The following is a 144,179-nucleotide window of genomic DNA, read 5'->3' as shown; positions in this document are numbered from 1 at the left end:
AACGTTGGTATCGGATCGGCAAAGGTTTCTGAAAGGAAATTCACTGATAAAATAATCTATCGAAGCAGGCACAGAATTTTAACTGGGTCAATAAGGTGCGCTTAAAAATTACCAAATGGAGAAATAAAAGGCAAGTTAATTATAATAAAATATTAATTTCAGTATGAAAGTATTTCGATATGACCACGCTGGAACACATACAGTCGTTTTGCACCAGTATCTAAAGTCAGTGCTACTGTCAGCTGCAAATACAGACGAAATAAGTGAGCTGTTTTTGTAATAAAGAAAACCTGCCATGTTGCCATTGTTGACCTATCTCTGCAAAATGTTCCAGAATTTTGAAGATGTTCTGCATAAAATACATTATCATCTTCTCTCTGTTTGCACAAGATTTCTATTTCTAAGGTATATGTACATTCATGTGTTTCAAATCATGCAACGCTTCATGATTCTATGCAAAATGGAGTAGGGTTCGAAACTCAAAACTTACAAACGTATATAATAGGCGTGAGACACCCTGTGTGTTGTGTGGGACAAAAAAGAATTCTTCATCCTTCGCACTTCAGACAAGGACTCTCCGTGGCCCTCGTCAAATACTCTATTATTCTCTGTCCCATTCCTACCCTTATTTGTGGAGACTTTGTTCCCAGAGTTTTGTCTTTTTTTCTAATACAAACAACATCACAAGGAAAATTGTGAGCACGTATTTGCTTGTAGCAAAAATTGCCTTGTGGATGACAGATATTGTCCAATTATTCTCGCGAAGTGGTAGCAATTTACACTTCCATTATGAACCACTTTGTGTTTAAAGGACAGCCTTTAGAAGTGTTTTTTTTTTTTTTTTTTCTGTTTCCTGTCCGTGTAGCACCCGAGAGGATCAGGCAAATTGATGCTGAGAAAGGACTTGGGACAACAGGGATCCTGAGCCATGTGACTATGCAGGGAAAGAACATTCCAACAGGTAAAAACAATTGCAAAGACTCTAAGGTGGAAACGTGCTTGTGGTGGTGGAATAACAGCAAGTAGCAAGGACTGAGTGAGAAGGAGGGAGCCTCACAAGAGTGGAGGTGATAAATTAGGCCAGATCTCCGAGGTCTTCGGAGGGTTCAAAAAGGACTGCGGACTTTATTCTGCACATAATGGGAACCTAATCGTTTTGGATTCTCCTCATTGGTCTAAGAACCACAAACAAGTACCAGTGTGAATATTTTTTTCTAAAGTCATCAAGAGTCCCTTCAGAATTTTGCTTCTAATTATGAAGTTCTATATTTTTCTTTTCAAATTAACATTATTTACACTTAGAAAATCTCTTAATTTTATTATTAAAAACAAATACACAGTGGCAATATTTTTGTGGACTCCAGGTAACCAACAGTTCACCAGAAAATGTAAAGACTCTTGATAATTTCAAATGATACATTTTTTTTCTTTTTTTTCCCCTCTGTGGCAGTATATTAACAAGGCACTTTGTTTAGTGTGTACAGAGTTAACATGAAACTATACAATCTATTGTGAAGGTTGTTTTATTTACTTTTTACAAATAGAATGTTTGATACAAATATTTGAACACATTATTTTTATAACTTTTGAGAAATGAAAATAAGATAAATTTCATTAATTTACTACATAAATTAAAGTATGGGGATCTTGGGTGGCTCAGTTGGTTAAGCGTCTGACTTCAGCTTAGGTCATGATCTCATGGTTCATGGGTTCCAGCCCCACATCGGGCTCTGTGCTGACAGCGCAGAGCCTGGAGCCTGCTTTGGATTCTCTGTCTCCTTGTCTCTCTGACCCTCCCCTGCTCACACTGTCTCTCTCTCAGAAATAAATAAAACATTAAAAAATTTCAAAAAAAAAGAAAGTATGTTACTGTATTCACCAGGAGTTCCTTCCAGTTCTGTTGTTCATTGCAATTTTTTAATGTTTTTATTTATTTTTGAGAGAGACAGAGAGAGAGAGAGAGAGAATCCCAAACAGACTCAGCACTAACAGCAGAGAGCTCCATGTGGGGCTTGAACTCACAAACAGTGAGATCGTGACCTGAGTCAAAGTTGTTTGCTCAACTGATTGAGCCAACCAGGCACCCCTGTTCATTGCAATTTTTTTTTATCATTCCCTATTTTCCTAATCAGATTTATAACAAATATATTAATGATGATAAATATGCTTTTAAATAATACATTGAACTTTTGCAATAAGCTATCATACTGAATTTCACTTCTTCAGTGTAACAGTAAATATCTAAGATTCCACAATGTTATGCAGCACATTGACATACTACCAGTTTAGTTTCCACCAATACAAAAAGTTCTCCCCTTGCATGAGCGAATGTGTTCTGAAAAGTTAGGAAGGCCACTTTCAAGAAGTTTTCTGCAACTTTTGTCTGTTTTAGACAGTCCAGACATACCAAATGCCTATCAATCAGAATGCTCCTTTGCCATGCCTTATTAAAGTGAAGGAAGCCAGACTTGCATATGTGAGGGGGGCAACAATTTTAACTTTCATTCAATGTCAATTTAATTTCAGATTCCTTCCCACACCCAGTTTATGGTTTGTACAAATTACAGCATTGATGTGTTTGCTAGGGTAATGGTGATGATATGTCATTAATTCCCCAGAGCGTATCATATTTCCTGAACACATGGTATAGGGAAGGTCACATTGAATTCATCCGTTTTGCACTACTAAAAATAAGCTATCACCACTAAGCTGCTATAATAGAGGAAGGATACAGAGCAAAACTGTGAGCATATTATCATGATAATTATATTTATGTCTTCTATAACTTATCACAACTAGTTTGCACTTAGATGATAAGTTCATAAAATGTGGTTGTATTAAATTTGGGTAATTAAAATGTAGGGGAAAAACAAAGAACACTGATACATTTTTCTCACTATATTAGAATTTCTCTATACTTGGGTAAGAAAGACAAAGCGACCTTTGTCACTTGGGTCTTTGATCCCAACAATAGCAGGTTTCCAAATCTGTCCACTGGTCAGAGTCTAAGTACCTTATGCCTTAGATGTATATAATATATTGCAAGTCAGGAACTTAGGAGGTCCTTGTTGCCTTAAACATAGATCTGATCTAAGTTCAATAAAGAGAATTTATAATGGAATATTCACATTAAGATGTCCCATGGACATATGTCACTGCAATTCTGAAGGGGCCATAAATGGTCCCCTGCTTCCCCTGGAGATTAAGCAGTAAAATCCTTGCTCGGATTTCCTGTTTAGGACTGAAGTATGTGACCTTGAGATTACACTGTTACTCACCTCAGAAATTTCCGTCTTGACCTCCAACTCACTCCTTCCTTACTCAACTCCAGACTTCAAGGATTTTCCAAAAATGGCAATTCTATGCCCAATTTTTGAGAAAATGGAGTTTATTAGATACAAGCAAAGGGGTATGTCATAGGGGACTCATTTTAGGTGTGAATGACGGAGCTTCAAACTGCACTTCTTTGGGACTGTAGTGGGGTAGAATTGGGGTTGGTGTGGTAGTTGTGGTCCCTGGTATTCCTGTTGTTGTATGTCTTTGCTTGTCATTATTTGTTCTGGTCTTCCTTACCTTGAGAAAGTAGGTAATTAAACCAACTTGGAACTATTCTGGTGTTATCCATGCAGTGTAACTGTGGATAACTGTTTTGGGAGATGTTGTGGCTTCTGCTTGGTCATGGGTACTGGGACATAAACAGTCCTTGGACTCCTGTTTTGTGATAGCCAGGTTTAATTTCATACTCAGGTTTTCCTGTCTTGGCATCAGCATGACTTTTGGTGCTCAACCAGGGAAAGCCTACCATTTGCGGATAATGCTTGTGCAGATGTCTCCTTGAGAAAGAAGGAGAGCTCAAGTATGACGCAGAGGTACAGGAACTGATATGTAGTATCTGTTGAACTGCATAAACCAGCAAAGCCCAGGCAGACACAAAGGAATGATTAAGTTGGTGACTGGTGTTTGGAAGACAATAGAGTGACTCAGATAGAAATGCAGTTTATCTCAGAAGACCCTAGATGATAAGGTTATTTATCACCCAGGTCCTAGTTTTGAGTCTGTGGTCAGAAATGGAGGCTCAGGCTCTGGAGGCCATGGTTAGAGCAGATCATTTCTTACCTTCACATTTTTTAGATAGGGCCAAAGAAGCTTTCAGTAAAGGACAAAATACTAATAAGGAAACAGTACCCTGTTGGGTACTCTATCCATGTACTACGAACTATAAGTTTTCCACTCTTGTTGCGGAAATCTGAATCTGGATCACTGGTGGAAGAACCAAGCGACACTCGGAGATCTTGGAAGGGAGGAGGTTTATTTTATACCCGTGGGCTCAGAGGAGATCATTCGTCACAGGTCTGAGCCCAGAACATCAGCAGAAGAAGTAACTTATAGCAGAAGAAGTTACTTCCGCATTCCTCATTAATGCATGAGACAAGCAGTGTGGGAAGAAGAACCCAGAAGATGGAGCCTTTGATCAGGGACAGGTATTTCCTTATCAGTCCTGTGGGGCATCTTATAATAGATTTTTTTCCCTATTACTCTCACTACTGAGGACACAATATATCCCTGTGAGTCCTTTGCTCCTTGAGAGTGACTCTGTCTCTGGCATTAGGAAGTTTCAGCTCACATATACTTTCATAAGTCCTAAGCTAAAGATGCATGAGACCCTTCAGTCATAAAATTGGGGCAGTATTAGGCTCACCTCAGTTTTCCCTCTCCCTTTGCCCGATGTCTGATAACTGAAAACCTTTGATTTGTTTTTATTTTTAGTTGTTTCTTAAGTTATAATCAACTCAGCTTCTATTACTTTATTTTGAAAAATGTCATAGAACAGAGTTTAACGTATTGCTACTTTGGCTTTAAAGCATTCAAACCTTGCATTTTTCCCAAGTTTAATAATCTATGTTATAAATATATCCAAGAGCAAAATATATCCTGCCTTTGGGAAAGAAATGGAAAATCCTATCCAAAAAATAATTTATCTCTAATACCTGCTTTTCAACATATATTTGTTTCCAGTTCCTTCATGTTCATTTTAGGTTAATTCATTATCATTTTCTTTTCAAAATATATGACTACATATATTTAATGTTATACATATAACTTTGATTAATATTATTTCCTTCGTTTTGCACACAACATGTCTATTTAAGTTGTTGCTATCAATAATTCATGTATCTGAATTAAATTGGTAAATTAAGCAATAAGAGATAGTCAGGAACTATACATTTTTAGTTCTCTTAACTATAACATGGACTATCAATAAATGGTTTCCAATATTTTATATTATATGTTGTTTATATTCATCTTAATTCCAGATAACATATGTCCGTGTCAATTTGCAAATGAATAAACACGCATAGAAAGCCTATGTCTTTGTTTTAGTTGCATAAATTTAGAGTTTATTTTTCTTTATTATTTTAAGCAGTCTGCATTTTCTTTCTTGTTTATATTCCTAAATAATATTATATATTCTATCAAACATCTATCATATTCTTGAAAATACTCTATTAAAATTTTATACATACATTATTTTCAAAGTTCAACCTAAGGGCAAAGAGAATAGTCCTTTATTTTTCAAATATTTAACCCCTAGTCTTTATGAAGGATGGAAGGAAGGAAGGGAGAAAGGGAGGAAGGAAGGAATATGCTGCCAACATCTACAGAGAAAAGTGATGGGTGATCTCCTTACTTAGAGGACACAATTAAGATCTAATTCCAGAACATCTCCTTTCTCCAGGGTTAGTGCTTTTGCCACACGCACATGTTCAGAATTGCTGCGTGTCAGTGATGCTCTGTGCACGTAGTATTCTTTCCGAATCCAGGACTTTGTTATGGGCTCTGTATCTACTTATCATTGAATGTTGTTTCTTTGAGTTTTGAGAGAGCTCATCTTTCTAGTATGCAGGTGTCTAGACCAAGAGGAATCAAATTTGAACATGATAAAAAAAAATAGATGTCACTTAGAGTTCCTAGAATTTGAACTGAAGCATAGTAACTGGATGAGAATTTTGCATTGTTCCCTGGAGGAATGAGGGAACGTGGCTGCATATAGTAAAGAGAGGAACCTGGTATTGGGAGCACAGGTAGACAGCCTGTGGTAGTCATTAGGGCTGTCCCTCTCACATCGCTGGCTCTCCTTCTAGGAATCTAATATGATTTCAGTGCCCTGCTCTATTGAAGGCCCATGAAATGTAAGCAGAAGTGACATTTGTCAGGTCCAGGTGGAAATTTAAAGAACCAGTGGACAACCTATCAGTCTTTCTTTCCCCAGCCCTGACAGCAGTCATCAATTCAATATAGTGTCTGCCTTGATAACTTCAGTTCTGGAGTAAATATACACAAAGTTGAGTCCCAACTGCCCTTTATAAAATGTAGGTTTCAGAGAAAGAATCATTGGTTTTTAAGCCACTAATAATACAGGTTTTTTTTTTTAAACTAGAGCCTGTTTTAACCTATCTCAATAGATATAACCCATTTACTGAAAATTACACACTTAGCACAGGAAAATTTTAAATGTGCATGATTTTTATCCAGTGTTATTTTCCATGTTAATTAACTCAGGCATTAGTCATAGTCCAGTATGACTTTTTAAAAATCCAGAATATGCCTCTTTCATTATTCTTACATGCAGAAGAAACTGTTAACCCCGAACCCATTATTTTTGTGGTCCATATTAAGGGAAATACAGTCATAGTCAAGGGAAAATTTCACCATAAGAAGCAGTACAGCCTAGCGCACTGTGGAGTACAAACAAGCCAGCATAACTTGGCAAAAATATTGAAGTAATACATTCTGCATATTTTTCCCCCAGTGACAATAGTTTTTTTTTTTTTTTTAGACCCAGAAACTACACAGATAGTACATTTCCCATTTAAGTGTGTTTCCCAGTGAGAGGCAATCAGTGAAGCAATTGTTATCTTGTTGCAAAAATACCTACCAAGAGAGCACAGAGCAAAAAATATGGCTGGCATTGTAGCCATCAATTTTATTGGTGAAGAAAACAACTACTATTCATTGGTTGAGGTTAGAAATACTTTGCTACAGATTTTCCTAACATGAAAATGTTCTTCTTGGGATTTTCTAGAAGATGTATTGAAATGGAAAAAAAGTAAGTGCTTGGACATAAATCAATCTCTACAAGTTAAGTTGCTTCCTAGGACTGAATCTATTATTTATAATATATACTGAAAGCAAAAATTTAGTAAGATCAAAACAGTTTTGAGCAGTAAAGCTAAATTTACTTTACCAAGAGAATACCAGTTTTTTAATTAAAATTATTTTATGCTTCTCCAATTAAAGTGTATACTAAATAATACTTGAATTGGCCAGATATTTAACCTAAAAATTCTTCAACTGCCCTTTGATTTAGTGTATTATGGTCACATGTGAATGAGGTTGCAATTCAGTAGCATGACATAAATTCACTCCCATGAATGAAATTATATCTTAGATTTCACTTTTTTTTTCATAGACTAAATATCAATTTTATTTGAACGTGAATGAGAAATAGGCCATAGTGTTCTTTTCTCCACACCTTTGAAATAATATTCTGGAGAACAATTTACATTTTGATCTTGAATATTAACATTAGAATGTTAATATATAAATACTTAAAAGCAAACCCAGAATGTTAGAAAGCTTCAGAGTGTACTATGTTGGATTACCCCATGATGTTTCCCCCTTATGAGTGTTCACATGGCCCGCTGCCAATCTTATAAAAAGTAACATTATTGCTTGTTACACTGAACTGCCTTTATCATGTCTTATAAGCTTTCATATTTTGGATACTTTATTGAATATAAAATACCCAACTAAGTCAAGTGCCTCTTATTTAGTGTAGAGTTCAAGTGTAAACATCAAAACTAATGAATTAGGACATTCATTCTCATATGCAGAAATTTTGGTTTGTATACCTTTGTGAAGTGCACTGCAATCATTTTAATATGAAGTGCAAGTTAAGTTGATAAAGTACCATTGACTTTAGAATGAGTGCTTTCAACAATACTTGCTATCAAACAAAATTATAATAAATATACAATTGCAACGCAGGCACAAAAACTTGAAAACAAAAGAGCTGGATCAGAAGTGGAAGAAGTGTAAGATGGCCTATTTAGGAAAATCTGAGTGCTCATCTTCCTGAGATTCAGAGAAAATTCTAAGATCTTTAGATTCTTTATCATTCCAAGATTTTAGTTCCAGAGTAAAATTTCCCATTAGTAAAGACATAGTCATAACTTATAAATCTTTTATTTTAGTCTTAAATAAGGCTTAAGAGGAAACAGCCTTTACTGCATATCCTCCTTACACTTCACCCGAAAAGGTGTGTCAGTCCCATTGATGCATTGGAGGTTTGGGTTGGAAGTGATGATCGCTAGTAGCAGAGAACAGTGACCACGATGGTGGGAATGCCCACTCTCCTGGTGGACCTTTTAAGGGCAGATAATGTACAAGATAGACAGTGATGAGAATACATTGTGGTTTCCCTTTTTTAGTTCATGCTACTCAAATCCTAAGTCAAATGGTGATTCAAGTAAATGACTTGATTTTACAAATATTGACCATAAATAATACTTGATATTTAATATGTAATTCATGAGTCTATACTGTTTTTTTTAATATGATACAATTCATATTGCCAAACTAGAAGTAAACACATTTGGAAATGTTCTAGGGTAGCAGGAACTGTGGCAATTTTAATTTCTACTCCAAAGAAGAAAATGGTAGTTTTTCTTCAACAACTGAAAAATGTAGTTTTTCAACAACACTGAGGTTGAAGTGTTTTTCTTACACATCAACATAACTGGAACCCTAGGGTAATATTTCATTTATTCCCCTGCCTGTGTTCAGTGCACCAGAAAAGAATGAAAAGAAGTTGGTAGTTAAAAGAATTATTTTCTCCTACTATCCCTGGTGGGTGTTGTTTGCAGTGGTAAATAGAAATGGAGAAACAAGGATACTTTTGTACTTTGAGAGATTCATAAAACCCTATAATACACAATCTGGAAAGGGGAAGCCCTCATTCTGGCCAGTGCCTGTTTTTCTCCATTACTGCTGATTTGGGCCTTGTTAATATAGTCAACATAGTTAACCCGGGCATTGAGTGACAAGGCTTCATGTTCTGACATTTGAGGCATGACATACAAACTGAAATAAAGAATTGTGTCAGAGGGGCGCCTGGGTGGCTTAGTCGGTTAAGCGTCCGACTTTTGCTTGGGTCATGATCTCACAGTTCATGGGTTCGAGCCCCGCGTCGGGCTCTGTGCTGACTGCCAGCTCATTGCCTGGAGCCTGTTTCAGTCTGTGACTCCCTCTCTCTCTGACCCTCCCCTGCTCATGCTGTCTCTCTCTCTCTCCTAGTCAAAAAAAAAAAAAAAAAAAAAAAAAGAATTGTGTCAGAAATCAGGCCACCACAGGGAAGAACAATTTTTACTCAAGAACAACATTTTATTTTTCAGGTCTGGAAAATATTGAAAATGAAAGCAATTTACATGGTTTCTCACTATTAATGAGGTTATGAATTTACAAGAAAGGAAGAACAGAGCGTGAGTTTAGGCTGGACCTGGAGGGACTCCACACATCACGGCTCTGGCAGTGTGAGATTTCACTCCTGTAATGCACTGCCTGTTAATAGGGAACTTCTGTGTGACTTGTAACACAAGAAGTTTGTGATTGAGGATGTGAACCTGTTAGAAAAAGAGATAGCAAGTTCCATGGGGCTGGTTTCTGCCTACCCTTTAGCAATATAACTCAGACCTGCTGAGTCCAAATTACGTTAAATGACAGTTATGAGGAAGACAGTGAGTTTATGTGGATATGTTTCTCTTCAACTCTGAAGGCATATTTCTGGGTATAAAGCAGATTTTAGAGGAAGGCTTATAGTATAGTGGATCTCCTTCTTCATCTGTCAGTCAGTCAGTGGAACTTAGTGATTTAACTTACAGTGAATTTCAAACATTTTCATTATAAGTATATTCTACTGGTACCAAAAACTCTGAGGAGCCTTACGCTTAGTCTAGTCCATTCTATTCTTTCACTATTGTCAGTTGATTGACACCTTCCTTTTGCTTCACATTCTCTTCAAGATACCCACCCATTTCTTAACTCTGCAGGCAAAATTTCTCAAAAGACAGATTTATATTTTCTCTTGTTCAGTTCGATTGGACTGTCAGTCCCACTATTCTAGGAAACTGTCTCTTGACATTATCAGAAATGCTTTTATTTTAATTGTTTTTTGAGAGGGAGTACACAAGCAAGAGAGAGAAGGAGAAGGAGAGGGGGGAGAGAGACAGAGAGAGAGAGAAAGAGGGAGGGAAGAAGGGAGAGAATTTCAGGTAGGCTCCACACTCAGGGTGGAGCTCCATGTAGGGCTTGATCCCACAACTCTAGGATCAGGACCTGAGCCAAAAGAGTCAGACACTCAACCAGCTGAGCCATGCTGATGCCCCGAGAAATGCTTCTGATATACATAGTCTATCAATAGCATTTGACACACTGTTTTGTGATTCATTTTACACTCAAGACCCACTCTTTTTTAGCTTCTTAAAAATTCACTGGACACTTACCCTCAGTATTTTTTGCTAGTTCCCCTAACCATTACACACTGTATGGTTGGAAAGGCCCAAAGACCCTGGATCTCTTTTCTTCTCTGCATTAATTAATAAATGTATCTACACTAAAGAAAAAAATCAAGTCAGAATAGGTTGCAAGAGGGTAGAAGAATCATACTGTTTAAACCATGGTTTACACAATATTCATAGGTCATGTTCTTTTTTCTCTCCCATGTCAGCTTCCTGCCAGTGTAGTTGTAGATTGGATTTGAGGACTGAGCATGGTGACTCAAATGATGGTCAGTGCCTGGGACTAATATGCACACTTTATCTTTATCAGAGAACTTTAGGAATATGAAAACCCGGCCTTAATGGAAGGTGACAATGGAAGGTGTGTGTTTCTTTAGTAGAAGACAATTCTGGGGAAAAAAATTAGATTTACCTAACAGGTCACAGCTTTTAAACATCAAGCATTTGGAGAGTCTCATATACCTCACATACAATGAGTACATCATGAATATTGAGGTTTCTGGTGTCTTAGGTATATTTAGTACAGTAGGAAATACTATGTGTTTATTGACCTTTATATCTCTTCATATCTATGTTCAGCACACATTCATATTTTACTTACTTTATCTCACCTGTTCTCAAAAGTTACTATTTTATCATGTCTTATATCCTCTACAGATTATTCCAAAAACTCATAAGCAACTTACTCTGTTTCTTTCATGCCTACCTTTATTTTCTTGTCTCCCAAAAGAATGAATATTTTCACAAAAAGCAGTAATCACATATTAAATCTATATTACATAGATTTTTCAGATAAAAAAATACAATTTCAAAATGATGTTTCTTCTGTCTCTTTAACTCTTTTATTACTTTTATAAAATTGTCTAAGTTGGAAGCAATAAGAGTGATTGTTTTGAAATCATGTTACTATGTTTCATGCTGCAAGTTTGGCTAAGTGAACATAGATGATAAAATTTTAAAGACTCTTCAGGGAAGTTAGCCTTCTAGATTCATTGAGTCATCCATTCAACAAATATTGGCTTAAGTCCTGCAATCCAAATATGTGACTGAGATATTATGAAAGGGAAGAAAGAGAATTGGATATCTTGTCTCCTTCAAGTTTGGCAGAGGCTAATGCATGAATCAACCACATCAGTTTCCTCTTCCTAGGAATACAGCGGGATTATGTTTCCTGACTTCTCCTTCAGTTATGCTGGGACCTATAACCAGATCCTTAATAATGAATCGTGAGTGAAAATGATATGAGCCATTTCCAGGCCTTGACCTTAAAAAATATTCTGCAAAATTGCATAGTTTCTCTTCCTCTTCTGCTATACACTTAAGTCACTTAAAATTTCCAGAAAGCAGGGATGCAGGATAGAAGCGACTTGGATTCTTGAGTCAGTGTTTGGAGAAGAACTTCTTAGGAGAGCTGTGTGGGATCACAAAACAAATCCTCCTACCTTCAGAAGAGCCTAGTATTAAATGATATTACCAGTAGATATTCTAATGTAGTTGAAAAATTGATGTGAATTCCTGTGGAGAAACAATGCTGGTGAATTGAGAGCAGGGAGATTCCTCTTCAAGAAGGGAATCTGATAAGAATACACAGGGAAGATGTCATTTAGGAGTGTGTTTGACACATTTGAACACTAGAGATAGGGTAAAAAGAAATGCAGACAGTAACAGGCTAAATGAAAACAGTATCCCAGAAAACATGAAGTTTGTATTGAAGCTTCCAGCAGTCAATTAGGCAACTGCAAGCAGCTAAGTGTGGAAGTTCCAAGTGTAGTATTGAATTCCAGAGTATATTTTTTGCTTTTTAAAACATGTTTGGGGTGGTAATGAGAAAGTTTGAGCAGGAGAATGGAGATGTCAGAATTATGATTGAAAAAAATAATCAAACACTCTCAGGATTAGTTATATAATTTGTGAGGCCCAGTAAAAAATGAAAATATGGGTCTTCTTTTTGTTCAAAGATGTTTGAGCCATATGGTCTTGGTGATTCCAGCTTTGGATTGGTGATTCTGGACTTCAAGAAGTCCAATGCCTCCAGCTTTGGTTTTCTTTTTCAACATTACTTTGGTTATTTGGGGTCTTTTGTGGTTCCATACAAATTTTAGAATTATTTGTTTTAGCTCTGTGAAAAAGAATGGTGGTGTTATATTGATAGGGATTGCATTAAATGTGTAGATTGCTTTGGGTAGTATAGACATTTTAGCAATATATGTTCTCCCAGCCCATGAGCATAGAATGTTTTTCAGTTTCTTTGTGTCTTCTTCAATTTTTTTCGTAAGCTTTCTATAGTTTTCAGTGCACAAATCTTGAACATCTTTGGTTAGGTTTATTCCTAGGTTTCTTATGGTTTTTGGTGCAATTGTAAATGGGAATGGGATTGATTCCTTGATTTCTCTTTCTGCTGCCTCATTATGGTGTATAAAAATGTAACTGATTTGCATATGTTGATTTTATATCCTGCAACTTTGCTGAATTCATGTATCTGTTCTAGCAATTCTTTTGGTAGAGTCTTTTGGGTTTGAGATTTTAAAGATGGCTACAGTAGAACATTGCACTGAGTGTGGGGATCTAAGAAAAGACCCTTATGAGACTGTATGGGTCACATGATCACGGGGCCTTGTCTGTATACCTTAGTGGCTAGTGGTGATGAAAGGAGAATATGATGTGCTTAGATGGAATTGCAGCCAATGTCAATGTGTATATGAAGAAAGAGTTCACAGCTCTCAGTGAAAGAACAGTATTAGTTAGCAAAAATTATTTGATAAGCCACGAGGCATGGAAGATGTGGCAAACAATATGAAAACTAGAGTCTAAACATGACTATTTACTATATGTGTAAAAAAATGTTACTGATCTATACATATATGTTCTTCCTACCATGGAAATGAAATCCAACGCTTTAATATCAGGAAAATAAGAACTGTGTGGTGCAGGGATAAAAGAGAACCTGTAGTTTCAATGTATTAGGAGTTTTCTGTTGAATTACGTAGTTGGTTACCTGATTACTGAAATCCATTTCACTACTAATTCCCATGATTGTCTCAACTGGGTTCTTGTAAATAGGAAATTCTGTACCATTATTAAGCTGGTCAGAGTTGGTGGAAGGGGTTACTCTGATACTAATGGATGTCCCAAAGATAATCCTCTGATGCCTTGAATGAAAGCTTCTATGACTATCCCTTCTATTATTATTATCCGAGATCAATCTGTGGGGCTGTTCTTTCCAACACACAAAATCTAGCTCCATTATGAGAATAACGTATTGAAAGAGTAACACACATACCCATAAGAGTTTCCTTTGTGCTTTGCGAGAGAATATTTAATGCATTCTTGTTGTTGCTGCTGTTTTTTTTTTCTATATTAGTCTTACAAAATTGTATTAGGTGTGAATAATGCAAGAACTTAAAAATATAACTTGAGGTAAAATAAACATATAATTTCTCCATATAAATCCATCATAAAAATAAATATAAGGTTGATCATATAAATTGGTAAATGTACAAATCAATTCAAAGGAAGCATGCTTTGGGCAGAGAAAAACATTATAAATATTAATATTTTCTATTGCCATATGAAAAGGCTTACATTAGCATAAGGTCTCTTATTTTTTACATTTTAATTCAAAATATACTTAGAATAGTTTTGTTGTTGTTGTCTTTTATTTCTGTCTCATCTTTCATTTCTGTCTCAATCCCCAGTACATATCGTTCTTTGATAGTATTATGGCCCAGAAAAAATACAGAAGCCAAAGGGCTGAATGATTGCCATTTTTCCCCAATGCAAAACTTCATAACATATAAAAATAAAAGTTCCAGAAGCCTTGCATTTTGTTATGATAGATCCCATGGAACAATAATAGTGATATTTTTCTTCACATCTAGCAATACTTCTGATTATGACGTGATAAAATTGCCATAGTAGGCAAAATGTTAGCCTTTTTAGTCCTTTTATTCCAAAGTACAAGGCGTCTTACCCACAAAATTACTTCTAGCGACATGTGTTTGTCTACTCTCCAATAGCCTCTGACAGAACACATTTATGTCATCAGGATTGGGAGTATAGTACTTTGGTTTGGTTGGTGATATTGAGGATGTATTTGCTTTTTTTTTTAAGGACTATATTTTTATAGCAGTTTTAGCTTCATAGCAAACGTGAGAGGAAGATACAGAGATTAACCATATTCCCTCTGCCGTTATACATGCACAACCTCCTCCATTATCAACCCCCCCCTCCCCCGCCCGCCAGAGTTGTGCATTTGTTAATAGATAAACCTGCACTGACACATCATAATTACCCAATATCCACAGTTTAAATTAGAGTTCACGTTGGTTTTTACATTGTACAAGTTTAGACAAATGTATAATGACATATATCTGCCATTAGGATATCATACAAAGTATTTTCAGGGCACCTGGGTAGCTCAATCAGTTAAGCCTCTGACTTCAGCTCAGGTCATGATCTCACGGTTGATGGGTTCGAGCTCTGTGTCGGACTCTGTACTGACAGCTTGGAGCCTGGAGCCTGCTTCAGATTCTGTGTCTCCTTTTCTCCCTGCCCCTCCCCTGCTTGCTCTCTGTCTCTGTCTCTCTCTCAAAAACAAACATTAAAAAGTTTTAAAAAAAGAAATCACCTCCAAAAAATGGCAAACTAAACCCAAAAAGTAAGTAGAGAATAGTAATCAATACAGATAAGAATGAAAATCAATGAAATAGAAACAAGAGGGATCTCAATTGAAACAAAAGCTTGTTTTAAGATTGGTAATATTAATAAACCTGTATTTATAATGAGAGAAAGAAAAAAGAGTGTAATTTATATTACATTAAGGAAGAAAAAGATAAGTAGTAAAAAAATAATGAGTGTATCATGAAAAACTCTTTTACAATACATTTGGCAATTTAAACAAAATCTTGGATGCCCAAGTACAAGGTATTCAATCTGGATTCAAAGGAAATACAAAATGTGTGTAGTCTTATATCTACTCTTAAATAAAAATTTACCCACAAATAACTTCACGCTTATATAGTCACCAAGTGATTGGTGACTTTGCACCATGTACCGACAAACTCTTTCATGAAATAGAGAAGGAAAATCAATTGCCCCCTCCTTTTTTGAGATCAATATTACTCTGACCACAAAGCATAATAAATAAAATCACAAGAAAAGACAACTGTATGATGCCATCACACACAAAATCTTTAACAAAATGTTACCAAATTAAATCTCCCAGTATACAACCCCCCCCCACACACACACAATCTTAGTCCATAATGAACAAGAGGGATTTGTCCTGAGTTTGCAAAGTTTGTTTTACATTGGAAAATCAATAAATGAAGCTCATCATATTGAAAGAATATAGTAGGTTAAACATTTGATAATTTCAATAGGTGCAGAAAAAGTATATGACAAATTACACCATCTATTATGGTAAAAATCTTTAGCACTTAAGAACTGAAGGGAACATTTGGAGCTTAATCATGAAAAATTTAATGTTTCCTCTTAAGGCTGCAATATGACAAGTGTGCCCACTCTCCGAATTCGTATTCCACATTATACTGGCTGTCTGACCTGGTGCAGTAAGGCATGAAAAGAAAGTATTCAAATATTTGAAAGGAAAATATACAAATTTACTCACCAATCAATCATTTATGTAAGAAATTCCAAGACATCTATAAAAAAGCTACTATATGTAATAAGTGAATTTCACAAGGTCCCAAGGTACAATGTCAGAACTGTGTAACCAGTATAGATAGATTTTACAAAATATATTCCAAACAGATTTATAAAACATTATTGAGGTTAAGAAGTCCAAATAAATGGAGGCTAGGACTATGTTCCCACATGGGAGATCCAGTGATGGTATAATTTCAATTATTCCTGTGTTGATCCTTAACTCAATGGCATCTCTTCCCTAAAACACCATTCCCTTATCCCCTTCCTCTTATGTTTTATTTTCATCTCTCCCCATATGCAAAATGTATGATCCCCAACTGGCCTACTTCATTCCATTTGTTTCTGTCACTCTTCCCACAATTGGCCAGTCTAGAAGCCTGTGGAACAACATTCTATTTCTTACACTCATCCACCTCTACTTAACGAGTCTCCAAGTACCTAATAATAAATATCTTAACAAGTCATCCTCATCACTATTACTACTGTCTTATCCTATGTCTTTATGTTTTATCCATTTTGTATGAGAACTAGAGTCGTCTCATAACTGGATATCCTGTCCTTGCTCTTGAACATCACTCCTTTTGAGTGTTACCAAAATTACTATCCTAAAATTCAGATTTGGTCAAATTATCCTTTCCAAAAGATTTCAATGTATTTAGAGCTAAGTCAAACACTCCATGCTTATATTTTCATGCTCAACTCCTAGCATTTCTCAGCATCCACCTTAACCCAAGTATGCAAACTTTTCCACATTCCATTAAACTGTTAGTCTTTGTCATGGTATTGCACATATGGTTACTTTCCTTGATGTAAGTCAACCTACTAAGTCATCAAGCTCAATATGAGCAACATCTCTTTTGGACAGCTTTTCTGACTTCCGACACACTCCATCTGAAAAAACATTAGTAGATTAAGCCATATGCTTGTTGCTCTTGCAGTACTCTGTGATAAATATATCGTAACACTTATCAGAGTATAAGAAATTTAGGGCCCTTTAACTAATAGATGGCATGATTCTATTTTTACATTTTTTAACATGTAGTGTTTTATTACTTTCAGGTGTATAATATAGTGATTCAGCAATTCCATACATCACTTGGTGTTCATCACAAGTAACTCCTTAATCCCCTCACCTATTTAATCCATCCCCCACTCCCCTTCTCTCTCCTCTGGTAACCACCAGTTCTTGATAAATAAGAGTATGACATATATAACAGTTGAATCAGTATATTGCACACCAGAAACTAATATAATGTCTGTTAACTAATTGTAATTAGAATAAAAACTTACATTGAAAAAATAGTCTGTTTCTTTATTTCTCTCTCTCTCTTTTTCTTTTCCCCCTTTGATCATCTGTTGTGTTTCTTAAAGCCTACATATGAGTAAAATCATATGACATTTGTCTTTCTCTGACTATTTTTGCTTAGTATTGTACCTTCTAGCTCCATCCATGTCCTTGAAAATGGCAAGATTTCATTCATTTTATGGCTGAATAATATTCCATTATAATACCACAAATTTATCCATCAATCGATGGTCACTTGGGTTGCTTCCATAATTTGACTACTGCTATAAATATGCTGCTATAAATATCAGAGTGCATGTATCCCTTTGAATTAGTGTTTTGTATTTGGGTAAATACCCAGTTGTTTGATTGCTGGATCATAGGGTGGTTCTATTTTTAACTTTTGAGGAACCTCCCTACTGTTTTCCAGGATGCCTGCACCAGTTTTCATTCCCACCAACAGTGTACAAATGTTATTTACTCTCCACATCCTTGTCACCACCTGTTGTTTCTTATGCTGTTCAGCCCTTCTGACAGGTGTGAGGTGATATCTCATTGTGGTTTTGATTTGTATTTCCCTGATGGTAAGTGATGGTGATCATTTCATGTGTCTGTTGATGACATGATCCTTGTAGAGAATGGCCATACAGGAGTTTTGTTTGTACGCATTCACTCACTCACTCACTCATTCATTCATTCATTCATTCATTCATCCAGGTTTGTTTTTCTCTTACAGCACAGAGCATCATGCATAGTAACACTCAATAAAAATATTTGTACAATGAATGAATGTTGTCTATCACTTGCACTCACAAATATGACAGTGTGATAGAGTGGAAATTGTATCAATTCTGGAATCAGATAGAAGTTTGAAATCTGGCTGCAAATCCTTCTAACTGCATGACGTTCCCTGAGTTTTAATTTCCTCATGCCTTATATGAGGATAAAAAGAATAGCAGCCAACATATATCATGATGCATGACAATTCAGTGCCACCTAAAAGTGTCACAGCATCCTGTAACCTACTGCTAGTGCAACAGGATGCCCTGAGAATTACTTTCCATTGTGAACACCACCATCTACTCACTTCATAGAAAATCGGACAAGAGATGGGAGTCTAAAGACAGGTAACTATAGGATCTCTGACGATATGCATAGAATACTTTGTCCCCTAAGATATTTTAGAATTCAAATATTGTAAGTTTCTTAAATAAAGAGGGATTGTGTTACAGTAAGTACAACATACACTTTGTAATAAAGAATAATCTCTGATTTTTCAAGACCTGACTTTGCTATTTGTCTCATATATTTTTATCAAATGTAAAAAAAGACCAACAGCCACCTGGCAGAGATGTTGTGAGGATTAAGAAGATTACATATGTATACCATAGTACTACCATCCTGTATGTACTATAAAATGGAATAATTGGGAGTTTCCATTTCTTCTGCAAAATCGAACACTTTGAACTTGACTCAACACCCTCTAGCTCAGGAGCACACATTTTGCTCTTAACCATACAAAGGGCCAGGAACAATTATTTGCAATGCTATTTGTGCCAAGACTTCTTATTATTAAAAATATAGGTCTGCAAAATTTAACAAATGAACTATCTGAAAGTTACTAGCCATTCTTTTTTATAAAAATATTTTTAATGTTTCATTTATTTCTGAGAGAGAGAGGGAGAGAGAGACAGTGTGAGCAGGGGACGGTCAGAGAGAGAGAGGGAGACACAGAATCCGAAACAGGCTCCAGACTCTGAGCTGGCAGTCAGCACAGAACCGGACACGGGGCTCAAACCCATGAACCATGAGATCATGACCTGAGCCGAAGTCGGACACTCAACCGACTGAACCACCCAGGTGCCCCAAGCCATTCTTTTTTTCTATTAAATCTAAGATACATTTTGCAGAAATGTTTATTAAAAGCAAGGTGTTAAAATGCTGTGGAAGGACATGAATGAAAACCTATTAAATCTATTAAATCTATTAAAATAGATATTAAAAATCATTAAAACCAAATAGGGAGAATTTATGTCCACACAAACACTTATGCATGTTTATAGCAGCTTTATTCTTCAATGCTGAAACTTGGAAAGAACCCAGATGTCCCTCAGTAGGTGAAAGGATAAACTGTGGTCTATCCAGACAATAGAATGCTATTCAATCTTAAAAGGAAATGAGCAAACAAACCATGTAAAGACGTAGAAGAATCCTAAATCCATACTGATAAGTAAAAGATACCAATTGAAAAGCCTTCATATTCTATGATTCCAAATATATTACATTCTGGAAAAGGGAAAACTATGGAGGTAGTGAAAACATCAGTGGTTGCCAGGGGTTGTGGAGGAAGGAAAGATGAAGAGGCAGAGCATAGAAGACTTGGAACAGAGAAACTACTCCATATAATACTCTAATGGTAGATGCATGTCATCGTATATTTGTCCAAACTCAAAGGATGTACAATAGAAAGAGTGAACCCTAATTTAAACTATGGACCTTGGGTAATTGTGATGAGCTAGTGTAGTCTCATTGATTATTACCCATGTGCCGCTCTGATGGGGGATGTTAATGGTGGGGAAGGCTGTGCATGTGTAGAGGCCAGAGGAATATGGGAGCTCTCTGCACTTTATGTTCAATTTGCTTTGAACCAAAAACAGATAAAAAAAAAATAGTCTATTAAAAAAAAGGATTTTTTACCTATATTTCTCCATATTTTTAGAATTCTCTCTTCCTCAGATACAGTGGAAAACAGATACATGATAAATGTATTTTATGGAAAACATGCAGAGATCCATTCTGAGGATAATATCTCAAAGAAAATGCCTTGACACTCTACTTTGCACTCTCTCTCTCTCTCTGTCTCTATCTACACACACACACACACACACACACACACACATTTATTTTTTAACTACATAGAATATATTTAAACTATTTAAAAAACTTATTCACCCATATTAATTTTCTGACTCAGTGACAGACAAGGTAATGTAGATTAAGATGATTTCTGCTGTATAGATTTTTATATATTATGTGTATATCTGTACATACATTTTTTTAATTTTTAATTTTAGAGAATGAGAGTGCATGGGGGAGAGGGACAGAGGGAGGGAGGGAGGGAGGGGGAGAGAGAGAGAGAGAGAGAGAGAGAGAGAGAATCTTAAGCAGGATCCCACAACCCTGGGATCAGGACATGAGATGAAATCAAGAGTCAGATGTGCTCAAATGGCTGAGACACCCAGGTGTCCTGTATAATACAGTTATTGATTGACCAAATATGCATAATTTAATTTTCAAGCAAACTATGGTATAAACGTTTAAAGTCACTATGTCACATAAAAACAAAGCAGGGATTGGTAAACTCTTCCTGTAAATGGCTGCATAGAAACTATTTTACGTTTGTAGGTCAAAAGCCTCTTGCAAACACCCAACCCTGTGACTTTAGCATGAAAGCAGCCACAATTTGGGTGGTTTGTAAACAAATGAGAATAGCTGTGTTCCAATAATTTTTTTTTTTAAATGAAAATGGAAGGCTGGGTAAATTTGGCACATGAACTTAGTTTGCAGATTCTGGCATAGAGAAAGTTTTTCATTTAATTAGTACTAAAACATTACTAATTTTGACTCAGTAGTTTTCATTAATTTAAGTATAAGTCATCTAAAGCAGGATTTTTATTTTCATAGATATATGCAAAATCTTTCATAAAATGCACAAATATGTTAGAGATAGTATTAGATTTCATGGAATTTAAGCAATACAAGGACATCTGGTTGTACAGCACAACTCAGTCTGCAAACAAGATGTTCTAGAATTTTCCATGATCAGTTCTTGACAAAGTAACATATATTTCACATTTCATCACACATCTAGTGAAGGTTGACATCCCTATTTTCCCATGTGATTCTATTGGGTTTTCATCTTGGTTTCCTCCTGTTTGATGCTTTAAAAATTATTTGTGCTTTTCATTTCTAAGAAATGGCTTGGTCAATCTTATTTGTCCTTGTATAACTCTAACCTTAACACAATGTCTTGCAAAAGTAAAGATGATAAAAGATTGGTTAATAGAAAGATCTAAAGCTAGGGGTCAAGGGTGATGATTCTACATTTCTGGGGTTATATATCTGATTTCCAGTATTTTGAGTTGTTTAAGTATTGCCAATTAAAAATGTTTTATAGAAAAGGAACTTTTGTTATTTACGTACTTATTCATTTGCCAATTTCCTCTGACATTGGTTGATGATGTTTAATCAAACAAAATGATTCCTTGGGTGCAGAACTCAAGAGCTAGGTCCATTCACAGAAGAAAACAGTAACAAAACAAGACAGAAAATAAGAGAAAAATAAAAGAAGAAAATATGGATATAGATGAACAATAAATTTTAATGATATCAAACTCAGTGTTGCTGCAACTATAATTTAAAAGATAAATCTTCTAAGACACCACAACATGTTACCATATTCAGTAAAATATTTCTTTACCAGGAGCCAAGTTTTACTGAGCTTGACAAGAAAGAATTTGCTATTGTTTGAAGTTTACAGATTAGCTAGTGTTTTGTTAACTGTTGTTTTTCTTATATAGTTTCTCCTACTTATCATTGTGATACATGTGCATTCTTTTTTTTTTAATGTTCATTTACTTATTTTAGAGAGAGAGAGAAAGAGAGAGCACAAGCGAGGGAAGGGCAGAGAGAGAGGGAGACAGAGAATCCTAAGTGCTGTCAGCTCCGAGCCTGATGCGGGGCTGAAACTCATGAATTGTGAAATCATGACATGAGCTGAAGTCAAGAGCTGGAAGCTTAACCAACTGAGCTGCCCATGCACCCCATATGTGCATTCTTAAAACAAGTAGGAAAATATAGCAAATTGGACTTTTTCTAAAAAATAGCATCTATAAATCATACACAGCAGAAATTATTTTTATTTTCAACTTTTTACACGTTTACAGTGAATACTCTTGGTTGCCAACTAGATTCAGCTAACTCACCCTGATTTGGGGAAATTAATCTGTTTCTGTATGAACTAGTTCTTACTCCTGTGTGCATGAATAGTTTAATGGTTCTCAACATTTCTCTTAGGCATAATTTGTTCAGAGATGGAGATGAATAATTATTTTAGTCAGTAAGACACAAGTGAAGTGTTTTGGGGCCTCTTGGAACAAAATTATTTACTCCTAGGCACAAGAAGAGAAAAAATGAACCTGGATAATAAATGGCAATGTGAATCCACCATCCACCAGATCAACTAACCTACTTTAGTTAACCTACTTTATCTTTTTGTGTATGTGTCACATTTTTAAAAATTATTTAAGCCCTTTTGGACATTTTTAATTTTTAAAAATTTTTTGAATTATTTATTTATTTATTTAGAAAGAGAGTGAACAGGGAAGAGGCAGAGAGAGATGGAGACACAGTATTCAACGCAGGCTCCCTGCTTTGCCCCCTGTCAGTGCGGGGCTCAAACCCACAAGCTGTGAGGTATTGACCTGAGTTGAAGTCAGATACTCAACTGACTGAGCCACCCACACACCCCAACGTTTTCAAATTTTTCTCTCTTTATGCATCATGAGTTTTTCCCAAGACAATTCACGAATACAATTTTAATTTGAGGAATAGTATGCCCTAAGACTGTAGTGATAAGGATGTAGACTTTATGTGCCATCTCCTGACTACAGTTGATTAGACTAAGCCTACATATCCCATGAAGGCACCTGAATAGTTTATGATGTGAAGTAAGTAGACCTAAATTTTCTAGATTAAAGGTTGATCTTCTAGGGATAGGGCAGAACCTGAATAATGTGTGGTTTTCATCTTCTGCCCACTATTAGATCTGAACTTCATTAGCTGCTTTTGTCTTCAGCTAGTCAGTTTTATATTCCTTAATTACCTGTTTTAAAAAAAGAAATCAGGGTGCCTGGGTGGCTTAGTTGGTTAAGTGTCAAACTCTTGATTTCAGCTCAGGTCCTGATCTCATAGTTTGTGAGATAGAGCCCTCCACTGGGGGCACTGTCAGCATGGATCCTGCTTGGGATTCTCTCTCCCTCTCTCTTTGCCCTTTCTCTGCTCATGTACACGCACACTCTCCTCTTAAAAAAAAAAAATCAGTGTTTTTTTAGGGCATTGATGAATTATAATATTTTAATTCAAATCTTTCTTTCTCAATACACTCCTGGCTACCAACAGTTGGAACATCAAGTCATGTTCCTCAGACCACTGGCAGAAGACATTTGTAGAATCCTCCCAGATTACATGGAAAAGCTGACAGTTGTTTACCAGAATGTCTCTCTATAGTTCTCAGAATGTTTTTCTCTATATATGAAACAGCATCAGTGTCTCAGGAATTATCCATCCCCCTTCATGCTTATTCTGTGGTGTGCAGCCCTCTAATTATCCTCATGCAATGGCTTTGACTCTCATATGGATAGTGGTGTACTTAATTCTGAGACTTTCCATTCTTACACAGTCATGATTCACAACTTCATTCTCTTTCCAACTCTGAAAAAGACTCCATGTACTTTACTTCCTGATATGAAGAAAACACAGCACTAGTAATCCCTGAGTTTATATGATGACCAGTCCCATCAGGCAAGTCTACATTCTTGGTTGTGTCCTAGATATTGAGACTGCTGGATTCCAGGCTGTCTGATGTTAATCCCTCTGATTCTTCGGGGAGGACAACCATTTCCTAAGTACTCTAAAATACTTTGTTCCTATATTCAAATTGAATCTAGTTTGCCACTTATCACAGATGTTCTATAATATATCCCTCATTAATAAAGTCACAAATTTTTATTAATGGTATTCCACTTGAAACATATTACTTCCAAACCCTACATTCTTTAAAAAATTTAATCCTGTCTCAGTGTAACTTCTGTGGTTGTGATTATCCTTTTATTGATACAATAATCAGTGTAGCAAAGGCATCTGACCTACATCTTCTCCCTCATGCCATAACATAAGCCCTGGAATACTCTCAGGTCAAAAAAAGGGCAGTTGTAACCCAATGTCGAGCTTGATGTGGTATCAAGACAGGAAACAATATCCCATAAGATGTTAGATTCTTACATACACACTAGAACAGGGATGGATCTGGAGGACATTTTGCAAATGATGTAAGGCATTCACAGAAGAATGAATACTGGATGATCCCACTTATATGAAATATCTAAAGTCATCAAACTCCTAGAAGCAGAGGAGAATGGTGGTTCACAGGGCCTGGGCAGAGAGCAATGGGGAGTTGCTCAATGGATATGAAATCTCAGCTATGGAAGATAAATAAGGTCCAGACATCTGTGTTTGAAGAGCGTACTGGGTTATGTACTTGAAAATTTAAGAAGGTAGGTCTCATGTTATATGTTCTTAACACAACTGTTAACAGATGTTTCAGGAAAAAAAGCTTATTGTTGCTTTTGACTCATTGCAGAGGCATCTCAAATTTATTTAGCAAATGGTAACTAATCAAATTTGTTGCTTATGAATTTAAATATGAAGTAAGCATAAACCAGGCATCACAGAATCGATTTAGGTGTCACTGGCATTAGCTGTAATCTGTTTCCTACTACCCTCGCTTGTTACGGCAAAATGCAATGAACACGCATTCAGTCCTCAACACTGTAGAGCACAATTGTCTTTCTGAAATCTTTGTCTCCTTACAAAAATTACACATGTAAACTGTTTTTAGACATCAATCATAGTTTTAGTACCGTTCTGGTGTAAGGCCCTGTTCATATTTTTGAACCTCTCTCATTTGGTACAAATGAGTCCTTTAGCTAAAAACATCTTTAGTAATCAGCAGATAGCTTAATATTATGTACTTCATAATAACTAACAATAAAGATAACAAAATCTAATCATAGATTTAACAAAATAAATACATTTAGGTAATAAATAAACTGAGAAGAAAAGGATTTGAATATAGACGTTGGCCTGTCTCACTGTATTTTATTTGATTCTCAAGCTGAAAGACTGATTTAAGCAGCAGCCAGAAGGCACAGACACAGATTGGAAAAGCCCTTCTGTTTTTGGTAACTTTTGTGCATGTTTTAAATCGATCATTTGTTTCATCAGCTAATCCTCGAGTAGAGGGCATTTCCTTTCCACTTTCAGGATTCACTTCCAGAAGTTGAATTCCCTCCCCATCACCTCAAGCCAATAAGTACTTTATTTTCCTTTTGCTTGTTGTTAGGAAAAAGCGGGAGAGGGGGACAGAAATAAAACACTGTTCATAGCACTTGCTGGAGCTTTCTGCATTTCCATCTAGCCTGTGAACGGACATCAGAGTGCCCTTATGATATTTTGCACAAAAGGCTCAGTGTTCATGGCTCTATTCAGAGAACCCAAAATAGCATTCAGTAAGCAATGACATCGTGGTAGTGTGGCACTAAAAGCGCAGTCATCCGTAACTCAGAGCAGCGTGGCACACGTCAGGTTGGATGAGAAGCTTGTGAAGCAAAATAAGACACATCTCTCTTTCTGTCCCTCCTGCGTTTATCATGACTTTGGAATTTCAATATTTGCAGACTTAGAACTTAAAGGCACACAGGTAAGCATGTGATAATTAGGCATATTTGACTTATATAAATTATCTCTTAATGAAGAGAGGGCCTACAAAGACTTGAAAAGCTCTTTGCTAGTTTATGTTTTATAAGGGGAAAAATGTTCTGAACTGTGTAAAATCACGACGTGTATATTGAACTTTTTTGAAACCAAATATTTGTGAGAACAATTTGCTACCTCTGCAAGAGAGATTGAAGAAAAATCTAGGGCATTAAAATGTTAAATTTGTTGGGGGAAAAGAATCACTACTGCTTCTTTTCCTTTCTCTAGGATTTTGTTTTCTAATTTATCATATATTTATATCTATACTGTCGGATGCTATCAGCAATGGAATCACTTTAAAGGTGTGAGAAAAATATAGAATAAATATTTTAATTAAATTATTAAATTAAATAAATTATTTATGATTATCCATATGGAGCTTTCCGCATATCCAAATAATACTCAATGTTTCTTTGAAGGATTACCGATTCTTAAAGTTGACATGTAATTATTTTATTTTCTCCCTCTTTGCCAGTTGTTTTGGCTATCGAACTTTCTATTGACTTTAGAAAAGTCTTCGAGCAAAAAGCTTCAGCAATGTAGAATAGTATAACAATAATACTAATAAAAGTAATCCATTGCTCATATTATCAATACAGACAAATACATATTCAGAAATGTGCACGTATCAATTTGCAGTAAGTAATATCTGTTACATTTGATAAAAAAGCTAATTCATCAAATGTGAAAGACAAAACAGTGTAAATTAAGAAAATCTAAATGTAGGAGATATTTAATATTCAGTTTTAGTTTGTAAATTTATTTATTTATAAATTTAGCAATATACATTTATATGGGATCCATTTGCAATAACAAATAATGTAACAAAATTATGTGCATTCATATAATATCCTTTATTCTAAATTCTAAATACTTTCGATGTTTAAGTATTACACATATGCAAATATACATACATCTAATTTTTAACTTAAAAATATTTACATTTTAATATAAACTATACATTTATATTTTCCAAATTTTGTGACCAATACAAGTATTCCCAAAAACGAATAAATATTATAAAAAGTCTAAAATTATTCAATTTTTACAAATAACCAGTTTATGACATCTAGCAGTCATCTGATCCTTTATTCTTATATGTGTCTTAACAACAACCATTTTGGATCTGTTTGCAATAACAAATAATGAAATAAAATAATATGCATTCATATAATATGATGAGACATATAAATGTCTCAGATCATTATGTAAATTATATCTGCATTTTGTATTGTCAATTTTACTAAGTTCTTGTGCTCTAATGAAATATTGAAATATTTATACTTTCAGTTTAACTCTCTCTGTCACACACACACACACACACACACACACACGCATGCATTGTAGAAGTCTTAAAGGATATATTATCTATTTATATTTTTTGTTTTGTTTTCCCCTTTGGAATCTTTCCAATATACTTATCCCCAGGAAACTTTCTTTTTTACCAATTCAATTAAATTATCATAAGTTAAGATGCTTTAAAATCTTTAAAATGATATGCACACATGCTTCCCAAGCATTCTTAAGAAATCTGGCTCATGTTTCAGGAATTTGTCATAATAAAGACATATAATTTCATAAATGATAACCTATAACTAAATATAAATTGATATTGAATATTTTTGACACTCCTGCTCTTAACATGTACTTTTTAAGTATTATATTCAAAGTGTTACAGAGTAGTATTTAACATGTTATTAAGTAGTAATATAGTAGAAATAAATGTATCACATGATTTAAAAGGATATGTTGGTCTTTTCATATACCTTTTCTAGGTTGGGATTTATTGTTCCTGACCTAATGTTTGAGAACAATGATCATAAATATGAGAAAATGGAACTTTTATATTTTGTTGTCATGACAAGTTCTTCTAATATTTATAATCTTCCAGTACCTATATCTTTGCTTTGGCATAACAGATTGAGGATGAAAAATAAACAAACATGAAATGTAATAACCCCACATGAATTGTTTCTTCCTAGCATTCCTTTTGACAGCTCACAGAAGAGAAATGAGTTACTTTTGCCAAAGTGACTAGAAAGATGTTTGACACTTCCTTGAAAAACGCATACTGTTAAAGAGTTTTCAACTCTCATCACCACTCACTTGAAGGAATCAACCTACAATGTTCTAAAACCTGACTTTTTACAACTTACAAGTCAGTGTCTTTCTGAAATGATGCATGCCCTCTGGAAAATTCTGATATGATCAAGGAAGCGCATTCTTGTCTCACTTTAAAAATTACTTTAGAATAAGTAAGGCAGAAATATTTTTGTCAGAAATTCATTGCACTAATTACTCATTAAAAGACACTCAGAAGCATCAAGAATGCTTTAAAGTTAAGGCAAAGCAACTGTCAGAGGCTTTGCTTTGGCACAACATGTCGAGGTTGAAATGTTAGCACAGGACACTGACTTATCAAAATACAGGATCAGTGCATCCACATTTTATCTGTTCCTTCATTCTAACAACTTACATGACAAATGAACTTTGTAAATTTATAGGATAGTATATTAAAGCGGGAATAATTCTGGCACATCAGTTATAGCTTAAAATAACTTAGATAATTTTCTCTAAGTGCAAACTTTAGAAATGTCATTTCTGTGGAAATGAGCAAATTATACATAAATCATAGGAAAGGAAAATGCCACCATTTTTTTCTGTTTTTAAACTTGATTATAGCTAAATTGTTTCCAAGATTTGCTACCTATTTTATTTTTAAAAATCTCTAGTGAAGGTTGACCTTTGTTTGATAGAGATACTACTACTACTACTAAATTCAGAGACAAACATAAAATGTAACTTGAAAACTAAAGAGAAAAGGATATACATGCATCTTTCTAAAAACTTTTTAATGGTATTGTTCTTTGTTATTAAGCAAATACTTCATGACAATGCTTGAGACTGCTTTTGAACCAGTAAAGCAAAATATAATGATTTCCTTATAATATTAGATGAAAAATAAAAGGGGTCATAACATCAATTTTCAGATAGATAGAAGTTTCTTCCTTCTAAATAAGGATTTTGTCTTTGGGTCTTTAGAACACATTGACTACACTTTGGTTTTTTCTGTCTTGTATCCAATGTCTGTAAAATATGCCAAGTGTATAAGCATATCTGGATTTGACTCCAAATTATTGGTTAATAATAAATAGGCATATGTTTTTTGTATACTCACATATGCACATATACATACATACATAAATTTGAACCATATATATATAAACACACACATACACACAGACTCTTCTGATAATTTCAAGACCACACAAATGTATTAAAATTTGTTAAAATTCTATGCCATTTTATTCTTTTTGTCTCTAATTTCTTAAAAAAAATTTATTTTAATTCCAATTAGTGTATATACATGCTATACTGGTTTCATGTGTATAATACAGTAATATTTCCATACATCATCCCGTGCTCATCACAACCATACACCTCTCTAGTACACCCATCACCTAGGTAACCCATCTCCGTGCCTGCATCCCCTTTGGTAACCATCAGTTTGCTCTCTGTCATTAAGAATCTGTTTCTTGGTTTGCCTCTCTCTCTCTCTCTCTCTCTCTCTCTCTCTCTCTCTCTCTTATATTTTCTTTTTGCTGGTTTGTTTTGTTTCTTAAATTCCACGTATGAGTGAAATCCAGTGGTAGTTGTCTTTCTCTGACTGATATTTTGCTTAGCATAATGCTCTCTAACTCCATCCATGTCGTTGCAAATGACAAGCTTTCATTCCTTTTCATGGCTAAGTAATAACCTATTGTGGGTATGTGCCATGTCGTTTTTATCCATTCGTCAGTCGATGGACACCTGAACTGCTACCACAGTTTGGCTATGGTAGATAATGCTGCTATAAACATTGGGATGCATGCATCCCTTTTGAGTTTGTATTTTTGTATTTTTTTGAGTAAATACCTAGTAGTGCAATTACTGGATTGTAAGTTAGTTCTATTTTTAACTTTTTGAGAACTTCCATACTATTTTCCAGAGTAGCTGCACTAGTTTGCATTCTACATCCTTACTTACACCTGTTCGTTTTGTACTTTCTGCCTTTTATATGGTGGATTATATATAAACTTACTTATATGAAATTTAAATTTAAACCATTTTAAGATGTGGAGCACTATTGTCATTGTGTGTGTGTGTGTGTGTGTGTGTATTAAACCACTGTTTAAAACAGAGCTCTTAGGGGTGCCTGGGTGGTTCAGTCAGTTAAGTGTTGGACTTTGGCTCAGGTTATGATCTCATGGTTTGTGGGTTTGGGCCCTACCTTGGGCTCTGTGCTGACAGCTGAGAGCCTGGAGCCTGTTTCAGATTCTGTGTCTTCCTCTCTCTCTGCCCTTCCCCTGCTTGTGCTGTTTCTCTCTCTCTCAAAATTAATAAACATTAAAATAATTTAAAAAGTACACAGCTCTTAAATCATAAGTGTAATTTTTATGAGATTATGTGACATTGAATTATAATGATATTATTGAGCATTTGCATGAAAATGGGACAAGCAATGCATTTTTAACACTGTAAGTATGTGAGTTAAGTATGACAAATTTTAGTAAACTATTAATTAGCTGCTTTCTAATTATGAAACAAAATGATGTTAGGATTGCTAGATTAAGAAAATAAGGTGAAGGATTATTTTGTATAAGAACATTACCTCTTGGTGCGCCTGGGTGTCTCAGTCAGTCAAGCATCTGAATTTGGCCTAGGTCATGATCTTGTGGTTCATGAATTTGAGCCCCTTGGCAGGCTCTATGCTGACAGCTCGGAGCCTGGAGCCTGCTTCACATTCTGTGTCTCCCTCTCTCTCTTCTCCTCTCCTGTTCATGCACTCTTCTTTCTCTCTCAAAAATAAATAAAAACATTAAAAATTTAAATAAATTAAAAAAACATCATCTCTTCATAAACATATTAACTTTTTGCCCATTATTAAATAGAGTGTCTCATAGTCCACATAACTTAAGTTTTAGGGGGGAAAAAGACATTTATTCACTCATTAATTGATTGATTAATTAATTCATCATATAATACTGATGCTTCTACATCTAAGCACTGAAAGGAGGCATGTTTATCTTCTCTGGCATAAAATACAGGAGTCAAACAACTTAAAAATATCTATCTCATCTTGCTTTTCAAATACATTTTGTACATCAAATTAACTATACTCATGATGATTTTCCTTCTTGAAATCCATATGTATTTTTAACTCATCCCATCTCTTGAAGGTACACTTTTCCCATTTTCTAGTTTTAAAAATGTATCTCTTTTAATTTTTCTTATATACATTCTATTTAGAATTTAAATGATGTACCCAAATATCTTATTTTGGGAATTATAAAATAGAAATTTATTTACTTGTAAGCATGCCATTCATGCTAAAAGGATTTAAAAATCTCCCTTTTAAGATGTTTCCAATAGTGTATTTACTAAAGTACATTACTTTATCATTCTTCGTACATAGCTAATAGCAAACATTCATAACATGATAGCCTCAAAATGTGAAATAGTTGTGTTAAACATCTACTAAAAGTCAATCTGGTTTCAAATTTTGTCTTCAAAATGTATTTTCATGACTACATACTCTGAATAAACTCACAAGATGAACTTTAAAAATGTAGGCTACTAAAAAAAATTGTGGGCTAGTAATTAAGTTGTATTAACTTTGTTTTCAGAAAACAAAAACATAAAACAAATGATACAGAATTTTTGGCTTATATATTTTGTATAAAGAAACTAAAAAACACTGAGTTTTTTATTATAAATTTGAAACTAAAGTAGTTATTATTTCACAAAATGTACAAAAATATTTTGTACAAAAACTATTATATATTCTCTTTACTTTTTTTAATCTTTTTTTTTTTTTTAATTTCTGAGAGAGAGAGAGACAGTGTGAGAAGGGGAGGGTCAGAGAGAGAGGGAGACACAGAATCTGAAACAGGCTCCAGTCTCTGAGCTAGCTGTCAGCAGAGATCCTGATATGGGGCTGGAACCCACGAACTGTGAGATCATGACCTGAGCCAAAGTTGGCCACCCAACCGACTGAGCCACCCAGGCACCCCTCATTTACTTTTTAAAGCTTATTTTTTTTGAAATGTACATTCCATATCAGGACCCAAAGTTTATTATAATTTTACACCAAAATTTTTTTTAAATTTTTTTTAATGTTTTTATTTATATCTAGGAGAGAGAGAGAGAGAGACAGCGTGAGCAGGGGAGGGTCAGAGAGAGAGGGAGTCACAGACTGAAACAGGCTCCAGGCTCTGAGCTGGCAGTCAGCACAGAGCCCGACGCGGGGCTCCAACCCACGAACCACGAGATCATGACCTAAGCGAAAGTCGGACGCTTAACCGACTAAGCCACCCAGGCGCCCCTACACCAAAATTTTTATAGATGAATAAATACCAAGTTAAACTCTTAATTTTTTTTTCAATTTTGAAATTGATTTGAGTATCATCTTAACACAGAATAATCTGAGAGACTGAAAGTTGAATTTTCTGAATTTCTTTAACTCTCAAGTCACAGAGAAGTGTAAGGAAATGATTATAATTATATTACTATTATTTACATATATATTATTATTATTCATAATAATAAATTGAATTTACTGAGTGATTAGGTTGGTGCTCGGTTTATTATTTTCTTTGCAGCATCTTTGCTTGTTATTGCTCATTTAATTGTCCTACAAATGGAATCTCAAACACTGCATTTTCTACCTTAAAACATTCTCCTTTAACTCCAAACTCCCCAGTGAAGAAATTTCACATCTCTTGTTTTCCTCAATTAGCCTCTACTTTGAATGACTCATCTACTCTTGAACTCAGTCCTAGACTCTAGTCATTCTTAAATCCACTCTTTTCTAATTCCTGACAGTCACTCTGAAAACTTGTCTTTAGCTATTCATCAAGATGTACTACTTTTTAGTTTTCTTTTTAATTGACAAATGGTAATAAAAACCTAATCTGGGCACTTAGAGGGCATGTTAGTTTTGGTGATGGGTAACTTACTGCTGATACTAATGTGGCTTCCTCTGGTGACAAATTAAAAGAGATATCTATTTTCATGTTCATTTGTTAACACTGATTTTTCTAATCTCATACAATTCACTATTAAATTCTACTTATTGGGGCACCTGGGTGGCTCAGTTGGTTAAGTGCCCGACTTCGGCTCAGGTCATGATTTCACAGTCTGTGGGATCTGGCCCCGTGTAGGGCTCTATGCTGACAGCTTGGAGCCTGGAACCTGCTTCCAATTCTGTGTTTCCCTCACTCTCTGGCTGCCCTGCTCAAACTCTGTCTCTCTCTCAAAAATAAAAAATAAGCATAAAAATTAAAAATTAAAGAACTCTACTTATTGATACTGTGAGTGTTGTCAACTACTAAATATTTCTACTATTCCACTGTCCATCTATCATTGTCATAATTTTGTCGAATGATTTTAAACATTTGAGTATATGTGTCAAAAATTACTTAACTACCTCTAACAAATAGGCTTGTATTATTAAACAGTAAATAATACATTGGTAACAATGTTTTGCACCAAATTTTCTAAATGCCAATTTGTTTCTTTAGGATTGTGTCAGACATGAGTTAAGTAGATAAAATGGTGTGAAATATTTAACACTACTGAAATATATTTCATAATTTAAAATATCATTTCAAATTATTTTGCTTGCATGAAAAACAATTCATGACAAAAAGTTTGGATTCAGAACTTGGATGTTATAGGAAGTAAGCGCATATATTTGAGAGACTTAAGTCGTAGAATTGACCATAGATGAAGCTTGAATATGTATGGATAAAGAAAATGTTGAAGGAGGATTCTTTATTCACTTATTAAAGTGCCAGTTTTTGAGTGGGTACTGATTTCATTCAGTAATAGAAAGAACATAATAAGATGAACAAGCGATAAAAGAACAGTTTCTATATGGATCATAGACTTTGAAATGTCTCTTAGAAAGTAGGTTTATAGATTAAGAAAGAGATAAATATGGACTCTTGGTAATCCTTTGTGATGCTTTGGTGTATAGATATTAATTGAGGCCATAAAATCTGAAGATAAATTATCTCATGTATAGAATAATCAAAACATTTCTTAAGTATGCGACACCTGGGTGGCTCAGTTGGTTAAGCTTCCGACTCTTGATATCCAGCCAGGTCAGGATATTTGTAGGATTGAGACCCACTTTGGGATCTGAGTTGACAGCATGGAGCCTGTTTGGGATTGTCTCTTTCTCTTTACCCCTGCCCTACTTGTGCATGTGTGCTCTCTCTCTCTTAAAAAAAAAAAAAAAAAGAATGGAACTCTAGTATTTAAAGAAGAGGACAATCAAATGATCAAATGAAATAGAAATTCTTGAAGTGAAAGAGGAACTTGAAAGTGTATAGAACTTTGCAATCCAAAAAAGAGAGAATTTTTTAAAAGGGAGTGGGGTTATGATGAAGGCAAGATTGTGGTATACCACTAAAGTTAATTTCAAAAAAAAAAAAGAAAGAAAAGTATTTATTGGATTTTGTTAAAGAAATAAATGGGATCCCTCTTGACCTGGATGGATTGGTTGGATTGTAGTATTGGGGGGAAAGCCAGACTGTATTTTTCTATAAACTGGATGAGAAAATGTGGAGACTGTGAAGGGCTATTTATTCTGTAACAATATTTCCCTTCCATTTCTTCCAGATCTACTTTTGTATGTTGTGCGTTTTGATTTAATCCTTTAATAATCTTTTTTATCCTATTTTCTATACCCAGACTTTGTTTTTGTACTTTTCTCAAGATTTCTTTTTCTAGATTTATCTTTCAAAATTTCTTCCTACATACACCTTTAAAAAAATAACCAGGAATTACTATTCCTGTCTAAATACTCTTGTTAAGAGCAAGCTATGACCCTTTCATGGATGATGCAGGAAGTTTCTTTTATTTATCTATGGAGATTTGGTCTTTTTTCTTCCTCCCTCCCTCCCTCCCTCCCTCCCTACTGTTCTTGGCATTTGTTTCTACCTCTTTTAAGTTATATATTTATGCTTTGTATTTGGTTTGGACTTCTCTTTCAACTAGAGTCTTGCCCCAAATGGAACCTCATGTATATATAAGAATAAGGAATGTAAAAATTGTTTGGAAAATCTCTTTTTGTATGAGTGGGGAATGAAGTCTGAATACTGACAGACTTCATTAGACATTTTACTGACAGACTTCATTAGATATTTTTCTGGCAATGACCAAGGTGATTGATTAGAGATCCTGAAGTACCATTTTGTTTTTCTCTTGAGGATATATGTTTCTCTATTAAAGAAAGTTGATACAGGTGTCTAGATGGCTCAGTCGGTCGAGGGGCCTACTTCTGCTTAGGCCATGATCTCGCAGCTCCTGGGGTCGAGTTCCTCCTTGGGCTTGTGCTCACAGCTCAGAGCCTGGTTTCTGCTTTGGATTCTTTGTCTCCCTCTCTCTGCCCCTCCCCTGCTTGAACTCTCTCTCTCTCTTGCGTACTCTCTCTCAAAAATAAATAAAGATTAAAAAATTTTTAAAAGAAAGTTGATAGGAGGCAGATAGGTAGAGACAGAGAGATACTTCAACTTACAAGTTAATAGAAATCTACTTTTCTAAATATATATTTGCCAGAGGCTGGCTCCAGCAGGTCCAGGGGTCCCTGAAGGATGGACGCTGTAGGCGAGGGAGAGAGAGTGAGAGCCCCGAGATTCTTTCTGATCACAAGGCAGACATCTCCGTCCTGTCGGTTTTGGTGTCTTTATTTAAAGGTCCAATGACAACATGAGATCAGAAATAGGAATTTTTACAATGGAAAACTCTGTGATAAGATGCTTTGGAAAGTGTACAGAAGCAGGTTTTACACAAATATTCTTGCAGAACTATTCCAATTATAGTGAGGTTGAGTAAATTTTACAACTAAGGAAATAATAGGGTGTTCTTAGTGAAAAACAGGATGACATACATATTTGTTCTAAGTTAATAACACTAAGATTAGGTCATAGGTTAAGTGTGTAGATAGGCTGGGAGTCATTCTATCTGGCTCTCAAGAGGATGAATGTTGTTTTTGAGCTGGTTCATAAGATGTTTGTGGAAACCTTTTTGACTTGATGCTGAATGTGTAAACACCATGGAGGCCCTAAATGTGTCGGCCTTTGTTTTTGAATATGTTTTAGCTACTCTTATCTATCCTCATCCCAGCCACCGGTGTAAGGGAGGGTGTTTGCGGAAAGTAGGCCATAGGGAAGGGACTGCCATACATCACCAGTTAGAAAAGGTTTAAGTATTAACTTAAGTTCTGCCCTTATCTGTTCCTCAACTCTAAATTAGGCTCTTTGTCTCGGGGCCAGGCTCAATTGTCTTGGATCTGCAAGGCCCATAGGAAGAGCCTTTTGACAGTCCACAGTGCTTTCATCTGAAATCTCTTTTGAAAAGGCAGTAATTTTCTTTTCCTTATGAGGAATCTGTGTTGGGAATATTTTTCTGATTTGGAATATTGTGAGGCCTGGTCAATACCCGCAGGCTCATTTCCAACATGAGCCAGTAGTAGCAGAAGGAGATACCAGTTTTCATTTCTCATGGCAGGAGCTGTGCAAACACTGCCGTTTCCTCGCTGTGACTGCCATCCAGCGAGGCCGGTGCTGCTCCCAGCATATATTTAGATGTCACAGTGGAACTATATGCTAATGGTTTTATCCTTCTGCTCTGTCTCGAGTTCTTAGGTCCTGTGACTACTTATACACATACTCCTGTCTCCTGCCGGATCCTGACATTTCACATAATATGAACAACACAATAACCTTGGGTGTATAAACCTGACATCATTTGTAATCTTTAGGAAGTATTTCCCATTCTCAATTGCCATGACTTGAAAAGAGCTCTTCCCTGAATGATTTAAACAGTATGCATATTGACAGTTACTCCTCAGATTTTGTATTCTTGTAGCAATCAGGACTTACTAGAGATTCTGTTTTGCACTTTAGGAAGAGATTAATTAGAATTTTCCAAAGAAACCTGGGATTATAAGTATTTAAATAAATGGCATATTTTTATGATATAATTATGACTATCTTTATTGAACATTTAAAGCATATGCTTCAGGTCCTGCTCATTATTTTTGTGTGACTTATCACAGCAAACCTAGAAGTTAGGTATGTTATCTCATTTTGCAGTTGGAGAAACTCAGTCTGATAGTGTTTAAGTTCTTTGACTAGTGTCATGTAGCTCTAATATTATAGAGGCACAAATCTTTACATTTTATACAGATACTTTTTAATGGTCAGCGTTAATTTAATATTAAATGAAGACGTAACTAAGTAGTATAACTAAGAAAAGAACCAGATGGAAATTATACGGTTCATTTGACTTAATTCCTTATTTCATAACATACCTTTGTCTACCCTCAATCTGTATTACTTCTCATAACCATCTATTCTAGGTAGAATTTGGCAACCAGAAAGTTACTACGCACGATCATGGCATAAAGTAAAAGTCTGAGGACCTGTGTAAATTGTTCTCTTGAAGAGAGAGAAAAGCAGGATGAGGTGGGTGCTATGGACTTGAAGTATTCAAAATGGCCATGTTCTGCCCCTCCTTCACCTTGAAGAACACTCTCCAAATATGTGACTCCCTTATAGTCTCCTATAGGTGACAAAGAATGCACCCAAGAGAGTCAGCTGTGGCAAAATAGGAGAAATTCCATCGATGTTTTACCTCATACCTTTACATTTCAATTTTGAGTATTTTTTATGGAATATCTATATAGTAGTAAAAGTTATAGGAATGAATGATTAGCACATAAAAACGTATTACAATATTGAAGTTTACTCTAAGTGTTTTTTTTTTTAATGTTTTATTTATTTCTAGGAGAGAGAGAGAGAGAGACAGCGTGAGCAGGGGAGGGTCAGAGAGAGAGGGAGTCACAGACTGAAACAGGCTCCAGGCTCTGAGCTGGCAGTCAGCACAGAGCCCGACGCGGGGCTCGAACCCACGAACCGCGAGATGATGACCTAAGCGAAAGTCGGACGCTTAACCGACTAAGCCACCCAGGCTCCCCATACTCTAAGTGTTTTTTTCCCCCTCAGAGGAGAAAAATACAAAAATTTGGAAACCGCTCCTCCAGAAATAAATCCTGGCCAGCATCTACACATATATCTATGTTCTAGAATTGCATTCTTATTCTGGAAAATGGTTCCTGCAAGTTTAAGGGGACCTTCTCTGGAGGAAGTAAACTGCTTGGATTTAACTCTGACCTGACCAATTATTACATTGCTAAGCAAAGCTACTTAACTTCTATGTGCTCACTATTTGCGTTTATAAAATAGCAACAATAATGGAACTTATACTATAGGGTTGTTGTAAAGTAAATCAGTTAAAGAATGGCATACTCTTTGTATAGTAATAATCATGGATAAGATGATGATGGTTTTGTTGATGGTGATGATAATGATGATGGTGATGATGATGATGGTGATGATGATGATGATGGTGATGATAATGATGATGATGGTGATGATGATGATGTTGATAGTAGTGATGATGATGATGATGATGATGATGGTGATGATGATGATGGTCATGGTACCCTTGGACTACCTGCCTTAGAATCATGCTGGGGCTTTTTAAACACACCTAAATGATGAATCAGAATCTGTGGATTCATCATTCACTTACCTTTTCAGTTAATTCTAATGTGAATAAGGTGAGTAAATCATTTTCTAGAAAGTGAGTGACTGAGTCAACCAAGTTATTGTTTACACTGATTTAAAGAACAAGAGATTCTTCGCATGCATAATAAACACTTTAGGGACATTTAGGGACACCTGAGTTGAGCATCTGACTACTGATTTTAGCTCAGGTCATGAATCTCACGGTTTGTGGGTACAAGCCCCACATCAGGCTTTGAGCTGATAGTGCAGAGCCTGCTTGGGATTCTCTCTCTCCCTCTCTCTCTGACTCTCCCATGTTGTGCACACACTCTCGCTCTCTCTCTCAAAATAAATAAGAAACATTTAAAAAACACATAAAAATTTAAAAAACACGAGGAGCACCTGGGTGGCTCAGTCAGTTGAGCATCTGACTTCGTCCTAGGTTATGATCTCACAAGTCTTGAATTCTGGCCCTGCATTGGGCTTTGTGCTGATGGCTTGGAGCCTGGAGCCTGCTTTGGATTCTGTGTCTCCCTCTCTCTCTGAGGGATAAATAATATATTTATTTATAAATAAATATAAAATTAAAAAAACACTTTTTTTTAGAGAAAATATAATCACCTCTATCATTTTTTGTCTTGTTTGTTCATGTTTTAAAATAATAATTATTACTTCAGTTGTCAAATACAGTGCTTTTGCATGGTGGCTAAAATGCTTTGATTACTTTAACCAGTTCATCTGAATCAGGTACTGTGTAGTTCTATGATACTATTTTAGGGGTCCCCGAGTGACTCAGTCAGTTGGACGTCCAATTTCAGCTCAGGTCATGATCTCACAGCTCATGAGTTCGAGCCCCATGTTGGGCTCTGTGCTGACAGCTTGGAGCCTGGAGCCTGCTTTAGATTCCATGTCTCCCTCTCTCTCTGCCTCTCTGCTGCTTGTGCTCTGTCTCCCTCTCCTTCAAAAATAAATAAAAATTAAAAAGAAAAAGATTAAGAAAATTAATATACTATTTTATATTTTTAAATTGTGTATTAATTCTACACACACACACACACACACACAAAAAGGAATGTATGACTTTAAATTTTTTTTTCATTTCCTAAGATTCAGGCCTTTAAAGTCTTGTTTATATTATGCCTTTTTCAATACAAAATTATATTTTCCACACCATTTGGCAGTGGTGCTTACTAAGTATTGCTTTTGATGGTAGAATACATTTATAGCTATTATAGTGATAAAGAATATGTACTGAAAACAATTGATAATTGGAGAAAGGAACATTTAGATGATATATGTGACTATGTATTATGTAGTTACTAATACAATATCAGCAAAAAAAAGTCAAATAGAGGATAACTCTCTTTATTTACTGTAGTAAGCAATGGCTAAAAAGATTTTCAACAAGTGATAAACAAAATAATATATACTTAATGGAAATTGGAGACAAAATAAATAATTTTGTAATACATTCTTGAGATAGTAGAATGCATTGTTGGTAAGGAGAAACATATTTTTCCTTTTCTTGTTTCTATGATGACATATACATTCAATTTGCCAGATATTATTTATGTGATGAAAATAATGAACTGATAATGTTTCATATTTATCCAAACAATATTTTTGGGGGAAAAATGCCTCAGTTTGCATAATTTTATGATTGTAGAAATTCTCACTCTTTACATGCCTGGTAACTGGTGATTTTGCCAAACTGCCATAACTTATTTCATGGTTCAAGAAATCTTCAAAAGTATGCTTTATTCATCTTTCCATGAAGCTTTTACTTCTTAAGGTTTTTTAAGTTATTTTTACTATTGAAAGTCATTATTTATTAGTTCTGTACTATCTGAAATCTGTGCATTCATTAGGATTAACTGATAATAAAAGAAATTTGGGATCTATATCATATTTTTAATCAGTGGATCAGTGGCATGTCTTCATTAATAAGAGTCTTTAACCTGTATAGAATTCACACACACACACACACACACACACACACACACACACGGTAAACACACACAGCATGAGCCTTGAAAAAAAAGAAGCATTCTTTTTGTTTAAACATAATTTTTGTTTTTGTATGTAATGCAACTTTGATTACTTTTATTCATAAAAACTAAAAATGAATCAGAGTCAACTAATTGTAAAGGTAAAATCTACTTGGGGCACCTGGGTGGCTCAGTTGGTTGAGTGTCCAACTTCGGCTCAGGTCATGATCTTGCAGTTTGTGGGTTTAAGCCCTGCATCAGGCTCTGTGCTGACAGCTCAGAGCCTGGAACCTGCCTTGGATTCTTTGTCTCCTTTTCTCTCTCCACCCCTCCCCCACTGGTGCTCTCTCTCTCTCTCTCTCTGTATCTCAAAAATAAATAAACATTAAAAATAAATAAATAAAATCTACTTGGGACCAACTAAAAATAAATCTATTCTCAATGAACATTATACAGTGATCTAAATCACAACAGTTACTCAATTCAGTTTATATGGATATAATATCCTAATGCCAAAAAAAGACAGTGTAGGAAAGAAATAGCAGAATAATTTTGCATATGATACTAGCTGGAAATCATCATATACTATATAGCCTATATTATATATCTTATAACTTATATATCTCATATATATTTATAATATATACCATAGGTAGTTATATATATATATATATATATAAAACACTATATAGCTTATACTTTATAGATTAATTATTGTTTTTATTATGTATTATATACATCCAAACTGGTATGTATACATTAAGAATGCAAGATTGTCTCAATGTTATTAAAATTACTCACTCTATTCTGTACCTTATCAGAGCAAACTGAAAGAAAGAAACCACATGGTAAACTCAATTTGTAATCTCATTTCATAAAATAACACATATTTATAACAAAAACTCTAAAATCTAGGAATGAAAAATAATTTGTTTAGCCCATAAAATATATGACAAAACCCACACTATTTATTCCACTTAATGTTTAAATACTAGAAGACTTCCCATGTGAACATGGGGGGAAAGTGAGAATTTTGGAATTAAAAAAAAATTTTTAACACTTATTTATTTCGGAGAGACAGAGCACAAGCAGGGGAAAGGAGAGAGAAGGAGACACAGAATGGGAAGCAGGCTCCAGGCTCTGAGCTGTCAGCACAGAGCCCAATGTGGGGCTTGAACCCATGACCTGCGAGATCACGACCTGAGCTGAAGTTGGAGGCTCAACCAAGTAAGCCACCTAGACACCCCTAGAATTTTGTAATTTTATGTATGTATGTGTCGGAGATCGGATCCGGTAGGTCCAGGGGTCCCTGAAGGATGGAAGGTGTCAGAGAGGGAGAGAGTGAGAGAGCCCCGAGGTTCTTTCTGATCCCCAGGCAGGCATCTCCGTCCTGTCAGTTTTGCTGTCTTTATTTATAGGTCAAATGTTAACATGGCATCAGAAAATGGGATGTTTACAATGGATAGCTCTCTGTGATAAGATGTTTTTGGAAAATGTACAGAAACAGGTTTTACGGAAGTTTTCTTGCAGAACTGTGCCAATTATAGTGAGGTTGAGTAACTAAGAAAATGACAGGGTGTTCACATTTTAACAACACTAAGATTAAGTCATAGGTTTGTAGATACTCTTATCCATCCTCATCACAGCTGCCAGGGGAAGGGAAGGGGTTTGTGGAAAGTAGGCCTTAGGGAAGGGGCTGCGATACATCATCAGTTAGCAAAGGTGTATGTAGTAACTTATGTTCTGCTCTTATCTGTTCCTTCTCTCTAAGTTAGGCTCTTTGTCTCTGGGCAAGACTTGATTTTACAGTTATATGCTTTATGGCACTGGAGAGCCAACCATAAAAAGAGTTTAGCTCATTTCCAATACATAGGATAGCCTCTTCGAGTGCATTTACCTTTGTGTCTAGTTTTATGATTTCTTGAATAGCTAGGGCATGAGACATATTTTTGGTTAGCTGATTTATATGTTGAGCTGTATGAACATCTTGGACTAACGCAATGGTAGAAACAGAATTGTACATGGTAAAGGTCAATCTTTTATGAGTAAGGGTCATTAGCCTGTTTATAGCTCAAGGGAAAGTATGAAGGGAAACAGGACCTTCTGGAGACACGATGTCTGTTCTCATAATCCAAAGAAGAAGTTCCCACAATAAGTTCCTTCACAAGGTACAATCATCATACCAGGGCCAAAATAAGGGGACAAGTCACTCCCGATATTGATCAACAAGGTACCTTAGGGGTCAGTGCTCAAGCAGAAATAATTGAGTGGGGGTGGATATCGGTTGTCATCTGATTTGCAAGAGACCGTGCAAACTTGCTTTAACCTCACAAGGAGTTTTCTCATCTAGTGGGCTCTGAATGGCTCCCAACATGTATGTATTCATGCATGTAAAATACTTTTAAATTATTGGCTATTTGGTGTTATGAGATGAGATAGTCCTTGGCTGTTGGCTTCTGCATCCCACGTGCCCTTGGCTTTTCAAATTTTTCTCTCTGGCTCTCAACTCAAGCATGTGGTTGTAGCCTCTGGGCTTGAAACCGGAAATAGAAATCTACAGGACTGAATATACAAATCCCTACCTATAATAATTCAACTCATCTTCCCTGAACTAAATTAGTTGAATTGAACCCATCAGTTAGGTAATTATTAGGAGGATGGGATTTAACAGTTGGGTTAGTGGGCAAGGGAGTTCTGATTAGAAAAGAAGAAATATACTTACTACCACTATTGGAGATATAGGTATACCTATAATATTTTACTCTTTAGAATATCAACATTAATATTGATATTAAATCACAAGAAAAATTAAACTCAATATGAAAGATTTTAATTATTTGCTTTAAAAATTGTGATGAAATGGCCAAATAATTAATTCAGTACCTAAAATTGTGGAGAAAATGTCCTAAAAAAAATCAAGACTGGGTTGGGTTGTACTAGAGAGGCCAAGGCTTGGCATGTACACAGGACGAAATTAGCTGAATTATACAGGGTAGGAGATTTATACCCTATTTAACTACCCTTAATATCTTAACCAGGAAATGGCTTAACTTGGACTGCTGTCTCAAATAATGTTTTTGAAATTAATATGCAAATGTACTTGTCCCTGGGCACATCATCTTTCTCCCCAACTCTGACCCTATTCAACTTCTTGTATTCTTTCAGGTTAGGCATTTTTATCTCTTTTATTACTCTGACAAGACTTGATTCCAGCTACTATCTATAGCTGGCCTTTTTGATTCCTTTTTCCCCTCATTAGTTTATATAAGCTCATTTTGGTCCTGTTTCTTCTCTTTTTAAATGGAGGTTAATAATTAATATATCACTGCATTACAAAGAAAATTAATAAGAGAAAACATGAAGTACTCTTATGCTTTCAGGAATATAGTTGGTGGGTTTATTAGGGTGCCAGGCTATGTAGTCAAGTAACTACCCAGTTTTCAGTAACCTCATACCATGAATATTTAATCAGAGTCATGGGGGTACAATATTCAGTTCTACACAGTTGCCAGAGGCCCAAGCTTGATTGATGCTCTGTCATCTCACAGCTACAGCATCTGATTGCCAGCATCTGATGGCCTTTCCCTGCTGAGGTGAATGGTGAGGAGGCTAATCACATAATCCCACCAAATTGTAGGAGAGATATTGGTATACAATAGTATGTCTACCACAGTGACCAAGAGGTGTTAGTGCTTTTTTTTTTGTTGTTTTGTTTTTGTTTTTGTTTTTTAACTCTCAGGTCATGTTCTCCTCCTAACCATGTCAGTTTACTAATCATCCCGAGGGATGGATTATGCAATCCTAAAGAATGAAAAGTAAGCCTTTCTTACAACAATGGAGTGAAAGGAACCATACCATGACAACAATTACAAATCTGAGTATGGAATCACCAAGTGCCCACTTAGAGTCTTCACCTGAAAGTTTTTCAGGGAGATACCTTAGTACTTCGAAGCCTACCTTTGACATTTCCTATGCAGACGATCTCTCTTGAAATCCAGTCGGTCATCAAATTTAGTCAGTGGTGCTTTTGTATTATTGATTGTGTTTTACTCATATTATCTCTTTCTGCAGACTGTGATTAGTCTGAGTTCTGGCCTACACTGGCACCTTGAAGTGAGTGATAAACACTCATGGGCCCAAGCCAGTAGATCCAGGGGGACAAAATTTCAGTGTCTGGAATTGCATATGCCTATAAGCACTGATTAGAACATTTGAAGTATTTAATTAAAAGCTAAATAGTATTAAATTATTACTTTAAAGAGGATGAAAATAAAAAAATATATGTATATAAATTAAATATAAAGGCAGACAGTAACTTGGAAATAACATTAACAGGCAATACAGATTTCCCAAGATATTTCAGCTGAAGCAGTGCAGCAACCTAACATTTCCAAGAAACTTGCTTTTATATTTAAGTAAGTAGACAGGTTTAAGTAAGTAATAGATTTACACAAATATACAGTACCCTTTTTTGGAGTGAATATTGAGGCAGTGCCTGTAGCATTAAAAAATTAGAGTTCAAGATATAGTCTATAACCTGTCACCAAGCACCCATGTTACTGCTTTAATGGTAATAATAAAAGTACTTATGGAATAAAAGAGAACTGTTAATAGACATTTCAAAGCCTAATTTTTTTTCCTTTTATAAATACATAACTCCTTAAATTAAAAGAGAGAAAGGTTGGGGAGCACCTGGACGGCTCAGTGGGTTAAGTGCCTGACTCTTGATTTTGGCTCAGGTCATGATCTCATGGTCGTGAGATTGAGCCCCACATCAGGCTCTGCACTGAGCATGGAGCCTGCTTAAAATTCTGTCTCTCTCTGTCTTTCTCTCTCCCTAAATAGCATGCTCAAAGAGAGAGAGAGAGAGAGAGAGGAAAAGAATACTTCCCCCCCCCCAATAATGTAACAGCTCACAGCCCTAAGAACTGCATTTCATTATTTGTTTCACACTGAGATTTTATAAAATTTGCTAACACATTTGGATCTTGATATCAGAAGTTAAACATGCTTATTTAAATTGAGGAAGAGAAATGTTTTCTCTTGTTTTGTTTTTTTTAAGTAGAATTTTACAAACCATTACTTTGAGTTTTCCTTTTTCCCCTATGCTATAGAATTTCCTGACCATCACAAATTATTAGTCTTTTGATATATCATTTTGACCGAGCCACTCAACAGTTTCGTAAAGATGGAGACATTATATTAATTGCCATCTGTTTTTCTCTATGAGAAGCTGGCTTAGTTGAGCTTAGTTTTAGCTTTCCACAAGCCTTTCAGAATACATTATGTTTTTATAAGTTTTCACAGATGGAATAATTATCTTTATGTAACTAAGAAGAGGTCATAGAAAATACAATTCATAATTAGATTCAGTTACAAACTGTATAAGTGCATAGGTTATAATATTTTCCATTCCTTAAGTCATAATTAGTCTTCTTTGAAAACATAATTGTTCTGAGTCACATGGGGATTGCTTTCTGCCTGTATATGTCCACACACTATCACATACTATTGCAAGCATGACAGTGTCTATTTGTCAGAGTCACATAGCCATGCTCAGAAAAAAAAAAAAAATGACTTTCTTTTTTTTAATGTTTTATTTATTTCTGAGAGAGAGAGAGAGACAGCATGAGCAGGGGAGGTCAGAGAGAGAGGGAGACACAGAATCTGAAGCAGGCTTCAGGCTCTGAGCTGTCAGCACAGAGCCCGACTGGTGCTTGAACCCATGAACCGTGAGATCATGACCTGAGCTGAAGTCGGAGGCTTAACTGACTGAGCCATCCAGGCACCCCATGACTTCCAAACCATTTGAAAATACATGTAGAACACATTCTTTGGGCACCAAGGATCCTCTACTTTTTGTGTAGTCATTTATAAAGGTTGTTTTTTTTTTTTTTTATATATATGTGTGTCTTGTTTGAAGAAATAACAGCTGAATATTTCAGTTTAGAAATAGATGTTTATCATGTACTTATTGGTAGCTACTTTTATGCAGTTAAAAACACTTACATAAAAATATGTACCAGGCAATATCTAAGCACATGGACTTATTTAATCAAGAAATTCATGGAATAGGCGCTGGCATGGTCTTCATTTTCCATTGAGGCAAGTAGGCACTCAGAGATCAGACTTCTGTCAAGTCATACAGCTCGTGGGTGGCAAGGCTGTGGTAGTCAGTCATTCAGTCCTTCCTTGGCTTTTCACTCCACCAACCTGCCTGTGGAAAACAGCCCCAGACCCAGTCAATAGTGGTCTCTTGATCTTCACTATGGTACTAAATAAACTCGTGTAACACTGTTTGTTTTTTTAAATTTATTTTAAGTAGGTTCCACACCCAGCATGGATCCCCATATGAGGCTTGAACACATGACCCTCAGATCAAGACCTGAACTGAGATTAAGAGTCAGATGCTTAACACACCTAGCCACCCAGGCATCCTGATCTTATAATTTACTATATAATTATGTGTAGACATGTAATAAATATTAAAATGTGATACACATGAGGAAAATTTTAATTCATCTATAATTTCTCAATGCAGATATGATTACTTTTTGCATTTGAGGACATAGTCTTTCAGGTCCTCTTCACTGCAATTTGTCAACATAAGTTTTTCCTAAATTAATGGAATCATTTTCTTTGTACTTAATTTATTTCCTTCACCTATCTAAGCATTACAGCCATATTTCCATGTCATTAAATGACTTTACAGCACCATATTTAATGGCTGAATAGCATTATGTTAATATGAATTTTGAAATTTGTTTTTATTCACTTGTTTCTTTGTTAACTGTGAGGCCAAATTTATGTATCTCTCCAAATGAATAGATTTAGAGTATTCAGGGAATTCCCGGTGTTTTTAAATTACACAGTGAAACTGAAAGCATGGGTAAATATATGTGGTTTTATCTCCCAGAATACTGTAAGTGATACTTTCTGAGATATTAGAAATAAAGTATTGCTTTCTTTTTCTCTCTTTTTTTTTTTTTTTTGGCTTTGTTGTTCTATGTTATATATTTTCACAAGAACATTAAGAGGAAAAGAAATTTCACTAAAGAAAATGTTTTGCAGGCGTGACTGCAGTCACACAGAAAAAGGAAGTGTAAGAAATAGCATATGGACATGCAGTGGCCAAATTAAAATCATTGCAAAAATGGCAAGGATATAATCAAGTCCTATGCAGATTAATTGCATTGGCAACATATAATGAAGAATACGATCCAAATAGAGTTTTAGGCAAATCTTTGGTTCAAGGCATGTAGCAATTTAGCCTGGAAATAATGAGAAATCATTTTTTGGTAACTTGTGGAAGGTGGAAAGATGTGGGATATCAGATTTTTAAAAATGAGAGCTTGCCAGTGGTATTTCAGTTGGAATCTGTCTCTTCAACTTCTGGAATATTTTCACATTCAGGCTCAATGTTGTCAATGTTTAGCACTGAATACAGTGCTCATTAATCCATAGTCCCCTCCACGGCTGAGAACAGAGTTCCTAACAGCCAGGGATGAAACGGCACGTGTGCTGCACACCTTAAACATCACACAAATAGTGAAAGGGGAAGACCGTAATGCCAACGAAGATCTGAGAGACTCTAATACAGGCCCTCTGACTATATTGGAAAGGCTTTATCTGTAGCACAATGCTTTTATTTGTTCCCATTAAGATGCAAAATATATGTTTAATAAGAGTTTATAAATAGGACAAAGAAAGGCCTTTTTCCATTCTATGTCTACAGAGAAAGAGTTGGCATAAGTTTTATTACAAATTTGGTCCAGAAATGTCCCTTCTTCTCACTTACATATGCAAGCTATATCCACTTACATGTCTTTCTGTATTTCCTATTAGCGGTTCTGAGAAAGCCCTTTGAGAGCCTTTATGGATGGTGTCACTCTGTGAAGCTGCCCAGTTTCACTTGATTTTTAAAAAGATCACAAATAGGATTAAGTTTCTATATTTATCCAATCCACATTCTTCCAGCTTCAACTTTTATCTTCTTCCACACAGACACCAAATCCATCATTCTGACTTATTCTTCTCTTTTTTGACCTCAGCAATCTTTAGAACAAGGGCGGGGGGAAGGTATTCTAAAAGGAGATAACAGAAAACATTTTATTATGTCTGGTTTCAAGATTGGTCCAGACGTTAAAATGCAATTTATAGATATTTAGTTAATTTAAATAAGGTGAACTATCAGTGACAGATGTCATGCACATCTTTAGAGATCTATGTGCATTCTTTCTTTTGTTTGGTAAAACACAGTGTATACCTTAAGCTTACATTTCCAGTCTTACCTCTACTGGTAAATAATTATTTGCTACTGGACAGGTCACTGAAATGTCTCAATATAAATTGCTTCATATGTGAATGTAATACATTAGAGAAAATACAGTTTCCAATACTCACATTATATAATCCTACTTGGACATAATAACTTGATACTTATTCTAATACTGCTATTCAGATATTATTATTATTTTATTATATAATTGTGTTAATAGCAATATCATTTAATTTTTATACACTATGTATTTTGAAATATAGTTCACTCTACTTTTTACTTACTATTTATAAATATGTCTAGGGCCTGAAAGGAGATTAAATCAACAAATTAATGTGAGACACAGTATTAGCATTTTTCCATATTGAAATATTATGTGGGTTTTCATCCCCACATTCACCTGACTGGAAAATATAACAGGACTGCAGAGGTAGGGTGGAAATGCCATTGCTTGTTTCTCTAGGGCCCATTTCAGACATACTAATTGATAGCATTTTTCCTTATTAGCCCAGACTCTGCCTTGAACATTTCTCAGTCTGGCACTGCTGTCAGCTGTCAACACTCTTCAATCAGAAGTAGACCATTGCTTGAAACAGTTTCCCTTGCCCTGAAATGTATGACCATTACAGACAATTTGGCATCTAGGAGAGTATGAACAAAGCCACAATATTTCATAATTCACACGTACCTACTGCTCCCATTTCATTATTGTATTTTTAAAGTAAGAGGTTCAAATAAAAGGGTAATTCATATCTGTTTTGTTATGATTTAGGATTATAAAAGAAGGTAGTTTAACTTGTCATTTTAAATTTAATTGTAAGGCATTTCAGTCATATACTTTATCTGAAAAAAATATAACATAAGGTAGAAAAATCACCAAGATTAATGAGTGTATTATTTGACATATTTACTTGAGATTATTTAGAGGGAGGAACATGTGACAGAGATTTCTCAACTGCTTTAAACCAGTTTCTCTCCCTACTACCATGGTACAAATACCGTAATAAATTTTGTGTAGCATTTTTCATTTCCTAGCCATTACAAAATCTGTGTATGACAGTAGTCTCTTAGGGCATCATCTTAATATTTTGAAACACTTTATAATTGGTATCATTTAAAACCCTGATTTGAACATTTTTTTCCATGTATATTTTTTCCAGTGAATCCAATTTGTAGTTGCCTCACAGTGGACAAATTTGGAAGTTTCTCTATGTATAAAGCAGTAAAAAAAAAAAAAAAAAAGAGCTGTTAGTTTATACAGTAAACTAATTTTTTAATGTTTATTTATTTTTGAGGGAGAGAGAGACAGAACATGAGCAGAGGAGGGCCAGAGAGAGAGGGAGACACAGAGTCTGAAGCAGGCTCTGAACTCTGAGCTGTCAGCACAGAACCCAACAGGGGGTTCGAACTCACAAGCTGCAAGATCATGATCTGAGCCAGTGAGACACCCAACCCACGGAGCCACCCAAGTGCCTCTAAACTAATTTTTAAATATAGTAGATTTTGCCAAACTATTCCTCAAAAATGAAATTTTTACTTTCATCAGCATTATATAAGAGTGTGTTTGTTCATTTTCATTAATATCTAATATTAAAGTGTTTAATGATTTTTGTCCACCATATTGATTTAAAAAGTACAGAATAAATTATTATTGTTGTTGTTTTCATATATAAATTTTAAATATAAGTGATGAATAAAATAGCTATGCAAATGCTCATGACCCAATTTCAAGAATTAATTATCAAGCCTCTGCTTGCTTTTACCTGCTCCTAAGAGCTCCTACTGTTCCTGAAATGTTTAAAAAAAAAAAAATTCTAGAAGTCATGTCATATCCAACACCAACATGCTTCAGTATACATGACCAAAAATAGGGTATATTTTTATATAACCACAAAGAAACTAAAGAAATTCACAATAGTTTCTCTTTATAATCTAAAGATATTGAATTATGAAGGATTTTCACAGATTGATAAAATATATAACTATAAAAATAAGTTTGTACAAAAAGAACAGCAAATGAAGCCTAATGCCAGCAGAAGTGAAATAATAAAGACTAGAACAGAAATAAAGGATATAGAAACAAATAAAGCTGTAGAACAGATCAATGAAACTATGAATTAGTTCTTTAAAAGAATTAATAAAATTGATAAGCCCCTTGGCTGAACTAATCAAAAATAAAAGACAAAGGGCCCAAGTAAATAAAATCATGAATGAGAAAGGAGAGATCACAGCCAACACAACAGAAATACAATTATGAGAATAGTATGCAAAATTATGTGCTAACAAATTGGAAAATCTGGAAGAAATGGATAAATTCCTAAAAACATATAAATGACTGAAATTGAAACAGGAAGAAATAGAAAATTTGAACAGAACAGTCACCAGCAAAGTAATTTAATCAGTAATCAAAAATCTCCCACCAAACAAAAGTCCAGGATCAGATGGCTTCCAACGGGACCTGGACCAAACATTTAAGGAATTAATACCTATTCTTCTCAAACTGTTTCAAAAAATAAAAATGGAAGGAAAATTTACAAACTCATTCTATGAGGCCAGATTACCTTGCCTCCAAAACCAGAAGAAGACCCTATGAGAAAGGAGAATTACAGGCCAATATCCCTGATGTACACGGATGCAAAATTTCTCAACAAGATACTAGCAAATTGCACCCTACAGTACATTAAAAGAATTATTTGCCATGATCAAGTGAGGTTGATTCCTGGGCTGTAAGCGTGATTCAATATTCACAAATCAATCAGCACAATATACCATATTAATAAAAGAAAGGATAAAAACCATCTGATCTCATAGATGCAGAAAAAGCATTTGAAAAAGTCCAGCATGCATTTTTAATAAAAACCCTCAACAGAGTAGGGATAGAGGGAACATACTTCAACATTATAGAGGTCATATGCAAACGACCCTATATATGTAAGATCCACAGCCAGTAGCATCCTCAATGGGGAAAACAGAGCTTTTCCACTAAAGTCAGGAGTAAGACAGGGATGTCCACCTGCACCAATGTTATTTAACATAGTGCTGTCAGCAATCAGACAACAAAAGGAAATAAAAGACATCCAAATCGTCAAGGAAGAAGTCAAACTTTCAGTTTTCAAGACAACTTGATACTCTACATAGAAAATCCAAAAGACTCAACCAAAAAAATTGCTAGAATTGATACAGGAATTCAGTAAAGTCGCAGGATACAAAATCAGCATTCAGAACTCTGTTGCATTTCTATACACAATAATGAAGCAGCAGAAAGAGAAATCAAGGAATTGATTCCATTTACAAGTGCACCAAAAACATAAGATACCTAGCAATAAGCCTAACCAAACAAGTAAAAAGATCTATACTCTGAAAACTGCAGAACACTTGTGAAAGGAATTGAAGACGACACAGAGAAATGTAAAAACATTCTATGCTCATAAATTAGAAGAATAAATATTGTTAAAATGTCTATACCACCCAAAGCAATCTTCACATTAAATGCAATCCCTATCAATATAACACCAGCATTTTTTACAGATAGAAGTAACAATCCTAAAATTTGTATGGAAGAACAGAAGACCCCAAAAGTAGTATTGAAAAGGAAAGCAAAGTTTGAGGAATCATGATTCCAGACCTCAAGTTATAGTACAAAGCTGTGGTCATCAAGACAGTATGGTACTGGCACAAACAGAGACACATAGATCAATGGAACAGAATAGAAAACCGAGAAATGGATCCACAACTATATGGTCAACTAATCTTTGACAAAGCAGGAAAGAATATCCAATGGGGGCGGGGAGAAAGACAGTTTCTTCAACAAATGGTGCTGAGAAAACTGAACAGCAACATTCTGCAGCATGCAGAAGAATGTAACTGGACAACTTTATTACACCATACACAACAATAAATTCAAAATGAATGAAATACCTAAATATGAGAGAGGAAACCATCAAAATCCTAGAGTAGAACACAGGCAGAAATATCTTTGACCCCGGCCAAAGCAACTTCTTACTAGACACATCTCCACAGGCAAGAGAAACAAAAGCAAAAATGAACTATTGGAAATTCATCAAGATACTTCATCAAGATAAAACCAACCAACCAACCAACCAACCAACCAAACAAACAAAAACCTCCTGCACAGCAAAGGAAATAATAAACAAAACTAAAGGCAACCTATGGAATGGGAGAAGATATTTACAAATGACATATCCAAAAGGGTTAATATCCAAAATATATAAAAAAGTGATACAACTCAATACCCAATAAACAAATAATCCAGTAAAGAAATGGGCAGAGGACATGAGTAGACATTTTTCCAAAGAAGACATCTAGATGGCTAACAGATATATGAAAAGATGCTCAACATTGCTCATCATCAGGGAAATATAAATCAAAACCATGATGAGATACCACTTCACACCTGTCAGAATGGCTAGAATTAACACACAGGAAACAATAAGGGTTGACAAGGACGTGGAGAAAGGGGAAGCCTCTTAAACTGTTGATGGGAATGCAAACTGGGGCAGCCACTCTGGAAAACAGTATGGAGGTTCCTCAGAAAGTTAAAAGTAGAACTACACTATGATCCAGCAATTGCACTACTAGGTATTTACCCAAAAGATAGAAAAATACAGATTCGAAAGGGCACGTGCACCCCAATGTTTATAGCAACATTATCAACAATAGCCAAATTTTGGAAAGAGCTCAAATGTCCATCCACTGATGAATGGATAAAGAAGAGGTGCCATATATATATATATATATATTATTATATATATAAATATATATATTATTATATATAAATATATATATTATTATATATATTTATATTCTATATAAAATAGAATATTAGCCATCAAAAAGAATGAAATCTTGCCATTTAAAATGACATGGATGGAGGTAGAAGATATTCGGCTAAGCAAAGTAAATCAGTCATAGAAAGACAAAATATCATATGATTTCACTCACCTGTGCAATTTAAGAAAGCAAATAGATCAAATTAGGATAAAGAAAAAAACGAGAGGGAGGCAAACCATAAGAGGCTCTTAAATACAGAGAACAAACTGAGGTCAACTGAAGGAGAGATAGGCAGGGGGCTGGGCTAAATGGTTGATGGATATTAAGGAGGGCACTTGTGATGAGCACTGGCTGTTATATGTAATTGATGAATCACTAAATTCTACTCCTGAATCTAATATTACACTGTTTGGTAAGTAAAATTAAAATAAAACCTTGAAGCATGAAAAAAAATGGCTTTGTACAAATCAGGTTCTAGGTAATGTCCTTTTTAAAATACTTATTCTTTTGTGTTTTAAATATCTTTTCATCTAGTACAGTATTTTCCTAAAACCCCTTACTTTTTTCCAGATGAATGAAAATATAATAACATAAAATTGACATTAATGTATTTGCCCAACATAATTATAACTTCACATCACTGTTAGTGACACTTATCCAAATGTATACAAAATAGCATTTGCATTAGGAAACTGAGCTTGTTCTGAATATTTTAATTATTTACTGGCTATCAAAAATATATTTTAGCAATTTATAAACAACCGACATTATTTGGATTTCAACATTAGGATGAAATCCGTCTTCAATTTTCACATCAGTTGAATTTCCTCATGACCTTCATTAAGTAAGTATAACACAAAGACTATACCTGCTTGAAGGAAATCAGAGGCACCACAGAATCCCTGTTTATGACAATGTGTTCTTTCTTAACCAGGTGTTTTTTTTGTTTTTTTTTTAAATAACTCTTTCTAACAAGAGCCAAAGACCTAAAATATCTCTCAGGGGTTGTTCAAAAATATGTGAGAAGATTCCAAGTAAGATCATATAGGAAACTCCTAACAGAAATAGAGACTCTGGATTTTCTGTTGATTATATAGTGGTAAACGCCATTGTAGATCTAACAAAATTATTATTCTTCATGAAACAAATCCGGTTTGGTTATATGGAGGTACTATGTCAATGTGGTAAGTACGAAGTTATTCCATTTCCTATAAGGGTGAGAATTACCAATCATTTCAGAGATGCTCAGTATCAGTTAAATGGAAAGTTTTACATGTAAAATTCAATAGTTTAGAGTTTTTATTTTGATATTTAAATAATAGAAGATACCTTTATTTTTTATTATGTTGAGAGAGAGACAGCTCAAGGAGGGCCGGGGAAGAGAGAGAGAGAGAGAGAGAGAGAGAGAGCGAGAGAGGAAGACAGAGAATCCCAAGCAGGTTCCACTCTGCTAGTGCAGAGCTGGGAATGGGGCTCAGTCCCAGGAACCTCACAACATGACCTGAGCTGAAACCAGGAGTCAGATGGCCCACCAGCTGGGTCACCCAGGCACCCATAGAAGTTATCTTTTTTCTTCATCTTCTATATTATAAGCAGACATTTTTGCCCAGACACTGTATTTTTGTATTTATTTTCTAAAAATAGCATCATCTCTTTGTTCAGATGAAAAACGTTTCATAGCTTTCATAATATAAAATGGTAATATCATGCATGGGTTTTCTATTCACAGAATGTTTTATAACTTCATTATACCTGATTATTTTTTAATGTTTTTATTTAATTCTGAGAGAGAGAGAGAGCAGCATGAGCAAGGGAGGGCCAAAGAGAGAGGGAGATACAGAATCTGAAGCAGGCTCCAGTCTCTGACCTAGCTGTCAGCACAGAGCCCGACACGGGGCTCGAACCCAGAAACCATGAGATCATGACCTGAGCTAAAGTCAGACGCTTAACCGACTGAGCTACCCAGGTGCCCCTCATTATAATTGATTATTAAATCCTCCAGGTTTCAAGGTGAATTGTCACCTTGTCTATTTAATACTAGATAAAATGCTATAACTTGGGAAATTGGATAAGAAAACTTATTGCTATTGAAAGAAGGGAGTGAGATCACATTTTCCCCCTGCCTTGACTTATTTTAATGGGATAGTTTGAGTTTTACTGAGATAGAATGGAAAATGTAAGCAGGTTAAATTAAAGAAAAAAAATCTATCTCAGTGGCAGCTATCAATCAATTAGATTGCCAGACCAACTTTTCAACCTTCAGGCAGATTTATGAATACAGCTTAAAGTGGACAGTGCTTGAGCAGAAGTTTCTAATTATGGCATTCAAATTATTGCTGAGCTGCAAAATAGAATAATTAAATGTATACTGTTGTTCCATTTTTATGGATGCAAAAGTTATATCCCTTCTTTAGCAATTATGTGAGAAAATGTTATTTTAAATGTAAAACTTTGTTTTGTTTCTTGATCTTTAGGAATATGTAAGATACCTAACACGTAAAAAGATTATAAAAAGCATACAATTTTTGTTTGCAACTACTGTTTCCTCTGAAGAATACCAGTTGGAATCAAATGAACAGAATGAATTATTGCTTATTGCTGCCTTTTATGTTGGGAATTCCTCTCCTATGGCCTTGCTTTATGGCAACAGAAATCTCTCGAACAGAGGAAGTGAAGCACCCAGTGAATTCTCACTTGAGAGCAAAGCGTGGTTGGATGTGGAACCAGTTTTTTGTACCAGAGGAAATGAATAAGACTAAGTATCACATCGGCCAGGTACTGATTTTATCAGTGTTACATGAAATAACATTATATGAATCTGAATGGATGGGTTGAAGAAGCTTTAAGGCACTTGATAAATTGTACATTTTCTCAGTGGAGCCCTTAGAAAGTTTTAGACATCAGCCTAATTAATTATTTCTGATTTTCAAGCACCTAAAACACCTGCAAAACTTGAGGAAGAAGGAAAACTCTGATTTTCAGATTTTACTTTTGTCCCCCGTGTGAAAATAGGACCCTCACTTATCAACATCTGGAAATTCGATGGTGTTATTTTTGGTAACGGATCAAAGCAACCACACTGAGAATAATAACGTTTACCCAGAGTATTTAGCTTGATTTTCTATTATGCTCAGTAGGTGTTGATTTACCCATCATTAATTTTTCATGAAGCAGATTAATACCAAACCCTTTTACAATTAAGTACTTTCAAAAGCATATACACTTGATTTGATTAGGAAGTATGGAGAATATTTTTACTTTCTTATAAGAATATACATATATATATTAATTTCCTTAATGAGATAGACCATTCCCTATTTATGTTTTTGGTTTTTATTTTTATTCACTATTCTCTAAACAGAGGTAATTACAATACCAGTGTCCTTTTTCTGTAAGGATCTTTCTCTAGACAAGTGAACTGAAATAAGTTTAACCGCTAATTAACTGGCACTAAAATTTAATTGGGCCCAAAGGGTGAAGCACTCAAAATTCATTAACTCCCTTTTCCTAGCCCTTTCAGGCAAGCTTCCGTGTTAGCATGATGTCCAGATTCCAAAGGAGTTCATCTGTCACATCCAGTGAGTGTGTATGTGTATACTCTACCAGAGGCTTAGATTAGGATCTTATGCAAACAGATTTCAAATGTTTGTGTATGTATGTGTTCCTGCTGTGAGTCAGATTTCTCATCTCTTGATTCTCTAAGATGACTGCAGGTAAATCACAGGCAGAATGGCATAAATGAGGTCCATAGTTAAGTGTCTGCTAGTTAACTGGGTCTCTAGCCACATTTGCAGTGAACTCCACCGAGCAGCATATGCTCTGCCATCAGTGAGTGGGGTGACAGATTAACACAGACTGGTAACTTCCAGTGAATAAGACTCTGCAGGGAAGTGCATCAGTACAATCAGAGCAGAGATTACCTCTCTGGCTAACCGACACATTTTCTAGTTTGTGTTTTTGTGCTCCTGGCTCAGCTCCTGTCTCTTCCGTTCACATGATGATTGGTTTTGCTTATTTTTTCATTCCATAAAAATACTTATGAAAATATTCCAACAGATGTTTTCCCTTGAAACGCTGTCATTCGACTTAAATAACACACAGATAACTGGTTTAAAAGAGAGTAATAATGAATATTTAGGTGTTGTAATTAAAGAGCTGGTAAAAATAAAATGTAGCTGATGTGTCCAAGATAACTTTCTTTTTGAACTATTTGTTAACAGAGAGTAAGTTTGGAAAGCAATTAAGTAAATTTTAATAGCATACTGATTTACCAAATTAATAATGATTTCCTAATTGAAAAAAAGAGTAGAAATATATAAAATATCATGACATGAGAATTCATGCAATTGAAATATATTTAACTTATGTATTTTGTGACATTAAAAGGAAAATGTTTAATATGTATTCATGTATATTTAAGTAAATATATATATTAATTTTTATTTTTTTACCTAATTCTGGGTCCTTGAAAAGACCAAGCTCACTGATAGATGAAAATTATACTGGACATATACTTGGAAAACATTTACTCATTACTAAATTTTACTTATCATCATTCTATTATTGAATCAAATTTTCAAATTATATCAAAATTACATTTTAAAATCATAGGCCATATATACCTTTCCTTTGATATAATTATTGGAAAGGGCATTTGTTTCCTTTAATTTTGTATTAGTAAGGCATGAAGACTTCCTTTTTATCTTATGAGTAATGAAGAACCATCACATTAAAAGAGCTATAACTCTTTTATTATCTTATTATTACTATTCCCAATCTGTTCCTTTCATTGAATAGCAGTGTTATTCAACACATTATTAAAATTATTATAATTAATTGTTTCAGATATCTTCAGGTACTCTACCCAGTCACATAGAAAAATATTAGTTAGTCCATTGTACCATGAGCTGTCAGAAAAGCTATGAATTTGTTTAAGATTGTATTTCTTGGTTAGCTTTGTAAATTTTCAGAGAAGCTCTTACTTTGAAGAAGGGCACATTTGTAAATGATAAATCAAGAAAACCAAGGGCTCACAATAATTCGAGGATTAGAGCATACTTCTCTTTATGTAAAAATAATTTAGATCTGAACAAGCAACCAACCAATGTTACCTCTATCATAATAACCCTTGTTTTTATATATCAAATTCAAAAGTCCATCAACATTATGAATGAACAAATTCACTTTGCTTTTAAACATAAAAATAATTAGGGTCCAAAAAGAAAAGATATATTTGAGAATTGAATAGAATATGTTGGGAAGAAAGAGTTAGATCTAACTTGGCAAAACTCAAGGCATTAAAGACCATGTTACCTAGTGGTTTGCAGGGGGGCTCTGGGGTCGATAGACCTGTTGTCTAAATCATAAACCTATATAAAAACCATGACTTTGTGAAAGTTTAAAAATTTTTCAGTCTCTCTTCCTCTGTAGAAATGATAATGTCAATAATATATATCTCATGATACTGTGGGTATTAATTGGGAAATCATATACAGAACAATTTGTACATTTTATAGTGTGTTATAAATACCAAAATGTATGGCTAAGCTATCATTTTCTTCTCAACACGTTCCCTTGTTTTTTGGTAATATTTTCATATTTCCTATGTGTTTTTAACCTAGAGAGAGAATATCACTGTTTATCTAGATTATTATCTGCCTATCAGTCTCTAGGTCCCAATCTAATACAAATATTTGAGAGCATGGTTTTAGCGACTAAGAATGTAATCATAGAGTAAACATGAACCACCAACTTTGGTGTGCATAATTTATGAGAGGTACTTTGTTTTTCAATTATTAGTTTCTAATTAGAATAATCTATTTAGAGTAATAAAATTTGTATAGTGATTTGTACTGAAATATCACACTCCTCTGCTGATGACAGACTTTAATCTTAAAATTAATATTTCACTGATTTAATATACTATGGGAATTACATGAGGTAATTAACATGGGGAAAAATTAACAGACGTGAAAATAAAATCATTAAAATTGATTTGTCCGTTTAAATATGTCTGGGAACTAAATTATCCCTCTTTGCACTTGCAGCTAAGATCTGATTTAGACAATGGAAACAATTCTTTCCAGTACAAGCTTTTGGGCGCTGGAGCTGGAAGTATTTTTGTCATTGATGAGAGAACAGGTGACCTATATGCTGCGCAGAAGCTTGATAGAGAAGAACAATCCCTCTACACTCTAAGGGCCCAGGTAATAGACAGCAGTACTGGAAGGGCTGTGGAACCCGAGTCTGAGTTTGTCATCAGAGTGTCGGATATCAATGACAATGAACCAAAATTCCTAGATGAACCCTATGAGGCCATTGTACCCGAGATGTCTCCAGAAGGTATTGCATATTCATTTACATCAAAGATATATTAACAATCACAGCAGATTTAAAATCTTGAGCATATGTTTTAGAAGTGAATTATTTAAGGTTCAACACTCGTACTTCCTTCTACAAACATGTTGAGTAAAATATTTTTAAAAATTAGACTATTATTTTAATTTTGTAAACAAATGGTACTATATGTTAATACATTGGTTGTCTTGTTAAAATATCTGTCTTCAAGGCAATAGATGAAGAGGATTAAATGTGTTTTTTTAGTGATTTATAAAATTCTTTAGCTGATTTACTGACTAGTTTCTTCGTTATAAGAAGGTATTTTCCAAACCAAGATATAATTTTGTATCTAAAAAGCATACAAAGTCATCCAGGAAGATATGCATGTATAAATAGTAGAATCCAAATACAAGACAAAAGTACTAGATGCTAGTACTAGATACAAAAGATACTTCAGAATCATGGACATAAAGACTAAAAACAAAACAAAGGGGTCAAACACCTCTGTGCAACTGTATTCATTTTCAAATTTCCTTTCATACCTAATGTTATTTTTATAAATATCTTAAACATAATGCATGTAGAAGCAAGTGCTTTCCATAAGATATAAGAACTGACTGCATTGAAAATCAGAAATTTCTTTTTAAAAGAGGGGAAATTATGGTGAGACTGTGCAAAGTTTGTCCACTCATTGATTCAGTCAGAAAATGTTGATAGCATAATATATAACAAAATTCAACTCATAAAATTTACTTAAGTGTGATAAATTCTATTCAGTAACGGTTATTTTAAATTATACTAACCTGCTTTAAAATGATTTACCTAAACATCTGATTGATTAGTCAAGAAGTCTAAAAATATATGTTCTATTGTATATTTTCCTGATTCTTTGTTTTTTAACATTCCAGGAAGCAATTTAAACTACGTGTATTCAGAAAATAGGTCTTTATAGCATAAACAAATTTAGCTGTGAATATGTATCAAGACCAATTATTATTAGATGTAAATGACACATGAATATTGTTGTATTTGGTCGGTAGGCAGTGAAGCGTTTCATCTTCCCACTCCATCCTCCTTCTATTCCTCCTCTTTCTTAAACAGCATACATTATGGACCTAACATTTACTAGAAAAATTTTTGAAATGTAATTTTGGTGGTAATTGCTAGTATGAAACTAATATTTTAGTTCTAACACAGCGAACAGTAACTATTTTAAATGAGGTGATATTTGACTCTGTACATTATGAAAGTGTTAATTATGACTGAAATATGATTAATTGACGATTAATTGACTGGAGAAAGTGGGACATTTTAGGAAATGATATTTGAAGTGGATTACAAAGAGTCCAGATATGTCATATTCTAGGAAAAGAGTCACACTGCAGTAGGATGAGAATTCCATATATTAATATGCAATTGAGTTATTGATCTAGCAAGAGTGTAAGCATGACAATGGATGAGATCCCCTTGAAAAGGAATGTAAGTAGAGAAGAGAAAAGCATAACAGTTGAGCTGTTGAGCAAAAGGTGGTTGACTGGGAAATTAGAATGAATGAGATTGGCCAGTGATGTAGGAAAAAGAGAAAGACACGAGAAGATGTGTCACAAAGGAAGAGATCCTCCAACTGTGTGGAATGTTGTGAGGCTGAATAAAATCAATAAAGTGTAGTGACCATAGTGGCTTTTGATTTGGGAAATAGAAGGCTTCTAGTGATTTTGGTAAGAAGAATTTGGTTGAATGTATGCAACTGCAATATTTTGAAGATTATTCTATTGTGTGAATGAATGGAGAAGAGGAAGTTACAGTGAATTTAGCCAACTTTAAAAGATGTTTTGTTACAGGGAGAAAATAGAGATGGGAAGCACTAGGTAGAGGAAGATGAAGGTAAAGAGGATTTTGTTGTTGTTACTTATCATTATTTAATTATTTATTAAGATGGGAAATTTAATATCATAGTGATATACTATAGGGAATGATCCAAAAGAACAGAATTTTTGGAACAAAATAAGGGGGTTATAACTGCTGGAAACCTATTCTCTCTCTCTCTCTCTCTCTTTTTATGTTTTCTTATTTATTTTGAGAGAAAGAGAGCATGGAGGAGGGACAGAGAAAGAGAGAGAGAAAGAGAGAGAGAGAGAGAAAGAGAGAGAAAGAAAAAGAGAGAGAGAAAGAGAGAGAGAGAGAATCCCACCTGTGCTGTCAGCACAACATCTGATGCAGGGCTCTATCCCATGAACCATGAGATCATGACCTGAGCCTAAATGAAAAGTCAGATGCTTAATAGACTGAGATACTCAGGTGCCCCTGGAAAACTATTCTTGGGAAAGGAAAGACCATGGAACCTAGGGCAATAATAGAGGAGACAGATTTAAATAGGTTAACACATTCTTTGACATTAAACCAGTTAATAAGTAATTGTTTCTATCTGTTAAGTATGAGAGAAAGTCAATAATTGAGAGCAAAGGGTTAGATTTTTAGATAGAGAAGTGGAGGTACAAAAAAGACATTTTGTAGAGTTGGAAAGTTGGCCCACAAAGATATTGCAGGGTGTGCATACAGTATTTGCACATTGGCATCAAGTGTAGCCACACAAGACTGATTGATTCAACAGAGATCACAAAACATTGGTTTGTTCTATATGGTGTTTTGCTCGTGCAGATCTCTTTGTTTTGCAACTCAAGATTGATGTACATATTAACTTAGTTAATGTCTGTAAGTCAGTATATCCTTTGAGAGTGCCAGTCAGGGTTCAGAACCTATATGGAATCATATTAAAATCAATGAGCACTTTTTATTACTTTCTGTGGGAGGAAAAGATAAAGAGAACAACTTATCAGGAATGTTATCTACTATGGAGATAGAGGAATATCCTCATTGTTCTGTCAACTATTGTGTAGATGGTTTCCCTCTAAATAATTCCTATAATTATTAACTTTGCTTTGAAGAAACCACTTAGTGGTATATGCAATTTTTTCTGTTTTCCTCAATCTCAGTACTTAAATAATGAATAAATCAAATTATCTTTACCTGAACATATACTTAGTTCTTCATATTCTTCCCATATCATTGCATTGTTATAGGTTCTTGAGTTTTAATCTTGCTTCTAAATTCCCTATGACCTATTTAATTCTTTACAAAGCAACAAGTGCAAACATTTTATTCTCTGTTGTCTTAAGTATTTTGTATTGTATTATAGTCAATTACCAATTATTATATTTGCATCTGTACTTTGAATTTAGAATTTGGTAAAGTACTGAAAGAAATCTATGTTTGAGTATGTCATCATAATCGAAAACCAAGAAAACTACAAACTATTTGTTGCTTATTAAACACATATTTATTTACAACTAATAGTGGACTTTTACTGATTGCATTTCTATTTGAAATGCAATTTCTATTTGAAATGCATTTCTATTTGAAATGCAATTAATTTCAAAACTAGAACTAACTAGTAGAATTGAGAAAAAACATTGTTTTTCTACTTGTAAGTCTGGAATTACAAAATTATTTATCTTTCTTCCAAACAAAAAATACAAGGTCTAATAGGCTAAGAATCCCACAGTACCTTAAGTGTGGGGTGATTGAGTAAAAGAATGAGTACATGGATGGGTGAAAAAGCTACAGAAATGATTAGATGAGGTTTGGAATACAAACAGAGGATACTGGTAGATATAAAATCCAAGGAGACTCTGTGGGTCTGAGTTGAGGTACACAATGATCAAAAGTGCTGTAGATAGCCTTTGGATAATGATTACTCAATTTTGAAATTTCTTAGTGCAGATTTTCTAGAATCATACAACCTATCAAGACAGAATCATAAGAAACATAAAATCAGGGGCGCCTGGATGGTTAAGTCAGTTAAGTGTCCAGCTCTTGATTTTGGCTCACATCATGATCTCAAGATTATAGGATCAAACCCTGTGTTGGACTCTACGATGGGTGTGGAGACTGCTTAAGATTCTCTCTCTCTCTCTCTCTCTCTCTCTCTCATTTTACCCCTCGCCTACTCACTCCTACTCTCTCACCAAAAGAAAAAAAAAAAAAGAAAAGAAATAAAGAAAATAAAAACAGAAAATCAGAGAAAAACAATTATTAGTAAGACTGGATCAGTAACTAAAAACATCCCAACAAACAAAAGTCCAGCTCCAGTTGGCTTCACTGATAAGTTCTACCAAACATTTTAATGAGGAATTAATACCAGTCCTTCTCAAACTTTTACAAAAATTTGAAGAGGAGGGAATACTCCCAAACTCATTTTACAAGGGTGGCATTGCCCTGATTCCAAAACCATATAAGGACACCACAGGAGGGGCACCTGGGTGGCTTACTCGGTTAAGCGTCCGACTTTTGCTTTGGTCATGATCTCGTTGTTTTGTGGGTTCGAGCCCCGTGTCTGGCTCTGTGCTGACTGCCAGCTCAGAGCCTGGAGCCTGTTTCAGTCTGTCACTCCCTCTCTCTCTGACCCTCCCCTGCTCACACTGTCTCTCTCTCTCTCCTAGAAATAAAAAAAAAAAAAAAAAAAGGACACCACAGGAAAACTACCTGTCAGTAGCTCAGGTGAACACAGATGCAACAATTGTCAACAAAATTCTAGCAAGCCCAATTCAACACATTAAAAAGATGATATACCACGATCAAGTGGGATTTGTCTCTGGGATGCAAGGATGGTTAAACAATAGCAAATCAAATATGATATATCACTTTAGTAGAATGAGGTATAAAGGTCATATAATCCTCTCAACAAATGCAGAAAAAAATTTGACAAAATTCAACATTTTTTCAGAATGAAAAACGCTCTCAACAAATCAGTTATAGAAAGAACATACCTGAACATAATAAAGGCCACATATGACAAAGCCCCAGTCAAAATCATACTCAATATTGCAACACTGAAATATTTTCCTCTAAGATCAGAAAGAAACACAAATATGCCTACTCTACCTTTTTTGACATTGTACTGGAAGTCCTGGCCAAAGCAATACTTTATACCTAAGTACACTCAGTGGAGAAAAACCACAGTCATTTCAACAAATAGTGTTAGTGTTGGGACAACTGGATATTCACATCCAAAAGAATGAAATTGGACCCTATCTTATGCTACTTGTAAATATGAACTTAAAGACTAAAGTTAGGACATGAAGGCATAAGAAAAAGCAATCTTGACATTGGCTCTGGCACTGATTTTTTGGACATGATAACAGAAGGAAAAATAAGCAATTGGACTGCATCAAACAAAAAAAGTCTTCTGAACAGAGAAACAAGCAACAAAATAAAGAGGCTACTTACAGAATGGCAGAAAATATTTCTACACCATCTACCAGTTAAGAGGTTAATATCCAAAATATAGAAAGACCCCATACAACTCAATAACAATCCCCCAAAATAATCCAAATAAAAATGAGCAGAAGGTATAGGTAGATATTTCTCCAAAGAAGACATATGTATGGCCAAAAGATACGTGAAAAGATGCTCAATATCACTAATCAATTCAGGGAAATGCAAATCAAAACCATAATAACATATTACCTCATACCTGCTAGAATGGCTTTGGTTAAAAAAGACAAATAAGTGTTGGCAAGAATGTAGAGAAAAGAGAAACTTTGAGTACTGTTAGTGAGAATGTTAATTGGTACAACCACTATGGAAAATAGTATGGAGGTTTGTAAAATTTAAACATAAAACTACCATATAATCCAGCATTCTCACTTCTGGGTATATGTCAGAGGAAATGAAATCACTATCTCAAAGAGATATCTGCACTTTCATATGCATTCCAGCATTATTCACAAGAGACAAGACATGGAAACAAGTAAGTGTTCATGTTCATCATGGGTGAATAAAGAAAATATGGTATGTTAAAGATATACATATATATTTATATATTTATACCATATTTATATACATATACATACCATATATATATACACACAAACACATACACACAATGGTATATTAGTTGATTATAAAAGACATTAAATATTGGTAACTACATGGATGGACCTTGAGGGCATTAAGCTAAGTGAAATAAGTAAAAGAAAGAAAAAAAATATACTGTATAATTTCACTTGTAGGTACACTCTTTAAAAGAGTTCGACTTGTAGAAGCAGAGTAGAATGGTGATTGCCTGGGACTAGGAGGTGGGAAAATGAGGAAGTGTGGGCAAAGGGAACAAACTTTTAGTTATAAGATGATTAAGTTTTGGGGATTTAATATTTAGTATGGTATTCTTAACATTACAGTATTTCATGGGCACAGGTGGTTGAGTGTCTGACTTCGGCTCTGGTCATGATCTCATAGTTCATGAGTTCGAGTCCTGCGTCGGGCTCTGTGCTAACAGCTCAGAGTCTGGAGTCTGCTTCTGTTTCTGTGTCTCCCTCTCTCTCTGCCCTTCCCCTGCTCATGCTCATGCTCTGTCTCTCACAAAAGCAAAATAAACATTTAAAAAAATAAAAAACAAAAAACAAAAAAAATTACAGTATTACATAGTGGAAAGTTACTAAGACAGTAGATTTTTACTTACCACTAGAAAGTAAAATTTTAATGATGGAGGTGTTAACTAATCTTATTGTGATAATCATTTCTCTATATATTCATGTGTATCAATCATCACATTGTGTGCCATAAACTTACACAATGCTATATGTCAATTATGTCTCAATACAGCTTGAAGAAAAAGAAATTCCCTTTAACAACATTTACCATTAAAACGACATAAATATGTCACTCACTATTAAAAAAGGGGTTGAATTCAAAATTTGTAAAACACAGAAAAATGTAGATAATCTTACTTTTTGATTTCATAAATTATAGTGTTTCCATATGTAGCACAGAATTCTCTGAAACATAAACACCCCTATTTCTTAAAATATATCAAATTGAAAATTAAACCCTATGAAATTTGGATCTCTGGACATGTGAGTTGAATGAGATTAAGATTGGGATAGATTACTCTCTGTATGCTCTCTGAATATATTGTTTGCTTTCTTAAACACAGTTTATTTATTTGACTTAAATTCTCTCACATTATTAAAAGTAGAGGTGTCAAAAATACAACATAAGTATAGTAAGAATGACCTAATTTTCAGGTGATTATAGACAGAAAAAAAATATTTGAAGTGTATTCTGCACATTTAAGGTGACAAGTGGGAAAATATCTGTTTTTTGAGTTTCACTTGGAGGTTTTAGATTGTAAAAGTAATTGCATCTCAAATATAAACACAAGGGGGGTGGGCCAATCAGTCCCTATAAATAAATAATGATCCTCATAGTAATGAAACAAGTTCCCAGCATGAAACAGTGAGCATATCAATAGATTAAAACATTATTTCTATCATGAATTTGAATTCTGAAAATTATAATTTTGTTATCTGCTGTCTTATCTGTTTTAATGTTACCAAAATCACAGAATCAGAATGTAGGTCAAAATATTATTACTTACTTTCGTCTTCTTTAAACTTGACCATTCTACAATTCAACATCCTCTCAGTAAATTTGCTTCAGAATAATCAAAGTGTACTTGTACTAAAACTGCATGTAAAAATAGCTTTCCGATTAGACAATTTATATCTTCATTCTATGAAAAGCCTGTTTACCACTGAACTTACCACACACAGAAATTACCTACTAAAATAAATGAGTCATTTTGAAATCTAACAGTTCAAATCTTGGCATTCAAACATATATTTAACTAGGGTACACTGTTTATTGAGTATTCTATAGTAAATAGAAACTTTATATATATAAAATGTCACAAGTTGCTGTCCTCTCTATTGCCTACATGATATCTCATTTAGCCTGCATATAAAAATTTATCACTATTTTACATTTTCATGGATATCTCCCATAATCTCTATAAAGAAGATAAAGCATTCAGTGTGAAATATGAGATGTCATCTAATGAAGTTAGATATTAAACTAAAATTTTGAGTGAGTATCATTCAGTCTTCTGTAATACTTCTGCTTAACATGAAATCCATATAAATCAATATTGATGGAGTTATACTCTTCTTACATTAGGTTTTATCCTTGATGGAAGAATATGTCTAACATATTGAGAAATCATATTATTCATGCTTTCAATAATGCTTTTTTTCTGATCTTCAAAAATTTTATATAGTTTTGTACGTTTTAGCACTTCTGAATAATGCCATACAAAGTGTGATTTATATATAAGTTCTCACATATAATCAATATTTTGTCTTACATTAATATACCGTTATCTCACTATAACTTTGTAATTTGTGTCACAACAAATGAAATATATTGGCCAACTGAAGTTTCCAGTTCCCATGGTTTAGACTACTAACTATGATTTGTATCTCAAGAATTTAGTACAAGTTTACATCCTGTGTCACCTATATAACAGTATGTTTTTGTAATATAGTATTGCTGAGAAAATGGGTAAAGTCAAATATTGTGTTCATTTTTCATAAAGTCCTTTTGTAAAGAAAAATAGCTTTAAAGAGTGAGGATTTTAAACATGCCTGGTTTTCTATGGAAACTGTGTCTGGCTTAACCCAAGATTTCCCTTATCACTGTGTGAACCCGGAGATTAGGGAAGCTGAGCACTGTGTATGGCTAGATAATGATCACAGGCCACATTTCAAAGGTCATGATATTCAAGACTGGGCAAAAGGACATGATACTGAATTGAGGTTCCATCTCCCCAGTAGCACAGAAGAAACAGTTGGTAAAAAGAAAATAAATATAAAACAGCATATTAAATTACTAACAAATAAAACTACTTTGGCCAAGTAGACTACGGTCATGTCCCAGACTTTAATAGATTTGAATGATCCATCAGCAGGGTCTGTTGCCCCATATGCCCAACTGGGTGATCCAGCTCAGGCAGCCATTACCCAGTACCCTAAAGGTATGGAAGTCAGGGGACATAGCCATTCCCCAGTTCTCACCTTGAATAAATGCTATGCTTCTGAGAACACCAAGCCCCATCATGCCTGAGAAAAGAGTTTTTTACTGGAATTTGCCATGAGATGTCCCACCAGGATGGGAAAATTACATCACACCTGGTTGAATGGAACCTATTCGCTCCTCCTCACTGGGGTCCTATTGTCCTGCTTCAAGCTGGACGTGTTGAAACAAAAGATCCCTGGAGTAGACCACACACCATTAACAGAAAGGGAAAGGTTAGGGTCCTGATATGGCATATCTCACCCCCAGTTAATCTCCTGACACCAATAGTGCTGCCTCCCCCCAGCAGACATGAGGTAGGCACGGCCAGGTCAAGTTCCTAAAGCTGCCACCTTCATTCTGAAGGCCAGGTGGGCACGTTGTTTCCCACTAGTATAATCATTGGGCTGCCTTGTTTGTTTCTTCCATTGGCCTCAAGGACATTGTGACATATAGAAACCATTACTAAATTTCCCCAGCCAGCCTGAATGATAGCCAGAAAAGTCTACTCTTATTGAATACAAAAATGTCTCTGATGATAAAAGCTTCCCAACAGCACTCCCCTCTCCCCAAAGTAAAACAGCCTTCAACACAGCCTCACAAAGATGCAGCTGTGCCATTGTTCACACAAATGTTAGGTGCCCATACCTGACGATTCTGTTAATGTGTCATATTTAGTAAATCAGACCCCCAGATCAGAGGACTTACTAAATCAGTGGTTCAGGTCATAGGATTCTTGTTGGTAACAGTTGTCACTTATTTGGGAATTAATGTACATCATTGCTGTACATGTATACATCATTTGTCCTTTGGAAATAACTTTATTACTAGCATATACTTTAAATAAAGTTTAATTTAAACATTTTTAAATGTTTACTTGTTTTCAAGAGGGAGAGAGACAGAGAACAAGCAGGGGAGGGGCAGAGAGAGAGAGAGGGAGCCAAAGAATCTGAAGGAACCTCCAGACTCTGAGCTGTTAGCACAGAGCTCGAACTCACGAGCTGCGAGATCATGACCTGAGGTAAAGTAGGACTTAACTGACTGAGCTACCCAGGCTCCCCAAGAAACTCTAATTTTTGATCCATTAATGTAGTCAAACCGACTTTATCAGGTTTTAGTGAGAGCAGAATAAAGTGTTGACTAAAGGAATGAAGACACTAAACAGGTTAGTTTGTATGTATGGCATGTACCATACTTCTTGCACTGATGAATAACGCTGTTAACAATACTATTCTATTGAAAGTGATTTCAGTCAGGTAAGAGCAACCAATGCAGGCTGGGAAAAACGTACAAATGAGTATGTCTAATAAAAACAGGGATTTGTGCGTTGAGACAAATATCAGGTTATCAATCACCCAATCCTAATTAAGAAATGTTGGCTTTTGTTTTCTTTTTTCCTTGATGTTATTCAAAATAATTCCTATCTTTATGGAAGTTTCATTATTCTGTTATATTTGTATTGTTTACCTTTCACATTTATATTTATAATTTATTTTAAATCATTTTTTGTGAATGGTGTAAAGCACGTGTCAAATTCTAGATCAAAAGAGAGATGACTGATGGAAGTATAAATGGGTGGAGATATCCAATTGATGCTGCAGCATTTATTCAAATGATTCTCCAGCGCTCAACGATGCCATCATTGCATGCATGAACTCTCCATATATGTATATTGTTTCTGAATCTCTAGTCAGTATTGTTATCTTTTGTTGCTCTGTGGGCCATAGTAGAGTCATAAGCCCTGCTCTCTATTAGTGCAAACTTTCCAGATGTTCTTCACCAAGGTGTCTTGGCCTTGCTTGATCCTTTGAATTTCCATGAATATTTCAAGTCATCTTTTTAATTTAGCCAGTAATACAACTTGCTAGAAATTTGATGATGATGGCATTTACACTATGGATCTATTTGTTGATATTTCTATGTAGTGATTTCATAAGCCCAGTATTTTTGTCCACTTTTGATCATCAATTTCTCTTTACTTTCTTTGTAGAGGTCTTTAATAATTTTTTGTTTAGATATTCCTGAGTATATTTATTTCTTATACATATTATGTACTTAATTGAAATATTATATACGTATTTATTTCTGGTATAAATAAAAAATGGACTTGGGTGCATCTTTTGTGTTCCTGTAACCTTGCTAGTTTAATGATTTAATATTCTGTGAAGCTTTTTTATATGTGTATTCTGCTTGATTTTCTAACAAAATAGTATTACCTTTGAATCATTATTGTAATTAAAAAACGTTTTTTAATGTTTATTCATTTTTGAGAGACAGAGAGACAGAGTGTATGCAAGTGCGAGGCAGAGATGGAGGGAAACACAGAATCCGAAGCAGGCTCCAGGCTCTGAGCTGTCAGCTAGGGCCTGACACAGGGCTCAAACTTATGAACCGTCAGATCATGACCTGAGCCAAAGTCAGATACTAAACTGACTGAGCCACCTAGGCTCCCCTGTCATCATTTTTAATCATTCATTTTTGTATACATGGCATTGCCTCATTTCATTGTCTCGGAGGTTTACTACAATGCTACCAAAAATAGTGATAATAAACTTCTTGCTTTTTAACTACTTCAGAAGCAAATGTTTTAATATTTCACAAGTAAATATGATTGCTGTCAAAGTTTAAAAACACCCTCTATCAGGGGCGCCTGGGTGGCTTAGTCGGTTAAGCGTCCGACTTTCGCTTAGGTCATGATCTCGCGGTTCGTGGGTTCGAGCCCCGCATCGGGCTCTGTGCTGACTGCCAGCTCAGAGCCTGGAGCCTGTTTCAGTCTGTGACTCCCTCTCTCTCTGACCCTCCTCTGCTCACGCTCTCTCTCTCTCTCTCTCTCTCTCCTAGAAATAAATAAAAAATATTAAAAAAAAAAAAAACACCCTCTATCAGATTTAAGACATTGTCTTTTTCTCCTAATTCCCTGAGTTCTTATTGCAAATGGAAATAGAATATTTTCAGATGTGTTTTATATATCTAATAAGAATTTTTGTTTTATGTTTTTCTTTTTTAAGCCTTTAATGCCACAAATTATATAGGTTCATTTGCTAATGTCAACATATCCTTGAAGTTTTGTAATGAAAAATTCAAAATGCCTTCTCCTATGAAAACAGACATTTTTAAACAGTTCCATCAGTACACTGACTTGGGTCTATTTGAACTATGTTTGTATCTAGAATAATCTCTGTAATATTTCAGAACCAACTTCAATTTATAGTGATGGGTGGGTTGTTGGTAGGAAATGGGATGCCCAAGAGACTGGAGCCACAGTCCTCAGAAAACTGACCAGAGTGATTCTTGCAGTAAACAATAATCATGTTATAAAAGCAGTGATTATGTAAGTCTGGCAGTGCTGCTATATAGGAAAGGTGCATCTCAGTGCTGTTCATTTTGATTCAGATGTGAGTAATGCAGCTCTGATATTACTGACAGATAAAGGAAAGGTTACAATATGTTTGTATAACAGTGAATAAGAATTAACCAGTTATTTGTCTCAACCACCAAGTGTCCCTTTACCTACATGTAACTGGTAACAGAAGGAGGAGGGGAGGGGTGGACTTTGGAACAATTATTGATTTTTTTCATTGAAGGACATATTATTGGTCTTACAGTGATTTTTTGTTGTAATTATTTGTGTAATATATAGCTAATACCTAACTGCAAGTGAACATACATATGGATTCTCTTACAAGTGACAAGGAAAACATAAATGGAAAACATATATATTAAAAAATCATATCAAAAGTTTTTAAAAAAATTTTTGATTGCTCCAATGTTTATTATTATGGTTTATGTTACTTGACTATTTATTGAAGATTTCCACAGTATTTAAATTTCTGATTAGGAAAATATATAAGCTTTTCTCTTGACTTTTCTTTTAATGTTTTATTTATTTTTGAGAGAGGGAGAAAGCACAGCAGGGGAGGGGCAGAGAGAGAGGAAAGAGAGGATCTGAAGCAGGCTCAGGACTGACAGCAGGGAGCCCATGTGAGGCTCAAACTCATGAACCCTAAGATCATGGCCTGAGTCAAAGTCAGCTGCTCAAACAACTGAGCCAGCCAGGCAGCCCTCTCTTTTGACTTTTTTTTAGAAAAACCTTTTGGAAAATATCTAAGAGGAACTAAAGTTGTCTAACCTGTATTTAATGAATTGTGATGTAATGAAAAAGCAGTAAACAACTAAAGAAAATATAATCAGATCATTAGAATGATATTAGCATTAGATAGCATTGATAGCATCTTCATCACATCATGTCTTTTTGTGTGCCTGTGAGCAAGGAAGATCATTTAAGATCAAGTCTTTTAGCAACTTTATATGATACAATATTGTGGACTATCATCACCACGTTGTGCACTAGCTCTCCAGAACTTATTCATTTCCTAACTGCAACTTTGTTGGGTTTGATCAACATTGACCCTGTTCTCCCAGTCTCTGTGAACCAGCAATTTACTCTGTTTCTAGTAATAGAATAAGATAAGTGATATCTTATCTTTGTCTTTTTCTGTCTGCCTTATCTTCCTCAGCATAATGCCCTTAAGGTCCATTTATGTCATCACAATTGAAAGGAATGTATTGTAAAGCACTTGAACCTAAGTTGTTTACATTTTGAGTGGTTGTACAGTATAAAACAAGTATTAGATAACTAATAAAATACTAAGACAAAAGAGCAAATACTACATATATTTGAAGGCCATGGTAAAAGTTTCAACAATTTTATTACTGAAGAATAGAAGGGCTTCCTATTACAATGTCTCAGTTTATAAGACAAGATTGTAATGGAAATATTACTGATGGGTAGTTGTAAAGAAAAATCACATAGACTATTTGATTCTGTGATGTTCTAGTCGCCATTCTTATTGACACAGAACATAATGTTTCCATAAATGCAGATTTCCAATAAGACCTATAATGCTATTCCAGCTTTACGTAAAGATACTTTTAAAGAAATTATGTTTAATTTAAGCATTAACTTGTACAAATACTTCCCATTGTGTCTTATTGATTGTTATTTAACTTCAATAAGAACATTTTATGGTATCAATATGAGACAAGATTTTGCTTTGTACTATACCAAAAAAAAAAAAAAAAAGGAATTCTTCAACATAAGTAAGTATGCTATAGAAGGGAATTAAACAAGGAAGATACTTGTGCCCATCCTCAACTTGATACTATTTCAAGCTCACTTCAATAGTTTTTATTCATTTTTAGCAATATTCTGTGACTTTTGTGAGTTGCCGTTCACAGTATGATTTTTAAAGTAAACGGCTTCCAATTTCCTTTTGATTCTTCCACTAATAACATAACACACTTTTGAAGATCCTGAGTTAGACCTTGTAATGGATTGTTAAACAATTACACTTTATTATAACTTTGGTTTCTGCTTAAAATTCTACATTGTATATGTAATTCATATATATACATGATTAGGGCTACAGAATGATACCAGTTTTATAATTCTAAACAAGGAGGGCTGTTTTTTCATTGCAAGTCTTCACCTTGCTTGCTAAAGAGAAAATGCCATATAGAACTGAATTCATTGTTCAATAATTTCTTAATTATTTGTTGTTACTATTAATTTCTTTGTTTCTTGTTACTATTCATATTTTTTTCAGGAACATTAGTCATCCAGGTGACGGCAAATGATGCTGATGATCCTTCAAGTGGCAATAATGCTCGTCTCCTATACAGTTTACTTCAAGGCCAGCCCTATTTCTCCATTGAACCAACAACAGGTATTTCTAAGTGAAATAAAGTGCAATTCAACAGGATTCTAAGTAGGCAAATATCAGAGCAAAAAATTATCTGCTTACAAACATTCTGTACAGTGGACCTGATGTTTCAATAAATACATGGGTTGTATTTTAAGCACTTAATTCTTTTTAGTCTTTCAGCTGATTTTTCTAACTTTCAGAGATTGAATTTTCCGAATCTATACTACCAATCATTTGTATATAAGGTATAAAACAGATGCAAAGATGTGACAAAACAATGAGAAAAAGAACAAAAAAACAATTTAAAAATATGATGAAGGACCTTTAAAGAGATTGACCAAACTTTGATCCACAGAAAGCCTGCAAGCATATTAAAACAATGCTCAATGTCGGTAGTCATGGAAATGCAAAGTAAAACCACAATGGGATACACCTTCACTTCCACTTCTCTCTGGGGTCAAACATAGGCAGAATGCTGGCAGTGTCTTTAATACATTCAGTGTTTTCTATAGGGATCCATCTAACAGATTACAGTTATAAAACACTTTAGTCCACAATTCAACTGCTATCATAGTATGGTCCAACATAACCTTTTCTGTTTTTACAGGGCTCACAATTTTTTAATGAACACTCTTCCACAGATACATTGAGGATTGGCCATTCTCTTTCTCATGTTTGTGTTCATGGCCCCAAAGTCTAGCCCAGAACCCTCGTGTCCACTTCACTGCCTTTTCCTAGTTTTTTTTTTCCAGTGATAATTTTTTGTCCAAATCATTTTATAGAATATTTTCTAAAATATAGAATTTTATAGAATAAATATAGCATATTTATCGCATTTATTATCATCCATCTTGAGTTTGAAATCTGTGTATAGATTTATCTGTATTATGAATAACTGTCGGTCAAAAACAAATCCTTCTTCATATATCATAACTTAAAATAGACTTTAACATCACAGGTGCACAATATATCTTGCATAAATTTGGTGTTGTAATTTACACATTTACTAATAATTAACTTCTTTCAAATTTAAAGGAAAAGTTAATTGTAGCACACTGACATTATGTTAGAGGAGATAGCAGAAGATAGTTTGAGGTAAAAGTAAGACATTCCTCTTTTCTACTCAAGGATTATATTAATGTAGTATTTTATTAGGGGTCTACTAGTGTTCTTAGTATTGTGATGACTATTCTAAATTCCAGGTAGAGTGGTATTTAACTTATTATTTTCATTGTTATTTTTTCTCCAGGCCAATGTCTAGTCTAGAGCATTGTAGTCATTTAAAATGTATCAAAAGAATGATTGTATGATTAAGAAATTAACTAGGAAGATGCCATGGTTAATAATGAAATAATAATTGAAGTTTTATTACATTTCTTAAGGAGTCGTAAGAATATCTTCTAAAATGGATAGAGAACTGCAAGATGAGTATTGGGTAATTATTCAAGCCAAAGATCTGATTGGTCAGCCCGGAGCACTGTCTGGAACAACAAGTGTATTAATTAAACTTTCTGATATTAATGACAATAAACCTATATTTAAGGAAAGTAAGTAGACAACATCGTGAATTTTCATTATAACATAACTGTACATGTGCTAAATACATGCAGATGTTAGGGTTTGCATCTAAAGCACTGCAACAGCATTAGAACTATATAAAATAAATTTATTAATTTATTGAAGGTATGATTAATTAGTGTGAAAAGCCAAATACAAATGAGAGGGTAATGTGTTTTCTTAAACTACTTCTATAACAATTTCCACAAACCTCCTGTCTTAAGCAAATTGTTAAACCTTATTGAAATCTGTCACAGATGCCACCAGATGAAGTTCAAGATGTTTGTAGGACTGTTTTCCTTTTGAGAGGATCTAGGGAAGATTCCATTTCTTTGGATTTAGTTATAGGCAAAATTCAGTTTTTATGTTTGTAGGAATAAGGGCTCTGTTTCCTTGATGGCGGTCAGCTGAAGGACACTGTTAGCTCCTTAAGGCGTCTTTCTGGTTCTTGTATATAACTCAACACACCTCAGACACAAAACGGTGTCAAATCCTCCACACATTGCCATGTCTCCAAACCACACTTTTGACTCTTCTTCACTTTTATGGATTCATGTGATTAGATTGAGTCCACTTGGATAAACCAAGACAATCTCCACATCTCAAGGTCAGCTGATTAGCAATATGAATTCCACCTGCAACCTGGGTTCCCTTTTGCCACCTTACATAATATATTCATACATTCTGGGGTATTAGAACACAGATATTTTGAGGAATTCACTTTTCTACTTACTACAAGTGATGATTTAAAATAATTACTTTTTTAATTTTTATGTTACCTTTATTCAATATATTTAGACTAAGAACAGGAACAAAAATTCACACATTTCTATAATCACCTATGATTTTATATATAGATATAACAAGGCCTGGATATATATATATCCATATATATATATGACAAGGCCCAGAACTCATGAAGCATGAGATCATGATCTGAGCCAAAGTCACGCAACCAACTGAACCAACTGGGTGCCCCAACATGATGTGTTTATATTATATACATAGTGACATTATTATTACAGTCAAACTAATTAACATATCCACCTCCTCACATCGTTCGCTTGTGTGCGTGTGTGATGAGAGCACCTGAGATGTTCTCTCAGGAGATTCCCATTATACAATATCGTATTATTAACTATAGTCGCCACACTTTACACTAGGTGTTTTAAATGTATTCATCCTCCATAATTGCAACTTTATGCCATTTGAGCAGCATCTCCTCATTTCTTTATGAGTCAGTAAAACGGTTTATCCTTAGATGGAATTTAGGCAACAGAGCAACAGTTTGTAACCTTCATCTCCTGGCTATAAAAGGTATCACGTGGGGCTCCTGGGTGGCTCAGTCGGTTATGCGTCCGACTTCAGCTGAGGTCATGATCTCATGGTTCGTGGATTTCTAGCCCAACATTGGGCTCTGTGCTGACTGCCAGCTTAGAGCCCGGAGCCTGTCTTCAGTTCTGTGTCTCTGTCTCTCTCTGACCCTCCCCTGCTCATGCTGTCTCTATCTCTCTCTCAAAAATAAATTTTAAAAAATGTTAAAAAAGGAAGGTATTATGTATGTGACTATCTCTACAAAGTATGTGTCCTATGGACAAGAAGATAATGTGTAATTCTATCTGAACTACCCAGGACTTTACAAAATGATTCTCAAATAATAAATGTAGAAAAATAGGAGATGAATATATGGAATATATCTAGTCTATGTTTTATTCAAATGTAGGGGAAATCACAAGTTGAAGACCCCAGAAGACAGAACTCCCAAGGGATTTTTGTTGAGACAAAATTCCCGTCAAGCTTCTCCTGCCATCCTTATTTCTTTTAATTTTTCTCAACATCAACATTGTACTCTCACACATATATATTTTTCATTGTGCATGTAAAATTATATAACAATATGTATATATAATACATCACTATATATAATACATAACAATGTGTATATATAACTATATATATAATTTCTATTAACATTGATAAACATAATATAAATAACAATGTATATATGATATCTATAATTTATATATATCTGAATAAACTAGAACATTTAAATAGTTTTTAAAATTCTTGTAGATACCCAGAATCCTCATGCAAGATGATAGCATTACTACCTTCACATCTGAGTGTAGGTGAACATTGTTCTAGTACCGTAAATGTACCTCACTCTATAGTCTTCTCTATTTTCTTCCCACACCATAGTCATGGGAAAATATATGTATTGCCTATTCTTCTAAAATAGAAGCATGCTGGCCTCCTAACTTGTGTTCACACTACTTTCTCTTATTGTAATCCCATAGCCCTCCTCTGCACTGAACGATGTAATATGTATCTCCTCCGATATGCAGTCTTCCCTGACCCTGCAGACAAGGGCATTGTCTCTGCCCATTAATCACTATTAGCATTCACACTGTGGTGGTGGTTGTTTTCCTCTGAAAAATAAAAAAAATAAAATAAATAGTTATTGATTCCACTGTCATATCTAGCTGATCATGCTTCATTTTTTCTTGAGAGAAAATAATTTTTAAAGAGTTATCCAACTCATCATCCTGTTTACTGTCTATTTAACTCTCCGCAGCCCACTCCAGTCAAGGCTTCACCAACACTACTTGGCCAAACTGATCTGGTCAATTCTATCCATAATCTATGCGCAACTAAATCCAATCAATTCTCAGTGTTAATATGATTTGATTTTTCAGCAGGAATTTGACAGGGATGACTCTATCCTTATGTGCCTTTTCTTCTATCTCACTGGTCACATTAACAGCCTTCTGTGGTTCCTCTTCATCTCTACATACTTTAAGCTTTGGTGTATTTCCAGTATCAAGCCTTAGGACCACATTTCTCTTCACATTCACTCCATTGTGTTTCCTTACAGTCACGTGATTTAAACGTTGCTTCTATGCTGACAACTGCCAAGTATACACCTCTCATATGCACTTGTCCTATGAATCCCACATTTGTACACCCAACCATCTACTCAATATCTTCATGTATAAGTTATATACATTCACACTTGACATATATTTGGGTTCCTGATCATGCCTGCCTCCCCATATAACTCTCTTTCTACAGATTTTCCCAACCTTCATATTGCTCAGGGCAAAATCTCACCCATTCAATTCTAATTCAGTTCAATTCCAACAATCCAACTCAGATTGCACTGAGTCAAATTTAGGTCAATTCTAATTTCTAACCCAGACTGAATTAATGATCAGTTTTTCATGATTTTCAATATTCTGTGAGCATGAGCACATGCACGCATGCGCGCGCTCTCTCTCTCTCTCTCACACTCTCTCTTTCTCTCTCCTGATAATAGGAACTTATTTTGTTTAAGATTTTGAAAGTCACCTTCCTGGCTGTTCTTTCTCTCATATCCGAAACTCAATCATCTATGATCCTTTAGGCTATCTTTTAAAAATATCCATAATCTAAATACTTCTCACCAACTTCCATTTGCAACCTTGGATCATACCACCCTCTTAATTTGGCTCCCATCTGGTCTCTCCATCCCCACCTTTGTTTTCCTCTTTTCTATGCCCAGCACAACTTTGGTGATTTTGTCGAAATCCATGTCAGATCATATCATTTAAATGTCTTACCATGTCACTCAGAAAAACTCAGAGGCCTTAATATAACCTTCATTGTCCTATAATTTGTCATCATCCAGTCCTGTTCCATTACCTCTGGTAGCTCATATATTAGCATTCTAGCCTTTGCTCCTGGACAAACCGATGCTAAGCAATTGACCTACTCTCTGTCATTGGCTTGGTGGTCTTTTGGCTTGCTATTCCCTCTTCCTGAAATTATATTTTCTCAACTATTTTCCCACAGTGGGGGAGGGGGGGACACTAAGCATAGTTAAGCTGTTACTTTGTGAAAATAGTAAAATATTGGCAACTTTTAAATCACATTTCTTCCATGTTAAAAAAAAGAAGGAAGGACAATCTCAGAAGGCAATCTGTGAAGTGACTTTCTCTCTACTTCTAAAAAAAGTTGAGAATCTGTTTTTTATTACTTTTTTAAAAAATGTTTTATTTATTTCTAGGAGAGAGAGAGAGACAGCGTGAGCAGGGGAGGGTCAGAGAGAGAGGGAGTCACAGACTGAAACAGGCTCCAGGCTCTGAGCTGGCAGTCAGCACAGAGCCCGACGCGGGGCTCGAACCCACGAACCGCGAGATCATGACCTAAGCGAAAGTCGGACGCTGAACCGACTAAGCCACCCAGGCGCCCCCGTTTTTTATTACTTTTTTAATGTTTATTTATTTTTGAGAGAGAAAGAGAGAGACAGACCATGAGCAGGAGAGGGGCAGAGAGAGGGAGACACAGAATCCGAAGCAGGCTCCAGGGTCTGAGCTGTCAGCACAGAGACCCACGCGGGGCTCAAACCCACGAACTGTGAGATCATAATCTGAGCCAAAGTTTGACACCTAACCAACAAAGCCACCCAGGCACCTCAAAACATCAAGAATATCTTTAAAGAAAAATTCTATTATATACTCTTTTTAAAATTCTACAAAGTTACGTTCTTTAGAATATTGACATATATGATTATTTACCACAGTTTAACATAAATCACAAATAATAATTTACAAATAGCTAACTCTTTATCAGTTTTATATAAGTCAATTCTGAAAAATAAAGCAAACAGAGCTCAATTATTTATATCTATATTTATGTAGTTCAAAATAACTGCCATTATTGTCACATGACGAAAACAAGATGGTCGTGTGACTCCAGCATGGTTGTCCTATGACATCCACTCACTCACTCCCGCGGATCTATCTCTTTTGTTTGTTTGTCTTCATTCCCACTATGGCCGATGCACTCAGACTCAGAATCTAAAAATCAAACTATCACACTTAGAGTTCACTTATTTGTCTTAGTCTTTCTCATCTTTAATCCACACTTACATTTACTGATTACTTTAGGTATCAGAGAATGCTTCAGTAAAATTGAAAACTCTTTTTATCAGTTCAGCTGGTTGAAGGACATAATAAATAAATTCAAAACTATTGACGAAGTATGCATATGAATAGAAATTTGGAAAATGTATGTACTGGTGATAGGACTTCCAAAGGTATATTTGAGACTAAATAATAGATGCTCAAGTAGGATATTAGGGAAAATAAAATACAGATTACAAAACTAAAGAAAGTATATATAGATAGGTGATAGGTAGATAGATGATAGATAGATGGTTAGATAAATAGATAGATAAATAGATAGATCAGATCAATAGATAGGTAGATATTGATTTTAAAAAGGTAATTGATAGAATGTGAGGGTATGGGTTTTCATAGTCTGCAAAAAGGCGTGCTGTATTTGGGAGTTTCTTATATTTATTATTTGTGTGATATCTCTTGAATTTTGCTTTTAAAGGTTTGTATCGCTTGACTGTCTCTGAATCTGCACCCACTGGGACTTCTATAGGAAAAATCATGGCATATGATAATGACATAGGAGAGAATGCAGAGATGGATTACAGCGTTGAAGATGATTCCCAAACATTTGACATAATTACTAATAATGACACACAAGAAGGAATGGTGATATTAAAAAAGGTAGATGTATGAACAACATTTACTTTGCAGAATAATAACATTCAAATCAGAAACACTTGAAATTATTTTGTTTAGCTAGTTAATTATTGCTTTATTAAGTAATTAAAATGAGAACCTGTGATTTATGATTTAGGGAGCAAAGGAGCTTAGAGATGAGAGAGTTATTACAGAGTCTCAAATTACTTAAAGAATAGTCTTTTGGTTTTTATTTTTGTTTTTATAAGATTTTAGAGGACAAACTTTTTGGAAAGATCTTAAAATAAATTAATTCTCAATTCCATAATACATTTATGAACAGAAAATTATAATTTAAATCCTAAATTTAAAATAGTTATTATTGCAAAACATTAGATGTAAATAACAAAACACATAGAGGGATTTTCTATGCAGCTGCTTAATGATAATATCAGAGGCATCCAACCAAGTACATAAAGAGCAAAATTTAACTGAAAAGCAACTGAGAGTTAACAACTCAAACATTTTTTTCCCCAAGTATTGACTTAGGTTACTAAAGCCACTTCTTGTGTACACTGTATGTTTTTGTAGAAAGTGAATTTTGAGTACCAGAATGACTATCGTATTAGAGCGAGTGTTAGAAACCGCCATGTTGATGAGCAGCTCATGAAATACCACGTTGAAGTGTCCACCACCCTCATTAAGGTCCAGGTGGAAGATGAAGATGAACCTCCAGTTTTCCTCCATCCGTATTACCTATTTGAAACCTTCGAAGGAAGACCACAAGGATCATTTGTAGGCATGGTCTCTGCCACAGATCCAGATCAGAGGAACTCTCCTATCAGGTATGTTTGGAAGGCTAGCTGGGTTACTAAATGTATGGATATAAATTAGCTTGACAATAAAATTTCTCACAAATGTAACAAAGATAAACCTCTATTGCTCTTTATGGTACTTATCAAATTTGCAACAGTTCAAACTTGTTAAACCAGGGAGCTCACTATTGATAACATTGTGGTGAAGTAAGCCATTGTAGTTGTGCAAGAAACAGGCAATCAGCAACCAAAATTCAATGTGATCAACTCTATTAACTGGGGAAAGTAGGCGAGGGAAAAGAAACCATTGATGACATCAGTCCAGAAGCAAAGCTGATGACTTATTGTCCATTTAAATACTATTTAATTAGGGACACCTGGGTGGCTCAGTCAGTTAAGTGTCAGACCCTTGATCTCTGCTCAGGTCTTGATCTCATGGTTCATGAGATTTAGCCCCATGTCAGGCTCTGTGCTGACAGTGTGGAGCCTGTCTGGGATTCTCTTTCCCTCTGAAAATAGGTAAATAAACTTAAACAAATAACAAAAAGTAATATTTAATTAATATTCAAAAATTGAGAAAGGTTTCACAGGTTACTACTTAAAGTTTAAAAATGAAATCAGTCCAGTTAGATATAAATGTTAAGTAATATTTGCCATTTGTTAAGCTAGTCTATTTTCAGGTTTCTATGTCTTCATTTTCCCCCCCAATATTTGAACTATAAGCCTGGTTAGATGTAAAAACAAAGCCTGTAACATGCTTCCTTCCACCACCTTCCCTTACTCATCTGTTTTCAATTCTTCGCAGTTCAGGGAATTCTACAAACTTCCATGTACTTATTGGACACTGAATACTGCTTTCCACTTTGTAGGGGCTATGATACAAAGAGGAATGCTCCCACTTTTCCAATGTAATACCTAGCACTGGCTTCTAATATGTGGATATAGTTCTTATTTAATAACAATAGTTTGAGTAATAAATGTATGTATATATGTGGTATTATATATATGTATATATAGTTATAATGAGTAAAGGAATATAGGTGTTTTCAAAAGTAATATATCTATTCACCTATGTATTGTTACTTGGGGAATACTGAAGAATACATAACTCTAAAAGTGCAAAATGCTTTAAGAATGAAGATATTTATTATATCATCATTTATAATAATAAAAGGTTGGGAACAATTTAAATGTCTAATCATAATGGCATATTTAAGGCATTGAATGATAAATGCTTGACAATGATGCTTATGAACATAGCTAAAAACATGCATGATTTAAAAATACAAAATTACCACCTAGCCCACACAGCAGCCGCCTCCACCCTTGAACTCTGACCCAGGCTGGGCCCTATTTATGAGTTCCTCTTGCCCTGTCCCCCATGTCTTCCCCCATCCCCACCATGTCCAACCTTCTTATCTGAGTGTAACATCATTGGCGGGAGCCCAGCCATGTCCTAATTGTGCCTGAGCTTGACTTTCAGTCAGGGCCACAGTGAACATTAAATTATTATTCCATACAAAAAACAATGGAATAATACAAAATAAATGATTTCAATTTGAGTTTTAATGGGATATATCTTCCTTAATACTCATTCCATGGCAAGCCATATTAATACCAAAGGAAATGAAAGGGCATTCTATTTCACCCTCAAAAGTGCCCCATTGTTTGGGGGGGAAGAAATTAATGCATATCAAACAGATTCAATTATACAATATTCTAATAACTCATAGTACTTAGTTTTTTCTTCCATGGAAGAATTACCTGTTATTTCCTTGAAGGGTGGAGATTGCCAGGCCCATTTTCAGCAAGTCTTGGGTGAGATAAATGGCTTAACAAATTGTTCTTGCCATGTTGTCATTATTAAGGACAGAAAAGCTTGGGAATATATGCCTTGATATGAATTGTATTAATAAACTATGTGGTAAATGTTTAAGAAAAACCAGTGTGCAGGTATGAAGACAGAATGGAATAATTAGACCTGAAGGCAGGTGATGCAGTTGTGTTAAGGGGCCTCGTGTGCTAGGCATCAGAGACCAGAAATTGTCTATGATAAAATTTCCATCATAAAATTAATGAAGAACTTCGTAAGGAATTTCCCTTAGGATATTCATTTTTATCCCTAAGAATGCGAATTGTCATATTGTTTAGATTCCAGATATAGGAAATGTACTCTTTTGCTGCTTCGGTGCATGACTTGTTCTTGGGACATTATTGAAGTTTCCTTGTCACTAATCCTACAGTCAAAATTTTCAGTATTGTATCAATATCATGATGGCAATGTATTCTTTTCTGTTAAAAATACAAGAGCAGGTTTAATCCAAAGCAAGCGGGGTGAGGGGTGGTGAGGAAGGAAATAAAAAACAGCAAGAGCAATGACATTAAAAACAATAGAGAATACAAGGAAACCAAAAACTGATTCTTTAAATGTGTATTTTTTTAAAAATTTTAAACCTGTATTTATTTTTGAGAGACAGATAGAGACTGAGCATGAGCAGGGGAGGGTCAGAGAGAGAGGGAGACACAGAATCCAAAAGCAGGCTCCAGGCTCCGAGCTGTCAGCACAGAGCCCAATGTGGGGCTTGAACTCCTGGACTGAGGGATCATGACAAGAGCTGAAGTCAGAAGCTTAACTGACTGAGCCACCCAGGTGCCCTTAGAAACTGGTTCTTCCAAAGCACTAGTACAATTGATCAGTCTTTAGCAAGACAATGAAGAGGGGGAAAAAGAAAGAATAGACAAAAATGACCATTATCAGAAATGAAAGAATGTAACTATTGTTCCCATAGACATTAAACAATATTATATGGAAATAGTCTGAATGACTCCAAGAACATGAATTCAGAGGAATTCCTTGAAATCCCACCAAGGGAGCTACCAAAATTCCAATACAAAGATAAACAATTCGAGAACTCACATGTGAGAAACAGGGAGAAACAGGAAGAGCCTTGTGGCTATGCAAGGGTGTTGGGGACGTTCTGCTGTGGAAGAGGACTGTCTTGTCTTTTTTTTTTTTTTAATGTTTTATTTATTTCTAGGAGAGAGAGAGACAGCGTGAGCAGGGGAGGGTCAGAGAGAGAGGGAGTGACAGACTGAAACAGGCTCCAGGCTCTGAGCTGGCAGTCAGCACAGAGCCCGACGCGGGGCTCGAACCCACGAACCGCGAGATCATGACCTAAGCGAAAGTCAGACGCTTAACCAACTAAGCCAACAAGGCGCCCCAAGAACTGTCTTTAAATGTGTTTCAGCTGTGCACTAACTGAAACACCTACAAATCCTTGAAACACCCAGTGGAACCTATTTGGAAAAATCTAGCTTTTGTTTATGGGATTGGCTTTCATGTGTCTCAGTTGCTTTGTCTGTGACGTGGGAACAGTACTTCTGTAGAGGCATGTGAGGGGTAAGAATGAGAGACACAGGCATCTGGAGAAGGATGTATGGAAGAGCCCTTTGTTTATTTCATTTAGGCAAGAGCTGTGAGCGTTGGGAAAATCATGCAGTGACATTTTATTCGTTCAGCATTTTTGTAGGAATAAAGAGTTCCATAGAGAGGAATTCTGGAATGAACCAAAGATTGATCTTTTACACATCAAAACTTCACATTTTAAGCCTTTTCGCTCCAGCTCTTTCAAAAATCTCTTGCACACATCTTTTCTTTCCCAAATGGTGTATATTGACTATTCTTTAAAATGTGACTGATAAGTCTAGGTCATAATGTTTAAAAACTTTTATTTGAAATTTTGTTTTCAAATTTTGATCAGGTTAGTTGGAATGCTTTATTATAGAAACAGGATATTCTAGATTTTTAATACAAAATACTAACTGTCAAACTACGGTTGTGTGCTTTCTGTCAGCAAATCTCTTAAGTAGGAAATGTGACCATTTACGGATATGTAAGTAAATTGCTTATTGAAAGTTTAAAAATGAATAGAGTTAAAACCAAATTCCCCTAAAGCTTAATTCTCTGTAATTTCTATTTTAATTCTCCCCTGAACACCAGTTTGGAAATCAGTGTGATATTTTTAGAGACCTGTCAATTCAAGATTAAAATATTCTCATCTCTTGCCACATAATTATGGAAAACCTTACTGATGTCTCATCTAAGTCTTCAGGAATATATGTGCAATGAGGAGTCCTCACTGAACCCAAATTATTACTCTTCCTTAATCTTTATTATTAATCATTTGCAAGCGGATAAGACATGCTGAGTACTTCAAAGGCATCGTTCATTGTGGAGTTTGAGATCAGTTTCCAGGTTTTTGCACTAGAGAATTTTATTATCTGGCTTATTTCCATGCATGCTCTAACAACAGCATATTCCATCCATATGTATGTATATATGTGTGTGTGTGTGTGTGTGTGTGTGTGTGTGTGAGAGAGTATAGGGTGAGGATATGCTTTACCTTGCTTCGAAGATAAAAACAAATATTAGCAAGCATTAATTTTTACCCCTGTTTATTTGTGTTTTGCAAATGGCATTTTACCATTTATTTTTTTTAAAGTTTATTTGTCTTGGGGCGCCTGGGTGGCTTAGTCGGTTAAGCGTCCGACTTTCGCTTAGGTCATGATCTTGTGGTTCGTGGGTTCGAGCCCCGCGTCGGGCTCTGTGCTGACTGCCAGCTCAGAGCCTGGAGCCTGTTTCAGTCTGTGACTCCCTCTCTCTCTGACCCTCCCCTGCTCACGCTGTCTCTCTCTCTCTCCTAGAAATAAATAAAAAAACATTAAAGTTTATTTGTCTTCATAGAGAGAAAGAGAACAGGGGAGGGACAGAGAAAGAAAAAGAGAGAGAAAGAGAGAGAGAGAATCCCAAGCAGGCTATGCACTGTCACCGCAAATCCTGACACTGGGCTTGACACTGGGCTTGAACCCCTGAACTGTGAGATCATTGTCTAAGCAGAAATCAAGAGTCCAATGCTTAAACCAACTGAGCCACCCAGGTGCCCCATTTTATCACTTATTTTTAACTAAATCATTCACTTATTAAAATTGTCTTTCGGGAATGAGAATGAATTACATGTGTTTAGATTTAGCATACATTAGTTTAAATCTGAGATCATTTTAGTCTTTTATCCTCACTGAGTTAAATCTTAAGTATATATATGCACCTTTCTAAAAGCTGTTAGGCATTTCATAACTTAGCTATAGAGAGCATGCATTTAATTTGTCTTATTGCATTAAAATAGTTTATGTTATCACAGTTACACAGACAAAATAATAAAATTTAGTGATGCTGTTTTTGGTGCAGGTATTCTATTATGAGAAGCAAAGCGTTCAGTGTCGATGGCAATGGCACAATCATCACAACCAGTGTTCTTGATCGAGAGATTACTGCTTGGTACAACCTAAGTATTACAGCCACAGAAGAATGTAAGTAGTCATTTAGGAACCACACATTGGTTCACCATATATTTTAAACCATTCAATAATCTCCAAATGTAGGAGGGAAAATTAGCTTAAAACGCTGTTAGCCTTGGAATTAAATGATACATAATATGTCAAAATTCACATATATGTATTTTATTCTATTATTTTAGATTACCAATGTCTGTCCAATCCTACTACAGTTTCTTCATATACTTACCACTGACTGACTTATTTCACTTGGCATAATACACTCTAGCCATCAGAGAAGACAAATACTATATGATTTCACTCATGTGGAATTTAAGATACAAAACAGATGAACATAGGGCAAGGAAAAAAAGAGTGAGAGGGAAGCAAACCATTCATAAAAGACTCTTAACAATAGAGAATAAACTGAGTTGATGGAGGAAGGTGGTAGGGGAATGAGATAAATGTGCAATGGACATTAAGGAGGGCACTTGTTGGGATGAGCACTGGGTGTTATATGTAAGTGATGAATCAGTAAAATCTACTGAAACCAATATTACACTATAGGTTAACTAACTAGAATTTAAATAAAAAGATGGAAAAATATACATATACTTGCCACTAAATACTTTAAGACTTTTTATTATGACAAATTGAATATAGTTTTTGCAAATTCTTTTAACTGGGATATATTTAATTTATATTTTCTATGGGTCCTCTTATAAGGTAAGTTGAATGAAAATAGAAAGTCTTGCATACATTCCACACACAGAAAAATATCCATCCCTAAAATGTATTTATGGGTGGAAAGAAGTTATAATTTTATTGCATAGGAATCTTTCCCTGAGAGCAAATTTTTTAATTTAGAGAAATGTTTAATTAATGTTATACATTGTTTTACTACTATCCAAGGAGTAGTAAACCTAATGAGTGGAAATTAAAAGTTTAAATTTAAAGTCATTTAAAATTGACTAGTAATATCATACCATTTAACCATAATCAGTTTAGACTGATTCTATTAGTTCACAGGGGACTATTCTAGAAATCACATACAGAATGCCCGTGCCTTGTTCTATTTCTGGAACAAAATGTTAGCTATACTCTTGGACATTAGGGACAGGATAACACTCCAACACAGTCTTTAAGAATTTAGATATTTAAAAATAATCATATACCAATGAAAATATGAGAAAGAATATGAAGGATTCCAACAGCAAACATCCATTGGTACATCACAAATGGTAATGTTTTCAAATTAAACATATAGTGAAACTTGTGTTGATAGTCACATCTTCAGTAATCAGTGGTGACCAGTATTGTTTGATGTGGGTTTTTTTTATGTTTTTTGTTTGTTTGTTTTCGGAGATATGTAGATGATTCCATGTTCAGGTTGTAAAAAGTAGATAAAAATCATCCTAATTTACTGCTTGGATAGTGTCTTCATGATTATCAATTAATTTGTTATTAAGCCAACCATATTAATTAATTCAAGCTCCAAGGAATAGATATAACACAATATAAAAGATTATCGAAATCATTACTTTTATTTAATTGGTAGGTTTCCTATAGTTCAGTTAGGAATTAAATTTGTGAATACAAAATGTTCTAGAATGCATCCTTTAACCTGTTTTGCATAAGTTTTAATAATCTTGTTTGCTTCTGTGGCTTGTTCACTTTAAATATATATCTGATTCCTCACTTTATTGAGCAGTTGGATGGTGACATGATGAGGTGGGAAGTGTCTCTTGCATATTTCTTTGTCTTGCATTGAATAGCTCTATGGAAACACGGCAGGAAAATGGAGTCTGGGTGTTGAATTTTCCATTTAACGTAACAAGAAAAGATGAGGAGCAAATGTTACAGGGAATAAACATCTGTTGCAAAGGAAGAAATGCCAAGGCTCTTGGTGTCAGAAAACACAAAGATGCTTATTTTGAAAGCAAGAAGCTTTTAGTCATTGGGCTTTCAGAGAACAAATGGTTTATAATATCACTATTTACAAAGCTATTGAGAAAAAGATTTCAAATCTGTTCAAGGGAAGAGTGGACAGCTTTGAAAAATGTGTTTCTCTCTGAAATAGTTTTTAAGCTATTACAAGAACATGTTTTAATAAATTTGTAGAAATAGTAAGCTTATTTTATATATTAGGGAAAATATTTATAAGGATATATCATTTACTTTTTGTTATATTAGAAGTACTACAATGTGAGTTATTAGAAAGCAGAATCTTTAAAATGTATTGTGTGTACTCTGAGACACAAAGCATTCTAATCTTTTTATGAATGGATACAAAAAAGGATGAATGACTGATGGGTATGAAAAGCTTGCAAAATAATCCAACTATACTCAAACCCATTAATTACATGATTGCTTTTTATCAAAAGGATGACATGAAGACCTCTAAAGAGATACTGTTTGATGAAATTTTTTGCTGCTCACCCCCCCCACCCTTTTTTAAGACCACGGAAGTAAATAGTAGCATCACAAAATGAAGCAAAAAGAGCACACAAATCTCTGGGATGCAAGATCACTGCTGTCCATAAAGATTAGTAATTCAACATATGTGTGTACATTTACATATATACCAAGAAGTACATGAATTAATCAATTTAACTATGTCACTGCCTACATACTGTGTTCAGAAGTGATATCCCAAGATTCAGTGACTGGCACAACAAATGCAATCAGATGAGACTTGTGTTCTTACCAAACTATTTCTCCTTACCAGATGGTCAACAGGCTTCACCATGTTAAGGAAAACAGTGGCTCCAAATGTTCTATATAATGTAATTTTATATATGTGCGTGGGTGTGTACGCATTTAATATTCAGGCAATGAAACTGATCCAATTCACAGTTTACAGTATTACTTATCACATAGGTTTACACTAAAGGCCATAGATGTATAATATATATAAGGGAAAATAAAGAGGCAGTAACAATGGCTGTAAAAACTGGCTATCATTTGTGAGTCACCAGGAAAAAAAAATACAGCTTTGTCACTTCCATTTTTAGATATTTGTTTTTAAAACCTATATTTTGTAAGGTGGTTGTATTGGTAAGTTTTCAGAAATTATATTTTATTAAATAGATTACTTTTAGAATCACATATGCATATATAGTTTGTGTGAAACTACATTTAATAGCACTTTTATGGCTCTTAATAAAAATTTGTGGCAAACATTATTCCTATTTCACAGAAGATGACTCTGAAACTCTGTAGTTTATTTGCCCAACTCCTAAATGATGAAGCCAGGGACTGATCACAATAACATCTTATTTCTAAGTCTATGTCTTTATCCTCTGCCACACTATGCCGCTCTGTCTCTTACTGAGAATGTGAAAAGTGATACTTGCTCTCAGTATTTTCTTTTCTTTTTTGGTAATGTTTATTTATTATTGAAATACAGAACACGACTGTGGGAGGGGTGGAGAGAGAGGGAGACACAGAATCTGAAGCAGGCTTCAGGCCCTGAACTATCAGCACAGAGCCTAACCTGGGTCTCAAACCCACATGAGATCCTGACCCAAGCCGAAGTTACTTAACTGACTGAGCCACCCAGGTGCCCTAGTATTTACATATGTGCACAATAATCTCAATCAAATTTCATTTTTCCATTTTTACTCTTAAAAAATAGAGTTTAAATACCAAATTATTTCAATTAATGACTCAAACATGGAATTTAAATCTGTTTGTATTGTACGACTTCTCAGGGCCAAATATCGATCATCTCCGTAAGTATGTTAGCCAGATTCTCCTTTGATACTTATACTGACTGTTCTCTGACATTTGCTCATCTTGTTCTGTATTATTGTTTCAACCATGTTCATTTGTTGGTGAAAGTATGTGTGGCTAATTGCAGGGCTGGTAAATGAAATGTGTGGTATAGTCATTAAAAGGGAGTTTGGAGGATGATTAATTTTTTAAACAGATTTTAAAGAACAAGATATTGAAGAATAAGACTTTGTCTTATTGGGCAAAAGTATGTTAAAAACATATTTTTAAAAATAAATTTGCTCTTGGAACATTAAAGCCAGAATATATGCATATTATAATAAGTGTTTTATATTTGAAGATGGCAACATCTAAATGATTTTAGATGTGACATCTAAAATATATGTCACATTTTAAAACAATAAATAGTGTGGACTTGAAAACATTTTAATTCTTTTGAGGAAAAGCAAGTAAATAGAGTTTCCAATGAATTCAGGCAAATATAGAATAAAACAAGGGATTTAATAGATATGTAATTTTAGATACAGAAATTCATAAGGCATGATTAGATCAGCATTGAAGTTGATCACTTGATACAAAAAGTACCAATTTATTTAGTAGATTTTTACACTTAAAAATTTGTGGATCATAGAATATTGTATTAAAACACATAATTATATAAAAAGAAGATTTAAAATGCAGTCAAGGAAAACAAACCTGTAAATGCCTGTGAAAGGCAAACTGAATATAAACTGAATACATTTATTTTACACAGAATTTACTACTTAGAAGTTAATCACTGTTTCAGAAATAAGTGATTAGAAATGTTATCAAGAACAGGAATTATACAGTTCATGCTGATCTGCTCCTGGCATTTTAAATCAGTTTTCTTAGACTAAAAAATAATACTTTTAGATAAAAGAGACTTAATATTCCCACTGTTATTTTTATTATAGAGCTGAAAAGTTACATGATTGGGAATGAAATACCAAAATAAAATATGAGTAGATAAATATTTTCAGAAGTCCCCAAAGTTAGTGTACATTTAACTCATCCTTGAAGATGTTTTAAAATTTTGTTTCATCTTTTAAAAAGTGGGTTAGAAGGAACTTTCATAACACAAGTAACCAATAATCATGTACTTTTTCTCTCTCTCTGGGATTTTTTCTTATTCCACAAAATTAAACTCATTTCACACAATTTTGGAGAAAATGTTCACATGTGCCAATTTCTTATCAATATAAAAAATAGTTGTTTGACCATATAAGTCTCAACAGTAATATTAACAGAGCACCTGGACGGTGGGAAACTGGGAATCACAAAATTGTCATTAAATACACTTGCTACACAGGGTGCATAGCATAAAGCTTACAATGTAACAGTTATGCTGATTATAGGAGAGATGTTCATTTTAACATTTGTTTCTCTAGCAAATGAAGTTCATTGTGCTTAGTCTCTTTCCTGGAAACATTCCCAAATTAAGCACCAAGCTATTTATCAGCATGCCATGTAAGTGAATAAAACTACTAAGTACTCTTAAATGAAGCTATAAAAACATGTGTATATTTTATGTAGTTATACCAATTTTAAACCTAAGTTTAAACAGATTTTCCAGGAAAAAAAAAAGATGAAACCCTTAAATGAATTTCTCACTACTTAAAAAAAAATTGTAGCTGAAATAGTTTTTCTGTTTTACTTACTTAAATAAAAATTTGTTCTGTGGCTATATATTACATGTTTAAACCATAAAAAATATAAGCTCTATTTTTTTAAGTTTATGTATTTATTTTGAAAGAGAGAGGGAGAGTGAGAGAGAGAGAGCCCAAGCCAGGGAGAGGCAGAGAGAGAGGGAGAGAGACTCCTAAGCAGGCTTTGCACTGTTTGCTCTGAGCCCAGGGAAGGACTTCATCCACCAACCATGAGATCTTGACCTGAGCTGAAATCAGGAATCAGACGCTCAACTGACTGGGTCACCCAGGCTTCCTAAGCCTTAATTTTTGAATAATTCTATCTTGGAATACCTAGAAACAACTGTATCATAATGTTTTATTTACCTAGTTTTATCCTGAAAATAAGAACAACAGACAAGAATCTCAAGGTGCTAATTTTTAGAGTAAGCCTTAAGGTGATAAATGGTAAAGGCTGGATTTTTTGATATGTCCTAAACCAGGCAGATTATAATTTTAATTAATTGGAAATTACACTTTTTATCATAATTGCAACTGTTATTTACTGGAAAAAAATAATTACAAACAGAGTCTCAAACCGATTCAGAAAACAGCTCTATCCCAGTGGAATAGGGAGAAACCAGTTTTATAGCTGAAAAGTATTAACCAGGAGCTTGATGTACGTTACAGGAATCTGTTGAGATTTCTAAGACTGAAAGAAATTTCGCCCTAGTATAGAACTGAGCATCATGTTCCCATGATAACCAAGTACTAGCCTTCAAGTAGGAAGACTTAACACCACGTGTCACACAGAGTTCACTCTATGTTCACTAGGTGGTCGGCATGACCATCTGTGTTTGCCACCCACTTTTATCCAAAAGAAAACTAAATTTCTCATACTTTTAGGAGAAGAGGTAGTTTTGAACTTGGGTCAAAGCCTTTGCTGAAGTTAGGCTCCTACCTTCCAACAGAAACTGGGAGGAAGGAGGGTTATTTTCCTTGATAATTATATTTTAAAGAGTTGGCTCCCAGCCCGTAAGAAGGTGGGCCTGGGATATAAAGTTGCCAAGACATGTGTTTAGCTTTCAAAGGGTTACGTATAGGGGCGCCTGGGTGGCTTAGTCGGTTAAGCGTCCGACTTTTTCTTAGGTCATGATCTCTTGGTTCGTGGGTTCGAGCCCCGCGTCGGGCTCTGTGCTGACTGCCAGCTCAGAGCCTGGAGCCTGTTTCACTCTGTGACTCCCTCTCTCTCTGACCTTCCCCTGCTCACGCTGTCTCTCTCTCTCTCTCTCTCTCCTAGAAATAAATTTAAAAAATATATAAATAAAATAAAAAGGGTTACGTACATTTCAAACAAAACAAAAAAACAGAGAATACAAATCACAGGTTTCCTAAAGTAAATGGTTTAAGAAGAAGAAAGAGGGACATCTTTACCTTTATTTTCGACAGGGAGAAGTAACCCTCGTTATTGTTTTCTTAATGTATTTGCCCTTACAAATTGCCATTGCAAATATAATGCTTTTCAAATCATAGAAGAACAGGATATTATAAAGAAATTAAAACAACAAAGATACCATGCTTCCCTTGCTCTTTAATTATAAGTACCTTCCCACAGCATTAAGCAAAAAAACATTTAAGATAATGATATGCAAATATACATATATCATGCTGCGATTTGCTTTTTTAATCAGTTCACAAAATGCTGTGTCTATCACCCCTGGTTAGCAGATAAATAAATTCATAATACTTAATATTTACTGCTTATGTGTATCCTAAGTAATCTTATAAATGCTTTATATGTTTTAATTCATTTAATATTCTTAACATCTCTGTAAGGGAAGTTACTAGTATTTTTTCATTTTACAGAAGAGCAACTGAGACAGCCGTAGAGCATTTTGCTTAAATTGATAATCAAGATTAAAATCTATTTTTAAAGCTCATGGAAACTGATACATTTATTACATTAACTCATCCATTTTTAATAAGCACACAAAATGTCATAGTATGGTTGTAATTTATTCCTCAGTTCCTTTTTGCTATGCATTTGGATTATTTCCAGTTATTTGAGATGCAAAAAAAAGTAGACTAAATAGATCGGATCATAGAGTCTTTTATTGTATGTATGAGTGCCTTGGACCATAGCATGTTTCAAATGTGCCCAGTTTTGCTGCCTAATACCTTTGACAAGGTCTGAGGCCAACTTTGATTGTCACAACTAGGGTCGTGCATGCTACTGGCATTTAGTTAGTGGAAGTCAGGAATAGTGTTAAGCACAGGACAGCCCCTCCCACCCCCCCGGCAAAAAACAGAACTATCTAGATTCCAAAATATCAAGAGTGATGAGGTTGAAAACCCTGGCATCGATGATTTGAATTTTCATTCTCATCCGTGAATTTCTGGCTTATGATTATTTCCCCAAATTGTTGTAGTTTTTCTTTTCATACCAGCTGTCAGAATTTGAAAATTAGAATTATTAAAATTTCATGTAATGATGCAAACATTTTTCCAGATCAATGGTGTTTTGTTGTTTTGATTTTTTAAACTTGTTTTTTTTTGGGGGGGGGCACATTTAAAATATGTTTTTAACTATATATTTCCATTCCTTCACAGTTTCTATATTTCTTGACTCACTTCAGAAAATCCTCCCAATTCAATGTATCCATAAAACTTTACCTAGATTTTATTGTAATTATTTTATTTTCAAATGTATTTAGATCCTTATTCTGTCCTTTTTTGTTTTTAAATACTCGACCGAACAATGCTATCATTTAGAGCACTTATTGCTGGATTTTTAAACTGCCTTTTCTACTTCAGCTGTAACTGTAGGCCAGCCATTTAACTGTAATTTGTGGAACTAAATTCTCAATGTTTTTTATCAGTAAAGTTGGGGAGGATAATAATGTTTTATTTATTAGAATCATATGTATTAATATACATATTATACACATACATCACAATACATATTATTAATATATATATCTTCACCAGTGGTTAGAGTTTAGGAAGTGTTCCTACATCTGTCCATCTTTTTCAGTCCTTCCTTATCAGCTCTATCTAGAGTCTATGGCAGGTAAAAGGCACTTGATTCGTATTGGTTGGGTTGAATATGTTGGGGGCATTATTTCCTAGGCTACTTTTGGAAAATATATGATTGATAAAGGGATCATGTGCACAGATGTCTTTTAATCAAGGATAATAGAAATATGCCACCCAGTCTCTAATGTCATTTTCATGACCTCATCCCCCCAAAGACAGCGTTAACATTCTTTATTTTTATTCTGTTTATTCAATTTGCAGACAATGTGCAACAAGTTTCCGCAGTCCCTGTGTATGTGCAAGTTCTTAATATTAATGATCATGCTCCTGAGTTCTCTGAATTCTATGACACGTATGTTTGTGAAAATGCAGTCTCTGGTCAGGTAAGGACTTGCAATAAATTGCTAATATCTAAACATTGCCATATATTATATATAATAACTTTTGCTATGATTCCTCCCATTTTGCAATGATAAAAGTAAGTTTTACTTAACTGTATGAACTGCATGATTTTATGTTGTAAGTTCTATATAATTTAAATTTCTTCTTAAAAAAATTAAAATGGAAGCTTTAGGCTTTCCACTTCCAGATTCCTCAAATGTTTGAAAAATCTGCTAACATTGGGGATTCATAGTAAAACCTTTATACTTTGTCAATGCAATATTCTTTTTTTGTAATTCTATGGGATAAATAATCACATTTTAATGAATTTTTATTTTTTCATGCATCACCACATAAAGTAACATGATATATAAACATAAACATGAAGAGAAAGAGCTGGAATTTTTCTGTAGCTTATAACTATTATATCAGACATATTAACCCCAAAGAAACCTAATTTCAAATTAATTGCTAGCTATGTAAAGAATAGAAAGCATTCTTATTTTGAAATACATCATCTTTACTTCAAAATCATTTCCTCCCTCTTTTTTGGTTTCATTGTTTCTTTCTTTGTTTCTTTCTTTTGACTTTATTATTTATTTCACATATTTTGGCTTGTGAAACTCACTCTTGATTTTCAAAAAGTAGAGCTAGAAATAGATTGTTCTTTGTTTTCAGATCCACTACACAATAACCTTAAAATTGTTTAAGTGTCATTTGCAATTGTAGAAGCTTATTAAATGTCATAAAACATTTTTAAAAATGCATAAACTAGTTTTCAGAATACTGAATGTATGTATGTGTATATATGTATGTAAGTGATTATGTGTATATATATTTACTGTAAAATCAATTATTCTCAGATTTAAATTTATCAACAAAGCTAGTTGAAGACAATTTGGATTTTATAAAAATTGAAATTTTAATTTTCTACCAATGAATAAGAATAGCCAACATTATCCTTTATATTTAGATACTTGCTATTGTGAGAAATAAACATATTTTAAGAATTAAACATTCCTAAATTGTTATGGATTTTTCAACTGTAACATAATGGAAATCATTAGTAGAACTTAAAATGTCTTCTGAAATTTATTTGACTATCTTTATTTTAGAATGTGTTTTATTCCAGAAGTAATTCTCAAGTCTTGCCTAAGGCATTTACAAATTTTAAAATAATAATAAACTTATATAAATATACAAATGAATTTAAACTGAAGCTACTTGTTTTGACTTGGTTAGGATTCAGAGGTTTTGATAAAGCAAAATGTTAATATAAAATTTTCAGTGACTCCCACTGTGAGGCACCACCCCCTAGATCCAAAATCAAACTAACATAGAAACCTATGAACAGACAATATAGTGTAAAACGAATCACAAAAACAGAATACAAATGACATGGTTGTTACCCATGACTCTTACAAAAACTGAGTTTAGACGTTTCTTTGAACTTGGAATTATAGACTGTATACTTGGAAATTCAACATATCTGATTTTCTCAAACTTTTCAAACACATCTGTCTACCTGGACACATCAACAAATATCATAAGCTTAAAATTAAAATAATTTCAGAAATAATATATCTTACAACTTTCTAAATATATCTTATATTTCCATATTTAAGATGACTTGTATTTTTACAATTATTATAAGCAAAATTACATTTTATAGTTTACTATAACCTAAATACTTTAAAATTTAAATATTTTCTAACTTTACATAAGTGTGATTGTATTCAGAGAGTCTCCCTGATTAAACAACTTATTTCCAAACTTAAAAAAATAAGCTTAATTTACTTCATTTTCCCTACACTTATTTTTAAAAATGTCCAGGGTGGTAATTCCACTTACCCAATAAAGTTCCATGTTCATCGATCTTAGCTGGGCTGAGATGGGGAGGAGATCTGGGAGACAACACAATTCATATCATAAGAGACTTGAGGCCAGGGCCCTAGACTTAGATGATAAAAACTTCTAGGACAATGCTACCTCACTCTGGCGATCACACTGGAGCCTTTATTCTAACTCCTCAGCTGTTGTTTATAACAACTGTAATCAATCATGTTTATAATAACCTTTTCAACGTTTGCACCATGTGACAAAATGCCAATACACATTTCTAGTACGAACTATCTCCCTCCACCACTGCATGAGAGTTTACTCATGTCTTTACAGGGAGTGGAGCCTGCCTTCTTTTCACCGATTCTGGCTCATAGGAAAGAACTCAGGAGTCAGGACATTTGTAATATTGTGGAATACTCACTTCTTTCGAGAAGAGTATTTGTGGTGTTTTTGTTGTTGTTGTTTTGTTTTGTTTTGTTTTCTACCTACTGGTCACCGACAGTGACACCATCCATGATCACAGGAGGTTTCAGGCATTAGGGCAAAGATGAATTCATGAATTCATTCTGCCCAGCGAAGGGCAGAGCAGGTGAAATTTCCTACAACACAGTTTTCTGACTTTGGTGCTTAAAATCTTCAGTGGATTTTCCAATACTGCCACATGAAAGCATAAAACTTACTGGTCTGGTATTTAACACTCTCTTTGATTTGGCCACAATTTATCTATCTTGCTTTAAAAAATATATATTTTCCTCTTCATACTCTGAATTGTCTTGCAAAATATAAATTACAGCTTCTACTTTAGAATTTTGTTCATATCAACCCTTCTTTCTGAAATGCCCCTACTGCAAAACTGAGCTCACATGCCACATAATCAAACTGTTTTAGAGAAACGAAACAGATAAATTTAGGGGAAAGGGGAAAAAAAGATAGACTGAGAGAGAGAGAGACAGAGAGAGAGAGAGAGAGAGAGACAGAGAGAGAGAGAGAGAGAGAGACCATAAGAGAGTCTTAACTACAGAGAACACACTGACAATTACTGGAAAGGAGGTGGGGGGGGGGGATGGGCTAGATGGATATGAAGGAGGCACCAGTGATGAGCACTGGGTGTTATATGTAAGTAATGAATTACTAAAATTTACGCCTGAAATTAATATTACATCATCAGTCAACTAACTAAAATTTAAATAAAAACCTGAAAGGTCCCTGGGTGGCTCAGTTGGTTAAGCATCTGACTCTTGATCTTGGCTCAGGTCATGATCTCTTGGTTTATGAGATCTAGCTCCACATTGGACTCTGCACTGATAGCACGGAACCTTCTTGGCATCTCTCTCTCTCTCTCTCTCTTTGCCCCTTCTCATGCTCTCTCTCTCTGCCCCCTCTCCCTAAATAAATAAACTTAAAACTCTTTTTTAAAAAAACCTTGAAATACTAAAATAAAAAAATAAATAAGTAAAATACAAATAAACAAATATATATTTATAATGCCCCAGACATGATTCTAGCAACATTTTAACATTAAACCAATCCTCAAAAACTCTTAAAAAAATGTGAGCAAAATATATCATGTGCCTCATTTTCCAGGTGAAGAGGTCCAGAGAAATGGTTACTTCCGAAGTAGAGAGAGGTTTTATCCTAAGTGTTGGGATCAGAATGCATGCATCTAACCATTATATTGTGTTGCCTCTCTATTCCTAGTTTGAATAGATCTTATATATTTGTGAAATGTGTCATCTCTAAGTTTAGCATGTTTTCTAGATTCCAAGATACCTGTGAACAGTGAGTGAGTTTATTTTTGTATTCTTGAAAACATACAGTGTAGTTCCCAATGATAACGACTTGAGTAAATGAACAAAGCGTGAAGACAATAGTTCTTGAAATAAAGTGTTTTTTCTATAATTCCCTGGGGATATACATTTGAATTTATTAACCTTGCATGTTATATTTAAAACATTGCAGTGTGAGGAGATCTCTTTAGGAGAGAGTATGGAAAGAGTCGATAATCAGTCTAAAGACAAATCTGGTCCAATACTAGTGTTTTGGGGGTTGGGACACACTAGAAAATGAACTTTGCAAACCAGGAAAATATGGTAATGTAGAAACCACAAAAAAAAGTGTTCTAAGGAGGAAGGGGTTATTACCTGCCTTATTTTCTTCTTACGGTACAGGTAAAAGCAGAAAAGAAAAGATCCCATTGAATTTAACAGTAGGGATTTTATCATTTTATTTTATTTTTTTAGTGTTTTATTTATCCCTGAGAGAGAGAGAGACAGCGTGAGCAGGGGAGGGTCAGAGAGAGAGGGAGACACAGAATCCGAAGATAGGCTCCTGGCTCTAAGCCAGCTGTCAGCAGAGAGCCTGATGTGGGGCTCAAAGCCACAAACCGTGAGATCATGACCTGAGCCGAAGTCGGACGCTTAACCGACCAAGCCACCAGGCTCCCCATCAATAGAGATTTTAGACTTACTAGAGCTTTCATAGTTAATATTTATTTGTTGCGTGCATAATGTCACGCAGGAAGAAAATATAAAGTGAGAATATAAAAGAACACAGGGCACAACCTTTGGGAATAACAATATTTACGGATTCAGTAAAGAAAGAGAAGACTGCAAAGTAGACTGAGTAGGTGTGACCCATCATGTAAGAGAGAAACAAGATTGTTGATGTGGACATGCATGAATGCAACAGTTTTTGAGGAGGAAGTATCAGTAGGCTTAATTCCCACTATTCTAGGGGGGGGGAAATCCTCGCAATTTACACCATGGTGAAATTTATTCTTTAAAAATATGTAATTTGTATAAGTAATTCACAGCTATATAAATAAAATGACAGTGCAAAATAATTTTATTAAAATGTGGCAAAGAGAAATTGCACTGGATGCTTGTTAGGGAAGGCAGGGAAGATATAAATCATCTTAGTTATATCTTAGTTAGTGAAAAAAAAGTACTGGGGGACACATTGGGGGAAGGGGAGGTTGGCCAGTGTGATCAGGCCATCTGTGTAATTGACTCTCATAGAAGTTAACTTCCTGCCATCTGATAGAGGATAGAGACTGAACGATAGGGGTCCTATCTTAATGGATGTCTACATTTCAAAGGGATGGTTTTCAGGATGTTGAGAAAGACCATCCTGCATTATCAAATTGGTAGTTTAGGAGAAGATTTATCTACATTACAAAGGGTAGAGAAAGAATTTGCAAACAGAAATTGTCTCTTGTAACTGGTCTATGAAAATGGAGGTCAGGCGCCCTCCTCCTCAGGAAGAAACCTGTGTAACATTGAGTCAGGCTGAAGGCAATACTATGGTCCTCTTGGCCAAATGTTAACAAAATGTTAACACGATAAATATGCATTTGTCGGTATGTAATACTTCAAGAAGTTTAAAATATCTTTCACAGCTCATTTTTTTGTTGAAGAAAGAATGGCTATATTCTTTGCCCCGTGATTGCAAAGCATTTAATCTTTAGATTTATAAACAGCAAATATAATAATCACTCTAGTTAAAAGAACATTTCTATTGCATTCCCGTCCTTCCAGTTACATTTAGATATATTCTGCCTTCAGTAGTTTTCCACTTGCAAGATAAATCAAGTAGATTTTGGTGCAAAACACTTATAAAAGATGAAAAAATACTGTCACATTTATTTTTAGTGAAACAGAACGGCCCAGATCCTTATCACAAAATATCGTGTGATGAAGTCCTTCCTGTTGAGTGACTAAAAGGATGATTACTATATTTTCCCTTTATCCTTAAATCCATATTGTTCATTTGCTGATTCTTGATTTTGAGAATATTCATCTGTTTTTTTTCATCTGAAGGCTCAGTCTCAAACGCTTTTTTTAATACGTGATCAGTTTCTCCATCATCTTGGGTCTATAGTGTTGGTTTCTGCTTTTGGGTTACATCCATTCACAAATTACTGTGAGATGACTTCCTCTGCCAATTTTTTTCTCTCTGTCATTATAAATGTAAAATGAAGTATTTTGAATTTTCAACTGTTTTTAAAGAAAAAATAAAATCCAACTAAAATGACAGCGTATCAGTTTTTTATGCCTTTTTGAATGATGATGTAAATACCTTAAGCAACACATTAAAAAAAAAAACAAGAGAATGATACAACGGGGAAGATTTATTTCATTATGATATCAGCCTTTCAGCCCATTCATCCTACAAGTTTCATGTAAGTCTTTTAAAAGCACATTAGAAAAAATTTACAAGTAATGATGAAATGATTTGTAAGATAATGAAATAGCAAGATGTTCAAGGCATAAGAAAGATCACTAAGTTTTCTTAATGCATCCTTAATTTACAAAAGTGTCCACTGTACCCATTCAGTAATGGAAGGTTAGAAAAGTCATTTATTTAATAATAAGTTAATATCTCCTTATTAATAGGAACAGTTCTAAATTTTAAAAAATGAAATAACAATCTTTAAAAAATAAGTAGAACTGGTCAAAAGGAAACTCAAGTGCTAATTTTTGATGGAACAAACTTGAAAGGTTGGTTGAGAGTTGAATTCTGCGGAGGAAGAAACACGTCTGTTAGATGTAGAGGCATGGAATTCTTGTATGACTTGCTAGAGGTTTACATGCTATATGGGAAACCTATGACATGCTATACTTTTAATAATTTTACAGATGTGTGAAAGTTTAGGTAACATATTCAACATCATGTAGCTTAGGAGAGATTGAGCAAGGATTATAATTTGTGTCTGACCCCAAGAATGATGCTTATTTTAACTATGCCCAGATATTTTTAGAGACTAGCTATCTTTAGATTATTTGCATAACACAAAAACAAACAGAAAATTCATTTTTTTAAATTCCTGTACTAGTAAAAATTACACCTCCAATTTTAATGGCAAAAATAAGTGTGAAATCAGTATGACTGAATCTCGCCCCCTACGCATAGTTCAAACTCAGAATAAATGACACTGGTCAGTGCTATTTCATGATCAGTTTCCTTTAAGGCAGAAAACCAAGAATCATCAAATAAGTGAGGAGACTCCTAGATGTCACTATCAGATTTAGAAGTTTGTCCGAGGTCTTTAAGTACCTGAAATAATGATACACAGCATGGCTACTTGCAATAGTCTTCCACTCAAATCCAAGGGAAAGCCAAAAGCTCTCCTTCACATTGTAGTTTATGAATTGACAACAATGTACAGATTATGTGAGTGCTGCTGATATATCCAGCATTAGCATAGTCATTTCCTTCTTAACAGTTGGTGGGTGATGCCTTATTTAATAATGTGGGTGTTAGAGCTCTCATGGCTCCTGGATTGTCATGGTTTGTGCCATGATTACCCAGACATTACATGTGGAATCAGATTGAGTTGGGTTCAGATTTCTTGTTTGAAATTGACTTGGTAGAATTCCTTCAAGTATAATTGAAACCAAGTACCTAAGATCAATATGTACCTCCCACTTTCAAAAGTGCTCTTAATCTCTTACTTGTTCCTAAAAATCAGATAGCAATGTGTGAAAATTACAACTCAATGGAGTAAGCTTTTGTAAAAATATTTACTTTAAAAGATAATAAAGCATATCCTGTGTAACCAAAATTATTTTTATGCAGACAACATATTTTTAATTTAATGGTGTTTATAAGCAAAATATTAGAAACATTCTGCTTATTTTTTTAACCTTTATTTATTTTTGAAAGACAGAAAGAGACAGATCATGAGCAGGGGAGGGGCAGAGAGAAAGGGAGACACAGAATCTGAAGCAAGTTCTAGGCTCTGAGCTGTCAGCACAGAGCCTGACACGGGGCTCAAACCCATGAACCATGGAGATCATGACGTGAGCTGAAGTTGGAAGCTTAACCAAATGAGCCACCCAGGTGCCCCAGAAACATTTGGTTAGACACTTTCAGAGGAAATGGATTTTACTCTATTTAAAAATAATAAATAGTTGGGGCGCCTGGGTGGCTCAGTCAGTTAAGCATCCAACTTCGGCTCAGGTCATGATCTCACTGTCCATGGGTTCGACGAGCCCCATGTCAGGCTCTGTGCTGACGGCTCAGAGCCTGGAGCCTGCTTCGGATTTTGTGTCTCCCTCTCTCTTTGCCCCTCCCCCACTCGTGCTCTGTCTCTCTTTTAAAAATAAATAAATGTTTTAAAAATGTTTACGAAAATAATAGTAAGAAATAGTTGACTAATAAGGAAGCAACTACACTATCAAAACACAAACTGAGAGATATACATGTCACATAGTATGAATTCTTGACAAAGCCAAGGAACAGAATATACCTCTCCATTTTGCAAACAGGAAATTTGGGTGTGGAAACAGAGAGGAAAGAGTCTCTTCTCTGGACTCAGGAATGAGAAAGTAGATGCAATGCAGAGAAAGAAGGGACTGTCCATGATGTACCTCCTGATCTGAGATACCCCTAAGTAAATTGCTAAGGAGAAGGTGGGGAAGAATGAAATATGGAGAAACATATACTTTAGAAAATGGGGTAGGGGAGACAGAACTTCATAATAGCAAACTCTGAGGGAGACTTTGTGGCAACAAACATGGGATTTGGTGTGAATTTGTTTATATTAATCCTCCCAAAGTGAAGCCCCTTCTTTCTTCTCCCACTTTCTCTCCTTCCCCTCAACATTCTTTACCAAAGAACAGGCCTCTCTGATGCTAAAAAAAAGCCCAGCACCTTATTTTTTAAAGAATGCAAACCTGTACGCACCTACATGCACACACAGACACATACAGAAACAAAAGAAAAAAATGTAAGCAATCTATATCACAAAGAGAATTACAAATGGACCAAGAATGGTACGAAAAACAGATCTTCAGGCATTCCTGAAGAAACATCAGCTTCTGTGTACTTGAGACATGACCTATTAGTCTTTGATTGGTTTCCTCATTTCTGATACAGCAATCTGTTCTAGGCTCCGCCATTTATTAATTTATTGCTTTGTAGCTTCACATTCATCCTTCAGTACTTCCTTAAAAAGTACCTGTGCCATGAAACTGCAATAACGAATTGGTCCCTTTAGAGCATTTCTTTTATTGTGAATGCAACATGGAGCCTTGTCAAAGGAGGGCACTGAATGACTGAACAGTGCAGAACTTCCTGGCTCTCGTGTACAGCATGTTTCCTTTTTCCTTTCTTGTGCTGCACAGTAGGCTTTGTCCAGCCACAAGCATAGTCCCCTAGGTCCCAAAGGTATATTCCCTCGGCAGCCACATGACTCTATCTCAGGCCTGATGAGGTCTATGCAGCACTCTCAGGGTGGATGCGGTGAGTTCTGGCCGTGACCTTGCACCTGCGGTGACCTCCGGGCTCCTTCTGCATTTCTGTCTGCCGGCGCACTTGGACCCTGGAGGTTTGTTCCTGCTTGCCTGAAGAATGTGGACTAGCTCTGGCCTTGGCCACCAAGTGAACTCCTTTGTCCTGAAAACAAGACGCTGCAATCACACACTCTCCGAGGAGAGCTAAAGCTTGTCTTGGGGAGAGAGGTGCTCGTCCACACTCGTCTGTCTGGATAATTTCAGTGAACTTCCGTGTCCCCTTTGGAGTTCTCATTATATCTTTATAGTTACTCTCCTACTGTAGCTTAATCATTCTTTATATTAATCTTCCTCTTTTCAAATGACTGTGTGCTTCCTGTCCCTCAGTTGGACCCAGACTGATACTTAAGATCATCTTTTATATTTCCTGCCTCAGATTTGTAAGCAGTCATTTTCCTAAGATTTTATGATATTTTAGTGGAGTGTTGCAGAAAATGCAGATAGAACGGTCGGTAGATAAAGCTGCGATTCCACCCCAGAAACCCAAGAAAAATCCTGCTTTCCCTTCCTCTCCTGTCTCACTATGTAGCTCTCCTATTCCCTATTTTCCAATAATGTGGAAGACCACTCTAAAGGAAACTCTACCACTCTTTGCTATTTCTTTGTTTATTTCCTTCAGTTGTTTACAATTCATGTACTTTACAAAACTACTGACATGAGAAATTTCAGACAGCTTTCTTTAATTAGAAGTCTCATAAGTATTCAGAGGTAAATAATTTTCCTTCAGATTGCAAATGCTAAGCCCACTTGTCATTCATAAGTTGGGATAGTTCTGTAATACATACGTGCATGTGTGCATAAAGGCACATATACATGTATGAAGCTATGCAAATTATGGCAAATGATGCTTTTTTTAAACCAAATACTTTAAATTTTGAATAGAGACATGAATCCTAGGAGTAGTCCAGAACTCTTTCCTGTAAATGTAATTGAATTAATGTGGACAATATTTATTTAATTTACTTGGAGAGAGCGCAGAGGGGAGGGACAGGGAAAGAAGAGAGAGAGAATCCCAAGCAGGCTTCACACTGTCAGCACAGAGCCTGACATGGGCCTCGATTCCAAGAAATGTGAGATCATGATGTGAGCCAAAACCAAGAGTAGGGTGCTCAACTAACTGAGTTACCCAGGTGCCCCTAATATGGACGATACTTAAAGGTGACAATACCAAAAAGAGAAAAACAATGATTTTAAACATCAGAAGTATCATAGAAGACCAAGAATGCCAAAACAAAATGAATAAAAAATACAATGCTTGGAAGCAGTGTCGAATTTAGAAAGTCTTTTCAATTACAAATAATTATATTCATAAACTCTATACCATTTTTGCTAGATCAGTAAATTTTAATGAAAGATAAGGCCAAAAGATAGAGGGGGAAATAACTACTTGGAAAAATCTGAAAGAGTCCTTCTGTTATTAATATACACTAGTGCCTGCTGGTTGATAAGAAATCATCTTGTTTAACAGCTGGTTCCTTGGTATTGATGTAGCAAGTGATCTTTCAGAAATACTATGTGTGAGCTTGTCAGTGAAGAAATATTCAGCTGCATTATACTCATTAGAGAGGACATTGTAATGATTTCTTTGAAAGTGAATGTTTTCTCTAGTATATGTTGATCTTACTGTGTTTACCCAAATCATTTTCTATTATATGCTTTTCATAAAAATTGCATGATTTTTATTTTTTTTTACCAAGTATGGCATTCTATTAGTCTTTAAAAATAGAATGTCTACTGCTTATATTCATAAGGAATAAGCATTTTAATAAACTGATTTATAGAAAACATCTTTAATAAATTATTTATGGCTATATAAATACAAACAAAGTAAGTATGTAGAAACAAGTATAAAATAAAATGCTCATGTAGATGATCTTAGTTAATTTAGGAATAACAACCAAAGTAAAGGGTGTTTGAGGACACCAAGTATCTAATAAAGCACCTTAAACCCAGTAAAAAGAAAAGCAGCCTTTCAAATTGGCTCCTACATTATTAGAACAACCAGATTAATGAGTCTTGAAGTCACACAATTTAAGGCAATTAGATTCCAGAATAATCAATAAGTTATTCTGTAAAAGCAACATTCTCCCTCATTACCTTCATTTTGGCACCAAAATTATCAGATTTTTAAAATTTGTATTCACAAATAATTAGGGCAAAACATTGAATTGTGAAACTTGGTTTTTAAAGCTTGTGATATGACTATGTGTGTGAGAGTTTATAAGATTGTCCATGTGCTATACTAGTTCACTTTTATAATATAAATCTATGAATAAGTGGGTAGGACATAAGTGTAGCATTTAAAAAAAGTAAATTTTCCAAATGCATTTCAGTGAAGGTAAGTTTAAACAATGTTCTATTATATACAATATTTTAAAAAATTATTTTAGATAGGATTTTGCTTGTTTTTTCCCAGAATGGTAATTTCATTTTTAAATTCAAAATAATAATTTCTTTCTTTTCTTTCTTTTTTTTTTTTTTATTTCTAGGAGAGAGAGAGAAGGCGTGAGCAGGGGAGGGTCAGAGAGAGAGGGAGTCACAGACTGAAACAGGCTCCAGGCTCTGAGTTGGCAGTCAGCACAGAGCCCGACGCGGGGCTCGAACCCACGAACCGCGAGATCATGACCTAAGCGAAAGTCGGACGCTTAACCGACTAAGCCACCCAGGCGCCCCTCAAAATAATAATTTCTTAATGACAAAATTATTTGGGCGAATTGGAGATTGATTGCCTGACTGCATTAGAATATTAAAAATCTAAACAATAAGTCATTTTTTTTCCAGTGAATTATCATTCTTGGCACCAATGTGGCCAGAGTCAAGGAAAAGATAAGCAATTATTAACTCAGTCTCTCTTTCTCTCTCTCTCTCTGTCTCTCTCTCCTCTTTTTTAAGTGATACTATCTACTAAACTTTTAATTTAGTCTTAAGCGATACAAAGCATACAGCTTTCCAATGATAACTGACTGCATCTGTGTGAATTTGATGAATTTGCCTCTTTACCATTTTACCATTTAAGAAAAATTGACAGAATAGGAAAATAATTTTGTTCCCTTTATTTACTCTTTAAATGTTGTATTTGTTTTTCTGTCTGTTTGTTTTGTCCCAATTTTTAGAGAGACAAAGGGTACTTTAGAGAGGATTGCAATGAACATTTGCTTTCTGGTATTAATTTAGGGGCATTCTATGGGCTAATTGGTATTCTTCAATACTGTCTAAATTCATGTATGTAGAAAATCATGGTTTTTAATCCAAATATGTTTCCCTTCATGTGGGAATGAAACCTCAAAAACAACAGTAAACAGTAATAGTAGAAAGATTGCCTGATATAATAGCAAGATAATTTTACCAGCACTTCCCAAATTAGATAATGATATAACCATGCTGAGTACCACTCTCCTCATTTGAAAAAGAAACATAATTTTGCCCTATAATTACTATCTTATGAGGAGTTAGTAAAGATAAAAATACTATTAAATGAGAAAATGGGTAGCATTGGCCTTTGTTAAAAGTAATGTTGTTACTATTAAAATGAACAGTTAAGAGTAGTCTTAGAAGGTCTCTTCTAAAGAGATCCTAAATGATCTATACAGTGTCTGTGCACATGTGACATTGCACAGAAACAAAACTGTCACTGTCACTGAAGATTGCAGATAAGGGTGTGAACAGATTAATAGTTTTCATTCCATGCTTAAAAGATCCATTATTTATAAAATAAACATTAAAAAGTTACCACTTTCAATATAAACATTATTGAAGTTGGTTTTGTTTTCTTATTAGAGTTTTGATTTTGTCAGATTCCTGATTTTTTTGTTTTGTTTTGTTTTGTTTTGATTGGTTTGAAACACATTGAGTTGTTGCTTTTTAAATCTCTGGAGCAATAACTCAATAAACTGCATTGGCCATTTTTTTTTCCATAGAGTAAATAAATACTTCTTTCTTTGTTGACCAGATTATTTATTTTTAGTGCAAGAAAAAAGCAAATCAAAAGAAGTAATAATTAAATCAATAGGAGAAAAGAAGATACATATTTTCTAATACAATATACTTGTGTGTCCTAAAAAAATGTGGAAATCTGGATGACATGAACAGTATTGCAGAAAAAATTCATAGATACATATAAATTGCCCAATCTTTTCAACCAATTTTGCTGAGGCAATTAGATATTCATAGGGAAGAGATAGAAAAATCCACCTAAACCTCATACCTTATACAAAAGTTATTTCAAAATGTATCATAGATTTATATTTAAACCAAAAACTGTAAAACTTTTAGAAGTAAACACAGGAGAAAAAACTATTCTCTATGGCTAGACAGAGTTCTTAGATATAGCACCAAAGGCCCAATATATAAGAAAAAACAAAGTATTTACAAACTAAAAAAATATGTAAATCTCTGTTAAAAGGATTAAAAAATAATCTGCAGATTGGAAGAAAATATTTGGAAACCAAAGAATCCTCAAAGGATTTATATCCAGACTGTACAAAGAACTCTAAAAACTCATTGGCCAAAATTATTAAATAATACAATTATAAAATAGGCAAAAGATATGACAAGACATTTCCCTGAGAGGTTACACAGGAAGCAAAAAAGCAAGTGAAAAGAGGTTGACCATCATTAGTTTTCTGGACACTGTAGTTTAAAATTACAATGAGATATTACTACACACCTACCAGAATGGCTAGAAAAACAATACCCAGTGACATCATCTAATCCTGGGAGGAAAGGGGGTGGAAGTGAAAAGTGAATTATAATTTGACAGTTTAGTATAAAGCTAAGCATGTACTTACCGTATAATCTAATAATCACACATTTGGGCAGAGTGTGGCACACGTGTCAGAGAAATACTGATGTTTACATAAAAATATTCATGGCAACTTTATTCATAATGTAGCCTGACCTGGAAATAATCCACATGCCAGTTACCAGGAGAATGGTTAAATGAACTGTGATACATCCATAAAATGGACTACTACCTGGCCATAAAAAAGGAACAGATGATGTATACACGCATAGCACCATGGACCTCAAGGGCATTATGTTTCATGAGAAAGGCAATACCCTCAACCTTATGTGCTTTATGATTCCATTTATAGTACATCCTCTAAAAGATGAAGCTATAAGAGAAAGTTTCAGGAAGGTTTAGTGGTTGCCAGGGAACAAGGAAGGATTGGGGGTGTAAGTGTGAAAAGAGGGGTATAAAGGAGTTCACATGTGTGGATGAGAGTCTTCTGTATCCTTTTTTTTTTTTTTTAATGTTTTATTTATTTCTAGGAGAGAGCGAGAGACAGCGTGAGCAGGGGAGGGTCAGAGAGAGAGAGAGAGAGGGAGATACAGACTCTGAAACAGGCTCCAGGCTCTGAGCTGGCAGTCAGCACAGAGCCCGACGCGGGGCTCGAACCCACGAACCGCGAGATCATGACCTAAGCGAAAGTCGGACGCTTAACCGACTACGCCACCCAGGCGCCCCAGAAACTCTTCTGTATCCTGATTGCGTGTGGTGACACTGGGCTTTACATGAGATCAAATTGAGCTACACACACACGTGCACACATACATAGATGTAAGAACCAGTGAAAACTGAATAAATTATCTCTTTAACACTATTGTACCCATTTCAGTTTCCAGGAAATGAAATTGTACAGTAGCTATGGGATGTAACTGTTTCGAATGTAATTATTTCGAATAATTTAGGCCAAGAAATCCATGAAGTTGAATAATGTCAAAATTATAAGTTATAACTGATCCCCATGCTATATAAACTTTCCCAAAGCATTCAAAACAAAGGAGCCTCCTCAAGGTACTTTGAGTAGTTTTACTCATAGTAAAAAGTGACAAAATTAAATACCTGCACACATAAACGGAGAAAAGTTATTAAGAATATGTCTGGCTATAAGCATTATATGTATATTGCCATTAAAAACCATTTATAGAGGTATTAAATGATGATATACAGTACAGAAAAAAGTATCTTTAGGAAAATAACAAAAAATGAAATCTATTAATATTTCCCAGTATATCAATATCTCAAAGGAATTAAAAGATACACATCAACTTTTCTTTTGATGATAATAAGAAACCATGTGACAAAATTAGACTTAAATTCTGGGGAATGAAATGAAGCCATAGTAAGTATAGTAAGAATAAAATGATAATACTAGCACTCAAATCGATAGTCAAATTCTCAATACTGAAACATGTGGTACCATACTTTAAAACAAGGATGGAGAAAAAATTTCTACTTTTACACTACGATTTTTCATACTATTCTGAAGCTCAGGTCCATACAATGATATGTAAAATACATATAAAAGGTCCATACAATAATATGTAGAATGCATATTAAAAAAGTTACTGAAAAGAAAGACATTTATTTGGGAAAATGAGATCAAGCGCAGTACTGTGAATAAATATGGTGGAATTTTAAGTTCTTAAAGTCACATTTAGAAATGTAAAATTGGAGGGTTGCTATTCAACAGTTATAAAGTTTCAGTTTTACCTGATGATTAAGTCTGTGCCTGTAGTTAACAATGCAGTATTGTGTCCTTAAAGATTTGTTAAGAGCGTAGATCTTAACAATGTTCTTAGCACATTAAAGTTTAAAAACCTTTAAGAGAAACAAATAATTTACTGTGTATTTATATACTATATACCTAATGCTATCAACTCACATGTAATGAGTTAAAAATCATTAAGGATATATTTTATGTGATTTCTCATACTGTGAAGATCATTCTTGATCTTATTTCCCACAGGCTTAATTGCTGGACAAGATGACAAATTAAAAGGTGTCAATCTGCTTTGGACGGATAATACATTCATTGTAGAAAATCAAAATGCCAGAATAGTTGTACTCAATTCTAGAGAAAACCAGGCATCTCCTTAATGATCTACACGGTTACACAGAATTTCTATTTTTGTTCTTGGTGTGTAAATGCCCAGGGTGGGCAGGAGAAGAGGGAGAAAATACTCAGTAGTTTGCAGAATATGAATATAATAAATGAGCTGACATTAGGGCCATTTGCCTTTCCTGTTTGTTGGAAATAGTTCTAATTTTTCAAATTAATGATTCCCATTATCTTGACTGATACCAAATATCTTTTCCAGAAGTAAAGTATAATATCAGCGATTTTAGGTTCTTTGATATCAATATTCTGTCTAATGTGAAGACATTTACATTGTCTCCACGTAAAAATTTTCTGCTGCTGAAATTTCCATGATCTCACATTACAATCCGGTTTTCTTCTCACCTTTCTTTCTTTCTTGTGTCCTGTCTTTTATTTTTTCAAGATCACTCTTTTGTGATGACTTCTAGATCTTTATGCCTGTTTTCTCTCCTCTATTTCAAGATGTATGCGCACTTAACTAGAGATTTCTACTTGTATGTCCTAAGGTTACACCCTGCTTTTTTCTCCAAGCCTGTCTTGTTTGTTTTTTTTTTTTTCAATATCCTTTACAAAATTACCTTAACTCACTAAATTGTGCAGGAAGGACGGACACGTGGACATCATCCTGAATTCATTCTGGTCTTTTATTCTTCATATCTATCAGTCATGAATCCTATTGATTCCATCCCCTAAGTACCTCTGTGCTCCCACCTCACTCTTTCTACCCTACCAGGGACCTAACATACCTTCTGGAATGAGCCATGGACAGTTCTGCTGAAGGACCCATCCATAACATCAAATTTCTCACTATCCAGTCTCACCGCTCACGTTGAGGGATATTCCGCAGTAGTTGATGCTGATACTGATATTGATACTGCTGTTATCGGTTAAGTCTGAAGACAGGGAGAAAATTTCTAGGGCAGTTTTTAGTGGTGGGAAAATAGTCAAAAGAATATATTTTATGTCCTTTTGGAAATGGTGAAATGTTACCGTCATGACATCCAACATTCCCTATGGGAAATTTGGAGTGCGGGAGACCCTCTTCACCTGAGAGCATGTTGTTACCACCTCAGTTTATGTAAACACTTCAGTAATCTCCATATAATTTCTCATTAAAAATAACGCATTCTGTAACTGTGGCTGAAGTTGTCTTTATATATCACATCAGGAGGTTTTGAATACAAACAAATGTTTCCCTGGGTCATGGCAACAGCTTGTTAACGAGGTTCCCTATTTCCAGATCTACACTAAAGATGTCTTCAGAATGAACATTCTAAAATGCAGAAATTTTCCCAATATTTGGACCATGGGATCCTAACCAAAAAGTAAAGTCATTGTTTTCCAATATAGAACTTGTGAATGGACCTCAGTATAAAAGTACAAACTTTGTAATATGCTCTTCTGCAATATTCATGACATCACCACTGCTCATCTTTGAAGTATAATCTTCTAATTTCATGTTAGATGCCAAGTCTTATGACCTCCAAATGTTTAAGTATTATGTACTTTGGGTGTTTTATTCTGCACTTTTTTTCTCAAGTATTATGTCCCTCTTCTCCACTAACATGTAAACAGAAGTGACAGACGGCTTGGCGTGTTCCAAATGCCAGTGAAATATTTGCTAAATGGATGTCTTTGGGATATTAGTCAGATATTTTTATAATTTTTTAATTTATATACTATGATGCTATGTGAATTTTTAGAAAGTATGTATTTAAGAATCACTTAACAAAAGAAATGAAATATATATATACCGAGACACAAATTTAAGAAAGTAAAATTGTTAAATGAATATAAGAAGATATCTATAAGTAAATGTCAAAACAGTATATATCTGTGACATTTAAATACATACAATTTTGTGAAAAGTGCTTTTTAGAAGACTTGAGTATCTCTATCTTTGTCCAGGACCAAAACATTAGAATATTATGGATTTTTCAACACTTTTCTCCTAATAACATGCTAAACAAAGAAAGAAAACAGAGACTATAGACTAGATTTTCTTGTTAGCACTAATTCTAGTATTGTATTAATTAATACTTTGGCCTTTTGAACAGATTCTCAATGACAGTTTTGAATCCTTTATTTTCTCAAAACAAGTCTAATTTGTAATCATGTTCTCAGTGGAGTGGCATAAAAAGTAACAGTCTGACTCAAATTTGTTGACTGTACCTCTTGACAATGGGAGAAAGAATTTGCGTTTATAGCTTGATGCAAGCTATAAATAAAAATATACCTAAAATAACTAAATAAGCAGCAATTTAGTTGAAATTTAAAACATCCTTCTTGTATTCATTTTTTGCAGGTCTCACTTTTTGTTTAATGTGTTTGTATTAATAGAAATTGATATTAAACACATTCCAAAGAATTCATGATTTATATCAATTAATAATCAATACCTGCATTTTGATTGTAATTCATTGTTTAACTCATAGTTTGTAATCTTATTTGAAATTCCTCAGCAAATCCTATAAGTAGACTTCATTGATATCTAAAATTACTCAGCAAATCCTATAAGTAGACTTCATTGATATCTACTGTTCAGATAAAGAAACAGACTCAAATATATTAACTGTTTGCTCCAAATCCATGTATAATATTTGCTTCTTTGCCTAGCTATCAAAAAATTACATGTTTAAAAAAGGCCATACATACATTTTGTGTGAAAATGAATGTTGTACTGATATTTTTAAATCAGAAAAGTTATCTAGGAATGGCATTTTAGTAAATTGGCCCAGTGTGCCTCCTTTTTTTTTTTTTTTTTAATGTTTTATTTCTTTCTGAGAGAGAGACAACGTGAGCAGGGGAGGGTCACAGAGAGAGGGAGACAGAATCAGTAGCAGGTTCCAGACTCTGAACTAGCTGTCAGCACAGAGCCAGGCACAGGGCATGAACCCACGAGCTGTGAGATCATGACCTGAGCCAAAGTCGGGCACTTAACAGACAGAGCCACCAGTGCCTCCCCCCCGCTTTTTTTTTTTTTTTAGAAAAAGAAGTCATAGTAATGGACAGGCACACTGATTACATTTTCCCATGATTATCTTTAAAGTCAAATACCATTTGTAGTTCCATAAAATGATTAAATGAAAACTTATGAAACTGCTAATGTTTATCTTTGACCTAAAAATCCAAATTTCTTTCATTTCTACCTAGTAATATGTTATTTCTCTGCATTCATGGTTTTCACATAGCATTTTTTTGTCTGGATCACACTTGCCTGGCTAATTCATAATTTTTTACCCAAGTATTAGCTCATTTGCTCCCTTCCACTTTGGAAAATCATTTTCTTTCTCCTACTTTAATACTCAGATTACTTTCTTCTTTTTTTCTCAACCATTATTTTTGGTGTCTGTCTATTCTATAGGAATTATATTACTTATTTCTCTGCATGTCTCTGTCTTGTATGAGACCTGGTTTTGTTTGCTTCTTGTATTCACTGTATCCTTTACAGTGTTTTTTTTGCAAACTTCACAAACAAGAACAGGTCTAGGGCTTGAATAATGTGTTCTGCGGAGGGGAGGGGAGGGGGTTAGGATAGAAAATGGTTGCCAGGGTCCTGGGGGTGTGGGATATGGGAAGAGATTGGTAAAAGAGTATAAATTTTATAAGGTGAATAAAATCTAAGGACCGAATGTATAACATGGTGGCTATGGCTGATAAAACTATAATTTGGCTAAGAAAGTAGAACTTTAAAAAATGTGTCTCTCTCTCTCTGAATTTCCACCACTTGTACTCTGTCTCCTTCTCTCTCAAGAGTAAACATAAAAAAAAGGGGGGGGGGACCAGAGTGGTGAAACCTATGCATATTCAGCTTACCTATACATATGTAGAGTAGTTTAATTAATTAAAATTATTTAAAAATACATACAAAGTGAATATCTCACCAGTGTTCTTCAACATTCATACACAAAAAGGAAACATATTCAACATTTAGTCTGATGCATGTATTTAAATTTTTTAAAATGTTTTATTTATTTTTGAGAGAGAGACAGAGACAGCATGAGCAGGGGAGGGTCAGAGAGAGAGGGAGACACAGAATTGGAAGACAGGCTCCAGGCTCTGAGCTGTCAGCACAGAGCCCCACGCAGGGCTCAAACCCACGAACCACAAGATCATGACCTGAGCCAAAGCCAGACGTTTAACTGACTGAGCCACCCAGATGTCCCTGATGCATGTATTTAATACAGAGAACCAGTTAGTGAGATAAATTATTCCTTGTCTAAAAATCAAGCCTGCATATGGCAACAAGATGAACATGAATCTTTGCAGTTTGCTATCAATCTTAATTAAACAAATATGCACATAATGAGATTACAGCCAGCATTCCACAGGCTGCCATCTTATCCGTGCAAATCCCAATAAGACTATGTCTTCATGAAGAAAGCACATATAAACATGTACTGACTGTGCAAAAAGCACCTTGAAAAGCTATGATGTATAATTCTAATTTTTTTTTAATGTTTATTTTTGAGAGAGAGAAGGAGACAGAGTGAGAATGGGGGAGGGGCAGAGAGAGACACAGAATCCGAAACAGGCTCCAGGCTCTGAGCTGTCAGCACAGAGCCCAACACGGAGCTCGAACTCACGAGCAATGAGATCATGACCTGAGCCGAAGTTGGATGCTCAATGAACTGAGCCACCTAGGTGCCTCTCTGACATATAGTTCTAAAAATTAATCCTACAAGTTAGGTATTAGTATCTCCATTTTTTAAGCATAAAAATCTATTAAGTGGCAAAGCCAGGGTTCAACATATCAGTGTTTCAAGTTCCCCCTCCCTTTACCCTGGCTATTATAATCCAAAATAAAAGCATCACCCTAACACAATGCACATTTATTACTGCAGGCATGGATTGAATGGAGCTATGTTTCATTGCATTGTTTAACACTATACAATTATGATTTGATTAGGAATGTGTTACAAGGAAAAAGATAAATCAAGAAATACAGTAATAATGTCCAAATTACAATGGTTTTACAAGGCTCTTTAAGCATGTGGAGATATATCTATTCTTTGAAGTATAACGTTATCAAATTTGGGTCTGTCATCTTGCAACTAAAGATATTTTGTTTGACACATGGTTAAAAGCACTTTAATTCTAGAAAATGCAAAACAATAACTTCAATAATCAATTTACTTTAATTTCCAGAATTAATCACAGTCTCACTATGTGATCTTGACAGCACATCTCTTTTTTGACAATAATGAACTGCTGACTGACACATTCATGTCTTGAAAAAAAGAATTAACTGTGAACTGATGTGTTTATAACTGCACTACTTCACTTTTTTTATGATCTGAAATAGAAATTTGTTTGATGGGGAACACTTTTGCTCTAATTTTTATGGGTCAAAGGAAATCACATACTTTGCCCATAAGCTCTAACTGCATTATTTCCTCAAATCAATTTAAGAACTCGTTAGTTTAGCTAATACTTTAGTGAGACAATAAGTTTACCACAGCTATGCTCTCAAATGAGCAGGGAATATATAACTTCAACACATCATAATGGCCATTGTTCAGATAAAAAAAGGGAAAAGAAGAAAAAAAGGAAGAAAGGGGGAAATCAGGTGGGGATATGGGAGGGAATCTTAATAGCAGTGGTACTTTGAGAACTTCTAACAAACTCAATGGAAACAAGTGTGATGGAAATCATCTTACCCATCAAGACAAGTTAATTTATTATGCAGTATCAAAACACTCTTTTGAAAGGGTCAAGTAAACTTAATTTTCTGGTGTTTTATTTTTTGAAAGAGAGAGACAGAGTGAGAGCAGGAGAGGGGCAGAGAAAGAGAGGGAGACATAGAATTTGAGGCAGGGTCCAGGCTCTAGGCTCTGAGCTGTCAGCACAGAGCCCGACACAGGGCTTGAACTCATGGACTGTGAGATCACGACCTGAGCTGAAGTCGGTCGCTTAACCAACTGAGCCACCGAGGTGCCCCACATGTAAACTTATTTTTAACTTGAGAAAATATTTTAATATTATCCCCAAGTTTGAGTTATCTTCTGCAATATCCATAACAATTGGTAAACAATTTTGATAAAAGCTAATACTAATAATGATCATAATCTTTCTAACAGTAATTATTTTCCAGACTCAAAAAGCAAGCAACATATTTCTATTTTTTTCTAGGTAATTCAGACCATCAGTGCAGTAGATAGAGATGAATCCATAGAAGATCACCATTTTTACTTTAATCTATCTGTGGAAGACACAAAGAACTCAAGTTTTACAATCATAGATAATCAAGGTAATGCCATTCATCACAATTGTCTTTTAGCTTTCTTTGAGAAATGTGTTTGATTTTAAGTGAATGTATAATGTTGCTTTTTTATATGGTTCTTGCAATATGATAATATTGAGAAAAAGAGCAGGGAGTGGCAATGAAAATGGTAAAAAAAAAAAAAAAAAAACCTCAAAGTTGAGTTCTGAATCGTAACCCCATTTCTTGTTGGATTCCTTTAAATTAAAAACCCTTTGTCTAGTCATCAGTGGCTATAAGACCTTGCAAAATCTGAATGACCCTGCAAATATAATTGCAATTCTGACACAATGGCTCCTTTCATGTCCTTGTATAACTCAAACTTCAAATCTATGCCTGGGGAAGAAAATGATATATACTTAACAGTCATGTTAGCTTGATTGATTCACAGATATTTGGAGTCATTAATTAGAAGCTTTAAATATATAAAACTGGCTTAAGATTATTCCCTTTCCTTCAAAATGGAGTGATTATATCAGTCGAAGGACACAATGTTCCAAAGGGTTTTGTGTGGAAAGACAAAATATTTTATCCTTCCATACAGATACAAAGTGGACTGACTTTGTATAAGGCTGTTCTGTTCTTTTTTCCTTCACTTCAGTAAAAGATTTTCAAGTCATCATATGGACTTCTATTTTAATTTTACTTTATATCTTAAAGATAGAAAACACCATAGGATTTATTACACAAACATTCATAACCAAATACCTGTACCTGTCTTTTCTTACAACTGAGTTTAAGCTTTGATCTAGGGGACACCTTTTTTTTAATTAAAAAAAAATGTTTATTCATTTATTTTGAGAGAGAAAGAAAGAATGAGCATGAGCTGGGGAGGGGCAGAGAGAGAATCCCAAACAGGCTCCATGCTGCCAGTGCAGAGCCCAACATGAGGCTTGATCCCACGCATCATGAGATCATGACCTGAGCCAAAATCGAGACCCCGGTGCTCAACCGACTGAGCCACCCAAGCACCCCTGGGGGACATCTTTCATGGGAGAATAAATGCAGACATGTTCTCTTCCTTTTCTCCTTGTCAAATTCTCCAGTGAAGAAAACTCAAATCCACTTAGGATAAAAAATGCAAATATCAATATAAGAAATAAGTTTTAGCTTAGATTTATTTACATTAATATAAAACAAGTCACTGAGGAAAAATAAGCATATCAAAACATGAAGAAAATTGATTCGATGTTTGTGACTGCAAGTAATCTAATAAAATATATATGGAAAAATGTAAACTTTCTTACCTTTCCAATCTGCCTAGTAAATAAATAAAATTGCAAAAGTTTTATAGGTTCCAAGCACATGATAGAGAATTCATTTTAAAAAGGTGATTTGGGAAAAGTCATTAGCAAGCACACATTTTGAGAGACTTCCCTTTATTTGGATTTTCCTGATTGTGTCTTCTAAGGATTCATTGCTACAGAAAATATTTAGGGGGATGGCAATCTAAGAAAAGGGATGAAATATAGTACACAGGCACAAGACTGCACCAAAAAAGATTACTTAGAATATTTTGGTATTCAGGGAAAAACAACTTAAAAAACATTGAAGTATATATTGTTCATCTTTGTTAAAGTTTTTAAAAATATTCTATCTAAATGAGTGATTGGTGCTACTAAGGTTTAACTACTACCTGAATTTTAAATAGAAAATGGGTTAATAATGTCAAAGTGAAATGAAACATCCCAATAGAATTTCTCCTACTGAGTAAAACTAATCCTTTGTCTCATTAGTAAATATGTGATTTGAGACCACTTGCTGTGAAATTGGTAAATGACTTTGAAAATCTTATGTATCGTTAGTACTTGTAGCAATGACTTTTCTACTAAAAAAGACCTGCGTCGTGAGTAAATAACCCAAATGAAACTGACACTGTCAACATAAGTTTAATGCTAGTCACCCCTAGAAAATATTGATATCTCATTAAAAGGCTGTTTTATTTTCTGTGTTCCACATTTATGCTTTCTACCTTTATCAAAGACGTTTAGGAATTGATTGGTGTAATTCACCTAATTATGTAATTAGGGTTAGGGCAAAGGCAAATCAATAATGACTTTTTGAGTGGATCTTTTGTCTTTCTATCAGAAATTTCCTTTTTATGTTTTAAACTTATTTGACATATCTATACCATTGCTTCTAAAACATGCGACTGGTGTGAATTTCTTTTGTGTTATTGAAAAATTATGCACACGGATTTCTGTTTTAGATAACACAGCTGTAATTTTGACTAATAGAACTGGTTTTAGCCTTCAAGAAGAGCCTGTCTTCTATTTATCGGTCCTAATCGCTGACAATGGAATGCCATCACTTACAAGTACCAACACCCTCACCATACACGTCTGTGACTGTGATGACTATGGAAGTACACACACTTGCAGGAATAAAGACCGTATGCTTTCCATGGGGTTCAGAACAGAAGTCATACTTGCTATTTTAATAAGCATTATGATAATATTTGGTAAGTAGTGCTGCACTGAACCTATCCTCATTTATTGAAAATAATAAATATAAAAAATAGTTAAATCCATTATTGCAGTACAGTATGGGTTTGCGTGTGTGAGTGTGTGTGTGTGTGTGTGTGTGTGTGTGCGTGCATTTAATTGCTCTTCTGAATGTGTTGTGATTCTTCAAGCACTGGAGTAAATTAAAAAAAAAGAGTAGTTATGGATTTCAAGATGAAAATCAATGACCCTTGAATTCTATGAGTGTGTCAGCATGTGTGTGCACATCTGTTTAGGAATGTTTTTGTCAGTATGCATTTCGGCATATAGAGTTATATAACAATTGGTAATAATAATGGTGACCTTCTGGGGAGTGCTTATTACACTCCAGGAGTTGTCCTGGGTGCTTTCCATGCAACATGTGATTTGATCCTCACAATAACCTTACGAAGTAGAACTTTTATCACCTGCATTTATGGGCGAGGAAAGTGAAACTCAAAGCATTAAGTACTTTGCAAAGGGTCCTGCAGCTGGCACATGATGTGCTGAAATTTTGTAACTCTGCACAATTCCATTCAACCTGTACAGCAATTCCCTAGGGTCCTATGACCATTAAGAAAGAAAGTAAATGTTAGCCTGGAGGGATGCATAGGGAGGGTTTTACTTGATCAAAGTGCTAAATGCGGAATAAATTTCAATAAAATAGCTCCTTTTTTTGGTTTGTTTGCTGTTGTTTTCACAAGCAGTTAAGTTATACTCATTTTACAGGTGAGACAAATGGACCCCAAAATGTTTTTGTCAGCCTTTTCAAGAATAAAAAGAATTCATTTGGCAAAACCTTTTCTCTTTCTTTCACATACCAGTATATATAATCTAAACCCTCTCTTACTTCCCTTGTAACTTCGTGTCACAGGTCAACACAACTTTATTGAGTGGTGGGAGCAATCACATCAGCCACTGGGTCTGTAAGCCACTGGGTCTGTAATCTCACAGCTCACAATGACATCTGTGTTTCAGAGCTTGCTTGGCCTTCACTCTGCTCATTTTTCTCAAAGCTTCAAAAATCATGCCTTTCTTTCTCTTTCTCTTTACCATCCAAATTACCATACTTTCCTACCCAGCCTCAGTCTTTACAATAATTTTTAATGGTCTTTGATCATAGCACTGAGCTGAGATTTACAGAGCCAGGTATCAGAATCAAGTGCAGTGTAGTGTTTGGAGGATGGCAAGTACTGATACACACACAGGTACAGACCTAAACCAAGTCTCAAAACCCTATGAGGAAATCAAGGGCAGCCTCACAGTCAAGGGCATGAGTAATATTAGAGGGTTAGAAATATGGGTCAACCAATAGTCAGTAGTTTCCTTTGAAAAGTTTTGTGAATACTCTCTCCAATTCATAGATTGAAAAATTATTTATTAGCTCCCTTTCTATAACAACCATATATCTGAGCTGAGTTTTAATAGTACTTGGATTCAAACCCAATGACCTTACTTCAAGAACACTGTTTCAATTTTTTAATGTAAGATTTATATAAAGTATTGCCCAATGTATTTCTCTTTATGATAATATTAATAACATCACTTCATCTTTGTTTCAATTCTTATAGATAAAATCCTGAATACATCCAAGTCTATGAAAGGTTTGGCTAGTTTTGACACACACACACACACACACACACACACACAGTTTTTTTCTAAAATTATAAAAAAGGCATTCTGAAATTGTTCTATTTCTACATGATGTTAAAATTATCTTAGTAATGAACATTGATTGTGGACATCTCAGTTTTTTTATTTTTTTAAATGATAATTTGGGATTTCTGAAATGAATGTGGTGTCACAGAGCGCAGGTAGTAAACCAACTATTTGGTGGCATGTACTTTCTAGTCAGTAAATATTAACTCAGAAAATAATTATGCTGCAGAATTTGCCTTAGTGGAGAATTTCAAACTTTTGTCTTGTACGTAACGTCTCTTTATATGATTATTGGTTACGAAAATTGACCAATGCATGTAGGTTAGAAAATGTTCCTTCCGCTACTTTTCTTTTAGTTTTCCATGTATAAAAAGTAAAATTTTAAATCATCATCAAAAAATAGTTTGCTCTGTTTTATGATATTTTTCTAGCCTGCAGCCTCTTCCAGAAAGATTCTTATACTGCCTCATGTCTTTTGCCGGCCCCTGTTGTAAATTTCCAAGGCAAATACTGTAGTTAAGCTTTGGGGGAGTCAGAAGTTACATGGGGATATTCCACTGCCCAGGGGAGGAGGCCCCCTACGCCTGCATTGTTCAAGCATCACTGTTTGTTTCTTTTGTCTTATAATGATAAAATCTAAGCTCATGTCTTGACCTTATCACCAAAGCGAGGATTGTAAAGTTTATTATAAACAATATATTAAATGATATATAATCTATAAGTACAAACTTATAAATATAAATTATATATTAACATATTATACTATGATATATAGTTATATTAATGCTTATATGTTAATTCGTACTCTGGTATGCTCTCTTTCTTTGTTAGGGTTTATTTTTTTGATCGTAGGCCTAAAACAGAGAAGAAAACAGACTCTGTTTCCTGAGAAAGGTGAAGATTTCAGAGAGAATATATTCAGATATGACGATGAAGGGGGAGGAGAAGAAGATACAGAGGCTTTTGATATCGTAGAGCTGAGAAACAGCACCCTCATGCGGGAACGAAAGACCCGGAAAACCGCGACTGCAGAGATCAGAAGCCTGTACAGGCAGTCTTTACAGGTCGGCCCAGACAGTGCCATTTTCAGGAAATTCATTCTAGAAAAGCTCGAGGAGGCGAATACTGATCCTTGCGCCCCTCCTTTTGACTCCCTCCAGACCTACGCTTTTGAGGGAACAGGGTCCTTAGCTGGATCCCTGAGCTCCTTGGGCTCCGCAGCCTCTGATCTGGATGAATATTATGATTACCTTAATGAGTTGGGACCTCGCTTTAAAAGATTAGCATGCATGTTTGGTTCTGGTACGCAGTCAAATAATTAGGGCTCTTGTATTATTAAAATGTTTTTAAGTGCTAATATGTGTTTGGGCACACTGGTAGTCACTTGGTAGAGTTGTATTATCTGGGGGGGGGTAGGGAATATATATACATATATAGCATCTTCTGATTTCCTTGGAGTAAATACCCCTCGGTTATTTCAAGCTACCCGCAAGCTGTAGTGAATGCAGATATAGGGTGATGTTAACAATCAGCTCTCTGGTACGTGTAACTGAAATATTCCTCTAGCATTTTTTTCACTACCATCCAATGCAAATTCTCAACATTTTTGAATGTTTATTATGAGAAAGGGCCTGTACTACATCAACTTAATATTAGTTCATTTATCCAATTTTTTTTTTAAATCCTTACCTAACGAGAGTAAAGTGTTTATGTGTTTTAAGTTCCAATGCTATATGGGTATATGGAGATAAACTTAAACACTTAGGAAAATCTGGGTGATTATATAAAATTTTAAAAAACTTTCTTTTTTATGAATATGCAAGTTTCTGACTGAGATTCTATGATGCACAGTAGTTTGCATCATAGAATCAAACTCATTGTGAATACCGCACATGAAAATTGATCTCAGATTTAGACAGACACTTGGTATGTTAGTTAATCAAAGACACAGTGTAGATTTGTGTTGTATTGTCTTTGATATTACAGATTTGTATAAAAAAGGGGGCATTAAAAATGTTTGGGACCTTTTTATAAGTTATTTTTATATGTAACCAAAATAGATCTTTAGCATGTCACAATGCAATAACAAAATATGTCAGTGTTTACTCAACATCCAATTTAAACTTTATTATAACCGTGGAAAGTGTGAAAAATTTTTCAGTACATTTTTATCTCTACTAAAAATGATAGCAAGAACTGAAAGGAGTATTTGATTCAAAGTTGAATTAATATTCATCCAAAATATTATGATCAACTGTACTGATTCTCACCATGCATAGAATAAAACATGATAAGATTCTCAGCATTCCTTTTCTATTAAGAGCTTAGACTATAACTGGTTCTTCAGTGTCATATTTTTATTTTAGAATATAAAATTGTAATAATTTTAATAATAAATAAGCGATAGTTACCTTTATTATAACATTATGAAGGAAGTATGGTAAGCTGCTGGGTATGGCTAAATCCACGGTAACATCTGGATAACAAGCTTTCTGATAACATCAGAGAATAAGGTAAGAAAACACTTTAAATTTAATGAACATTTTAAGAATGATCCTTATTACTCTTTCCAAATGAAGATGGAATTCAAAACTCATAGATTGAACAGAAAAAAAGGGTCAAATACAGTGTCCTCAAAATTGCTTTATATCGTCATTTCTTATTAACAGCATGTGAAAATGAATGGAACCAATTTGACCATATGTGATTAAATAAAATTTCTTGAGTAATTTTTAGCTGAAGACAGAGGAATTGAATGGTTCTAGTATTTCCACATCATGTAATAGAAGAGAGGTTTCTCATTGGTATCAATTATTCAGGTACCATTGTGTTGGCAACATAGATATCATTACAAAAGCCCAAGACTGGAAATCAACAATTTAGGAAAATATTAGAAGTAAGTGAGAAGTCATAAGCTGTAGAAAATCCTTATGCATTCATCTCATTATTTACTTAGGCAAGTGTAAGAATACTAAACAAAACAGAATGTTAAAAGAGAAACACTTTCAAGGAAAATAGAAATTTATGAGTTGAGAGAACATTTGTATTTCTATCATATCAACATAAAAATTGAAAGAGTATAGTTAGGGATATTTTCAGGAATTATTCCATCAAGGATTTTTCCTTGTATTTAAGAAATAGCGCTATGTAATCTTGGTTGAAGAACTGGAAAGTATGATAAACAACAGATAAATCAATCTATGGAGAATAGATGAGAGAAAGGAAATAGGGTTTCTGAGGATATAATAGGTTCTGTCATGGATGAAAGCTTTATGCACAACTTACCAATTTGTATGAACACTTTATAAAACGTCCATCTGCATTAACGGAGTTTCAGGTTTGAGTCCCGTGGCACCAAGCGGATGTGTTAAAATAAATTCTGGTTTAGTTAATGATAGGATTGTTAACCACAGGTACATAGGAAAAGTGGATACAAGGAGTTCTAGCAAATATCTCTCTGCTAATCTGAAAAGTTTCCTTTTAAGGTAATATACCTGATTCTCATATAGAAGTTGTAATTTCCTGGAAATTATACGTGGTGGTCATATTTCAACAACACTTAACTTTTCTGTGGTCCCATGGGTGTTGTGCGAACACGGCTATATCCTAAGCTAAAGACAAGGCATTAAGATCTCATCTTTGTAAATTTTAATAGAGGCGAAATCAATGCAGATATTTATGAAAATAGCACAGCTTCACGTTAATACCTGCAGTGCTTAAGTATCAACCTTAGTTAACTCCTGGGTTTACGTAGAAGTCTTCAATTACTAAGGGTTGAAACAAGAAAATATGTGAAGTCCTTTTTAGGGATCAGAAACTGCCAGTGACACTGTTTCCGAAGCACGTGTGGTTGAGCCCAACCAGAGCTGAGCAGGAATCAGTTCACTTTTGTTTCGATCACTCTGTGAACTCTGTCCAGCTGCCTTTTCCTGCCAGATCTGAGATTGCAATCTGGAGCATAAGGTCCCCTTACCCAGCTCACATGATTTTTGTGATGAAGGAGTAAAACAGCAGCCAGCACAAGCAGTGCCTGACCAGTAAATGACTGTCTCATTATGATGGCTGATGTTATTCTGCTGGAACACACAGATCCCTTTTCCTTCTCGAACTCCGTGATCTCATCGGCTCCACGGCATCGAAATAGAGATCAGCTCTCTGACCTGATATAAGGTCATGGAGTGTTCTGTCCGTCTCTGACTGTTCTGTCTGTCTCGTTTCCGTATTTTCTTCACACTTCCAGTTTCCTGTTCTAGGCCTGAATCAATCCATCCCCAAACATTTCTCCCTTTCATTCCTGCCCTTCATTCCGCTCTGTGATCAACTGTGAGTTCCTCCCAAAGGCCTTCCTGGCTCTTGTCCTCAACTGTGGCCCCTGCTCTGTCTTGTTTTTATTCATACCATGTAGCCACCTGGTGTCATAATATATACAGATATTTCTTACTTGTTATGTCTTTATCACTTATTAGAATGTAAACCCTAAAGGGTAAGGAGTTGTCTGTCCTGTTATTTGTTCTTGTCTAAAATTGTTTGTAGCCCATAGTAAGTGGCTCAATAAATATTTCTCAATATAATGATGAATCCCAATCTGTTTTACTTGCTTATGTATAGAAGCCATATTGGATTTTGTTAAATAATAATACAGAATTAATATGTTTTTCAAAATAAGTAACCACTGGGCAGTTCTTGGGTATGATAAGATTTTTCAAAATGTTTCCAGTAATTATATGAGTGGAATTTTAACTTGTTTGGACATATTGATATTATCTCCAGGGAGGAAAAAAGATAATGACGTTAAGCTGTTCAGTGAAAACTGGTCCTATCATAAAAGCCGTGGAACTTCTCATTTGAATAAGTTCCCATGATGTGTGATGAATATGAAAACATGGGTGATGCATGAAAATTCTGTTTCCTGTTTATAATACAAAACTTAGTGGTAAATTCATTGTTAGACTTATAAGGCTACTCAAACCTCCAGGGTAGCTTCATGTTCTTTTATATGATGTAAAATGACATTAAATAGCAAAGGCCGGGAGACTAACTAGAGAAATAAATGGAGAAAAGGAGTATGTGGCTTTTTATATTTCTAATTATGTCTGACTTTCATCTATCTACCTACCTATCATCTATTGTCTATCTATCCATATATCTATCATCTACCTATCTTTATCATCTATCTATCATCTATCTATCTATCTATCTATCTATCATCATCTATCTATCACCTGTCTATTGAGATAAATTATGATTTCCCAGAGGAAGGAAGGCTAGTATCTAAATCACAAAGCAGATCCTTGGGACCTGTTAGATGTTTCACTGCCTTCTTTTCTGAGGGAGCTCTGTTGTTGGAGGGCTGACCAACTGGTCTGAAATGGCAGACAGAGATAAAGCTCAAGAGCTGGAAAAAAAATGCAGTTCCTCCCTGTCAACGAGGCAAAACTGCATGAATTTCCCATAGGTTAAGAGGTTGCAGCCATAGAAATTTTGCACAGAAGGTAGGAGCTGAAAGGAAGCTTAAATCAGTCATCCAAAGAATATGTAACACAGGCTAATGATAAGTAGGAACCACAAGTCCTTAAAATGTCCCCAAATGCCGCCAGTATTAGCCCACAATAAAGCACCAAAAATCAGATACCTGACCTCACACAGGACTCTGGCTGTGAGGTTATGGAGTCATGTTTACTATGCTCCTTACCTCTGTATCCAGACAGCAAGGGTCCAGAAACAGCACGGTATGTGAGAGAGGGTGTGAGAGAGAACCTTACATTGGATGCAAAGAGAAATAATTAAAAAAAAAATAAAAAACAATGTTTTGGATAGTGACCAGAAGCTGTACAAACTGCCTGAGATTGGCCCAAGGTGACCATCAGAAGGATCAATGGAAATGAGTGTACAAAGTGAACAGTATAAAACATTTTCATGATGTTTCTTTCAAGTTCAGATTAATCAATAACCTACCTGGATATATTAACCTACCAAATGAATTTGGCATTCCATATATTTTAAATAATTCAGAAATCAATGTCCTTACCTAAATCAGAAGCAAAATACAAAAAAAGTAAATAAAATTTATAGCGTTCTTAAAGCATGTGTGGACATATGAACATAGTTTATGCAACTTTATTTCATGCCATTCTTTTGCACTTATTCACTTTAATGTTTAAAATGTGATATGTTCTATTGAGTTCTGCAGAGCTAAGTGACTTATCTCAGCTACAAATAAGGTCGGACATGGAAAATACCCCATATCCATGATTACATAAAGGTACAGATCTGCACCATGTTTTGTCTCGAAAGGGGAGTGGAGCTGCTGCATGTATTCACATTTCCATATTATGTCATTTAGAGGCTAGTGACGGTAAGGGGCTATGAAGTACATTTTCAATTATTTTCCAGTTGCTAACAGTTCTTTGTTGTGCAAACTTTGATGAATTATTTAAAATGTTCTCTTTTGGTATCCTTATTTGTACACTGGGGATATTAAGAATAGATAATCAGACTACCTCAGGAAGTAACTAAAATAATATCTATAAAGAATAAATTATGCCTAATGTAGAGAATGCATAGCATTTTATCTGTTATTGTTAACGTAATAATTATTGTGATATTAAGTTTATCTTTAGAAATGCTTGCACAGCAAGCTCATTACTCTACAATTAATATGGACAAGAGGAAAATGAATTAATGCAGGACAATAATTAGCTTGCTGTTACTTAACTGCCTCCCCACCTTGACCCTTCCAAGGTAATGTTCCATTATTACCAAAGGAAAAAATTAATTGCTCAAGTTATGCATTATGTATGAGATGTTCTGATTGAAAATCATTCCCCTATGACATTTTTTGGGGGGAATATACTCTGTTAAGTTATAACCACAGATCATGGCAACTTTTTCTAGGTATAGGTATTTTAGGGAAAAAAAACTATCCAAAAAGAAAGGGGTTCACTCATTTTGTACCTGATTATTTCTTATATTATATTTACATGAAAGAAATAAAAGAAACATTCTAACAGTTCCAAAAGAAAGCTTTCAAACTTGTGTTAATATCTTAACATCTGATGCCCATAGTTCTGAATTTATATTAGGAATTTAAAAATAATTACAAAGCAGAGAGTTCGCCTCACCTCTGACAATACAAAATAAAAATCTGCACCCTTGGCTTTTACCCATATTCCCCAGTCCTCTCTCCTTTGAAAAAACAAAAATTAAGAACACATTGCCATATGTTCTCTGCGGAGTAAATTTTTATCCTCTCTCCTTTTTTTTTAATCCTATCTTAGGGCTCAGGCAAGTTCTAGGCAATTGTCCAGCTCACCCCAACACCTCAGTTTTCAGAAATTTCTTTCTCATTCCAGGTGACCTTTACATTATTCTGGCAGCTTCCTCTACAGAACTAATTATCTAATTTTAACTTTCTTTAAAAAGTACTACATACCTGCACTTGATATATTAAATTTACATAGAGAGAGAATTTCCCCCTCATCGTTTGAAAATGTTTTTTAATGTATAAATAACATTAGAAGTGGATAAATCACATAGTGTATTTATTCATAGTAACTTATCACTACCACACACTGTGAAAATAATTTGTCTCAATAACACAGTTTTTAAGAGCAAAGTTTTCTTCTTTATAAACTGTTGCCTATAGTCATGATACTTGATGTTTATATAAATACCTGGAGATAAAATCTGCACATGAGAAGAAAAATTGTGAACTATAAAAATGCTAAGTATGTCTCCCTCTTGCATTCACTTGTTCTCAAGAAGGAAATGAACAAACATTGAAGATTTTATCCACTAGTTGAGCATCTCTAAACAAAGTGCTATGTAATAAACCCTGAATAGAATCTTAGCAAAGAAAATACCCAGGTCCTAGCATGAAAAATATTGGTGAGGAACACTTGGAAGTGAAGGCATGGCTTTTTATCCAGAGTGACCGGTTAGTACAAACACGAGACTTGGTGACGAGTCCAGCTGTCCTCTGTGCTTTGCAAGGACTAGATGCCTCTTAATGGTCTTCCACTGAGTTATGCTACTGGCCAAACAAGGCAAAATATTAATCACAGGAGGATTTGTATTATTTCAAATGTTTCTGAATATACCAAACAAAGCTGTTCCCCTAAATCTCTCTCACATTTTTTTTTGTTTTAAGCTTTTGTATTTCTAGGTAGTTTGCTCAGTGTTTTTCTTTTCCTTTCTTTCTTAAAAATGTGTTATCTTGTTTAATCCTCTGTTAATTGAAGGGGGAGCTGGAGTTATTTCCAGGGTACTAAAAAGGAAAGACAAAGAGAGACTAATTCACCTTAAGTCATACAGGTAACAGGTAGTAATAATGTGTGATAATGTACATCTGGGAAAGCTAGTTCTGGATTCCATTACACCAGGCTGTCTCCCATAAACTTCAGCTCCTTAGGTTATTAACACAGCACCTTTATAATATGACTTATATTTTTCTCTCTCCATAGTAACAATTCTCTCATAAAGGGTATTCAAATAAATAATTGTGTGTGAATTTTGTATCATCATGATTAGCAAACAAATGAGCAAAGGAAAGAGAGAAGAGAGACAATTAAGGCAAGAATACATTTTTTAAAATCCTAAGTTCACAAGGGAGTACTCACAGCACCTGCCATCTTGCCATTTGTTTGCATTGCTTTTTTAAAGTTTATTTATTTGTTTTGAGGGGAGAGAGAGAAAGAGAGAGAGAGAGAGAGAGGAGCAGACGGAGAGGGGCACAAGAGAGAATCCCAAGAACACTCTGCACTGATGCAGGGCTCAATCCCACAACTGGGATTCCAGTGAGTTGATTTTCCATCTCACAAAAAGGTGAGATAATGACCTGAGCCAAGATCAAGAGTCGGATGTGTTACAGACTGAGCCACCCAGGTGCCCCTCGTTAATGTTGCTTTTACCAAATCTTCCAGCTCCTACCTTTGATCTTCCTTCTCTTTGGCATTTTCTGTATCGCTACCTATACTCAAATGTGCTTGATTTTTTTGTCTTTTCCCCCCCCATCATTTAATCATCAACTAGAAAAAGGATTAGCTATTTTTAAGTGATGAGTTTTGAGATTCCTAGAGCCTGAAAACCGAGCACTGAGACTCATGGGACTGGTGAATGATTCTAACGTGTGGGTAACACAAGGTAAGCTTCATTAATATCAGACCCGGTTCCCTGATTTATCTTTCAGCAGTAATCTGTGTCCTAGAAACAAAAGCAGGTTAATAAGCCCGACAGGTTCCTTTAGCTTTTCCCATCTGATATCAGATTATATGGTCTATATGTTATCAAGGAATATAGTATTCCTCTATTAATGGAGAAAGCAAATGGCCAACAGATGACCCCATATACCTAGATAATAGGCATCATCACCACTGAGCCTGAGGTCAAGCTTACCTATCCTCTAGCACACGTCCACTTCACTTAAGGATAAAAACAAAGTGGAGCTTCCTTTTTTCCTAACAATTCATGGTATAAAATGATCACATTGGGAAGCACATTAATCACTCCCAAGTTTCAGCACATCTGAATTGTAATTGTAATTGATTTTTAACCTTTCTACAAATATATTTGAATGTGGTATTGATTTTTAAGGTGGTCGATTTCAAACAATACAAGTCCATCTAATTTGCATTATTGTCTTAAAATTCTGTATTTAAAAATGTCTTCTGGGGCGCCTGGGTGGCTTAGTCGGTTAAGCGTCCGACTTTCGCTTGGGTCGTGATCTCGCGGTTCGTGGGTTCGAGCCCCGCGTCGGGCTCTGTGCTGACTGCCAGCTCAGAGCCTGGAGCCTGTTTCAGTCTGTGACTCCCTCTCTCTCTGACCCTCCCCTGCTCACGCTGTCTCTCTCTCTCTCCTAGAAATAAATAAAAAAAACATTTAAAAAAAAAAATGTCTTCTGGTCGGATTGGGGCCAAAACATGTAAATCCTTAAAATAAACACAGGGAAGAAGCAAACAAGAAAGAGAGAAAATAAATCAGGAACTTCATATCTACACCCGCTTAGAAAGAGAAACTGCATAAGTAACTGCTTACCATGCTCTCTTTCTACTTTTCTTGGTGGAAAGAAAGGAATCTGAAATCCTTTCTTGGTAATATTTTTTGAGAAAATATTAGAATATGGGGGTCAGCATGTATCATGGAATCACTAACGTATTCCTTCCCAGGCAGTTAAAATGCCTTGTTCCTGGTGCTAAACTGAGATTTGACTCCTATCTGTAAAAGCAAGGTTGACAAGCCATAGTCAAGATCTGCTCCAGCAGAAGGTGCATTCTACCCATTTGTACTTGGATAGAAGACTGCTTTTCTGTATTTTGTGCAAGGCAAACATGAGCATTATCAGCTCGGAGGTGCCGAATATAATTGAATATGTATAAGAAAGTAGCACCAACCCACACAGAATTGCATATTACATCAAAATCCTCCATTTCTTATAGTTTCTAATTCTGTTTTATTATTGGTTTGCAACATTAATACAACTTAATAGTTTTCTTGACACAGATAGAGATAACTAGAACGGAAAATCTTAGTTTAGACTTTTATGAGCGAATCATCTTGGAGTATTTAACATTCCAGACTGCAGTAGGGTTTCTGCCCTTGTAAATCATTTTGCTACTTTAAAATGCATTCTCTTTTCTAATTAAATTGATTGCACAAGGCTGGTGGAGCCTTGGGATTTGAACTCAATGAGCGCTATGGTGGCAGAGCTATTCACTGCCAAGCTGGAGCCTGTTTCGTCACTTGCCAAACAATTCTAAAAGCCAAATGCTACTTTCTACGGCAGGTATGCTACTCCCTATGGTAGACTTCAGTCCCCAATTTTCCCTTCTCTAATCACTTCCATTTCCTTTTATACTGTATACAACATCAGGTAAATCAGAGTATTCCATTATGGGCTCTAATTGCTTTTCTGAAAGGTAGGATGCTTAAGTGTATTAAATATGTTAAACATGGCAACAGCTCCACTGAGAGTCATAGGGATCTCAACAGCATCATCACCTTTATAAAGCAATTGCAGAGGCTTCTCCTTTTCCAGGCGGTTCTTTAATTCAACTAGAAATGATCTGAAATGTGGCTTTTATAATTAGCCTTTGCCTTAAGACATTGCCCCAGATGAGAAAAGATCAGAATAATAATGAACTTTTAAATAACACACCTACACTACTTTGCATCAATAATAGAAGAGTCAAGGGATATTGGTTTGGAATACTCAAGTATTTAGTAGATATCCTTTGGATATATAATCGCATTGTCAATCTTCTCCAAAGTTAAATCTCAGACAGTTAAACCACTGTTCAAGCACTTGTAAGTCAATATGTCCCTAAAGGGTCCCTCAAACACTAAAAATATCAAGAGGTGAAAATGCAAAATTTAGAAGATATTTTACTATTTAAGCAATTATTTTCACCAAAGAATATCCTTTTGAAGAATACCATTAAATATCTTTAAAGTGTGTTATCTAGGTGATATCTGTATCACTTCAATTTGAGGACGATTGGGTTCTGTACAGTAAATAATATATATGTACACACACACAGCCTAAGTACTACACGGAGCTGTGCAATGTAAATTAATGTTGGATATATAGTTGGGTGCAGAAATCACAGCATAAGATAGTGAGAATTGATTCTGATACATTCCAGGAGGAGCCATCTTACTTTCTCAACTTCCATTTTTAATCCCAAGCAGTAAATATTTATTGAATACCCATTATATGGCAGGCACTTTAGCAGATGCTGAGAAAATCAAGGAGAATAATACAAAGTCTCTTAACACCAAAAACATATTCTAAACAAAAGACAGGTAGATGCACAGCAATACAATTATCAGTCCAGATGCTCTTGGAGAGAAATATGAAGTGGATTGGAAACATGGTGGAGGGGAGCACTCACTGGCTTATTATGGTGGTCAGGAACATGACAGAGGAATGTTGTGAAGGAACACTTTGATTCACAAGAAGGTGGATTTTGAGCTTGGTTTGAAGACTGATAAGGATATGGTCATTCACATGATCTTTGCAGATACCATATCACACCTCTTGCACATTTACCTCCAACACAGTGGAATTTCACTGGATGTTAGAATTTTCTTGTGATACCTTGCTCAATTTGTAGGGACATAGGAGTTGCCTCAAAGCTAGGGCTGCACCAAATACACAAGTAGTGAATACCAGTAATGGCACAAAAGCAAACACCTTTTGCATAATCCCTTTAGAGAGCATAATCCCATTGTAGAAAGAGAGCGCTATATTGCACAACTTTAGGGGTGCCATTCATTTTTCAGTGTTATGTAATGTTTGATTTATGCAGCAACTCTGGCCAAAAATATCTCTTTCCAAGAACATTTTGAATATATATTGCTTTTTAGAACCATTATATATGAACTGAAAAAATGTGATAACAGTATAATCTTCACAAAAGCATGTCCACTACCCCCTAGTATTAACACTTTACATTTATTATGATTAATGAACCAACAATGATATATCATTACTAAAATTAATAATTTATTCAAATCTCAGATTTTACCTGAGGTCTCTTGTTCCAGGGCTCCATCCAAGATACCTTCCATGTTACTTTGTTTTCATGCTCCTTCAGCTCCTTTTAACTATGACAGTATCTCAGGCTTTCATTATTTTTGATGACCTCGACTGTTTTGAGTAGCTATGGTTGGGTATTTTATGGATTGACCCTCTATTTTGATTTTTATTAGGTGTTTTCCTAATGGTCAGACTAGGGTTATGGATTTAGGGGAGGAATAGCACTGAGGTAAACTGCCATGTTTGTTCTATGTTAAATCAAGGATACATAACATCAGCATGGTTATTGCTGCTGATGTTGACCTTGATGGCCTGTTTGAGGTACTGTTTGTCAGTTTTCTACCCTCTAAAGTTATTCTTTATTCTCCCTTTCCATACTATACTTTTTGGAAGGATGTGCCTATCTGTAGCCCTCACCTAGGACATGAAAAATTATGTTTCCCCTCATTGAGGACAGAGTAAGTGCATAGTTTTTTTACAATTTTTTAAATATTTTATTTATTTCTGAGTGAGAGAGAGACAGCATGAGCAGGGGAGAGTCAGAGAGAGAGGGAGACACAGAATCTGAAGCAGGCTCCAGGCTCTGAGCTAGCTGTCAGCACAGAGACCGATGTGGGGCTCGAACCCACAAACCGCAAGATCATGACCTAAGCGAAAGTCGGACGCTTAACCGACTAAGCCACCCAGGCGCCCCAACAGATAGCCCTTTAGACTGGCTCTTTTCACATAGCAATGTTCTTTAAGGTACCTCACATCCGTTTGTGGTTTGATAGGTCATTTATTTTATTGCTGAATGGTATTATATGAATATACCATAGTTTGTTTATCCATTCACCTATAGCAGGACATGTTGGTTGCCTCCCTTTCTGACAATCATAACTAAAACTCATATAAACATTCCTATTCCAGTTTTTGTGTGTACACAAATGTTCAAATCAGTTGTGTAAAAACCTAGGAGCATGATTACCATGATAGGGTAAGACGATCTTTAATTTACTAAAAGATACCAAACTGTGTTCCCAAATGGCTGTACAGTTTTGAATCTCCACCACCAGTGAATGAAAAAGGTCCTGTTGCTCTGACCCTTCAGGAGCATTTGAAATCAGAAACTTTCTTGGATTTTAGCCCATCAAATAGGTTTGCAGATGTATCTCACAATTTGCATTTCCCTAATTATAAATTATGATGAGCATCTTTTTATATTCTTATTTGCCAACTGTACATCTCCTTTGGTGAAGTAACTGTTCAGATCATTTGCCCATATTTTAATTAAGTTGTTTGTTTTGTTGATTTTTAAGTATCCTTTCTTGTATATTTTGGAATAATTACAGAGAAAAAGAGCTCTTTCTGTATTTTGGATTAAATATATTTTTCAGATTTGTTTTTCAAACATTTTATCTCAGTCTGTGACTTTTCATCTTATTTTCTTGACAGTGTCTTTTACAGCCTAAAAGATTTTATCTTAATAAAATATATCTGATCAAGTTTTTTTCACGGATCATGCTTTTGATGTTGCATCAAAAATTGATGAAACAGTCCAAGGTCAAATAGATTTTCTGCAATGTCCTCCTCTAAGAATTTTGTAGCTTTGTGTTTCACATTTTTATCGATGATCCACTTTGGAGTCAGTTTTGGTAAAGGCATAATGTCTTTGTCTAGGTTTATTTTATTTTATTTTTTGCATGTGTACATTCAATTGTTCCAACATCACTTGCTATGACTATCCTTCATTGAACTCTCTTTGCCCCTTTCTAAAATGTCAATTGAGTATACGTGTATTTCTATCCCTGTGCTCTCTTTTCAGTTCCATCCATCTATGACAATACCATGCTCATTGGCCTCATACAATGAGCATAGAATGAGTTAAGAGCTCCTTTTAGGGTGCCTGACTGTGCCAGTTGGTAGAGCATGTGTTTCTTGGCTCTTGGGGTTATGAGTTGAAGCCCCATGTTGGGTACAGAGATTACTTTAAAAAGCGTACCTTTTGCTTTTACCATTTTTTAAAAGAGAAAGTGGAGACATGGTCTCATTTCTTTATTAAATATTTGATAAAATTCACAAATGAAATAGTTTGGCCTTGTTGTTTTCCTTTTTATAATGTTATTAATTAGTGATTCAATTTCTTTAATAGACAAAGACCTACACAGATTACTTTTTCTTGTGTGAGTCTGGTAGTTTGTGTCTCAATGAATTGGTCTATCTTATCTAATTTATCAAATTTGTGGTTAGAGTTTTTACAGTTTTCACTTAGGATCATTACTGTTCACGAATTAATGCTGACAACCTCTTTTATTTCTAAAATGTATAATATGTGTCTCCACTTTTTTTTCCCCTTGGTTGTCCTGCCTAGACATGAATTAGTTGTACTGATTCTTTCAAGAAGTCACCTTTTGGGGTGCCTGGTGGCTCAGTCAGTTGGGTGTCCAACCCTTGATTTCAGTTCAGGTCATAATCCCAGGGTCGTGGAATCTATCCCTTCCACAAGCTTTGTGCTGAGGGTGGAACCTGCTTGGGATACCCTCTCTCTCTCTCTCTCTCTCTGCTCCTCACCCCCAATCACTCTCTCTCTCTCTCTCTCTCTCAGGAGAAAGAGAGGAAGAGGAAGAGGAAGAAGAAGGGGAAGAAGAAGAGGAAGAAAGAAATCACCTTTTGGCTTACTAATTTTGTCTATTGTTTTTATGTATTTTTTTTCAATTCCATGGATCTTTTTTTTACCTGATTTTATGATTTATTTTCCTTTGTTTGATTTGTCTTAAATTGTTCTTTGTCTAATTTTCTAAGGTGGAAACTTAAATTGTTGATTTTAGATCATTCCTTTTTATAACACTTTAAATTTAATTGAAATTGTAATTTGATTTCACTTATTTTAATTTTAATTTTTTTTTTTTTTGAAATTTATGGGGCACCATGGTGGCTCAGTCAGTTAAGTGTCCAACTTTGGCTCAGGTCATAATCTCACACATTAGGCTCTGTGTTGACAGCTCAGAGCCTGGAGCCTGTTTCTGATTCTCCCTCTCTCTCTCTCTCTCTTTCTGCCCCACCCCCTTTTGTGCTCTGTCTCTGTCTCACAAAAATGAATACATATTAAAATAAATAAATTTTTGAGATTTATTCTTTGTCCCATATATTATTTAGAAGTGTGTACGATATTCTTCAAATATTTCAGAATTTTCCAGGTATCTTTCATATAGACTTCTCTTTTAATTCCATTTTGGTAAGAAAATGTACTTTGTAGGATTTCCATTGCTTAAAGGTTGCCAAGACATTTGGATCATCAAGATTATTGCTATCTTAGTGAATGTTCCATGGGAGTTTGAGAAGAATATGAATTCTGCTGTTGTTAGAAGGCGTAATCTATAAATGTCAATTTGATTGAATGATAATTCTGGTCAGGCCAACTGTATCACGTCTGATTTAATGCCTATTTGAACTGTCAATTACTGAAAGAAGGTGTTAAAGTCTTAAACTAAATAATGGACTTGACTATTTGTTCTTTAAATTCTATCAGTATTTTTCCCTCATATGTTTGTGTTTTTTTGTTAGATGCATACACATTAAAAATTATATTTTCATGGAGAATTAACTTATTTATCTCTATCAATCTCTCTATAGATATAAATATATAAACATATAATTATCTATATAGAGATATACAGATAAATATACAGATATGTATATGACTATCTATCTAAAGACATAGATGACTCTATCTCTATCTCCTTCTTTACACCTGATGCTTTTCCCTCTTCTAAAGTCCACTTTTTCTGAAATTTATATACTGACAGTACACCTTGACCTCCCTTTACTTTTAACTTATTTGAGTCTTTACACTTAAAGTAGGTTTCCTGGTTTGCCTGGGTGGCTCAGTCAGTTAAGGGCCCAACATTGGCTCAAGTCATGATCTCACAGTTTGTAAGTTTGAGCCCTGCATTGGGCTCCCTGCTATCAACACAGAGCCTTCTTCAGATCCTCTGTCCCCCTCTCTTTCTATCCCTCCCCTGCTCACTCTCTCTCTCTCAAAAATAATAAACATTTAAAAATAAATATACACTTAGAAAAATAAAGTGGGTTTCCTATACATAACATACAGTGAATTTTTTATATCCACTCTTACTATTTGTTTTTAATGATGATATCATTCACATTAAAGTGCTTACTGATATATTTGAATAATATCATGTTAATAGTTGTTTTCTATTTGTTTCAAATTCCTCTGGTGCCCTTTTGGTCTCCTTACATAAAGCCAATGCCTTGTGATTATTTCAGCTATAATCCACTTTCATCTACTGGAGCTTTAATGATGTGGTGATAGGTGTGAAGGAGAGGAAGCATTCTCTAATGTTATGATCAATTTTCGGTGTATGATTAACCTCTTTTCATGGCCTTGTGTCCCTGTGCTGGGACCTTCACAAGAATTTCTCAGTTCTCTCTCTCTCAGGTGAGATAGAAATCTGGTGAGCTAGAGTGACAATGCCCTTATCTCCAGGTGGGTGTGTCTCTAGTAAGGTCTCCCCTGGAAAGTGGACGTGGAGATAGGCTGCTCTACAGGCCCATTGAGAACAGTCTGGATATATGTTCACATTTCCCACTGCCAAAAATACAAGGGGGCATCTAGTTGTTTCAGTCTGTTAAGCATCCTACTCTTGATTTCGGCTCAGGTCACGATCTCAGGGTTCCGTGAGTTTGACTTTGAGGCCCGTGTAGGGATCTGTGCTGACAACATGGAGCCTGCTGGGGATTTTCTCTCTTCCTCTCTCTCTGCCCTTCCCTGTGCTCACATGCACCCACTTCCACTCTATTTCTCAAAATAAATAAATAAACATGAAAAAAAGAAATACAGGAAAATTTCTTCCTTTCCTTCTATTCTTCCTTCTTTCCTCCCCTATCCCTTTCCTTTGACTCTTTACCATGAGAACCAGAGAGGAAATCTACAAACGAATGCAGCTCTCAGGACTTGCAGGCTCTCCTGCTGGCCCACACCATCTCCAGCGAGTCTTCCAATTACCTAGTAAGTCCTCCAGGCTAGTAGATGGAGCTGTAACTGACTGGCTCACCTGTCGGCAGTTTCCACGCTGCAGCCTGCCCTGCAGTATTCCCTGCAATAGCAGCTCTCTGATATTTAAGAGAAGGCAATGATTTGTAGTTTGCTTCATTTTTATTGTCGTTTTTGAAAAAAATAAGGGTGACATCTTCCGAAGTGCCAGAATTTTCTCCGTAAGTTTTTGGGAAGTCAGGGGGGGAGCATAACAACGTTGGTACTGGCTAAAAAGAAGAAATAAAAATGGTGGCTCCCATCAGCCTCCCTCTCAGGAGCATAACGTTGGTACTGGCTGGAAAGAAGAAGAAAACATAGTGGCTCCCACCAGCCTCCCTGTCAAGAGCACATCTACAGGCCCTGACCCTCAAGCCATGCTTCAAGGTTAGCAAATTCGCTTCTTTCACAGAAAGTCTAAGAGCTTCAAAGGGTTCCTTCAGGCTTAGGCCTTGGGGAAGTTAGGCCCTTTAAGAGAGGTTTCTCAGTTCGCTGTTATCTTGTGGGTCTTATGGTGGTTTTCAAAGCTAATGTTTTGAGGGCTCATCTCTCCCATGTGGATCTTAAAAGTTGGGGTGCCCCACGTGGAGTTGAAGCCATTAACTCCTCAGGGAAAAGCTCTGGGTTTTGAGTTCCTTCTCAGTTGTGAATCACTGCTTTTCGCTACTATTGTGTTGAAATTTGCAATTGTTGGTGGGTCTTGTGGATCCCAGGCAGTGGTCAGCAAGTCTTTCCTTAAAGGACCAGATGGCCAATGTCACAGGTGCACTGTAGATGTGATGTCTAGTGCTACTTTTCAACAGTTGCTTTTGTGGTATAAACCAGCCATAGACAATACGAAAATGAGTGAGTGTGGCTATGTCCTAGAAAACGATTACAGTATTTGTAAAATCCAGCAGGTGGTCCCCAGGCCATGGTGTGCTAGTCTTTGTTCTCAGATAGTCTTTGGCAACCCAATAGGCTTACAGCTGCTTTAAATAGTGATTTCTTGTCAATGTCCTAAGAAGTAAACAGTATGTGGAATTTTCCTGGATTCTGATTGGAGAATAGGTTCTAGATGAGTTCTATTGTGTATGGGCAGGTAATTTTCTGCGTCAGCTTACTCGTGTGCAAAATCAAACATAGTCCTGTATATCTGAGAGAGGAGGACAAAATCGAGGAAAATGAATTAGATTGTCTTAACTTCTTGGTGCCTATTACAGTTCCTCGTAGGATTTCATTAAACACACCTGTTTTGCATACTTGGCTATTTTAAGATCAAATAAGAAAATGTGTCTGCAAATCTATAGCGAATAAGATACTTGATACTCAAGATTTATTATAATTTGACAATGAGTAAAAACATTCTGTGCTCTATATCCAGGTAAATATTATCTATGCTTGTAATTGGACATAATCAAGGTGACTGATGCCCTATGCAATCCATTTATTGATCAGCAATTACTTTTTCTTGTGGATTCTCTGGTATTTTTACCCCTTAATGGAGATAGATGCTATGGTGGTACTGACTTCATTGGTCAGATTTGCTTTAACTTGGCTTGGTTTGGAGATGATGGTATGACTTTGAAATAACCTAGATTTTCACATATAACTCCACATTTCACTGATAATTTCTCCCAATGCGGCCATTCTTTTGAATGGACACTTTTGGTAGAGTGATTATCATATACAGTGCTTCCTGTAAAGTAGTGATCTTCTCTTAGTAGTGGCCAGCCCTGTCATTTCTTTAAAGCAAAAGCCTGTAGATCATTTTGCTCTTTTATAATTTAACAGTGAAGTGGGTTTAATGCTTTACTAAAGAATTATGGAAACTTTTCTAAAACATGAATTTGTCAGGATGGAACTACTGTATATTTATGGGCAATTTTATTTCGAAACATAGTCCGGTGCGAATCAGCCTTCTTGATTTCAGAGTTAACACCAGTGAAGCATATTCTGCAATGGTTTTAAAGCACTGTTTCCATCCACATTCACTTTTTGAGAAACTTGTAAATGCATAGAGAGTACATTTAGAACAGGGATTAAATGTGAGTCACTTCATTTGCAAAGCCCCATAGCGACACTTCACAGGACAGAGGAAGATATAGTGGTTACTTATCTTTTTATTTCTAGTTCACTTCGATTTTTTGACTCATATCTGTTACTCCTTTCTGAATTGATCCTAATTTATCACACCAAAAAGTTATCTCTTTAATAATCCCAGGGCAGAGTACAGAGCTGAGTGCTTAATAGGTCATCAATGAAATCATAAATTAGGCTCTCAGGATAGGTATAAATTATCCTTACAAAATTCACTTATTCAAAAAGCATAATGGTGAAAGCTGGGCTGACAGAGATGATTGCTCTTTTTGGGTCATAGATGCCCCCTATTTCAAGTTAATAAGAATTAAATGAACTGTTGCCGCCTGAATGCTCTCATGCATTTATATTGCAGGAATTTACACCAATATTATTTTGATATAGTCTTATGTCAAACATAAGAAAAAGTGCCAAGGAGGTGAAAGATCTCCTGTGACTTCTTATAAATTAAAGTTGTGGATCTGACAGGTGTCAAAATAAACTTGAGTAGAAAAACTGGCTAAAATCACAAGGCAAAGAGAATTTTTAACAATATACAATTTATTCTTTCAGTCTCTCAGCTTTATGGCATCTGATAATATGAAAAAATGTCCTCTACTTTGTAATCAAAATCTTGGACAAACATTTGGAGAATTTAGAGTTCAATGGCAGTCTATGAAAAATCATTAGTATCACACTAAGGCCTCAACTGATGAACTACAGTCAGAACTCTCTTAACATGCAAACATCTAAAAACAATAGCAAACGGGTGCCTCGGTGGCTCAGTCAGTTAAGCATCTGACTTTAGGTCAGGTCATGATCTTGTAGTCTATAAGCTTGAGCCTCACGTCAGGCTCTGTGCTGACAGCTCAGTGCCTAGAGCCTGCTTCAGATTCTGTGTGTATGCGTGTGTCTCTCTCTCTGTCCCTCCCGTGTTCATGCTCTGTCTCTCTCTCAAAAATAAATAAAAATTTTAAAAAATTAAAAAAAAAAAACAATAGCAGAGAGCCCATATCAGAGGGAACCTTAAGAATATCATAAGAAGCACTGTCAAATTGAGGTTGTTTTTGTCGTTAGTATCTCGATGATTATTTTCTGACTCTATGTCCTAATCTTGTAACTGATAAATATAATTTACAGGGCTAGGTGATGAGTCTATGAAGTTTGCAGCACTCAAGGTAAGCCAAAGAGAGTAAAGGTCACTGAAAGAATTAAATGCATGGTAATTACTGGAAGCATTGATTTAAAAAAGTCGAGGAAAATTTTCCTAGGTAGTTTCCTTTTACTTTTTGGGAAATCAAAAAAAATTATCAAACCAGCAGGAAAATACCAATGATCACAGAGACCTGTAGTGCTG

At 35.0% G+C, this 144,179-nt stretch overlaps 1 protein-coding gene across 1 annotated transcript; it reads left to right on the top strand.

Moving 5' to 3' along the window:
• Positions 1-56,378: 56,378 nt before the first annotated feature.
• On the top strand, positions 56,379-124,519 carry CDH19 (cadherin 19). Its single transcript, XM_039238749.1, has 11 exons — positions 56,379-56,576; positions 59,849-60,143; positions 74,657-74,776; positions 76,138-76,302; positions 81,692-81,873; positions 82,420-82,673; positions 87,889-88,010; positions 96,653-96,774; positions 118,926-119,043; positions 121,265-121,516; positions 124,029-124,519. The coding sequence occupies exons 1-11, from the start codon at positions 56,382-56,384 to the stop codon at positions 124,517-124,519; spliced, it is 2,316 nt and encodes a 771-aa protein (XP_039094680.1). The 5' UTR covers positions 56,379-56,381.
• Positions 124,520-144,179: the final 19,660 nt, after the last annotated feature.

This window comes from Hyaena hyaena, unplaced genomic scaffold, assembly GCF_003009895.1.
Source record: "Hyaena hyaena isolate Hyena2069 unplaced genomic scaffold, ASM300989v1 scaffold_145, whole genome shotgun sequence".
Classification (NCBI taxonomy): Eukaryota; Metazoa; Chordata; class Mammalia; order Carnivora; family Hyaenidae; genus Hyaena; species Hyaena hyaena.
The sequence above is the reverse complement of the archived record's forward strand: the minus strand, read 5'-3'. Positions and strand labels throughout refer to the sequence as shown.

Bases quoted from the DNA above. Each gene is read 5' to 3' on its own strand.
- CDH19 (XM_039238749.1), top strand. From the start codon at position 56,382: ATGAATTATTGCTTATTGCTGCCTTTTATGTTGGGAATTCCTCTCCTA. The intron at 88,011-96,652 runs GTAAGTAGTCAT...TTCAATTTGCAG, and splicing joins TATTACAGCCACAGAAGAAT to ACAATGTGCAACAAGTTTCC. The intron at 119,044-121,264 runs GTAATGCCATTC...TTTCTGTTTTAG, and splicing joins TACAATCATAGATAATCAAG to ATAACACAGCTGTAATTTTG.